The sequence below is a fragment of the Oreochromis aureus genome, linkage group 23 (assembly GCF_013358895.1).
Source record: "Oreochromis aureus strain Israel breed Guangdong linkage group 23, ZZ_aureus, whole genome shotgun sequence".
Classification (NCBI taxonomy): Eukaryota; Metazoa; Chordata; class Actinopteri; order Cichliformes; family Cichlidae; genus Oreochromis; species Oreochromis aureus.
This window is the reverse complement of record NC_052963.1, coordinates 29,581,492-29,702,077: the sequence shown is the minus strand read 5'-3', so window position 1 is coordinate 29,702,077 and position 120,586 is coordinate 29,581,492. Positions and strand designations below refer to the sequence as shown.

Sequence of the window (120,586 nt, the reverse complement as noted above, 5' to 3'; positions counted from 1 at the left end):
ACCACCGACAACCTGAAGGAACTATCTGGGTAATCTGACACTACTTCCTCTGGTTATAAAAGATACAAAAGAGCCATTAGCTAAGCAGAAAAAGCTCATAGCAGTAATGATTCAGGAAACTCTTATAGGACCATTAGACAACAAAGTGGATCATTCCATTGATAGAAATGATGTGGTTGTTGTGTTAGCACTTTCAAGTGTTCCCAGTAGCCTTTTCATGGTAAAACATGATGGGGTTTTTAGGATAAATAAAATAAAATAAAATAATTAGTAACGCCTAACAAAAATAGCTGATACCTTTGTGTGGTACATGGTTCCAAATCTGCAACCCCATCCACTCTCATCTGATGACTAGGGACAACAGCAAATATTTTGGGGCTCAGGTACAGCCAGCGTATATCTTGACTAATGAGTATACAAGTATAATTCATTGTCCACAGTCTAATGTTGATGAAAGTAAAGTTAAAGAAAACTGATGAAAAGCTAAATCATTGTCATGATAAATGATGGTTTTGAAATTGCATATTGGCCAGTCTTCTTCCTTTGCTCTCCACACAGACTGTTTGCCTGCGGGCACTCAAAGCCTGAAAATGTAATTTGTTAGTGATACTCAGACAACAAACAGACCACAAATAGAAATGAAGAAAGGCTTTGGTTACAAAAATCGTGTCTCTTGTCTATGGATATAGTATCTGCATATGTATATGCAGACATACATGGTACCCAAAGAGCGTTATATATCCCTTTCATTTTTCATTGAAGGGGACAACGCTCATTTGTCAGCAGAAAAATAACTTATTTATCTTTTGCCTGTGGCCTTCTTTTAAAAAAAACCTCCAATGAAATTAAATTGTTAACCTTTACATCCACATTGTTTTAGGACATATTGGGAGCAAAATATGCATTAATTGTCATTCATGAGGATTTCCACTTTGGAATTACATTATGCCAACTGTACTCCCAAAAATACAGATACAGACAGTCAAGGCTTTATACATAATAAACTAGGGACAAGCCTGTAGAACCCTATAGAACTAATATAGAGCTAATATTATATCCACACATACTAAAGGGTGCAAAGATACAGAGTTACATCCAAATCCTTTAACATATGAAATGAACATTTTTATGAAAAACAAAATCTAATTGATGAGTTAAATTTTCAGGAATGTCATCAACGTGAAGAGAGGAACTCTAACCTGAAACACTACTGATTCATTATTGATAACAGCAGACTCACTAACAGCAAAAGACTTTGCTAATTTGCTTTGCTTTGCTTGGGTTTTCAGCCACAATATACTACTTAGCTGTTTTAGCATAACATCGGATTTGTTCCGGTGACTTATAACCAAAACTCGATTCCTCTTAAAGTAGCAATAACTAATATGAATGAACTGTGTTTGAACTATTCACCACATCTTTCTTTCCCTCGGAAAACAAATTGAAATACATTTATTTAATATTTTTCACAATGAAATGTTCAGACTCTTCCTCTCTCTCACACACACGCACAAACACAACAGTGGCCCTTTGGCTAGCAGCACTTGGTCTGGAAGACAGTGAAGACAGTGACTTCCAGCAATTCCTTTGTTTTTCTTCCACTGCTTTGACTTTTGTGAGAGCCTTAGTATGCTTTTCGCATTCCTGAGCTGTCGAACCTCTCCTGCAGTCATCTAACTGATGCACACACATTCGGTCTCTGTCTTTCTGTATTTAGCCCTCAGGAGGTTCACGCCGCAGAACAAAGCTTTGTCAGGACCTTATCTTCTCCTATGCAGCTTTGTCTTCCTCAAACCTTTAAAGTTCAAGCTCAGTCCCCTCTCTTTAGTGCTCTGTCACCCACAACCTAAGTACTTCATTATGAACACACACCTACATATTCAGACGGACAGGTTGTTTTCAGTGTTTCTGAAACCGCTGTTCTCCTGTGAAAAAAAATCTGTGGGTGGCAGTTCTGTAGAGGCATTGTTGATAATAGAGGTTTCCAGGCTGGTATAGGTGACAGAAAAGAAACTATTTATTGGGATTGTGGTGAACAAAAAACAGAAAAATGTTGTAGCTAGAGGTGGGTGGGCTACAACAGCAGAAGACCACTTCATGCGAAATAGACAATTATATAAAAAAAGAATATCACAGTGCACTGAAGAAGATGTGAAGCTAGAGGCTGAGAGCATAAAATTACAGAAAAATGTTTTTCTCATAGTTTTCTTATTTATGATTTCTACATTCACTTTATTAAGTGCACCTTGCTAGTACTGGGTGAGAACCTCTTTTGCCTGCAGAACTGTTTGAATCCACAGAGTTGTCTGTGAATTCAAGAAGGTGCTAGAAACATTCATCAGAAAGTTTCGTCCATGTTCGTCCACATCCCAAATATGCTCTATTGGAATGCAATCTTGTTATTGTGGAGCTCATTTGGAGCAGCCATCAGGAGATTAGTAAACTGTGGTCATAAGTAGATGGGGATAGTCAGCAACAATACTCAAGTAGGCTCTAGCATTTCAAAAAATCTAAGTTGCTGTGTACCAAGAAAATATGCCATACACCAACAAGTGGAACCATTGATACAATGCAGGATGGATCCATGCTTTCATCTTGTTTATGTCAAATTCAAGATCTATCATCCAAATGTTATAGCAGAGCTCAAGACCCATCCAGCTAGGCAATATCTTTTCAAACTTTACTGTCCAATTTTGGAAAGCCCATGTAGATTTTAGCCTGCTTTCTTTCGTTCAATTTTTAGCTGACATGAGGGTCACCTGGTGCAGTCTTCTAATTGTCTCTTCTGTTGTGCAGCCAGAGAACTTCTTCTGCATGTCTTGGTTGTAACAGTTACAGTATTTGAGTTAGTGTTGCTTTCTTGTCAGCTCAAAGCAGCCTTATCATTTACCTCTGATTTCTGAGAATATTGAATATTTTCTGTGAACCTTAGAGATAGTTGTGTCGGTCACACCAGCTGTTTGGCACCAACAACCATGTCACGTTCAAAGTCACTTACATGGCTTTTTCTCCCTGTTCTGATGCTGCTCTCTAGTTTCAGCCATTTTTCCGACCATGTGTACATGCCTAAATTAAGCAAGCTGCTAAATGGCGTATTAGATACTTGCACTGAAAAGCAGATGAACTATTACTGGGAATTAGAAAGCATTCAGATTATGATTTATTAGTTTTAATAAGAAGAATTGATCAAGACTATGTTCAAGATGTATACTGAATATTAAATATAAGCAATATACACACTTTAGTTGGTTTCTTTCTTTATGTTTCTTGCATAATGCATGTTTTTAAAAGACACCTGCAAGCACTCTGATAAAAATGGTAACCTGACTTAATTCCATGTCAGTGTCCGAGGCCAGAAAGACAATCTGGAGCATTTAAGACTTTAAAACACTCATCTCATCTCTTTAAATTATGTTTTCATCTAGGGGTAGTGAATAGGAAATTAAAAAAAAAAGAGTTCACACCAGTCAAATACAGAGAGAATACATTATGCTTCAAGTCTAACATTAATAGCCTGCTCTCTTCCTCTTGAAGGGGGATCAGAGACTCAGTTTGAATGATAATGATGCAACGCCAACCCTCCACCATACCTGAGAAGCCACCGATCACTGACAACAGAACAGAAATAAACCAGGGCTTTTCATGATGCTTGTATTTCATCACATACTTTAATGTGTGAAGAGTGAAGATGCTGCCTGTTTTATCTCTTTGTCTTTCTCTTTAACAACCCAACTTGCTATAATTGCCTTTCATTTCAATACAGCTTTAAATCATTTTAATATAGTCTTAAATCAAAATAAAACAAGCTGCGATGACATGCAGAGGATTCTTCTCTGACAGCCCCTGAATTCACCGCCTGCTGGCACAGACTTTAATAACATCTTGTTTGAACACCCATCTTTTCTTCACACGAGTCTTGTCTGGTAGATCGGGAACATGGTGAGGTGTTGGAAATCACATCTCCTTTATATTCTCACTGTGCCTTTTTTTCTTAACTTCTCTCTGTGTCAGGGCTTATGTTTGCAGAATTATTAGTCTATAGGGTTCAATCTTCAGTTCAGCTGATAACAAAGACGCTGTTTTCAACTACTTTTACAGGCACGGCAAATTTACTGTTGCAGTACAAGTAGAATGTGTGTGTTTTACTCTTCTGATGAATCTACATTGACAACTGACACACAGAAATTGTCAAGGATGTATAGATACCTTGCAATTACACCAGTGATGACTGGGAAAGATTTCCTCTTAAAGGTTTGTAAAAGAATGATGAGTTTGCTGCAGTCACGTTAATGTTAATGATATACTGTAAGCAACATTTTCTCTGCATTTCAGTTTGTGTCATGGGGTAAAAAGATATTTATAGTAATAAAGCAGGGACAGTTGACCAGCCCTGCACTTCCTGCTATAGTCTTTAGTTTGGGAAAACGTTACATTAGTGGAACTGGTGCTTACGTTCTCTCTGTGCTCTTCTTTTCTCTCAACCTTCCTGGCCATGGCAGATGGCTGCCCTCCCTCAGCCTTGATCTGTTGGAAGTTTCTGCCTCTTAAATGGGAGTTTTGCCTCTAAGTGCTTACTCATGAGGGAGATCTTTATGTAACTATATCTGACTTGAGATGACAATTGTTGGGATTTGGCACCAGATTAATAAATTAAATCAAATAAAGAAAAAAATGACTTGTTTACTCATTTTGATTGTGAGGTAAATGCAATCTATTGACTTTTCAGCACAATCTTTATTATTCCCAAGACAGATGCAAACAATGTATTTTGAGGCCATTCAGAAACAAAGCCACTTCTTTTATAGATTGGAACCTTCTGTTTGTGCTTACCAAAGTTGCTGTGTGTTATTTGGTAGATTACATTAATTTACTGGGTGAAAATGGTTTTTCTAATGAATATGGGGGAAAAAACCCCAAACAACAGATACTGAAATAGAGATTGCTCTGTGAAATGCCAGCAGCAAAATTATCCTGTTTTATAAAAAGACTTTGTATATACTTTCTTGCACATGTAGAAACATTTTTTTTCAGCAGAAGTAAAACAATCTAGGTGTTGAGCTTAAGATAGGAATAATCAAATATATTTGAAATAAGAAATGAAACTGTGACAAAATTTACATTGTAAATGCATATTATCACAACGAAGCAATACAATATGTACATCAGATGACAGATACAATATACAGACTTGATACATTCTATAATATGCTTAAATGGCAATTAAATTGGCAGTACAAGAGAAATATTTTCATTGCAAAGATATATTTTAAACATAGCATGAACAAAATATACAGCATATTCAAGAGGACTGCATTTCTGTATAATCAGAATATCAATGCATATCAACTTCTCTTTAGTTTTGCTGTCTCTTGCAAATGCTAACCCATTTACAGTGTCATCAAATCTGTCCATTCACTCTTCAAACCAACAATCGGTCTATCCATGCCTCACCCGTCACACAGCAGTCTGTCAAGCCAATTTTTCTCATCCATCCTTTGGAATTCTCATGTATCCATTCACTTATCATCCACCCATGAACCCTTCTAAGCATCTATCCATCCATTGCTCATCTTAAACTTGTCTTTTCAAAGACTGATCAAAGCTACTTACTTGTGGTTTGTAACAATGTTCAATCTTATGTTCTAACATGTATTGTCTGAAGACTTTGTTGTTTGATATCTTTTGTTTTTTTTGTTTCCATTTCTAAGATTTACCATCTAAATGAAAATCAAATAAGCCGTTATCCAGCCAGTTCTCATTCAGAGGATGTCAAATGATGCCTTTTTGACAAAGACACTGGCAGTTCACACATACATTCAAAATTCCTTTGTTGTTGGTGCTACAATTATATCGATATATGGCAACTATGAGATGAATTTACTCTAAACTATTTACATATAATACATACTTACAAATACCAATTTCACATGTTTAACCACACTAAGTAACCATCATTTTCTTTTAAACGCATAGATTTCAGATAATGAAGAGGTATATTAAATCTAAACCACAACCTTTGTCAAACATAGTCAAGTCCTTTTTGTGTCCTAACTTAAGTCAATAAGTGCAAGTAAAACGAGAGTGTCAGTTATATTAAGCAGTATGTTAATCAGTACTTGATTCCACCTAGTGTGATCATTAAACCACACCCAAGAAAGAACTCCAACATTTATGCAAAAATCACCATGTAAGGTAATCTGCAAGGCATGTGAGGGGGCAGTTTCTCATAACTCCCAAAATATTGCTATTAAGCTACATCAAATCATGAACCTCATTATGCTCTTTAAACGTGGTTTTCAAAAGTGTGTGTGAATGATGCACAGAGTGAGCAGGAAAGAGTTGAGTTGAAATACTGAGAGGAACTGGACCAGGTTGCTAAGGGCAGCATGAGCATGGGGCAGTGAGGAAATGGGGATATTGTGCTCAGGCATGGTAGTAGGAAACTGTGCCTGGTGTGAGTACACCCTTATGGCTTACATCTTTAACTTCCAGATGTGTTCTTTGTTTAGAAAAGGACCGTTATCTCTCAGTCTCAAATATCATTAAGACTGATTCACAGAGGCATCAATCCAAGGGACATGATGTACATGTGTGAAATGCCAGCAGCATTTGACAGAATGGCAGTGTTTGTGTTGCATTATCCTTGCTGTGATATAATATGCCATTTATCTGCAGCTACAGTTCTGCTTCCGCAGTGACTAGTCTATACAATTCATCCTAGCAGTAGAAATGCAATACAGTGTTGAAAAGCCTGTGAGGGAGCAATGGAGTACGGCAATACAGCAGTTATACATAAAATCGATCCCACAAAATTATGCTAACACTGATGTTTGTTTACACTTGTCAAATGTGTCCGTGGCCCTCACCAAGTCCTGTGTCCAGTCTACAGATCCAAAAAAAACAAGAACACCAAAAAAACATTATACACCTTATGAAACCGTAGAAAAAACGGTGCTGTTTACTAAAAATATTTTCCCTGAAAAAAGAAAAAAAAAACTTCCCTGACTTTTTCCACAACATAGTGAAGTTTATGGGAAAAAAGGGCCATGAGTGCTATCTGCCAGAGAAATGCATTTCACCTACAAAACTGAAGGTGGGAACAAATGCTAACTTCTCAGCAGCAAAAACACTGGTGTAAGCACTTTCAGCTGGACCTCAAACAACTCTCATGAATCCAATAACATGTTGCAAAGCTGAACTATTGCTTGGATTCAGCAGAAAAACTAAATCCTTCAATAAATTCCAAGGTTGGAATATGATCAATTGGGTTTCTCATTGAGTATGCTTCTACAAATTAGTTAAGGCTACACAAACACAGAGATAAAAGAATTCCTCAATAGGGAATCTGTGAGCATAAATTAATACAATATTTGGAATGTTCTCAATTTAAAAATGAGCTTTCGCACAGTGGCATGAAGTCACCCTTGCAGAAACTCATATCTGGGATTAGATTGCTTAGAAAGCACATTTTCTAGCTATTGTACAGTGCATGCACACAAATCAGAAACTATGTATGAATACCATAAGTCCTGTCTTTAAATAGCAGCTGGCATGCAGGGAATCAAAGTGTGAAATGTTCTTAACAAGCTTGCTAGTGAAAATCTCATTATGTAAAAATGAGTCTTACTTTATCTCAGTGGCATGCAGCTCAACACATCATAGAGATAATTCCATTTCCTTAAACATTAATGCTTAATTTCCATCAAAAGCCTTTTGACTTGACTTCTGTGTGCTATTCACTGAAGCTATATAGAGCATAAAATGGAAAACATGATTGTTTTACTTCTCATGTATTTTCTGATAGAAAGTAATTAGCTATCATTAACTGATAAAGGAAATTCTTCTTGAATGACTTTTTTTTCTCCACATTTTGCAACCCTGATACAGCAGCAGACTTTGGAACTAAAACTCAACAAATGAATGCATTTTATATGAACAATGAGACAGATATGTGTAAATTAAATGGGTTTGCTTCTAGTGACATCCAAAGAGAATTAATACCCAACTCTGCAATTCTGCTGAGTTCTTTCAGCATTACAGCCTTCTCTTTGCACTTAGGTCTCACCACTCTCATCAACTTGGTTTTTGCATGGAGCAAAAAGCTGATTTTAGACAGTTAATGATACACAATCTGCACAGTTCTTTACTTGTTACCAGAAGACGAATCAACTAGTTTTCTTCCAGTTTCTGTCCCCGTATGACATAAAAACAAAGGCTATATTCATATGTTATTGCATTCAGCAAACCGATGTCTTCAGCCCTAGCTCTCTGGTTGTTTGGTGAGTAATTTCCAGCCATTTGGCAAATTACATGCATTATTTGTGAGTCTAATAGACAGCGGAGGGAGTTGAAACAATAGAGTTACTTCAGAAAGTATTCAGATCCATTCACTGACCTATTGTTAAATAGGTTTAAATATACACAAGGCGTTTATATACACGGGGGGGAGGTCAGCTTATTAATTAAGCTGACCTCAGTGCCATTAAATATTGTAAAATAATCTGCCAAAAGATTAACCATATCGGCAACAATCTACATGGTCTCTGAACCCTTCCCATACACTCAGAAGTAGCTTGGTGTCTGGAAAATTTACTTAATGTCTAATGGTTGTGGAATAATATTTGATTTTTAAGTTTCCATCCATCCATTCTCTTCCACTTATCCTTTTCAAGGTCGCGTGGGCGGGGGGCTGGAGCCTCCCAGTTGTCTTAGGAGGGGAGGCAGGGTACACCCTGGAGGGGTCGCCAATCTGTCGCAGGGCTAACACATAGACACAGACAACCATTTGCATTCACATTCACATCTGCATTCACACCTACAGGCAATTTAAGTTACCAATCAACCTGTCCCCACTAACTGGATGTCTTTGGACTGTGGGAGGAAGTCAGAGTACCCGGAGACAACCCACACAAACCCAGGGAAAACATGCAAAGTCCACACAGAAAGACCCCGGCCTGATGGTGGTTGAGAACCTGTATGACTGTGAAAATATAGTAGTCAGAATAGTCTCTGAAGCAACTCTATACTTGATATAATTTGTGTGCATGCTCCACTAGGATAGAGAAAACCAAAGAAAACAACTTCTAGATTCTTTTCAAAAATGCAATTAATTATATATATTTTGAACATGAAATGCTGAAACATTTGAAATTGGGTATCAGAGTAAGAATTTGATCTTAAAGAGTTCTGCTTCAGTGCAGGTTAGCAGCAAACCAGGCCGCCTTCCCAAGGCCTGCTTACAACCAGCACATGGAAACTGTCACTTTCCCTAAGGTTATCCAGGTCAGAAAAGGTTTTACATTTCCAGGCATCCAGAATTCTCCACAGTAAGTAATGATTTAACTTTGAGTTCAGCATCCATGAAAGCTTCAGTTCCCCACAGAGAGCAGCTGGCACTTCCTTGAATTAAAAACCCTATATGGCTTTCCTGCTGTGGCATTCAGGCATGCTTTTTTCTAAAAACTACTGTTGAAAAACAATAGCAGGCCATATCTGCAAATTCATTAATAAGAGCTAAAAGTAGAAAACCTACAATTGTCCAGCTTAGGAAATTACAGTTAAAAAAAACTACAGTTATAGTCATCAGCCATATTTGTAGTTAAATATAATGAACTATAGTGGTCATCCTTGTTCATTTGCTGTCCTGAGACACATCTCCCCATGTACTGGCTTCATTTTCAGAGTCGGAGAGAGCTGCTGTACACAGATCACTGAAGATATCTGGAAAGACATGAAAGCAGCATGTCAATGTTGATGCCATTACAAAATGTAGTATTCAAAATTCAAACAGCACTTAAGAATGAGGATGCACAGCCCAGACTGCAGTTCCAATAAAAAAAGAACCAAAAAAAAAAAAAAAAATCAAGCATTAAAAAAAAGAAGACATAATTGAGCAATATTCAGACTCTGCAATAATATCAGCCAGTTCGTTGCATAGAGAATTATAGGGAAGGCAGATAAGGGCACTCAGTGCAGACAGGTGAAGAGAGCTTTTTGTAAATGGGCTCCACTTAACTAAAATGCTGAAGGTCAACTGCTAGAGCATGGAGGTTGGTCTGCCTTAAGTATGAAAAAACACAGAAACAAAGAGGAAAATGATAAAAAGGAGTAGAGGATGATGGTAAGTGACCTGACAGAAGAGGTAGTTCTTTTTAAGAGGGAACACACCATAACAACACAAGCAAGGCCACAGCAAAAAAAAAAAAAAAAAAAAAAAAAACACTTCAAGGACAAGCCTTCAAGTCGGCATGGGAGCGTCGAAATGGTAGGGAGATGGATTAAGGACAGAGAGGACAGAGATGAGGAAAGAATGAGAGAGGGGAAAAATAGAAGGAGCTATCCTGTGGGAAAAGCATACACTTTGTCTATGATTGCCTGATCTCGTCAACCCAGTATTAAGATTAACAATATGTGCTCAAAGTTAAAGATAGAAATATATTAAAGCTGTGTATACAGTCCTTTCTGTGGTTATAAAGTATGAGGAGTTCATAAAATTAACATCGAATATATTAATCACATGTGTAGCTGGTGTGTTAATCATATTAATCACAGAACTCCTCATGCTACTTGCAGCACACTACCGATTTACATGGATGTAACATTTTCAGTGAATCTGATAGTTCATGCCCAGAAAATGTTACTAATAGTCAGCTTAAAAATATGTTGGCAAGTATATGGAAACTATTTGAATGCATTTTAAGCAAATATAAATGATAAGGTTTCTTGTAGTTTCTCCTTTGGCTTAATTTCTTTTCACAAACTAAAAACGTCTTAGTCAAACAAAACGTGTCACCACAAACTTTGTGAGCATGCCGTGAGAAATGTCTGCTTATTTGTCAAATGTAAATGGAATGGAAGCAAGAATAGATATACGGAAAAGCAAATAATGTGTGCTGAGTGAATATAGATGATATCAGTGACAGAAACAGTGCTAGTTGTAACCAACTGCTATAGTAGCTAGCTGATTAATTCTCCAAATTACAACTATACTGGCTCCTGCTGCATGACTAGCAGCAAAACTGCAACATGCTAATGCTAGTTGGGTTGGCTCATGTTCACGTAGTTATGCTCCATCCAGAATCTGCCTGGGAGGAGCATAACTAGCCTCCCACTATGGGGTCTTAGTCAAGTATACCTACTCTACACACCTGCTCAAATTGGGAGAAATGACAAAGAGTTTGATTTAACTGTTCTAAAGAGTTGACGAGCGAAAGCACCTGATTGAAAGCCAGTAACAGCTTTATTGTTGCAACTGGAAATAGTCTGCCATGTCCCAGGTAATTATTAATTTAATGGTATCAAAGTCTGAATCTAAACAACAGTTACCTAAAATTGACAATTCAGAAAAAACAAGTGAAGTTTGATCTAACATCTATCAGAGAGAGAGAGAGAGAGAGAGAGAGAGAGAGAGAGAGAGAGAGAGAGAGAGAGAGAGAGAGAGAGAGAGAGAGAGAGAGATGAATGTGCTTCAGTCAGTGGCATTTGCATTCAAGCCAGAACTCTTCCATCCCCCTCCACTTCAACCCTTTTCTCCTTCCTCTCCAACAGCAGGTGGACCACCCAGTTAATTTGGTGCAACTAACATTGGAGAGTGAGGAGAGGAGCCGATGAAGTGGGATTAATGGGTGGTAGGGAGGGGGTGGTGAGTGAGTGTGTTACAGCAAAGCTGCCAGTGGTTAGTTAGAAGCGGCAGTGTTGTTACTGAATTGAGTGACCTCCTTCTGATGCTGTTTGCAGTATACTGGATGGGACCAACCCTGTCTTCTCTGTTAAAAGGTTCTTGACTAGCCTAGGACATGAAACACAATAGAGAGGTGGGTCTTCACTCAAACACAGGAGTACGGTAATTGCAGCGATACTTTTTATTATAGGTCATTCATTTCCAGAAGTAAACTGCTGAACCAAAGGAAGGTAAAAACAAAAATAATAACTTTACAGGAAAATAAGTCTGTGGACTAAAGCCACTAACCACATATAAGTAAATCTGAAATTATCCGTTATGGTGAATTCTCAGTGAATCCTGATAATGCCTGTTCATATTAATGACCAAGTATGACAGCACAGGGGAACAGGAAGGTTTTAGCATAAACAAAATCATGACTAATGATGCTAGAACTTTATTTAATATAGATTTCAAAATGTCACCAATGTTTATTTTAGGCTCTGCCAGGAAGTTATTTGAAATATTATAATTATTGTCAAAAACTGTAAATGAAATACCTGTAAAGCAGCAAGCATACAATTCTGCTCAGCTTGTGAAAGGTCACAGCCCCTTTCAGAAGCATTTTTATTACTTTTGTATTCCTTTTAATCCATATGTGTAGCTAGTGTGCCGGTCCAAAGAGCACAGAGTGGAGAGACACACCTGATGATTTTGCATTCATTACTTATTTTTAAAGAATAAGTTATAATATACATAGTATTATATATTTGCAGTCATACCATGTGAAGCACAAGAGTTCAGGTATACAGTAGCTTCAGCATAATATGCACCAACGGCTGTGTGTTATTTCACTTATTAAATAAAAATGAATTTAAGCCATAATTATAACAACCATAGCACAGTAATGAACACAAATGCAATCGAGTCATTCCACTTCTGCAGTCACAGCTGAAACTACAGACTTTCTCAGCAGCAGTCAGTAAGAGATCGTGTTTTCGTTCTAGACGCGGCGGTACAGGGCAGCCACAGCCGAGGGTGCACTGATTCTTGCAGCTGTCGCAACCAGTGGTAGCCTACTAAATAATACATGTTTCTGTATAATCATACAGCTCAGTCTCTCTCTGTGAGTCAGAAGAAATGCAAATGTTATTGAGAGGTAATGCAAAAAAACACCAAACAAAAAAAAACTAAAACCCACTGTGACCTTTTGGTAGCTCCATACAATTCAAAGGAAAATAATCTCCCTATATATATAAGAAGAATGATATAGAAACCAAATAAATGAATTATTGCATGGGTTACACTGACCTTTTTCTGAATTTATACTCATTTACTGAGGTTTTGGTAGCTGCTGCACAAACAAAAACAAAAAGTGAACCAATAAAAGCTTTTTAGGGGAATAAATCCTGTAAAATTAACATTAAATGTATTTATTTTTTACCGTTTACTGTTTGGGTCCTCATAAAAACAGTGAACTACTACCAGCCAACCAAGCGTTTTAATAAAGTGGGCTAAAAAAAACAAACAAACAAAACACACCCCTTTTATCATGACTTGCACTGCTACTAATCCCAGATATCAGAACCTTAGTAACTTTTACCAAAGGCTTGTTTTTGCATGGTGTAAGTGAAATTTTGTAGCAATGATCTTTTAAATGCCCCTGTGGGCAAGTTGTGCAGGACTTCTTTACAAGCAGAAAAACTATTTTGACCTCTTCAGGAAAGATATACAGGGTGTGCCGACTGGGATGCTGTTAGTGCACAGGAAAGTTGGAAGACTATTATGAATGAGTAACATCAAGCATTAACATGTCTGTGGTGCACATAAATATGAAGGATAACAGCATTTCCCCCAGACATTATTTGTGCTTGCATTGATTCAGCAATCAGCACTGCCAAACTGCAATGAAATGTATCAGTCAGGGAACAAAACTGACTCATGTGCTGCAGTGTAGTGTTTGCTGATGTTTTTCATGGCCACACGCAGGGTTCACATTGTTAAACATCTACAAATCTTTTGATTTATTTAGTGTTGAAGGTGGCAGGGTAGGAACTTTACAGTAACTAGCGTCTTAACATAAAAAAAAAAATGCAATTTACTGTTTGATGGTGATCAGGACTCTTTCTGAGCTTTCATTGATGAGTTTTGTGGCTGGCCTGATGATTGTTGTGAGTCATTACCCTCCTGTCTTCCCTCACACCAAATTCTGTCATCATATTAAAAAAAAAAAAAAGATAATAAATGAAGCTGCTACTGTGTCAGCCTTGCAAAAAACATGTGCCTCCCTCAAATTAGAGACAGTAGTTGAAATATGAGCATTAGCGTTATAAGCATTCTTCAGAATGCTGAAACAAAGACTGAAAAACAGCATAAATCACAGGGCTGTTGCAATAATAAGTAATAAACAATAAATGAACACTGAAGGGTATGCCCGCCTTAATAACCTGTGCAATCAATAATGACTCAAGCACAAATGCATAAGCATCAACATATGTTTATATATACATTTATTTATATTTTTATACTATATTTACTTATTAGAAATTGTCTTCTTTTTAATTTTTTGTTCATAGAATTAAAGTTTAAGATAGTTAGGTTGCTTTCTTTGCACTGAATGGGACCATATATAATTTCATTGTATTTTTAATATAATTGCAATAAAGACTTAGATTTTTATGTGAAGACTACCGTTGTTGATCAGTTGCATTAAAAAGATCCAGCACTAGTCATTAACAACACTGCCAGGCCACCAGGTTATGCTTATGTGGTTTATATTTAAAAAAACCATCTCTTCACCTGTTGTTTCCAAGGTATCCTATTTGCTCCTATGACAACTTGTGCAAGGAAACTATGTTTATCTTTGCACTGGCTTTCTGCCTGCAGGAAAACTGAATCATTAGGCCAAAGATTGAAAAAACCAGGACAGATCGATAATAACTTTCATTTTATAAACACTGAAATGAATGTGATGGTCACACACTTTACAAGACAGAAAGATGAGTGTTGTGCATTCAATGCACCCCACTACTATCATCACCTGAGCCAAAAAAATGCATTACTGTCAGTGGAGACAGGTGATGTGTTTAAAACATGAGCCTAAAATCCATTTTCTTTCTTGTTAAGGTTACAAGTCCTGTGAGCTTTTTTAAAGTTATTATCTGACACATAACATAGCTTACTATATAGTTAGTCATATTAACAGACCATACTAGAAATCTGAAATATGTATATTACTTATGGTATATTTACCATAATTTTGCAAATAAATTATGATTAGGTGAACCAGGTAAAGCCTTAATGAATGTTTTTAAAAAGAATATGTGCACACTGAAGGTGTAATCTGGCATGAATGGCAATCCTTAGGCTAGTATGACAACAGACTTTAATTCCATCTGGAATTATGGTGCCAATGGTTTTCACTGGGATGGGCAATTCTGAAGATTTGACAGTGGATGTAGGGAAGCTGTTTCTTGATTCTTCTCTTTCACATTAGAGTGAAGTACGTCTCTGTTTATTCCTCTCATATGTAAATTAGTGTTGACAGGGTGTGGCTGGGTGTGCTGTCTAGCCTTTAGACAAATATACCACACAAACCCACAGGAACAGGGACAGGGACACTGCGTGTGGTGCAGACGTGAAGTGAAAGCCTAAATCTGGAAAGGTGCAAGACACTCATGGGGGGGTATGTTAGTAAGCATGGTACTGCTCCTGTTGGAAAAACTGACTTCAGCAGTGCATACACAATCATAACAACACAAATGCACAGTGGACGATCTAAATACACAAAAAAAAGCATGCACCAAGTAAACAAAGACATACACAAATGAATGAATGTGTTCTATATGGCAGCAATAGAACCAATGAAAAGAGAAAACTTATGAATTCTTCATGTTCCTCAAGCATAGAGCAGAGATGAGAATGAGTGAGTGAGACCTTTTAGCAGCAAAAATCCATAGATGGAGTCGACAGGAGACGGTTTTAAGGGCTGAAATATGCATGAGGTGATGAAAAATGAGCATATTTAAAGCAAGTTGAGCTTTTATCTCGTAGACTATTAATCACTTTCTAATGCAAGGAGCTTGCATGAGCTCAAAACACTCTTTCAGCTCACTTTCTAGAGGCTGCTCATCCAAGCAGGCAGTAGCTGCTGCTTCCCTGTCAGGTCAAAAGCAAAGATGGTGTTGGTGAGGTGAATCAAACAGTGATTTATTATTAATCTGAAGCCATTGTTTTCAGCAACCTTCCTTGATTTAGCAACAGTCACACGTTTTGTTGTGTTCCTACTGCTTCATCGGGATAAAGTTACAGTCAATGAAATTTTAATTCCTTGTGAGTCGCTCTCAGCCTTTAATCCTTGTGAAGATAGAACAGGGCAGCAAAGAAGCATCCCGTTGCACAAGTCTCATTTCCTCTCTTGAGCTTGTTTGATTAATGTGGTTGAATTGAAGGTAGTTTTAAACAGGGAAGCCACGGTGTGGGTAATGATTACAGATAGCAGTGGAACTGCAATATTCTTATGCAAAAATACATAAGATCAACAATAACAATAATTCAATGTCATACACTCAAACACATGGGCTATGCAAGGAAATATTGCCTTTCTGAAAGGTTCATTTTCTTTTTTTTTTTCTCCTTGGTACTTTGTCAGTGAGGATAGATTCAGCTTATCTGATTCTGCTCTTTTCCCCTCTTTCAAATGCTATCAGCCAATTAAGTGGCTGCTGCCTGTTGTCACTCCCATGGTGATGGCAGTAGGACTCATCCACTATGTTGTAGGCTGAGTAGACTGCTATTACCTTACTGCTGCAAAGACATAATGAAACCTGGTAGGCTCATTGTTAATCAAAGCAACCATAGCCCAACTTCAAGCCATAAAAGTACCCAAGTTCATGGGTTATTTTATAAAAGTCTCCCACTGCGCAGAATTGTTTTTGCACCAGGCTGTTAACAGCTTTTTTTCATTTTCTCTAACACTTACTGGTCTTTGTGCAGATGCTTTCTGAACAGACAAAAGACACACAATGATGAGGGTGACACAAAGACTCACTGTCAGAAATTATTGGTAATTTCATAATTACAATTAACAAAATAGCTCCATAGAAATCCGTTGGTACAAAGACTATTTCAATCAACCACATCATTTTGGTGTCAGATATGCATGAATAAAAGGACACAGAATGGTGCCGTTTTTAAAGAACTGATAGCTGGATGATTAGTGCGGGCTAAATAGCAATGAGACAGACAATAACTTTCTGGAGAAACATTGATACCTCTACTGTATGACCTATTGTGCTATCCCAGTAGAAAATACCTTTGAAGTCTACATTATACTGTATATACCATGTCCACAAGTCCACCTAGCTCTGCTCATGTCCAAATGACCTAAATTTAATCATCAGACAACAAGTGTGAGGGTCTGTGCAGGCAGTCTGCCTGTCTGGCTTTTTTGTGACTGCACTGACTTTTCTACAGAGAATTTAAATTATAATGCACAAACTATGCCTGCGCCCCAGGCATTGGAGTTCAAATGGACTTGAAGAAAATATACTAAGAATGGCTGCTCGGCCATCAGATCTTCTGTCTGTGACGGCAACAGAGTATAATCTAAGCTTCTAGCGAATGGAGGTGGTTAATAAGGCTGCTGGGGAATGTCATGGTGTCCGTGACTATGTCACAGGTAGCTAAGGCCTGAACTTTTTTGAAAGCAACAGTCCACCTCTGATGAAACTGGTTGAAAATTTAGTTTCTCAAAAGTTGGTTAAACAACCAAATTAGAGGCTCTAAGCAACAAGGGATGGACATCTGGTCTTTATTCCAAGGTGTCCAAGTGTGAGTTTTTGGGGTATGGCATGTCTTTATGAGCTGCAGAGAAGGTGTTGTAGCTCAATGTGCAGTTCCTACTGTTAGCAAAACAATAAGTCTTTTTTGTGTGTGAACAAAAGGTTTCAATAACTGGCCTATAAAAATCAAAAAACCTACCTTATTTAAATTTGCCCCCTTCAATGTCATGATGGAGGCCAAATTCGGATCTATATAAAGGGATTTGACCCTTCACACTGGTCAAATCCCACTCTGTGATTTTACTGCAATCCTCAAACTTGTGCAGTAACCCAATGTTAACTTTTCTTACAAACTTGCATGAATTTCATGTGGAGGATCATTACTGGTAATGAGAACTGGGTCTCCAGTTACAACTGAGGTTTCAATGGAAGAGTCCACAGTTTCCAAGCCCTGAGGCAGTGCTTCGGGTGAGGACCGAGAGCAGGCAGCGCTCGTTATTTTTGCGACATTCACTGGATTGTGCACCATGAATTAATCTTCCAGGTTGAGACTGTCAACATGGACTTCTCCCTCAAGCGTTATGAGGGTACAGTAGAAACTGACCAGAACACTGGTGCTTGCCAGAGTGTGATAGTGTGCTAGCACAGTATATTCTGAAAGGTTTTCCAGTCACATCAACACAATCTTTGCTTGCCACCTGTTGAGAGGCCCATTCCCAGAACTTTTTGATCACAACTCATAAATTACCTAAAAATGTGTTGTCACACAATTATGCAAAATACTGCTTTCAACACTTTTTTATACATCACTGTTTAGGTCCTTCAGTAATAAAATATTTAAATATTATCCAAGCAATTTTTTTTTTTTTTCACAACATGAATGCCCTAAAGGTGTATGCTGTAAAATTCCCTGTAATGTTTGCTCAGTTTTACTTAGGAAGACAATATCTTAAAAACAGAAATTTAAAAACTTGAAGGGAGGGCTGTGTGGAGGGTATACAGCAGCCAATCAATGGATGGCGGGTGATGGGGGGGCATTCTAAATAATCCTGTGGTTAAGCCGAGAAACAAAAACCTACCAGTTTCCATTCTTTGCTTCCTCCACAAACTGGACGAGGTCACCTGTCTCCAGAGACAGGTCTTGCGGATCACGAGACTCGTATGTTAGCTGTACTCGGAAACGGCTGCTGTCACCCTGCAGAAAGAAATGGTTTTCAAATTCAACATTTAGCCAATCCCAAGACTTTAAGCTACTGCTTAAAGTTGTTCTACTGTACTGTAGTACTGTTCTACTTTAGCCAGTCATTCTGGAAATCCACAAAGCATTACATGAACTGCTGAGTAATAAACAATACCCTACAAAATGAAACAAAGACAGCAGATAAAAGCATTTAAATTTAAATATACCAATGACAAGATATTGGACTTCATTTATTTTGCTATTCTTGTAGTATTAGATAGTATTAAATAAGTTAATGATTATAAGATTTATAGGGTCTTTAGTACATGCACACCACAGGGATTGAATGCCCCAATTCTGTCTTTGTCTTATCTGAGTTGCATCCACATGTGGGATTATTTAGTTGTTATTGTTGCAGATGAACACAATTTAAGTTGTGATTGACTGCATGATGCAAACATACTCTCCACTTTGTCGAGTACATCTGTTTAACTGCTTGTTAACACAGATATGCTCTTGTCTAATATACCAATCACATGGCAGCAACCCAAAACAAGATCAACATGATTGTGATCTGACCATGTGTCAGAATGGGAAAGAAAGGTGATTGAGGTGGCTTTGAATGTGGCATGGTTGTTAACGGGCTGGTCTTAGTATTTCAGAAACTGCTGATCTAGTGGGATTTTAATCACACAACTTTCTGTAGGGTTTACAGAGAATGGTCTAAAAAGAGAGAAATATCCAGCGAGCAGCAGTTCTCTGGGTGAAAATGCCTCGTTAATGTCAGAGGTCAAAGGAGAATGTTCAGACTGCTTTAAGCTGATAAGAAAGCAACAGTGTGTTAGATAACTATTACAACCAAGGTATGAAAAAGAGCTTGTCTGAATACACAACACACTGAACTTCGAAATAGATGAGCTACAGCAACAGAAAACCACTACTGTCAACTAAAGGCAGGAAACTGACACTACAATTTACACAGGCAATTTACAAATGGACAAGAGAAGATTTGAAAAACACCAAATCTGATGAGTCTTGATTTTGTGCTACAGCATTTGGATGGCAGGACCTGAGCGGAAAGATCCATGCTTTAGACATTATGGTTCCACGTATCAACAGTTTAGGCTGGTGGTTGTGGTGTAATGGAATGGGGGCTGATTTCTTGGCACATTTTGGGCCCCATTATTACCTGCTGAGAATCATCATTTAAGTGCAACGGCCCACTTGAGTACTGTTGCTGATCTTGTCCATCCGTTTATGACCACAGTTTACCCATCATCTGATGGCTGTTTCCAGCAGGATAACACACCACGTCATAAAACCTCAGATCATCTCAAAGTGGTTTGTTGAAGCTGAAAATGAGTTCACTGCACTCAAATGGCCTCCACATTTACCAAATCTCAGTCTAGCAGATCACATTTGGGATATGGTGGAACGGGAGATTCACGTCATGGACATGCACCTGACAAATTTGCAGCAACTGTGAAGTTCTGACGGGAAAATGTAGTCCATCCTACATCTAGGTAAGTACCTAATAAAGTGTCCTACAAATGTATGTTCTAAGCTGCTACATTCCCTGCATCACTAACGTGCTCAGTCCTCGTGTCGATAGTGTGCACGTGCGTGTACGTCACACAGATTATAATGGATGTGGAAATGCTGCCATATTCGGCAGACATGTGCAGTTAAAATCCTACCCCTTTTTCATCTTCCCCTCATTTCCTAAATGTCAAGTGGTCAGTGCCTGCTGCTAACAAGAAGGGAGAACAAGGGAAATAATTAAGCTGTGGAGGGGTCCTCCTTTAGGGGGATTGAAATGGGATTTAGTGAAAAAGAAGGGAAAATGAAGAATGGGTGAAGAGGCAATGAGAGATGAGTGTGTAGCAGTTGAGGGATGGTTAGTGATCATAAAATGTCATGATTTATCTGACAGCTGACATGACTCAGCTGGAGTCGAATGAGTGCAGAGTTACGTTCCTCACTCGGGCAAAAGTTTAATAATGCTAATTGTTGCTGAAATTGTCACACCTGGTTTCAATTCTGGACAAAATCATTTGCAACCTTACGTTATACTAAGTTTCAGTCTTAAATAAAGTTTCAAAATGATCCAGTGATGTAGCAAATCATATCTGGGCTTAACATCTTTACATTTTTTAGCTGATGTGGGCTGCAGACTTAAACGTTGCCTACATTTTTATTGTTGCCTTCCTCGTCTGAAGAGTTGGAGGATTCCTCTGCGCTGGAGGGAATCGTCTCGAAGTCCTCTGTGTCCATGGAAAGAAGACGCCGCTGGGCCCAGCCTGAGGGGAATCAATACACATGATTAACCATTAAAAATGTACTCATAAACAAGGGGGGACATTAATATGCATCTTGGCAGGTGATGACGCTTCAGGAAAGTAATGTTGCTGTGCAGTCAAATAATTGGTTACATCATCGTGAAAGCTTGATGATTCTGTTTCCAAGAATTAAACCTCAAGCCAAATTTCTCACATTCAGAATGACTTCAATCCCCGTACGAGTCGCAGCCTGCACAAGGGGGACTGTCACTACCCATACTTCTCACGCTAATAATGACTCTAGCTTATGACTGAAGCAGCACACACAGCGCATGCATATATTAAAATAAGTTGATATTTATGGTATCAGCATAACAAGATTACACTGCTTATCCAGACATCACTCTTGCCTCAGGGAAGAATTGAACTCAACCTTTTTGAGTACTGGTGCAGTTTACTGATCTATCAGCACACTGTTGAACTGCAGTTCAGAACAGAAGTTTTCACTGACAACGCGTGAAATATTTGAACATTTTTGCCCACAATGGCAGAAAAAGGAAACACAAGAAAAAACAAACAACAACAAAAACACAGTGCTTATCCCAGCATCAGTTTAAGACAGTTTTATCAAAACTGCACAGTTTGGTACAAACACTCTCACACGCCTGGGTTTTGAACACAGGGTTTTGAATTCAAAAACTGCTTCAGGAGTTATAATAGTGCAAGAAGCCGTGAAAGCTTGCCAACTGTAAAGCATAATTCTTCAGCTTTACAATTTGTTGAAGTAAAGTGGTTTGTAAGAATAAAGCTCTTAAGATGCGATTTTGGTTGTTACATCACCGCAGATCTATTGTGGGTCGCCGCTGGTGTCTGGTGTTGCTCTCTCTCTCCCTCCTGTTTCAGGTACTGCATTTGCTCCTGTGGAGCCAGTGTCCTGTACACAGCTGAGTGCACTCAGCAATCAGCCACGGGGGTGTTTAGACCGGGGGAGAAGAGACAGCCAGGCCAAAGAGCCTTTTGCTTTGACAGCAATTGAGCAGTGTGGTTCTGAAAGCGCTCGCTTACTCCTTTCGGTGAAGTTTTTTTTTTTATCAGCTTTTTATCAACTTTTTCATCCCTTTTCTTTAATCAGGTTAAGTTTGATTGCAGTTTTCTTTTTGTTCTTGGTAAAAAATACTGCCGCAGCTTTTTACTAATTCTTGATCTATTTAAAATAAAATAAAAATATAAAACCTTTGGAATTATATATTAAATTTATGCTTCTATAACAAAAACTTTAAGGGGGATTTGAATGTTTCAAGTCTTTCACCACCAGCACCAAGTATTTACATTCGACCTCTCAGCTAACACCATCACAACACCAAACCCCACCCAAGGCAATAGTGATAATCAGACCTAACTTTGATAACAGTGTCTGTTTTCTCCATGGTTTAGGTGGAGTAAGCAGCTTCTTCCACTGAACTAACAAGCACATCTACTTTCTGTCTCCAGCTTAGGGTTGCTGAGGTTTGAAATTTATATCAAGAAAGGGCTGCTTTAAAACCAACTTTCTTATTTGTAAATTCAATTCAATTTTATTCATATCGCGCCAAATCACAACAGCTTGATGAATTCTGACAGAATGCTGAGTTCAGCGAGTCCCCAAAATTCAAAAAGGAAAAAACAAACAAAAAAACACAAAAAGGAACGCACAAAAAACAAAATGAAATGAAAACAAAAGTATCCATTCATATTCACAGTGATTATGGGAAACTTCATTTCTCCTTATGGCAAATTAGGCTAAATGATGTAGCTACGTCGTCCAGTCAGTCTTTCTTCATAGCTGTATAACTTATGGACAAAAAGCCAGAGTCAGCATATGTGAAAAGCTCTCTTTTCCTCCTTTCTTTCTTTTTATTTAATCTCTGAAGGCACAAAATAGGCATCAAAATCTGGTCACAAGCCTCTTTTCTTCTCATTTTTATATGGTCTACAATAATTCTGCATAATTTTGAGCAGTTTAAAATTCTTTTGTGATCTATAACAACCACTTGTTTGTTACACTCATATCAAATATTCAGTATGTTTTCAAGTCTGTGGTTTTCCATTATCTTATCAGTACTGGTTTAGTATCTGGCTTCAACATCAGATCCCATCTATATATCATCATTCAACAATTATTTTTAGCCTTGGAGCCGATGTGGTCACATGCACAGATTTTCTGTCTGAAAGCCTTCAAAGTTAAAATTTGAAGGTTAACTGTGATTTAATAATATGTCTTTGGCACATGTTTTCTTATCTCCCTCTAAATGGGTCTCCATTCCTGCTTAGGAAACAGCAATAGGTGCTGTTATCATGTTGTTTTTGATTATTTAGAGGTTTATGTTTAAGAGAAGCTGAAGAGGAGATTATACAAGGCAGAGCATGTGCATGAAATTAATCATGTTAAATTATTAACATGGTAAAAATGTTCTTCTGATGGGTTTATGAAAGGTTTTTACCACTTCCCTCAAACCAGTTGACATTTGAATTTTCTTTCTTTCTTAAATTTGTTTGAGCTTTATTTAACAAGGGAGTAGATTAAACAATCTCAAAGAAAGCACATCATTACAAGGTTATTCTAACTTAAATGTTTACATGCATTTCAAGTGTTGTTATTGTTTTTGAGATTTTAAACAAATTATATTCAGAATAACAGGCTCCCCAACCTTAATCGATTAGCTTTTGTTACCGAATTCTTCTGCATGTAAAAGTTTTACGGGTCACTATAATGACACATCTTGTCGTTTTTATAAAGGCGCGAGGACTCCTTGACCGAATGGATGCTTGGACTGGTCAGTAGTTTGAAGCCGTTTGACAGACATAGCCTCTGTTTATGTTTTTAAAGAAGAAGAAAAGTCAATGTGATGCAAAAGGAGGACAACTAAAAAAAACCCCAAAACAAAATACAAAATATACTTTCACATAAAACTGAAATCAGTTCCACAGGATGATAGTCTCTCGAGTGACTGGAGGAGATGAATCCTCCCCTGCAGTTACCTGGTTGGGAAGTGGATCTAGGGACGGCTGAGGTGCCACCAGGACCAGCAGAAGTGCTGCTAGTCATACTCTGACGTTTCCTGACTGCTGCCATAGCGCCGCGCAATGTATCTGGAGGGAAGCCAACTGCTTTAAACCAATTTTTTCATCAAAACCGTTAAACTGCACCACAAAAACCCAAAACCTGCATTTAAAAAGCACAATTTCTAAAAGTTGCACCATTAAATCCAGTCAGTGTGCTGTCTAATAAGAAAACCATGCAACTGTACCCATGCAGAAATCAATGAGAGAAAAAAATAAACAAGCAACAGAAAACACCAAACACCTACCAGGGAAAATCTGTGATCAAAACACACAAAAGCTACACACACACACACACACACACCAAAAAATGATACCAATTTCATTTGATGCTCATGCACTGAGAAACAGAACGTCACAAACCACCTACAAGTCACCAAAGCACGCACAAAATGGAACTACAAAAGGTGAAACACATCATCCAGAAATAAAGAAGCACAGTCGATCAAGAAATAACATCTTTCTCCTTGTACCTTCATAACCAAATGGAGTGGGATCACTCTTTATTTCATGCCTTTTGCTCTTTATGCTAGCAGAGAGGGGACCTGGGCAGAGGAAATAACATGCAACAAGAGAATTAATGAGAAACCAGCATATTAGAAAGACGGTTGCATTATCCCAAATCACCTTTCATCAACCTTTTAAAGCCCCTTTTAGACATTAGAAAGCTGTAATATTATTTTCTGTTAAAAAGCATTCTGTCATTTAGACATAGGCCTTAAGTGGGCTGAATCATCTTAAGACCATTATGACTTTATTTTTAAAAAAGAAAAGAGTCATATTTTCCATGCAGTAATAGGCACCTGGATACAGAGTTTCTAAAGATGAGAGCAATTAGTTGATAAAAAAAATCTTTTCCAGCTATTTTTAAAAATTTCTTTTTGCTGGAGAATGAATGAAATGGATGCTTTTCTTCAGGGTTTTATTAATGACCATCAGCATAATTAGACAGAATATAGAACTGATGCTGCAGCTGCTTCATATAGCCTGAGAATGCAGGCTACATGGTTAGCTTCTGACTCTTATGTAATCTCTCATATGTTGTAACTAAAGTATTTGATGAATCTTTACTGCTGGCAAACATTATTTTTATGTTTGAATTGTTTTTTTCATCTTTTGTGAGAAATATTTGACCTTTGACCACAAAACATCTATAATTATCGATTAATTGAAAAACAAATCTGCACATACAAAATCAAACTGAAAATGTGTTTTGATTGACGTACTATAAAGCCCCAGATGTAACATTATAATGTGCCTGGTATCATATTTGATACATGAGTTTCTGCAACCATAATGTATGCAGATGGTCTTCTACCCACTGGTGATAATTTGTGCACTGCAGGGAGTAAGCTGGCTTTGAATCCCCCTGACGTGTATACCTGTCCCTAGTTTTTACCAGTAGTAGACACAATCAATCATACAATACAGACTTTACGTCACTTGGACTTAATGATTAAAAGTTCTACAACTTTTTTAGATAAAAACTCTATCAAGTAGTTACTGATACAGTACTGTGCAAGAACTCTCTCTCTCTGAAGTCTCTTAGGCAAGCTTTCTTGTCCTGTTGACTATGTTTTGTTCCACTCTCTCTCAGTATGATCCAACAATTGTTTTTCCAGTTTGTACAGCGCTTTGGTCAACTGTTGTTTTTAAATGTGCTTATAAATAAACTGACTTGACTTGAATGACAACATTGCTTCAACAATGTTGAGGTAGAGTTCTGGGGAGTCATAGGCCATGACTGATCGTGTTCTACTGCATGTTCCAGATATACTTCTACTACATTGTCAGTGTGTTAGGGATCATTGTGATGCTGAAAAATTAATCGCACCACTTCCAGGCGGTTACACAGTGGATCAAAATCTGACAGTACTTTTACACATTCATAATTTAATTAATTTTGAGAAGATCCCCAAGACCAGTGGCTGAAATGTAGCTCCGAACCACGTCTCTTCTGATCTTTGATAAACATATCGACAGCTTTTATTTAAAAATTGAATGAATCCCTCCATCAGACCTTTTACCTCTGATTTTAAGTTAAATTTTTGTAACATTTTGGCATACTTCTGCCTTTTTTCTCTGTCTCCCTTCCCAAAAAATGGCTTCTTCATGTCCACCCTTCTACTGAGACTATTTCTATTGAAAATTCTTTGAACATTATCAGACAGACGTATCAACTGAATGGCCAGATGTTCTTTCTTAATGACATGACTTAAATACCTTATTAGGCCTTTCACTTTATCTTCTCTACTTGTCTGGTTTCTTCAAGTGTTTTGAGGACTCACTGCACAGGAAGCCTACATACGCCACATTTTTGGCTAATATCTCTTTGGGAATCATGCTGTTGAAATACTATTTCATGCCTGTCACACTGTGTTATCTTTTGCATTTTTCATAGATTCAAATTAAGAAATGGGAACAAATGATGTGTTTTTGTGAAAGGCTGCTTGTGAGAAAATGCCCAAAGATACAATTTAAAGTTGCTTCTGTGCTAAGTTGTGTGTTATCTGTAGACACAACGCTGGCTCATCCCTTCAACTGGGTGTCTTTTTTTATTCTTGAATGATTCATATGTCAGTGTTAAGCAGCTTAAAAAACCCCCAAAATATTCCTCTGACACCAGTCAGGGACAGGGAGTGGACTGAAAATGACTGAAAAAGCATCCAAAGAAACTCTGAGGGACCTTAAGAAGGGCCGAAGAATTATTACAAGACCACTTTTAAAAAATATAAATAAAACCTGGCTCCTTAGAAGCAAAACATAAAGACATGATGTTGAAACACAGCATGGTAATACTAACATCTGAGTAAAAACACTGCCTCAAAACCAGATTTATTTATTTATTTATTTATATATTTATGTTTTGCTTCCAAATCAGATATTTATCACACTAGAAAAAAGCATAAGTGTTACTAACTACATTAATGATAGCACTGGTCTGTCCAGTGAAGACATAACAGCGCAGAGTCGTAAAAATAACGTCTCTAAATTGAATTCAGTCTTCATTCATTTTCATTTTTGCACCTGTTCTCCTACTTGCATTTCATGGAACTCACACGTTTATCTTATGAAAATGTTTTAGTTGCTATGAGGGAGTGATGAACAAAACACAGCCCATATGTTCAATTACTCATAATTCACATTTCCCAGTTTTAAATATAAAGCTGCATGCAATTGGAATTACATGGCAGTGCTACAGATTTTCACATCTGTTTCAACAATATCAAGCAACATAGAGTAATATTGTCCCTTGCTTAGCACACAGTGTGGATTAGAATTAAAAATACAGGCCAAAAAGCAACAGCCACGCTCAGACCTCCGCTGAGTACTGTGGCCTGCAGTGCTCTGATCGGTCAGTCTCAGCTGCATGAGGGATAATAAAAGAAATGCAATAAAAAGAGGACCGTGAGACTGAATGGAAATAGTTTTTTTTTAAAGTTCAATTTGAATTCTTTTCCTGCCTCTGCCTCCTTGAAAATCAGTGTCTCATCTGTATTCGTAAGAGAAATTGCACTTCTATTGCCACTTTTAATGTCACCCTGCGTTCCAAATGTCACCTTATCAAAATTCTTATTTCATTACAGTTGCTTAAAAAAAGTATCTGTACTGAATGCCTGCCCACCTCTTGTCCATCTCTTCTTTTTCTCATTGTGCTTTTAGCAATTCTCTATCAGGCACACGCTGCAAATCTCAAGAGAGGAGAACATGGTGAAGTTGCTGACCAGCTAATTTGCTATTTAGCCAGCAAACTGATACTAGAAGTGCACTGGTCTCCCAGGGGATGTGCATATGGAAGCTAATTTGGCAAGCTAATGCGCATAATGTATCCACGCTTGTGGCTAACAGAGAAACATGAGCAAGAAATCTAAAGTGAGTTGTAGATTCAAGTCTGTATGTTGCTGTGAGTCAGAATCACTGTAAGCTTACAGGGGTGATACATATACACTTACAAACTCATATGTTGCTCATAATCTTTGATTATGAATAAAAATGATTTACTGTTAGCAAAGGCACACAAAGAAACTCTGTTTAGCACTCTGTAAATCCCACAAAAGACTGGATGTTTCTCTCAGATATAATGAGAGGTAAGCTCTATCCCACCTTTCTCCATAGGTGTCATTATGGATTAATGTTTAAAACACATCTTTAATTATATTTCCTATTTTAACTGAGTAAATGAAACCCAAAAATAAATTGGCAGGTGAGTGACAATGCACTATAACCTAGTCACTGGTTTGAAATACAATGAAAAACATTCAAAAAACCTTGATACGAAACAAATTTCTCCCCCTTCGATTCACTTGAATTCTCATACAGAAAAGTGGACCCTGGCTCTTTCTTACAATTCCTCTTGGGCAGCTCTTGGCAAGAGGGGTGAAAAACCACTGACTTTTATCAGGAAGAAAACCTCCATCAGAGTCACACTCAGACAGGGTGCCCATCTGCCTCGACTGGTTGGAGGGAAAGAAGCGTGGAGAGAAAATCTCTGCTGAAATCTGTGAAAACATTCAGTTCTCCAAACCTCTCCCTGCATCTGTATTTTGGAGAATAGGTTTTGTATGGTGGACCAAAAAAAATCAAATCAAATCAAAATCTGGCCATAAAGAAAACAAACAACCGCAATTGTAACGATATTAAAAATGCAAAATGTTCAATTCTTCCGTTTAGATCCAGCCCACATAATATGTAATTTCTTTTCATTTTAAAATATGTACAATATAGCAATCCATCCTTTTTGTTTAACACTTCACAACTACTCACTGTAATAATTAGAATTCAACCTGTTGAGATGCACATCAGTGACAATGCAGCCAATGTGATCAAAATAAGAAAAGGCTGTAAAGAGCAAGAAGAAACTACGAAGGCTGGTACCTTTTGTGCGCCGTGTAGCGAAGGAGGAGGAGGAAGAGGAAGCAAGAGAAGAAGTGAGAGAGAAGCGGCGGGGGACCTCAGCCTCTTTAGCAGCAGGTTCTAAAGCCGGAAAGGGTCAGGAGGAAAAGAAGAAAGGAAAAAGCACGGGGAGAGACAAGGACAGAAGGAAAGGACAGAGAGAAAGCTTTAGTAAAGGGATTTAAAAAGAGGCAAAATGACAAGGAATAAGAGGATGGGCATTAAATAGAATGCAAATCAAAGACAAAGAGAAAGCAGCCTTCACGGTCTTTCTTAGCACTGCCATCTTAATAACTAATTATCTATACATTCTCTAGGAAAGACTATAAAATGCAACTGAGAAAGAAAGAAAAACAATTGTTTTGAGAGTTTACTAAGATTTTACTTTCAGAATCTAAGTTTAGACATGCCAATAAAAATAAAATTGGACTAATACAAAAGTCTAAAGTACAAGGATTCCCTGTTAGTCATCACTAATGAAATAAATATGACTTTTTGTTTTGTTTTGTTTTACCTGATGCAACATCACTGCAACACAACAGTTTCAGCTTTCACTAATTTTAAAGAAAGGTTTCTATCATTCGACGTGTCTGCCGTCTAGTGACTTAAACGTGACTGGAGATGACTGTCTTTCAAAACTGCTCTCTCATTCCTCCAACTGTGTCATCAGCGTACCCGTGTGGTCGGACCGCTGCGAAACAGAAACAAGTCTCGTCTTCCTTCAGATATGTTTAAACATATTAAAATGTCAAGAGGGCTTTGGTACTGTGAGGTGAAATGCCGTGCAGTGCTTCACCATATATTTCTGCCCAGCTACTCTTTGTCTTCATCTGTCCATCACCTGCTGTCAAATCCTGCCTCTTCGACAGAACTCCATCCCATTCTTTTCTAAATCATAGTTGTTGCAGTGCAAGCAGAGGTAGATGATACAGACGTGAACAGATAAAAGCACAGACAGAGGAGTGGATGGAGATGCGGTCTTATTATGTGAGATACTGCAGACACTGCAATGCACGTAGAGAAATCTGTGCAAGAACTGAGTGGCATGCACTGGAGCGAAAAGACTTAACTACAAAGGGCAGATGCTGCTGCCGTTCATGATGATGACAATTATCATTATGATCAACATTATCGTGACAGCAATTAGAGATAAAAAGAGCAAACAACAGATGATAATATTGACAAAGATGCCAGTGGTGATGATAAAGATGGCGATACAGGTGGATTTAGGGAGCACTCGGCATATTGCTGTTACCTGCTGGAAGAGACCTCCTGTTGGAAAGTCCTTGCAAGGTGAAATGCTTCCTAGCATTAACAGCCGAGTGGCCTGACTGGCTGGCTGAAGCGTCAGCTACGTAGCAAAGCGAGATTAAGCAGAAGTTAGTACATAAGAGAAAGAAGAAGCAGTTTGAGCGTTGCTTGAAAAGAATAAAGTGACGCAAAGGGGTTTATATGGCTGTCAAAGTGCTCTAATAGTAATTCTTGACTTTTAAAGAGAATTTAATTCAGTAAAGGTGTCGTGTGAAAACACTGAATTGCAGACTTACTAAACACTTGCAGGTTGTTGATGAAGCAAGTAAACTGCACCATATGGAGACACATACCTTTTCCCCATAAGTCAACGTTTCATGTGGTAAACTTGAACTACACCATACGACATCTTTGCCAACACTTTTTCAACTGTTTATTCAACAATAATATCAACAGCTTAAAATTAATGTACTGTATCCTTGGACTGGGAGTCAATAGTGGCTCGTTTACCAGATTTAACTCCTTGAAAGAATTTGGCATAATTGTCCATCACTTTGTGACATTGGCACACGGATAATTTTATGCAATCTTCCATTCAAAGCGTGCAAGATATTTAAGGATTTTTCTCACATACACTGTGACTTTCATTCATTATTCTGACCCACTTACAGTTCGACTTTCAGATAACTTTTTTAACGTTTGCTGTCAAAGTGTAAAATCACCATTCTGTCCAAGATGCTTTAGATCATGTGAAACAGTCAAATCTAATAGTTCCCTTCTTCCAACTACTGTGCAGATGATGGAAAGCAGAAAAGTCTGTCATAAAAGCAGATTGTTTCCTAAGTCTGATATTTAGGAATCTACTATAGATGATCACTAATTGTTATTATCTGTATTTTGTGCTGTTGAAATATGAGATTATGTCATATTAAACATTGAAGTTAAACGGTACAACTGGCCAAAGGAAGCTAAGTGAAAGAGGGACTTAATTCTTCCATCTTGAACCTTGATGGATCATCTATGTCTAAAGAAGAGAAGATAATACTACAAGATTAATGACAATAACAATGAAAATATAGACTTACAAAAATGGAGATTTTGGTGAAAGTCTTCACTTCACGCCTGTTCAATTTTCACCTCATAGAGTTTTTTTTTTTTTGAAAACACATAACACATTGAACCACTTTCCTCAGATAATAACTATGGCTAAAGTTCCCTAACCACAGCCATCAGTCCAGAGAAACTCAATAACTGACAATTTTTTAAGGAATGTGAAAGAGTTTTAGCAAAAAAAATTAAGACCCCATCAAAATCTGACATATTTTCATGTAAACGCAAAATGTTTCAGGGTCTTGAAATATTTATAATAACCACACAATAATTTTTACCCAGTAAAATGAAAAGAAATATTTCAGTTTCTCCACTGCTTCTAGGTCAGCAGCTATACTGAAGCAGATTAGAAGTCATTGACCATGTTCACTCCTTTGTACATAGACTGTGCACTGTATAAAATTGCAGCCTCTGGTTCTGTGGGCCTAAAAAGTGCTCATTGCAACAGTTAAGTACATCTTTTATCTACAGTGTATGCTTTGTAAAAAAAAAAAGGTAATATTTTTGTATGTTGTTTTTTTTTCCAATGAAGCATTGCTCTGATGATCCATGGATTTAAACAACTCATCAGGGGCTTGTACACATATAACCCTATATTCACCTATTAGAAAGATGTATGTGCCCCGTGCTTCCAGTGGAACATTGCTTAGCAAGTAGCACTCTAAGCATGGGAAACATGGCATCAGAACTAAGTGAAACTGTCAGTAGTCACATTGTTATTCTGAGCAAAGGCTGGCTTCTCAACGTCAAAGTATGGCTACACTGAGGATTTCTAAGGGAGCAGTGCATGGCTCACACCATCAAAAGATCAATACATCAAGCTTTGTTTACTGAAGACCAGAAAAGCTACTTCATCTTAGATACAGAATAAACATGATAAATAAATAAAACAGGTCAGCAATCAGCAAAAGTCCTGCTAAAAAAACAAAAAGGATTTACTGATAAATCCAAGACAGAGACTCGAGATTGGTTGTCAGATTTTGCAGCGTCCATGCTGTCACTCAAACAAAAGAGTTGCTAATACATGACAAATATTGCAATCAAATATTTTATACTGTATTTAGTTAAAACAAGTGTATATATTCCTGCACCTTCACAATGAGCCTGATTAATTCAGCCTGATTAACTGCTCAAGCAAGTCTGCATGATAAAGTACTAAGTGCTCGTCCGACTACCATGGACCTCAGAGCTCTCAGCCTCATATCTTTGGAACTCTCTCCCACACTGCATTCACAGTATTCTTTGTTTCTATCTTTAAACCCTTTCTTAAAACACACCTTTTTAAGATTGTACATTCAGTTTGATTTTGTATTTTTGACTTTTAATTCTGTAAAAGTTTTCTAATTGTCAGTGGATGCAGCACTAGTATTATCATTATTATATTATTATTATTATTATTATTATTATTATTATTATTATTATTATTATTATTATTATCGTTATTATGTAGGGTAGTGAGCTTCAACCTTATATGGGTTTTCAATAAGCAACAGGAGGTAGAGCAGGTCACCTACAAATTGGAAGGTTGGTGGTTCAATCCCAGTCAGCTCCAGTCTGCATTCCACATATCATGGAGCAGGATACTAACCCCAAGTTGCTCTCCGATACATCCATCAGAGTATGAATGTGTGAATGTTAGATATAAGAATTTACATAGGAAAAGCATAGAAAAAAGTGCTTGTACGAATGGGCGTGAATGGGTGAGGCAAGTTGTATAAAAGTGCTTTGAGCGCTCAGTAAAGAGTAGAAAAGCTCTATATAAGAACCAGTGCATCTAGCAAGCCCACTATTAATTACTGTGTGGGATAAGTATGCCCGGCCTACACCACATTTCACCTAATCACTGTACATGCAATTTTTAATGGCACTAAGAAAACACCACACTGGGGATTACTGTGGAGAAGATAAAACCATAGAACATGGTTTGCTGTACTATCAGAAATATGAGCTAGAGAGAAACCAACTGATTTAAAACCCAATTTTTTTTGGCTCCATGGTGCAGTAGTTTACACATTTACCTAACAATTAAAACATCCCTAGTTTGAACACAAATCCCTTGAGGGTTGTGTCAGATGGGGCATCTGAAAATCTGCCAAATCAAATAAGTGGCACTACCCTTCTCTCACCCCAACCAGTTGCGGCTGATGGCCGCCCCTCTATGAGCTCGGTTCTGCTGAGGTTTCTTCCTGTTAAAAGGGAATTTTCCTTCCCACTGTTGCCAAAGTGCTTGCACATACGTGCTCATATGATTGTTGGGTTTTTCTCTGTATTATTGTAGGGTCTACCTTATAATATGAAGTTGTTGGTACTCCTTATGAGCAGCTAAATGTAGCTTCTTTCATTTTTGTTGGAATTTTATTTTAGCAACATTCTGGTCCACACTACATAACAGCTGCTGACGATAAAGTACCGTGACACACGACACATCGCTGCTGTGATTTCTGGGTAATCATTAGTGGAAAGCAGTTCATCAGCACTGAGATGTCACTGCAAAGTGTTTCTGTTTGTTTAGTCTGTCGAGGAAAACTTCAAAGCATAAAACTAAACTCACATAACAGTTCAACGCAAAGCATTATCTACAAGAAATAGATGTTATGAAAATGGGATTAGAAGGAATCCAGGGCGGAAAACTGAGTAAGAATGAAAGACGAGAAGGAATGTGAGAACTAAGAAGAAGTAAAAAGGGATCCACAGAGTGAATTAAAGAGGGATGACTGACAAAAAGTAAATGGCCGGAAGCTGACAGAAGAAGGAATAAACAGCACAAGACAGAAACATAAAGGAGTAAGGGAAAGAGAGACTAGAGCAGGAGGTGACAATGGATACCAGGAGACAGACAGGTTGGTTTTATAATAGGGGCCAGCCACACATTTGAAGGGTGATACCCAAAGCAGCAGCCACTGTCAGCATTCCCTAACCTTTAACTTCCTGCTAGCATTTGGGACTGTGCGAGTGGTAAAGAAAATTCAGTGTGAGAGCATGGCAGGGTGGAGAAAATCCATATAAAGAAAGCAGAAACAGTAAACACTTACTAAGTTACTGAAACTTACCTTTGAACAAATGCTGTAGGGCAAACCACACCTTCAGTGGTGTTTTAGGACTTAGGGGATGCTTTCGACATCGGCCCCCACTCACTCCAAGGAGTATGTCGACACTATGCCAGCTAAATTTGAATTATTCTCTCCATTTGAGGCCTTGTCAGAATCACTCTGATTTTCTTATATCCAGAAGCATAGCTTTCCAAAAACAGTCTCTAGAGGGTTTTAACACTAAAATGTCAGCAATGTCAGATTAAATAACACTAGATCATTTCAAAAGCTGAAGAATGGAGAATGCCTCTCCCACTCAGCTCGGCTAAATGCCAGGAAACACAGGAACGGCTGGCACACTCTCGACTCACCAAAATAAAATTCTCTGGAGTTGAAGGGAGGATCCAGAGGTACTCTCGGTATCTGGGAACTTGCGGTTTACGGATTTGAAACACATGCACTTCAGTGAGCAGCACCTTCCTTGCACAAATGTGTTGCCTAGGTCCAGACAAGCCAGACCGTAATGACAATGCATGACAAAAGTCTTCGTAGAAGCAAGACTTGGCTTTTAGGAGCTTCCTTCAATCAGATCTGATAGAAAGAGCTTCAAAAATGTAATGACTTTACCCCATAATGAGGTTTAATAAGCTTTTCTCCACTGTAAGTTCTAGTTCAACCACCAAAGTGCAACATTCACAAAGGTTTGGCTTCATTAATGGCTCATCTCATAATGCCAGGATATAGACTTCTATTCAGGCTTCTTTTACTGCCATGTCACTCTATTATAATGAGGAAGTCACAGTGGGTCAATGGGTAACACGGCTGTTTTAGAGCAAGAAGGTCCTGAGCTCAAACACAGACATGGCCCTTTTCATGTTGACCAAAAAAAAAAAGGCAAGGTTAATACTCAAGTTTTTTTTTCACAAGCAACAGAATACCAGGCAGCAAAGAAGAGGGAGCTTACAAAACTCCAGGATTTACTCAGGGTTAAGAAGCAGACTAAGGAATAGTGTAACACTGGCAGACCACTCTGACAAATGATGTGTCTAATCAACGGTAACTGATTGGCGAAGTGGAAAGAGGTGAGTAGAAAGGCACTCAGCTGACAATACTGGCAGGAGGGTAGGACAGGTAGGAGTGGTATGTCTTAAACGACAGTAGAGTAAGATAGTGTCAAACAAACAGAATGAATGAAGGACAATGCGGGACACCATGACAGTTGTGGCTGGCAACAGATTTCCATCACAAGGCTACTGCTAGACTGCATGCAGATCAACAGTCTTTTCAGCAGCATATTTCACAGCCTTGTAAAATTACTGGACCTTTGCTGCATATTTAAAAGTATAATTTGATATATTGATGTTATGCAGCAAACTTTAGATATTAAAGTAATAAAGGGAAACTGAAAAGACAAGATAAGGCGTGATATAAAGGGCATTGTAGAATAGATAAGAAAGTGATAGATAAATAGATAGCACAGATAAAGGGGTGAGACATGGAAGAATTGATGAAAGACAGAAAAAAGGGGTGTTAAGAGACCAGGTGGCTCCCTGGAGTTGGCCATAGGGGATGCTTCCTGTCACCTTGAGTTAGTGTTGGCACACAGACACACACACACAACTTTGATCAACAACCCTTGCTGATAGACTGCTGATAGCCATACACACTAGAAAGCAGCACAGAGGGCTTTCTCACAGGAGACAGGTACAATTTGAAATTGCACCTGTTATCTTATCCCCCTACTGCGGTTGACAGCGTTGTATTTGTGTTAGTGCGTGCATCTCTGTGTGAGGAGGCTATACAGCTTCTCTGTATGCTTTTGACCTAACTGCATGTGCAAAGGTTGTTTTTGGCTAAGCGTCTACATGCAGAAGTACAGCACAGAGATTTAGAGGAGACTATGTGTGCATGAACAGCATGTCAGCATGAGTGGCCATGTGCTGTAACCTTGCCCGTTCTTCCATTTTACAATAACTCCATGCAGAGTGCAATCTGAAATCTCAAGGTTCACACATCTTTCCCCATCTACAGTTCATTTTACTCAATTCTGGAAGTAATACGAGATGCTGACTTTTTGGTTAGTTTGGCAAGCGAGCTCTCACCTCTCTTCTGCCTCATATTAGGGCTGGGGTTGGACCTCCTGAAGCCTGACTCTGGGCTTGATGAATCGGAGTGTTTCAGTGCCATCTTACGCACATTCCTATTGAGAGTAGACAGATCAGTGAGAAATTGAAAAAGCTAAGACAAAATATAAACAACTCAGTTTTCCATTTGTCATTGTCCATCCCTGTTCTGAGAGCAGATGTAAGGTTTCAGATTTTCTGCAACGTGGTCATCATGGTTGCTGATTAATTTCTAATTTGTGTGATTCTCTGTTTCCTCACCTCATGGGGGGCCCATAGATGTTTAGCTGGCTGGCTTCTGTGAATGCAAGAGAAACAGAAAATGACTGATGGACAAACTGGAGCATTGTGTGTTCCACAGTGATTCACATGACTGACAGAAAAAGCTTTAAAAGAAGGATTTGCTGCTGGAATCGCTACCTTTGAGAAAGGCATATAGCATCTGGCCCTGAACATCGCTCAAAGGTATTTGGTCATAGGTACGTGAGGGATTTTGACTTGGTTTAGTAAATGAGTAAAATATGATTGGTAAATGGAATAGGAGGAATTGGCTTGGATAGCATTTCCATAAGTCATAAAATATTCTGCTACTCTAAGGTCGCCATTTTCTGTGCCTGTATTTGTTTTCCCTTTTCAGAAAAAAGCTGTGGAATTCATTAAAACTCTGCTTATTAGAGAAATTGCTCAGTTTTGCCATCTTAACTGTTAGAAGCGGTCGATGTTTCCTTCTTCCTGCTGTCCAGAGCAGAGGCAGCATTTCATTATTTTTCTCTTAGCAAATATTTTCTTCAGTACCACACTGTGGATGTTGTATGGCACGCAGGCCTTGAGGTGGCTTCTGTGTCTTGTTTGTAATCCTCCACTGGTGTCTGGTCCTATTGAATCTGTGTCCTGCACTGTACTGAATACATGGCGGCACAAGAAGTACAATAGTACAAGTCCTCTTTACACAAGTCAAGAGATGATATCAGAAAGACCAAACAGAAAAGAGCAAGACAGAAGAAGATATAAAACACCATCTAGTTTGCTGAAAAACTATAAATGATCAAGGTTTGAAACTTTACATCCAGTGCCTATCCTTTAGAGCCATGCTGTTGGCATCTTTTACAACTGGAAGCTTTTATTCTATAATTCCTGAGTTATTTCGATGCTTAAATTCTCCCAGAATGCTGTGTCAACTCTGTAAGCTGCTTTTACTGGACTGATATCCTGAAATCCTGCTCGGGCTCTATAAGGAAAGAAAAATCCAAACACTTAAGTTCCTGGAATGCAGCTTCAGACATCACCTACATCTAATCAACAGGCTTCATAAATGCAACGTTAACAATTCTGGCCTGCCACAAGAATCCTGCTCTGAGGCAGGAAGTCTCTAGAGAAGCATCTAGTAACATAACTGTACACAAGAGGTGCTGCCTTGGCCAAATGGATAGCTCACATAAGTGAAATACCAAGCTCTGTGAATGATCTGGCTTGTTACCTCTTATACCAAGCAACCAATGAGCCTGTCGGAGAAGTGCAGACTCAGCATAGCACCGAATATTGTACTCAGCAAAAAGCATCTATTTTTTCATCATGGACAAAGTGATGTTTTATTCATAAAGGCTAGTCATATTGAAGTGTGCGTAGACAGTCTGAGAAGAGAGCAGCAGCAGCAGGAGCAAGAGTTTAAATGAGGAGTAACACCATGCATATGGCAAAGTTTATAATGTGATGCACACTCCATCCTCCATGTTTATCATTCATCTAGACGAATATAGGGTAAGATAGATACTGAAATAATTCCAGCGGTACAAAAACTTTGTCTAACCATACTTATCACTCGGCTGCTATTTTCTAAAATAAAGACATTTTTTTAATCACTAAACACAGTTGCTTCCAATGAGCAGTTTTGCTAGGACCACTTTAGTTAAAAGAGGATTGTTTTCTTCAGAAGCTCAGAAAGTATTAATGACAGCTTGCACTATATGCAAACGACGATTATGTCAGAAATGAGGTAAAAGGGAGGAACTGGGTATATTTGAGTTGCAAAGTAGGTTGCACAGACAACAGCAACTGTGTAACAGCTGGTATATGAGATGTGTAATGGGAAGTTTAAAGGCTGTGCTTGAACTAACTAATGGGCACATTGGTTGGTGAGATCAACCAATCAAGAATAAGCCATCTTTCTACATCTAAAGCACTTTTGGTTCCTTTGTTCTGATTTTAGGATCATCATCCTGCTAAATACTGTTCCATTAGATGCCACACCATAAGAGACCTAAAACCCTGTGAGATAACACAGTGGTATGGTTTGTATACGCTAACCCCTATATGTTGTGCTTATCGGGATGATTTTTTTCTAAATCAGTCAAAAAAATATCCTCATTTCATTTTTACATTTTTTTTTTCTCAACTGCAGTCTGATTTTATTGAGCTTAACCCGGGGTTGACATGGTGTGCTGACATCTCTGAAATAGTGATCATGAAGCCTTTTCATAGTCATTGACCAGAAGACATACTCGCTTCCTGACTTGCTGTGCAGACAGAAAGACATTTTTCTTCACCAAGTAAATGATTTTCCATCATGACTCATCATGTGAAAGACTTGTGTGCCTCAGTCTCCACAGATTATGTTTGCTTGTATGGAACAGCAGTTGCACTGCAGTTCTGCTTCCCTATATAAGCAAAATTATTTCTACTCTAAACTCTGCTTAGACTTCAATGAGTAAAGTTGACAGAGTAAGCATGACAATATAAATTATTGTAGAAAGTACGCCCCAAAATATACGATAAAACCTTTCTGTAGTGCATAAAATCCTTCTTGACCTTGGAAAAAGATCAAGGGTGAAATTTTAATTTGTCAGTTTTTAACACAGTGGTCATTGCTAGAGTTCAGTTGTCATGGAAATGACTGTGAAAGTAAATTTTTGACCTTTAACTGTGGGTAGAAAGTGCCAGAAAAAGCAGGACCTTGAGTTTAAATAATTTTGTCCTAAGACCCTATTTGCCATTATGTGGCATGATTTAAAAGATTTAAATCAGTCACATTATAATCCATCCCTTCCTCTTCTCGCTGTCCTATCACATCTATTATCTCTCCTCCTTTTCTCTCAAGCACACAGCTGAGATGACTGCCGTGCCTCTTCTCCTTCTCGCCACCCTCCTTTCTTCTAACAATTGCCCCTCCTTCCTTTCATGTTCATCCCTTCAAGCCTCCCTTCATTCCGTCTGAGCTGCCTCTCACCCTCCATCTCCACTCTGAAAATCCCTTTGCACTCTCTCTGCCCATCTCTGTCTCTTTGTCTCTCTCTTCACATCGTTCCACCATCCTCCTCTTTTTTTTCTCCCCATCACGTTCAATCTCCTCCCTCCCTTTTTCCTGGACTAATTTCATTCCCTCTCTCTGTCTTTCCTCACATGGAGTCTGAGGTTTAAATCACAGCACTGGACCGTCAGAGCCTCCTACAGCCTCTACTCTCCAGGCTTCATGACAGGAATGGTGTGCTATTAGCCAGTCTGCTCACACACAGACACAGGTACACACAGGTTGTCAGCTGGGCAGAGTGTGCAGCTCACATAGTGTGCCTTAGCTGTCAGTCAGGACCACAGAGTAGAACTGTGGAGAACTGACTGGCACAGAAAGGACTGAGGGAGAGAGAGAGAGGGGTGGGTTGCTGTGTGTACGTGTATTTATGTGGTTTTGTGTTTACTCATTGTTTGGTGTTGCTTCATATTGTTGTTTTGGGGTTGTTGTTTTTTTTGAGTTTATAAAATGTCAGAAAATAGTGCCTAAAGTCAGCTCTTCAAATTATTCTGTCTGAACAAACCACAGAGATCTTTTTTTATTATTATTTATTTTTTTGAATTATGCAAAGGAGACAAAAGCATTAAATTCTCACACTTGAGCATCTGGAACTGTAGAATATTTAGTACTTTTGCCAAGAGGATGAATTAATTTGAATAAATCAGCCAGTGAAATTGTTAGATATTAAAGGAGAACCACTAATTTTAGAGATATCAGTAAATTTATATCATACATTATATAAAGTGCTATCATAAAGTTGCTTGTCTGCTCTTAAAAGCAAAAAAGAACACAAAAAATAAAACATAATTTTGCTGATTGACCCTTTAGGATCAACTTCTCTCAGATCTGTTTACCACATCCATTCCTGCGTCACACTTTTTCATCACACGTTTATATCAAGTTCTGTTCTGATCACTTGAACTAATATGAAAAGTAAGCATCAACTTCTGTGTCAAAACAATCAAACTTTCATGCTAATGATTCTTACTGTTGATGAGTTGGGTTTCAAACTATACACGAAAGATCAAACAGCAGTTTCAGATGATCATGAGATACATCAGATTCTCGCTTGAAGAAAAAACTGGACAGACTATCCAGGGACTATCAACTGTACCACTACTGTAACATGATAGCACATAGTAGACTGAAATCAGGGACTTTTTGGCCACAGCAACACAATGCTCACCTACCACCAGGCTTACCTACTACTGCTACTAACTACTGTGATTTTTTTCTCTTTTACAAAATATAATTCAGAAGGAAGATTGGCCCCTTTGCCACACTGGAACAGTTCCAGTGCTCATTTCATGGGCCCATGGGGACAGAAAATGGGCTTCCACAGAATAATCTTACAATAGCTGCTGCCATCTCGAGGTGTGCTAAAAGGTGACCTTGAAGAGGAGATCAGGATTTTTTATTTTGATGTGAGAAGTATCAAAACCTTGATTGCAATTTGTATGCTATACAACATTTTTTAGCGGCTCTGGACATGGTTATTTGAGTTTTGATGATATATTAATGTCTTCGAGGGAATTCCATCTACTAAGCAATCTAACATGATTAGAAACAAAAAGAAGCGCTCGATAGCAAATAAAAAAACAGATGCCATAAATCATTGTTCTGACAGCTTTCATTAATGACACTGTGTTAAAAAATGGAGAGACTTCTTGAGCAAGGCAAATATGTTCCTTGAAAAAAAAAAATAATCAAACCAACAGGTGCCCCTATCAAAGAAGCCAGTATACAGAACTATAATTGTTCATGTTTTTATAGAGGATTGAACTGCTCTTACTCATTTAGTCAGCGTGGGACAGCTGTGCTCTAAATTCTTCATCAGTTCAGTTTTTCATCATTGTATAAAATCAAAAAACAGCTTGTTGTAAAGTAGATATAGAAGCAAGCCACTGCTTGTTTCATATACACTGGATTTTGTAAGTCGTATAAAAACAAACAAAATTATATTGCCTGCTTCGAAATGCATGTAAGATTTATGTCAGATCAGGACCTAAATAAAGGTTTAAACCTGCAGAAGACTTAAGTCAAAAACAATGCTTGATCCTTTAAGGACAGTACTCAGTTGTTTGAGTACAAGGTACTGTAGCAGGTAAAGCTTGTCATGGTGTATTAATGCAGTGTAGTTACATGTCACCAAGGCCAACACAGAGGGACGGATAACCATTCACTCTCACATGCACACCTATGGGCAGCTTAGAAACACCAACAAGCATTTCTTTGGACTGTTGGAGGACACGAGGAGAACATACAAGCTCCACACATCTTCTTGCTTTGATGTGCAATCTTACCTTTGATGTTTTCTACAATGCAAAGAACTTTGAGAGGATTTTGAATTCAGTTTTCAATTTCTAGACAGTTTACAACTTGACTGTGAAAGCAAATTAGCAAATCTGCATCAGATATTCTGTATATAGCACTGAGCTGCAATTTTGGAAGTGCTCAGAGCCCAAAACAGTTTAATTGTGGTGCGACATGCACAACAGCAGAAAGCAAAAACGTAATTAAACTTGAGGAACAGTCCTGGCGACTGCATGTACTACTGCTTATGAGCACTAATTTACTGTATAGTTAAAATTCTTCTGGACTATTACAATAAAGACACTGTGAATTGCTGCACATGACCTATCGACAGTCATTCTACGTAGACAGAGACAATGAATTTGCAAATACAGTTTTTCTATATACATAAAACTAAAGACAACTTTCCCCCCAATAGGCATTCGGCATAATAGAATGACTGGCCAATGTCCAGACAGCACTGTTTGTTGATGTATGAACAGATACTGGTGTTGACAAAGTTTCACAATGACTGAAACAAACTGCTGCTGCTGTAGGGAACATTATTATATGTATCATACACACACACACACACACACATATATATGGAATATATTATGAAATATCATTTAGAAAAATGCTGCATATATATTGCAATAAAAGTAATTATATTGATTGAAGTTTCATTCAGTATATTATATATACAAGTTTCATTTTATATATATTCAAGTTCTAATAAATATATTCAAGTTCTGAGTTTCATTCATTCATTAGAATGTGTGCATCAATGTATGAGGTACCATGAAGACGTTACAAAATAACAATGGCACAACAGCAGAATGTGTGAGTACAAACGTTTTCATGCAAATACCAAAAAGTTATGATTTAACTAATCTAACAGATGCTAACAGGTGAATGTATCTGAGCAGAGAGGAAACTTCATCCTTCACCTGCTGGGACTGAAGTGTGATCCTGTGAAAGATGAGGTAACACAGAAGAACAGAAATATTCTCAGATGATAAGGTGTGTGTGTGTGCGTGTGCGTGTGTGTGTGTGTGTGTGTGTGTGTGTGTGTGTGTGTACATACCTCTGCATGCTTCCAGCTGGCCTGTAAGAACTTTCCGAATCTCTGACACCCACATATTTTTCACATCCATGGAGGGAGCCTAGGGAGGAATAAATACATACATATACACACACAAATACACAATCACGCACAAACATAAATCAAGCACATATACACAACAAAAGCATCTTAACGTTAATGCTGTTTATCTGAGTGAGAAACTGATTGGAGAGTTGTGTGGTGCAACACTGCCCCCAAGAGCACACCTTGTGTATCATGGATTTCTTCCAGGAAGAATATTTCACTGAAATTACATCAGGGGGTCAAATTAAGTAATAAAATAGACACATTATGCTTTATATGAATTCATTGCCATAAGGATATCATTTTCCAGTTCTTATATGGATGAATGTACACACATCTAAAAAGCAGTCGCAAGCATATTTAGCAGTTTCATAAATACCATATCCTCCGTCATTATTATCTACAAAATACCACCTGTTATTAAATTATTTGCTCATTTTTGCACATTACTGTGTTATTGCTGGTTTTTAAATGTATAATGCTGGTGTTGCAGCTGTTGAGCTACAGCCGGTACATGAAAGTAACTCCCAAGCTTAGAAATAAGTCCTGCAACCAGCTGCCAAGAAACTGTTTAGGTTGTGACATGATTAATGTTTTTTTAATAAAAGAATGGCCTAATACAGTTTAAGAGGACTGAATTTTGAAGGCTCCTGTTGACCGAATAGCTAATAAACTAAAGAAACCTAACAAGAGACCAGAACTAGATGTTTTAGTAAAATCAGAAATAAAAAGGTAGAAATGTAGTACTGCCCCAAATAAATAAAGTGAACTAGGTTCCATCACAGTTTCAGAGGAAAGCGTAAGCTGAATGAATCTGAACATAAAGCAGAAAGGAAAGGTTGCATCAACATACCTGGATGATGTAAACTTCCTCTCTGCCGTTGTACCAAACCTCAAACTTTTTGCTGTCGCCTTTGACATTCTCTGTGATCCCCACAGAACTCATCTGAACAGAAGCAGGACACAGACACTGAGATTCAGTATGTTAGAGATGAACTCTGTCAAGTGATGCACCGAAAAAACTCTTTCATTAGCAGTCACACAATAAATACACATTTTATATGTTATTTGGCACAACGTTCCCAAAGTATAACAGTCAGTTAAGGTGATAATTAATTTCCAGGACATTAACAAACCAGAGTCATAAACTAAAGCCATTAAACGTCTCAGGCTAGCAGTATTCCCAAAATATTGGCATGCCATAAAGTAATGCGAATAAGGTTTGAGATTTCTATTTAAATACCAACTGTAAATTTATCATAATAACAAGTAGGTGTATACTAATAATAGTGGTAATCACGAGCTCAACTGCTGACCCTTCTTCACCCACAATAAGACAAATGCATTTAGCTGAATTAATCTTATATCTTTAGATAAATTAAACTATTACAGACCTTGAGGCTTAGACGTCCTTTCTACTATCTACAGGACTTAACAGGCAACAAGTCTGTACAACAACTAGTGGATGCCACTGGCTATTTAGCAATATTCAGTTAAAAGGTTTGCTCCCTTACAAACAGTAGAATAGCTTCAAATAACCATTATAAGTCCAAAATGATGTATTCTAATGGTATTAATGGTAGCTCTGAATCGTTCTCATTAATGTACTCTGTTTGGTTTTTATTTTCTTTCCCCCAGCCATGTGTTTCCAACTTGAACTATATATTTTTGGCAGGAAAAATGTTTAGTTCAATTTTGTCTGTTTTATAAAACAGCTTTTAATTATTATTTGGCTTATTTGTATAATTATGTACATTATCTGGTACTTTTTAAAATTAAGCGCCATCTTTAGCTGCAATACTTAAAAGGAACTCTAGGGGTACTCATACTACTATTTAAGACAAATTAGATGACGTTCTTCAATAAATAAATAAATAAATAAGTCCCAGTAGTGGATAAATAACAACTATTGGGACCTATTGAACTCTATTCTAGTAGAGTTCGATAGGTCCCAATAGGTCGTTTTAACCAGCTTTAAATGAGAAGGTGTTTGATATGTCCAATTTTGCTGCAGGCAACTGCAAGTGACAAATAAAGGGTTATTCATTCAAAAAAAAAGTGCAGGCTATGCACACTTAACCCACACACATCCCCATCTTTATCTGACCTTGAGTGAGTGTTTGAAGCTGTAGGACGGGGTCTTTTCATGTCCATCAGTGGTCTCCTCTCGTTTCTTACAGAACAGCAGCATCTTGTCATACAGAAAGAGATGCCTCTGCATAGGCTTAAACCTCGCCAGGTCCTTCACCTAAGAGCAGGTAATCGGTCACTTATCACATGCGTAAATAACTCTATAGCATTTAGAAATTAAATGTCAACCAAGGCCCATGACAGATGACCTTCTAGCATGACTCATATTGTTATGATTTAAGCAAACAAAAATTTTTTCAAACAAACCTGAATACATGAAGGGCACATGGGATGGTTTTGTATTTAGCTATACATATAAATATTAATGACTGCATCACTCTAAGCTGTTTAAGTTTTGTTTCCATTATGTCTCAGTTATTAATCAACTGATAACATAAACAGCAGAACAGCATTGCGCTATAATGCCTTCCAAGGACAAACCTGAATGCTATGCTGCCTGTTTAGGTTGAAAAAGAGGCAATGAAATGCATGTCCTTCAGTTTAAATATGCTCCTCTTTACCACATACCCTTTCTTTCATTCTTTTGCTATGAAATGCTGGCATGTTCTATATCAATAGAGTTTCCCTGCTATCTCTCATCAACAAAGCTTGATCATATATCTAGTGCTTGTGTGCTTGCATATGGTTTGATGTTGTTGGTGAAAATGTGTATAATAAACTACTGAAACGTATGCCTGTCTTTTCTGGTACTCTTCCCTTCAGACCTCTGGCAGTTGAAGCAAATGGCCGCCCCCTTGCTGAGCTTGGTTCTGCCAGAGGGCACTTCCTGTTGAAAGGTAGTTCCTCGAACCCTCAATCATGCTTGATCACAGGGGATCATCTGATTGTTTGGATTCCATCTGCTGTACTATTGTAGGGTCTTTACTCCGCAATATAAAGTGCTTTGAGATGGCTGTTTTGTGAACTGGTGCTACATAAATAAAACTGAATAGCCGGTCACAACAGATTTGGCAACCACAGCAGAGCTAAAAAAAATGGAAATGAGACTTTACCAGGAATTGACTGAATGGAGCAGAACAATATGACCTGAACACACAAAGCATCAAAGGCACTTGGGATGGGTTTGTATTTAACTATAGATATAAATATTAATGACTGCATCACTCCAAGCCACTTTAGTTTTGTTTCCATTGTGTCTCGGTTATTAATCATCAACTGATAACATAAACTGCAACACGGTATTGCATCATAATGCTTCCAAGGACAAACTTGAATGCTGTGATGGTTGTTTATGTTGAAAAAGAGGAAATGAAATACACGTTCTCCATCTTAAATACGCTCGTCATTTTTTCCAATGATTCGCTATGAAATGCTGGCATGGTTTAGCCCACCCTGAGTTTTGGCCTCCTTTCCTCTCCAAGGCTTTTGCTGGCTGTGCTCTTGCATTCCTTATTTAGCAATTTCTGTATCAATAATAGAGGTGCCTTGCTATTTCTCATCAAGAAAGCGTGATGATCTTCTCGCGTATGGTTTGGTCGTGCTTTGGACACAACTGATCCGGTTTCCACAAAGTGTTTTAGAGTGATTGGCATAATTAGACACAGAAGGAGCTCCTGTTTCCTCAGAAAAGAAAAAAAAAAGATCTTTTGAGTTTCAGTTTATTCTGATGTCGTGTTTTTTCCAGTTACAGTGCTGCTTAGTGATCGAGGTTCTGCAGTAAACGCCAAACACAGCCTTGTTTATGAAAAGTAAACCGTAGCTGCAGATTAATTAAGGCCATGGTTGCACAGACCTAGAGACCTGTCAGCAATCATCTGTCAACCACTGCTTGTGATGGAAAAATGTGTTCCATAAGTGATTGGTGGTTGCTTTAGGTTGCTGGCAGTTGCTGGCAGCATAAAATTGTTCACAGCGGCACCCTCTTTGCAACTGATTTCCACTGGCAACAGTCAGCAATCTCCAGCAACCACTCGACAACCAGTCAGGTAATCTCTGACTGGTCTCTAATTTGATTTTATCGCTCTCTGAATTATGTAAAGCTGAGAATGATTTATTTATTTTTCTTGCATCTTAATGAATGTAAAGTATCCAGAATTGTTCATTGCTACTAACTAATGTTAAGGTAAACGACAGGACATCCATAGGGCAATATTCAACACTAAGTCTACTGTAAAACAGGAGTGTGGGAATTTACTTTGCTGTGGCCTTTCTTGTGGTCAGTCCACACACTGAAGGATCCCTGCATCAGCAGCTTCCCCAGTTCACTCAGATTTCCCTGCAAACATTAAAAAAAAAACAGTCAGATCTGAGAAACACATTTTCTTTTTCTGTCATAACTATTTGCAGTAGTAAATGTTTTAATACAGCTTCAGTTCGGTTATGGCCCAAAAAGTTGGCAACAAAAGCTCAGTATCTAAACATACTTTTTGTATGAACAGTACAACACTTCCATGTGTTAACAATGATCTGAATGCACATGCTGGCACTGGTAAGATACCCCCAGTGATATGTAACCCCACCCACACCCAGTCAATCACCACTCATTTATGGGAAGAAGGAATTTGGATGTTTGCCAAAGCAAACATCTTTGCCCAGATATTTTGCTCAGATATCATCTATGAGAACATCTGAATATGGCAGGTCATGAAAGGTTCACATTAAATCTGCTAAAACTTGAAGAGTTTTTCTAAAGTAGGGGATAAATTATGCAAACCTGATGTGCAAAGGCTGTCGAGACTTGCCCAAGAAATCTGGTTTTACTTTATCCCTAGTTAGGTACATTCAGAAACTAAACTTTGATTTTTTTTTAGAGAGAAATAGCATAAGTAGCGTGACAAGAACCAAAAGAAAAAAAAAAATCTGCTGATTAAACATATTTGATTCAGGTTTTAACACTGAATTTATGGTGTGACCAGTGACTTTTAAGATATAAGCAAAAGACATTGTTTGTTGTTCTTTTGATGGGAATAAATGGTTTACATGATACTGGCTTTAATCACAAAAACATGTAGTACTGCATAACTAAATAGATCCATCTTATGATTTACATGTTTTTCCAGGTTTCTTGAACTACGCTCTTGGTGAGGATGAAAAGTCTTCTAAATGGCATAGCAAGCCAAAAACATAGGAAAGAACTTTTAGAAAAAGTCCACCATCCAGATTCTGCAACACTTGTTTCAGTGTTTCATGTTTATCAATAGGCTCTATGTCAAAGAGGATTCACTTTTTGCTCATTAAAATAAGCAAACACTTTCCATTAGATTACTTTTTCACATGACTGTACCACAAGGGGAAGGTGACAAGTTATAGTAATCTGATTGCTCTAAACTGAAGAAAGTCAAGTCAGTTGACACCACTAGATGAATTTCAAGCTGAGTAACGAGAGTGGAATAACAGCCTTCTAACTCAAGTTCATTTTCACAGTGTAAATCATTCAGAACTTTAATGATGATGATGATGATGAGTATGATGCATACTGTACACTGACCTCAAAGCCAGTGATTGCTATCTGGTGCATGGAGTCATTGACAGACTTAATGATGTCCAGCATGGTGGCTAAAGCCTCCTCCAACTCAGCCATCCCCTCACCGTTACTGCATTTTAACATCTCCTGTTAGACGGGAAAGTGGTTTAGAAAGATCAAAGGCACAAAATACAAACAAAGACCAAAGAAAGAAGAACAGAGGAGCAAATAAACCTTGTGTCAATCCTGAATTAGGATCTTAGTTAATGACAATTTCCCTATCTTTAGGACCGCCTTCTTTTGTCAGTCCATATCAGAAATATAACCCTACTGTCTAACAGTGACGTGGAAAAAAATCACATGCATTTATTATTGTTATCATTATTATCATTATTATTATTATTATTGTTGTTGTTGTTGTTGTTGTTGTTGTTGTTGTTGTTGTTGTTGTTTATAGGGTCGATTCTTGTATCTCCCTATTATCAGGATATCCCAATGGCCTGTGAAAAAGCCATCAGATTACTTGAAATGCTGCAACAGTACCACATTGCTTACGTTAAACATGGCTAATATTTCACTCAACTTTTGTTTGAGAAAATGGTAAACTTCTTGCCATAACAATAAAAGTTCATATCCATACTATACAAGCCAATCTGAAATTATGTGCATTATGATTTGGGTTATGTGAATAGTATAATTATTTGGACTGAATTGACTGGATATCAATATTTCTAAAGTCCCAAAGAGGAGGAGAGGAGAAAGGGAGGAGAGAAGATACAGGTGAAAGGCAGAATTAATAATAAACACAGACCGAGATAACAGGGCTATCACGTTGTGGATATCAGCTCATTTTCCAGGAGCAGTTTCTCTAGTATTGAATAAACCATCACTCTGGTTGTGTTACAGGTTTCTTTTTCTTTATTTATTTCCTATTCTCACCAAGAATTGACTCAATGGGAAATTGTTTTATTTCCTTACTTAAAATACATGAAATCAATGACTTAGCAAGCTTCAGTGGTGATGAAGGTTTTTCTTTGGTTTGGGCTAAAATGTAAAAGTGACTGATAAAAGGTTTTTCATATTCTTGCTTCAAATACTTGGTAGTTTCATTATGTTTAAATTAAATTATTCATGGTAAATAGAGACTGGATATCCACTAGAAGCATGATAACTAGCCTAATAAATACAAAGAATAACACACCTTCAGCATGAGTTGGTATTTGGTGATCCTCTGGACAGGCTTCAGCAGGTAGGCATCCAGAGACAGTTTGTGATCCAGCTTCTTCTGGCATTCCTGTTCTCACAAACCAAATTTTGTTGATCAAGAAGTGGCACATGAAGCCTCATCGAACTCTAACCTGTTACAGCTGCATTGTGAGGTCACCAAACAGAACAGCAACATTGTAGGTGCTGTGTTTTAAAGTCTTTCTCAGAGGCCAATAGCATGAAGCAGTACTTGGGATTCAGTGAGACAACTTCAGGGTTAAGCCTGGTTTTTTAACAGAGTTCTAAAGTTAGCTACCATCTCAGCTTAGGTTAAGAAGAAGTTGTAGAAATCAGCTAACAGTTGTAGTCAACGGAAATTGTGTGTGTGTGTGTGTGTGTGTGTGTGTGTGTGTGTGTGTGTGTGTGTGTGTGTGTGTGTGTGTGTGAGTGGGTGGGTGTGTGTACCTGTTTAGACATCTCTGTGGGGACCAAAAATTTGAAGTTTACTATACTAATGGGGACCAAAATCCCAGTTCCCAAAAGTTTGAAGACATTTTTCAGACTCAAAATGTGGTTTTAGTGTCAGGGTTACAATTAGGTTATGATTAGGTTTAGGGTAAGGATTAGGGTTAGGCATTCATTTTTGATGGTTAGGGTTAGGATAAGCCGCTAGGGAAAACATTATGTCAATGAGATGTCCCCACAAGGACATGAATACACACACGTGTGTGTGTGTGTGTGTGTGTGTGTGTGTGTGTGTGTTACCTGAAAAAACAGGCTGTCTCCACACTGCCTCCAGAGGATTTCAGAGCGTGGTTTATTCTGACAATACTTTTCATACACCTGAAGCTCTTCTTTCTGAGAACACAAAGACATGTTTAAGTGAAAAGAGGGAAGGCTATCTGGTTTCTCAGTTTCTGTTCAGTTCAATCTTTAGTTTCAAAAGTTTGCCACCTTTCTATGAATACATATGTATATTAAAGGAACCCTCTAAGATGTGAATCGAGGTTACAAATTTGTTGTGCAAAAATAGAGTAAACATCTTTGTAATTTCCCATGTTATCTGAATAAAAACAACCATACAACAATACAAAGTATTGGACTTTAAAACCTGCAGAAAAAGGTTCCAACTAAAAAACTAGACTTGATCAAGAGATCTATGATAAATGGCTCACCTGAAGTCTCTGTGTATTCATACTTTTAGAACTTCAAATCTGTAAGTTAAAGACTTGGTTCTTCCCCGACTTGGGAAATTAGATTATGTGTGCAGTAACATCTCACTATTATGTAAATAGCTTTTTAACATAAAAACTTACAGCTTTGTGTGTTTTCTGAAGTCTCTGTTAATGGATTTCACACAAACCGAAGACAATACAATGAGTATGTCAATGCTACGCCTTAACAAATTCTATTCATAGTATCAGATCTCCCTGTTTCAAAGAATGGAAGGTCAGGTTTTACCTGTCTAACAGTAACTAGATGACAAAAGATTATGGCTGTTGATTAACTATCGTTGCTCTATATTGTTGTTGACAGTCCATGAGTAGATGCCAATCATCTGTGACAAAAATCTGCTTCTCCTTACGTTCTCATGCCCAGTGAAGTGTGAATTTGCACCAGTAAACAGACTGCTTGTTTGCCTGTTAGCCCGCAGACCTTTAATGAAGATCTCATTACTCTTTTTCTGCCTATTTTTGAAGAATTCTCAAGTCTTGACCTTTCACTTCTTTTTAAAAAAAATGGCAACTCCATGTCATGTCTCAGCCTTAAAGACAGGGTAAATGTGAGTAAACTCCAAGTTTTCAACCTGAGGTCCTGGCAAGGAATTTAGTTTCCAGACACCTGATTCTGGAGGGTGTCGATTCTCAGTTTCACCTGCAAAACCTGAAAGGTTTCATTAGTTCCTGTTCTCAGACCCTATGTGTACCTTTTCTCATATTTCAAAGCAGGATTTGGTTCACTGGGCCGAGGAGCTGATACTTGGAAACTGGAACAAATGTTTGCTCTGTCAATGTGCGAATCGTCACACATTAACAGTTCCTAAAGACAAATCAATGCAATGCCAAAAAAGTAACAGGGATTGATTTTAACTTTAAAAAGAGCTCATTTTTTTGGGTGGGTTGGCTGGACATTTTTTTTTTCATGTTAAAGAACAACAATATATGTAATTTGCGAAGGACTTTCCAAATGTTGCCAGTGAGAGACATATTTATTCAATTATATTATTAGTTTCTCAGATATGGCAGGAAAAGTATTCAAGTGTCCCTGGTGTGGGTTCATTTAAAGTAAGAGCAAAATGTATCATGTTATTCCTTGTACTGTTAAAAATACACTGTTATATGCCATGGAGAAAAAAGTAACCACTAACATAAAGGAAGTACTAATATAAACCCTTTCACCAGTACTTGCGGGTATTTCCAAATACCCACTCTTTTCAGAAAACAGGTTCCGACCAGCTCTGGTTTCTCTGCACAGTTCTCCAGCTCCATGAGAAATGTCCTGCAGAAAATACATGAAAACAAAGTAAGAAAACAATACACATTGCAGCCCAATTACTTAAAACTAATTAGGTGTATGCAAATTACATAATCTTTAGGTCTAGTTACTTTAGCCATTTAATTAGATCTGTTGTGATCTGTTAAGAGATGTCTTACTGCCATTGAATTCATGAAATAGCAAAATCTCTCAGCATTTGATATGTTTTCTGTTTTCTACTGTCAGTAAAAAACGTTTATGAGATTTGCAAATCATTGCATTCTGTTTTTAAATACATTTTACACAGCTTCCAAGGTTTTGATAGTTAAATAAATACACAGAGATACATATAATGATATGAACCAAACATGATTGGCCTAACACGAAGCTATGGGGAGATTCAGAAATATCTGTTGTATTCAGTCCACACATCTACTGGACAGGAAAAGGGATTTTCGTGTGTGTGTGTGTGTGTGTGTGTGTGTGTGTGTGTGTGTGTGTGTGTGTGTGTGTGTGTGTGTATATATATATAACTCAAACTTGAAATATAAATACTTAAAATATCAATGTGAACTGTGAACTCAAACAGCTGTAGAATGTGAAAGGAAGAACACTTATAGAGATTTATCACCTTACTGTGTAGTTTGTGTGCAGTGCATGCTTTGACTTTCTTGACAAACTTCCTGTTAGTCCAGGTTTTTAGAAATTCATTAGGGAGAGCTTCCAGTTTAAAATTACTGGATTACATGAGTGCAACTGGTATATCATTAAGTAGAACAAACTGACAGCTATTTGAATGATGCACATTTGGCATCATCAAGTGAAAATATGTTTCTCCAGGTAAAACCTACTTTAAAAGAATGCACATTACCAGTCACCTGGTTATCCTGTAAAAAGAGGAGTTGTTCATATATCACAGTTTTCTGTGATATATCTTTGCTGACATCAGTGTTTCCAAGATATAGTCGTGTATATGTCAAGGCCAATGGCAAAATAAAGTATATTCCACCTACTTGTTGTGAAATTCATATATCTCCGGCAGGTTTCCAAACAGCACATCTCTTTTGTTCTCCAGTGATGGTGGGATGAGGTGGCTAAGCTCTGAGTTATTCAGCTCTGCAAAATAGCCCTGGGAATCAGGGTGAGAGGGAGGGTCAAAAAATCAAAGAATAAAAAAACAACAGCAAAATGTAAAAATCAGTCAGTCTGACTTCAGAGACATTAGCATAAAAAGAACAAATACACTAAAAAAATACTGTTCTTTTTTTTTACCACAGCATTGTACAGGGGTGTAGTCACTTCTGCTTGCTTTGCTTACATTTTCTTTGCGCTACTTTTGCACAGTGGCAGGAAACTGAGAGAATGCCAGTCTAGATCCAATGTGCATGAAAACAGTAGGTAAACTGGGTCTACCTGGAATGATCCTTTAACAGTTAAAGAACTTTTTAAAATTCTATAACAATTCTGAGAGATGATAAGAAGATTTTAAGGACTCTTTACTGTAGTAGCTTTGTTCTCAAGATGTAAAACAGGTGCAATTCCCAGTAAGCAGTTCAGGACGGCAGCTTTTTGGATGCAAATAAGCCACAACCATGTAAAACAGATACAAAACTCTTAGTCACTTGACATACTATACCTCCATGATGCTTTGCAGCTCCTCAACATACAGCCTTTCTGTTTCAATTAGTTCAGTCATGATATGCCTGCAGGCAGAAAAAAAACATTTTTTTCTTATCACACCTGACTAAACTAAAAAATAAGCACAGGGAGTCACTTGTGTTCACCATTCTTCACATGTATTGTATGTATTTGCTTCCTGCTATCGAATCCTTGTGTTTTGTGGAAATACGAATTGCAGTCTGATGTTGATGCACTGAGTGAATTGCTATAAAATTAGTTATAGGTAGCCATTGTGGGCAGAGGGTAGATTTTTATTTAACTACATGATTTCTTGACAGTCCTTGGAATGTTTATGTCTACTCTCCTACATGTCCATGTGTGTTGCATTTTAAAGATTGATCTGAAGTAAGTATTACTAACAAGAGACACTGAGGAATCCATGATAGTTGCCCATCCAAAACATGTCCACTCTATGCCAAGTGGTATGAAGAAACTCACAGACTTATCTGTCCTGTCATTGGTCTCGATTTATAGATGTGTCCTGCAACAGCACAGGCCTCAGCAAAAGCCCTCAGACTGTAACTGAAGCACTTTCTATAACTTCGTTATATCTAAGAATGTGTAGGAGCACAATGGGCTAGTCTTGTCTGCTAATTACCTGAATGTGTATGAATCCTATCTTACAACTTGCTCACAAGATAAGTACTGACTCTGCTTTGTGCAATTTTACACATGACTTATCCTCCCCCTGACATGCATAATTAAGTTGTTTACAGCTGAAAGAGCTATGGAAGGACATGCCTGAGGGTCCAAGAAAAAAAATTACATAAACATAAAATTAGTTTGGTTCAATTTGTGTTGTCTATTTGGAAATAATACATTTACAGTCTTTGTGTCATTTAAAACCTACTACTACTACCACCATCTATCCTCCTCCCACTTCAGATCACACACTCCCACCCCTCAGGCTCTCTTTGTCGCACTGAAGCTTCCAGGGCAAACGGTGCACACACGTATAGCCACCGTCTGCTGAACAGTTCAAGAAAATCCGAAAGGAAGAAGACAGCAGAAAAAGCTGATGAAGAGAAATAAATCATTGAAAAACAAGAAACACAAAATCAGTTGGAAAGCGTGAAGAAGATAAAGTTCGTTGGGTATGTGGATTCTTGCCTGAGTGATCTGGTAAGTCAGGAACACGGTGTGTATGTGTGGTTGCTTGCTGATTGGTGTCTAAGTAACTGAAGTGTGCAATAGCATAAAGTTTCAAGGATACAGGTGTCAGGTTGTAAGAGAGGTGGAGAAAGTACAACAAAGCTCAATTTGTAAAGTAAATACAGGCAAATACTACTAGAACTCAAAACACCACGGAAAAAGTGTACAAATTGTGCTGTACTGTACAATTTACAGTAAACATCACCTAGAATACTGATATCTGTAAACATATAATAGCTTTAAATTGGTATCAAAATTAAAATGTAATAAATAAGTAAAGATATTTTTTTTAGATTTCTCATGACACCAGTCACAGAAGCATCTACTTCCACAACTTTTGGGATTTGGCTTTGCTATATGTTCAGCAGGTCAGCTGTGTGAAGTCAAAAATTTATCAAAAGTAAGAATGTGGACTCATTTCCCCCTTCGTTTCTACATAACTGCAAGGATGATGATCCCAGAAGAGGCAGGCAATCATAACTTATCGACACTGTTCTAGCTTTATGCACTTATTTAATTCTGAAAGTAAAAACAAAATTTCAATTTTAGGTGTCATTCCTTTAATGATGGGCCTCAGTTCAAAAAGAAAATCAAAAAAAATTGGACCTGTTATGGTCTACAATATGACACATCCCCTGGATCATATAGGTTTGATGCGGCCCAAACCTATATGAAACAAGGCCAGCCATTTGCTTTATTTTGTTTGTCCTTGTGCACCTTCAAACACAAGCACACCTTCATTCATCTGTAAAACTGCATGTCAGTTGGAGCATTCATGTTTTTATAAAATATGATATACCAGATGTTGGGTGACTTAGGTTTGTACATGCCTTGCAGTCTATAGGGTTTCGTGATCAATTTAATGACATACTAAACTGTGTACCACTGTGCACTGGCCTGTTACAGATGCAGTCTGTACTCCTGTTTCCTCTATTGCTGTAAATCATTTGCTTAAATTCAAAATGCCTCATTTACAAGGCCAGCAGTGTTTGTGAGAAATAGTCAAACACATTTGGTAAATGGACTGATTCTTATATAGCGCTTTTCTACTCTCCCAGAGTACTCAAAGCGCTCTATACAACATATTGCATTCACCCAATCACACCCATTCATACAAGCACTTTATCTGTACTTAGTGCTTTTTCTAACTACATTCACACACATTCATACTCCGATGGATGCATCGGAGAGCAATTTGGGGTTAGTATCTTGCCCAAGGATACTTGACATGCAGACTGGAGGAGCCAAGGATCGAACCACCAACCTTCCGATTAATAGGTGACCTGCTCTACCTCCTGAGCTACAGCCACCCCACCCCATTTATGAACAGTAGTCTACAGACATCTTCACAGAACACAGTGACGCTTGACTTTTGAGAAAAGTTAAAGATGTGACCATCAGTATGTACAAAGATACTGAGTCATTATTAAAATTTGTGCAGTAAAGACTCCAGTTCTTGTTCCTGTAATTCTAGCAGGTTGACAAAATTGCATTCCCCAGCACAAAAAAAGGTAATGGGAGAAAACCCTCTCAATGACTTGGTGTCAAACAGCAACACCAGAGCATTAATATCTACTGATATCTAGAATTATGGCATCTATAAATATCTAAAAACTTTCAGAACGGAAGTTGAGGGAGACTTGCATTACTATTATAGCTGTTATGGTTAAAATCCCTAGCCCTTTTCTTCTTGAAAATGAACATGAAAGATATGCTAGCAATGGAAATAAGATCCAACATGGGCCGCAAACTGTTTTTACTTTTTGAGATAAGATTATCTGTTGATAAAAGTTTGCCTGTTGAACTATTTATTGGAATATTTTAAAGCAGTGAGGACTTCAGTTAGCATTTAATATTATCTGACCTTTTCCAAATTTGAGGGTCATTCTAGAGATATGGTTTCATTTTATATGTTCAGGTTTATCCCGTATTTGAAATTTTTCTGAGTTAACATTTTAAATGTCTAGTTATTTCCTGCAGCGCCATTTTAATTTATGAAAATGCACAAATTACTGCTTGATGAGGCCTCATGTACAAAGGTATTAGATAATATCACGGTACATTGTTGTCACAAGACCATAGGATGTCAACACTTCAGTTTTCTCATCCTGACTGAATAAGGTAAAAATATGTTGCTGTGAAAATATGTGTTTAGACTGTTGTGTAGCAACATTCACAGACGTCAGCAGCTTCACTGCTGAGGGCCCGTGTTGGACTAAACCCCCTTTATTATAGGTCTTTGTGCTGGTTCTGCAATTACATTCACAGTGTTACTTGGAGAGTGAATCAGTTAGGCAGTGTGGTTAACAAGCTATTTATTATATACACTGACAATTCTTGTGTATTTACATGGGAAAATCTGATTGTGCAAAGCCAGATAAAATATAGTGAAAAATATCTCTGACCCTTCACTACCTCTGAAATTTTGACCAGCAATAATAGAAATCACATAAATATAAGAATGAGAGAACGAGAGCAAGGGGGAGGATGCCGTTTATGGTTGCTTTATGAGCAGCCATGTGCAATTGAGGTCATTAATAAACCAGTCAGTTGTGTTCAGTTAATTTGTGATAAGAATCATCTTAACACCAGCTGACTTTGACTATTTAACACTGTAGTTTATTTTACCGAGTTGTACACTAGCTGGTATGCTACAACTAGGGCACTGCATGAAGCTACTGATGTGACGTCTTAGATAGTTATTTCTGAACTTGTGCAATGACAAACATCCTTTTTTAGAACTGCACCGTTGTTACATTTGACAAAAAAATCCAAGTATTACTGAAATACTATTAGCGCAATCAAGTACAATCAATTCAGTCAAATCAGTTGGCAAAAAGCACTTTGTCTCTGAGTGGACAACTTTAACCAAGTTGAATTAAGAAAAAAACTGGAAAGTGCCATTCCTACTGTTTTTACTCCATTTGCCAATAAGTTATCATTCCGGGGGGTTGGCTGAATCCAGTTTTCAGTTATAAACAGTATGTTTGCATAATGACTGAAATGAGTTCCGTTGCCTAACAATGAGCGGTGAGGTCAGTTTCTTGATCATTATCATGCAAATTAACATGATTGATATCCATGAGCGTTATTCACAACGGTTTGCAGAAGCGCTACGAAAGCATCAACCACTGCAGACGTACTCCCATGCAGTCCAACATCCCAATGCATTTCTGGATGTGGCTGTTATATCCGTCTGATTGGTATCCCAATTGGTTGACAAGTGGGCGATAGCCCACCGTGAAAAAAAACATTCACGATTACAAAACACAATTTGAAAACCAAAGATAGTGACTGTAGTGCACACTTCATAGTTTTTAACACTATGTTTCACTTTGTTTCTCATTGTATGTTATAACTTCACATGCCTTACATGCTGGCTTATGGTCCAACAACTGAAAGTAGAGGGGCCAAGAAACTAGTTGTACCAGATACGACGTATGCTGCCTGCATCAACAACACAGCCTTCTTCCCACTGAACCATAAATTCCCATTAAGTGTATGGCAAAACACAGAAGAGCTACCTGGTCAGACCAGAACTCTGACCCACTTCAGTCTTTTACTTTCTCTTTCAGTGATGAGAAAGTGTGCACATTTTGGAAAGGAACCATCATTTAACAGTGGAGTCAACAAGGCCATAGATGTACCCCCTCAGGGGGAGGGGTACATCTATCACAATTTTACAATGCAGTGATTTCAGCTATTCCCCAATTCAGCAAAAAGTTCACATGTGTAAAAGCCATACGCTCACGCCCTCTTCGCAAACAAATCCAAAATAAATATAGAAAACAATAGATGAGTAGCTGTATAAGAACGTGTGCAAAATCCACGTGGTGGTGACGCCTAACCCTTTTCTGAAAGACGCACAACTAAGGAGAAGTAAACCGTGAACATGAGGGAACCACCATTTAGGTCACCGTGAGAGTCAGTTCGAGCCCAAATGTTAAAGCTGGAATCTTTGTAACTCGGTGAGCACTCAATGTCTAAGTGAGAATCTGCTGTTCTGCTCGTGTGTGTGTGTGTGTGTGTGTGTGTGTGTGTGTGTGTGTGTGTGTGTGTGTGTGTGTGTGTGTGTGTGTGTTTTTCTTTCTCACCATCGAGCTGAGTGATCCGGTTCCTAATTGCCAGCTGAGTGATCCGGTTAGGCTGCAAGTTTCCAAGCAGGTGGAGCGGCTGCGTGTACTACAGCTCATGATACTTTACTTTAGAGCTGCGTTTTTACCTGTGTCCGTTAAATAATATTGTCTATGCATAATACTTGAAAAATGTTGTTTTCAGTTTTTCATAAAGTCCAAACATATCCTGAGTTGCAGATCTTCCATATGTGCACATGTTTACATTGCCTTTTATTGGGAATATCGAAACTATGGTATATTTTATGCAAAAAACAATAATGAATACAACTTTACAATTAAACCGATTTTGACTATTGGACTGCCAAGGAACTGCAAGGGTACTCTGCATAATTTTACTATCGAACAGAATATATTCACATATAAAGTTTTATCTTAGTCTTGTTTTTCTCTTTTTTTCAGGTGTCATGTGGCCTGAGGACATTCAGACATTAAAGTAAATGGAGAAGTCGTGGGAGGGCAGTTGAACTAACTGGAAATTTTGAGTAGACAAAAGAGAAGTAGCACGTTAAACTTTTTGGAAGTGATAGTTGACATAGCTTGAACCAATACCGGTTGGTTACAGCTTGCAACCAAAGAAGCAGAACTTTTTCTTTACACAGGAGAGAGATATCAGTAACAGAGCAACCACACTGGACTTTAGATCATGAGGAAAGGAACCAGTTTGAAGGACAAGTGAAAGAAAGAAAGGAAAGAGGATGAAGAGAATATTATTAGATGGGGCATATATTGTTTGTGTTCAGCTGAAATAAGCAGTAGTCAAGATGTTTGTGAACTTCCGTCGAATCCACAAGTGCCAGTGTTTGCAACTGCTGACCACAGGTGTTTTGCTTTGTATGTTGATGGTTTACTGGGAAGAGCTAGACCATCATGTGGTCAGCCACGTGAGATCCTTCACCTACCGGTACATGATCAATAGCTACGATTTTCTCAATTCTTCTTTTGCTATCAACTCCAATCATCATTACAGAAAAGGTGGTTCTAACAGGGTATTTGGAGGATTTGTGAACTATTCATACCTCATCAACCACCCAGAGAAATGCAAAGGTGAAAACGGGAAGAGTTCAAATGATGTTTTTCTGCTGTTATTTGTAAAATCGTCACCAGAGAACTTTGAGCGGCGCCAAGCCATCAGGGACACATGGGGAAACGAGAGCTTTGTTTGGGCAGAACTGGGGGTGAATATGAGGTTGGTGTTCGCCATCGGCACTCATCCGTATGTCGAACAGAGATATAAGGTCCAAACTGCGCTGCTGAAGGAGGACAAGGTCTATGGAGATCTGATCCAGCAGAACTTTGTAGACACATTTTACAACCTGACTACCAAACTGATCCTGCAGTTCCACTGGAGACACATGTATTGCCCTCAGGCACGCTTCGTCATGTCTGGGGATGATGACATCTTTGTCCATATGCCTAATTTGGTAAAGTATTTACAGGATATTCTCAGGAGCCAATCAGGAGCTAAAGACCTATGGGTGGGGCATGTCCACAGGGGATCTCCTCCAGTTCGCTATAAATACAGCAAATACCACATTCCCTATGATCTGTATCCCTGGCCATCCTACCCAGACTACACTGCTGGAGCAGGGTATGTGGTTTCAGGGGATGTAGCTGCTAAAATTTACCAGGCGACTCTGCTGCTGAACTCCTCTATGTACATTGATGATGTCTTTATGGGAATCTGTGCCAAGGCCATGGGGGTCTCTCCCCAGGAGCATGTTTACTTTTCAGGGGAGGGCAAGGCTCCTTACCACACCTGCATTTATGACCACATGATCACATCACACGATCATATCTCTGACGTGCGCTCACTGTGGCGGTCAGCAACAGAATCTAGAGAGAACAGCAGCACCAGAGGAATAATAGGTAACCTTTATTGCACAGCAGTGAGAGTGATGCTGCTATGTCTGCCACATTATCAGAACACTTACTCCTGTAGTGCTGCTTTTACATGAATACTCATTATGGGTCTCAAAGACTGTTATAAACAATATTACCTAACAGCACTAGTCTGACATATTTCACCTTTTGCTGTTGTGTGCTATCTTGTAATGAAATAAAAGCAGATCTATTAAGAAAATAAATGCATTCAAAATTAATGTCCAGATGCATCAGGCTTCACTGATGTGCAGCTTCCATTTACATGCAGGGTTTCTGTCTCTGTATAAAGTGTATAAAGATGAGCGGTTTACAGTAGTCAGCTGCTAAATAGGTTTATATATGTACATATATGAATTATTTAAATAATTAAATTTATTAAGGGAAAAGATGTTTTGTTACTTTTTGAAATCTTTTATCCTACTTTGTTAGATTCCATTTAAGTGATTTCTTGATTCCAGTTGTAATTAGGCCTGGGTGTGATTAGTGCAACTGAGCTCAGCTTTCCAAAACATGTGATTAATTGCAATTCACATAGGGCCGTTAATGTCCCTTAATAAATAAAACCATCATTAAAAAACACACACACATTTTTTATTTACTCAAGGTATCTTTGTCTAATATTAAATATTAAAATGTATTTGATGATGTGAAACATGTAAGTGTGACAAATATGCCAAAAAAGGAATTTGGGAAGGGGCAACATACTTTGACACAGGACTGAATATATACACATATACATATTTCTTTCATTCATATTTTGGATTTATGCGTTCCCTTAATTTTTTTTATGTTACCTTCTCCAGTAGTTTAGTAAAGCACTTATCAACGAAATAACTTTTCCTTTTGTCTACTCCATATATTAGTGGTAGCAAACATCAAAATTGTTGATTCAAGTAGTCTTGGATTATTCTTCTGTGTTGGGGCAATTGCTTGTTTTGCTTTTAAATTATTTATAGATAAGACAAGGGTATCAGGATAACTCTGAAATTTAAAGCCCGACATATTAACGATGCAGCTGCCAAGTGAGAGGAAACTGGACCAACTTGATTTTTGTTGGAAAACATTGTTTTTTTGTGATGCTGTGATTATAACTTTGATGCATATGTATAATTATTCACTGTCATAGAGCCAATCAAATGTTTTACACACTAGGGTCTGCCAGATTGTGCTAAATTATGACTAACTTGTGTAGCCTGCATTTTCAGTGTAAGCCACGTCAGGACTTCTGCTAAGCTATATTTTTGCCTTCTTAACCGCATTCCTTCTTTCACTCTTAATAACTTCATTTCACTCACCTGACCTCCTGCATATTGTTAAACTGTGTATTCTATAAAATATGCTCTAGTGAAACTGTAATGTCTAAAGATTAAGTTAGTTTAATTTATTGATCACTCTGTTTAGTTTAGTCAGCTAAACTCGTGAAGCTTTTCATGTGTAACTGTCAGAAGCCAAAATAAATAGCCAATCCATAATGTGTTTAAATTTTGGACAGATTTATGAGCAAGGCTCTGATTTTTGAATAGCAATTACCTCATTTTCTTTCTGATGTTATTTTCGATTTACAAGTGTGGTTAAAATGATTTACCTGTTGAAATGTTTACTTGTGGTTCAATCTGCAGGTTTCACAATATCTCAAAATCTACAGATTGCATAGTTTTATGGTGTCTTAAAGCTGTTCAGACACGTTTAGATAGTTAAGCAACACCTTAACAAAACATCCATCCAACCATTTTTTAAGCCCTTATGCAATTTATAGTTGCTGTACTTATTCCTGCTATCAATACCATGATCTATCACAGGGCTACCAAAGCCAAACATTTACCTACAATCTCTCAATGCCTTTTTTGTATGTGGAGTAAGTCTATTTGATTACATGCACACTGAAAAATGAAGCTAAGATGGTACATAAATAGAGTGACGTCTAAGTGTCCGCTCCGAGCATTAGTCTTTGACACCTCAGGAGTGAGATTGAAAAACAGTCTGCAGTAAACCTGTTTCCGATATACTGACCCCAAACTGACTTTTCTGTGCAGAGTACATTATTCCAAAGTGCCTAGTCTTTACTTGTGCATTCAATGCCAAACCTTTGACATGAATTTTGGACAACAAAGGGTGTTTTAGTTTAAGTTATTTCTGGTTGGAATTACACATTGATGATTCTAATCCCAGCCAAAAATTATGAAACTTGTCATTATAATTTCATGGATTTCATAGTGTGATAAAAGGAGAGAAGCCATTTTTTCTATGAGACTGTTCTAGCTTATTTATTTAAATTCTGAAAGTGAATGCTGTTGTAATTTTTGTGTGACATTTCTGTGAATGTATCAACTTTGTTAACAGAATTTTTGTTTTAATAAAAAAAAACATTAGTTTAGAATCAGTTTCACATAGGATCTACTTATTGTTTTACTTGAATCTCAATATTGTATCTACTCAAGAAATTAAATAAAATCCAACACCAACAAGACATGAATGTGGACCTTTAACATCCCATTACCTGCTCTTTCTTATTTGACACGTGTTTGTCTTGCTGTATAAAAGTTTAAGTTTACTTATCTATTGCCTAAAGAAGGAAAGTTTAAGCTAAATATTAGTTATACACACAGGGACAACTATTCTTCACATCAGTTAGGGTTATTACCACTAGTTTGTTTACAAGTAAATCGATGTTTCAAGAGGTCAGGACACATATTGGATTCAGAAATGAAATTTTTAAAGATTGAAAGGAGATGTGAAATTGTTTGTTAAGCATTATGAGGACTTATCTGGGCGTTAGCTGTTTTTCTACCATGTCAGAAATACTTGCACTATCCTTGGGAAGAGTGTAGTACACTGCATAAAATTATGCCATGAAATAAACTGCAACTGTAAAAGTTGTGCTTTTGTTATAATCTCAGGAATATGACATTATCCGCCCTTACCTGCGCCTGTTGGATAGACTTTCCTCAGTCTCATTTGTCACAACAACATGTGTGGAGCCTCCTTGGCTTTCTTCATGCATGACCTCAATCTGTAACACACAAATATATGCACAATAAGTTCAGGGTTTCTTTTTTTTTTTTAGCACCGTGTTTTACAAGAAAAAATTGTCATCTCCAAATACCTTACAATATCAGAGAGAACATCTCAATGAGCCTACATACCCTTATGAGCATCAGTGTCAAGGAAAACTCCTTTTAACAGTAAGATATCTTTGCTATAGGAAGGATCAGATATCTGCCAACATTACACAAAAACAGCTTTCGTGTCTGGCATATGATTGATTTTAATTTGTCAGAAGAATATTACATCTACCAGCGTTACTGTTAAAAAGTTTTTCAACTATATATTGTTTTTCTTCTGAAAAAAACAGTGTTTCAAAGAGGGATGAGTGTTTGCTTGACCAAGTATGCTGAAAAATCCATGACTTCATTAAGCATTCAAAGACTACTGACTGTGTGGCGTGTAACATGACCAGAAGAGTTTGTGTTCTTTGGCATCAGGCCTCCAGGAAGCTTGCGTCACAAAATAAAGTATACGAGTGCACAGTCAACCACCAAATTGGCATACACTTTTGGACTGAGTATCAAAATGTGTGACCAGTCAACCCCTCTGCCCTCTACTGGTGGGAATAAAGGAGATGATGAAGTAGATCCGTTCACATCTCTCGTGTTTTCTTTCACTCAAAATACCAAAAGTAATAAAAATAAATAAAAACTATGAAATAGAGGTGTTAATATAGACAATCCAGGGGCCTCTGTGAGGCAGCAGTACTGACTATTGAACAACTGTGCTGTCCTATGTGCATCCATGAATAAGTGGTAAGTTTCTGAAAGTAGAGCCTTTCTTAGCCAATAACAATAGTTTGGGTCCATCAGCTTTGTTGTGCCATGCTGTTACCACCACGTTTCAGAGGAAAAGAGGTCAAAGACAGATGAACAGGACTTTAAACGTGTTTTATTGTTTCAGTGAGATTTAAAAGTGTAGCCCAAGGACATTACCTTGATTCCTCCCTTTGCCTTCCTTATGTTCTTCTTCTTGTTGAGATCAGCTTCAGCCTGCTGTTTGTTAGAATTATCGGAAGCTCTGCGAGCAAGAGCTGAAACAAGATGACAGCACACCGGTAACTTTGATCCTTTCTTTCTTCAAAGTTTGCGTGTGTTTTCTTGTTTGTAGTCTTTGCATTAGTTCAGATTAATCTAACTGTTGTAGAGTCTTGCAAAAGCTTACAGTTAAGACAAAAAACAAAAAAACATATCTTCATTTAAATTAGTTGAAAACACAAAGATGAAACTTACGCTGTTGGCCTCCTGCAGTCCTGGCGGTGTTCTTCACTGAGGGCCGTTTGGGGGAGGATTCAGGCCGTGGAGCAACAGGCTGGATGGGCCTTGTCTGTTTAGCTGACAGTCTCTTCAGACTGAGATGCCGCTTTTCAAACATCTCTTGAACATCTTCCAGTCTCTTTAGCGCCTTCAGCACACTACCCTGCGGGTAAAAAGCTATACATCTACCCTTGTCCTCATCATTTTTGCAACAGAACATCTTTCAAAGTATTATGTTTGTGGACTGTACCTTGATATCCTCTGACAAGACAACCTCATACTGGTTGTGGAGGTTCCTCAGTTCAGTCAGTTGGTTCTTTTCTGCTGACTCCAGAAAGTGTTCGATGTCTGTCAGTGCTGACTCTGCCCCTTCCTGTGACTGACACTTATCCACAGCCTGGGATGCCAGCAAGTAGATCCCAGACTCACACCACTGGTTAACCTGCGCACAACATCTAATGAAGTCAGTAATAGCCAAGAATTCAGTTTTAGAAAACATAATCATCCCTTCACATATGGTGTCACAGTGTAAGAGTCCTGTATTTGGGTGGTAGGAAGAAAATACTGCAAGTAAAATCCCAGTTGGGTCTGTAGAAACTTGTTATGCGGGTAATAAAATCCTCAATTGTTGAGTTATGTCAAGCTTCTGCTTAGATTGTAAGTCTTCTATCTTTATCTTTAAAAAGATTATTTGGTCAAACTGATGGTGAGTACTCTTGTGCGATAAGCATATAACTGTAAAGGTGAATAGATTTTGATTTTCACATTTAAACGCAATGACTGCAATAGTTGGTCTTGTGGCAACCGGGAGAACTGAAGCCACAGTGATGAGTGTGTTACAGACAGTTTATTTGAATATGTCTACAGCAGCAGGGTGAACAGATGGCACAGTCAAAACAATGATCCGTCCACACCTTACTCAAACAGAAAGACAACCATCAGCTCTTTTTTTTGGAAGGTCGAGTCACAGGTGTAACGTGGAACACATATTATGTAATTATAGATTTATCTAATCAAATGGTAGTCCAAGCACTTTTCAACTCATTTTAAAATATCGAAACAGTTTAAACACTGATGAGAATCAACCAAACTTGGAATTAAAGTTGTGCTCAGCAGCACATTTCACTAAGAACATTGAATAAAAAATAATATTTACATTATATTTAAGTGCCAGCGACTCAAGATTATACAACTTTAACTCAATGCTTGCACCATCTGCTGGTTGCAAATAGAGGACATGATATTCTAAGATGTAAATATGTCAGTGTGATTTTACAACATGTCCCACTGTCTGGCCATTTTGGTCCAGAATTATCCAATGAGGAGATTAAAAAAAAACAAACCCCAAAGAACAGATTCATCACATTTCATCTGGCTTGTGTTAAGTCAAACTTTTGGATTTGTGGCCATCTGTAAATGTGCACAACTCATATGGTATCCTTACCTTATCAATGCCCTGGTGTATCTGCAGAGATTTGGACAAAATATCTGTCTTTTTCTTGACCTCATTGCTGAAGTCGTCACAGACACGACGGAGCTCGACACATTTGGGTCTGATGGAGTCCACAGCATAGTGATTGCTCTGAATCAGCTGGTCACCATGCAATGCGTGAAGTTGTGCCTTTTCCAGTGTGGCCTGGAAGAAAATCAAGTAAGTATGACACATTAAGGTGTGCAAACAAAAACTTCAGGGTATCCACACTCAACTGTGTAACTCTACAACTCTACTAAAGTGATTCATGGTGATTGCTTTAACAAGAAAACAAATTACTTGTAATGATTCAATATTATTACATTATTATGTGCCATTGTGTGTGTAACTATGTGATTACAAACCTGAGCTTTCTCCTCCAGTGTTTTTAGCTCCTTGAGCAGTTTTTCAACTCTGGCCACACAGTCCCCAGTGTCTGAAAGGCTGTTTAGACTGTCTATCAAGCTGTCAAGAGACACTTTGACCTGATGACCAATGATTGGAGAGAAACAGAGAAAAAGCAGAGACAATCATTAAGTTATTTCGTTATCTATTCTCCTCGTGTTAAACAAACCAAATGACGAATTACATTTGTTGATTTCGTTTGCGTAAAACTTTTTTTAATGTAAAAACACAGCTTGAACATTAAAACATTAGCAGTGTCTTCGTAGCTCTGTAAGAACTCTGCAGTATGGCTGTGTTCTCAGTATTCATCAGCAGGGGGCGGTGTGGTGCTTTCCTTCTGCCCTGACTGTATTTAAACCATTGCTGCCTGTATTATATATTAATCAGTGTGGAAACTGCATCAGAGTTGTGCTTTGCTTTAAGAAAGTGGCAACAGTACTCGCTATTGTTAACACTGTAGTAACTGTAATTTTATTTTATTCCATTTTGTATGTCAGGTTACTCTTATTTTTTGGTATTAAGGTTTTAGGGCACATGGTGTTAATATTACATTTTATTGTTGTTGTTTTGATGTATTTAATCAATCTAAAACACAAAAATAGAAGACCTTTAGTTTAATCGTGTTGATTGATGGTAGTAAGTGATGCCTGTCTCTGTATTATGAATGTATATGCATAGCCTTCTGAAGGCACTTGGATTTTACCATTATGCAAAAGGTGTCTTTTGGCTTTGCACCAGAAGAAGGAGTGATGACTGCTGACCATAACAGTTCTGTTTTATTAGGAGGTTGGAGTCGTGCCACTAATGTAAGCTTCAAGTTAATGAGCAAAGAAACTGTGGGTTGTGTCCTGTTGTCCCCATAGTTTTTTTAAAAATTATATTTAAATTTTTTGTCTCCGTTCACTCATTCACTGCATTCTTGATTTTTACATTCTGGCTACACAGTGAATAAAAGGAACCAAAAGGTGCTTGGCTAAGGTTTGTGTTATATGCCTCATGACTACGGTAAACCGATGCACCGCTGACAACAGATACCTTGCTCTAGAATGGGACACACCAGTGGCTTTGAATGACAGGAGCGTGACTGGATATAATGTTTTTGTCCAGCTTAATGTTAACCACTCAGGATATACTGGTAAATGTGAGTGTACCGCTGTGTAAAATTAAATACATCCTGTCAAATTTGTTCATGTCTTTGGGAATATTTTAACAGGTACAGAAAATTGGTGTGAAGATGGCGCTGAGTATGGCAGCCTCGTCGCGAGCTCCCCCAAGCAACAGCTGTTTTTGTGTTTAATTTTACTTTTCCTTTATTTCTTCTGGTTCGACTGAGACGGCGCACTATAACAGACCACTGCTCCCCTGTTCATTACTGGCTAATATGCAGTTTCTGGAGAACAAGCTGTGCGAACTTCAGGCACGGATCTCATTCCAGTGAGAGATGCAGGACTGCTACGTGATCTGCCAGAAACCTGGCTATCGGACTCCGCCATACAACTACCGGGGTTCTCCGTGCACCGCACGGACAGGTCACAGGAGCAAACCGGGAAAAGCAGAGGCGGTGGTGTGTGCTTCATGATCAACAACAGCTGGTATGATTATGCCAACGTACACCCGGTTAAATCCTTCTGCTCACTGGACCTGGAGTACCTGATGATTAAGTGCTGTTCATTCTGGCTATGGAGGGAATATACAGGAGTCATTATTACGGCTGTTTACATTCCCCCACAAGCCGACACTGACCGAGCACTCAGGGAACTGTACAGCGCGATCAGCAGTCAGGAAACCGCGCACCCAGAGGCGGCGTTTATCACAACCGGAGACTTTAAAAAAGGAAACCTGAAGAAAGTTTTACCAAAACTCCACCAACACATTCACTTCGACACACGAGGAGGAGAGTGGCTGCTCGACCACTGTTACACCTCCTTCCGGGATGCGTACAAAGCCCTCCTCCGCTCCCCATTCGGCCAATCAGATCATCGCTCCATCCTGCTCCTGCTCGCCTACAGGCAGAAGCGAAAACACGAAGCTCCAACCCTGAGGGCGGTGCGCCGTTGATCGGACCAATCAGAGTCCATGTTGCGGGACTGTTTTGATAACGCGGACTGGGCAATGTTTCGCATGGCTGCTGACGACATCGATGAGTACACACACTCAGTCTGCAGATTTATCAGAAAATACGTGGAAGATGTCGTCCCATCCAGAACAGTCCACCCAAATCAAAAACCGTGGATTAACAGTGATGTGTGCACGGCACTGGCGGCACGGAGCACTGCTTTTACCTCCGCGAACACATCGGACTGCAAACACGCATATTACCAACTCCGGAAGACAATTAAAGCAGCCAAATGTGAATACATCGACAAAGTGGAACAGCAATTTGACAATCCTCGGAGAATGTGGCACGGACTAAACACATTCACAGACTAAAGAGGGAAAAATCAGCACACCGCAGACCACGGCCTCTCTGTGTGAGGATCTAAACGTATTCTACGCTAGATGCGACACAGCGAACACCACGAGACCGGACAGTATAGGCGTTGGCGGGGAGAGAGCGGAGGGAAGACACACAACAAGGGGCCACCTAAAAAATTATTTTCACACATAACATCTGTAAAAATAAAAGATTCATTCATCCCGGTTCTCTCCAAATTAAATTATCCCAAGTTAGAGTTATTTCATAAATATGTGATATAAAAAAAAACATTGTTAGAAATGTGGAGGACATATACTCATTGTAATGTGTGAAGATAGGAAACATCACCCTTCCTACTGGTCTACTTGCAGTAGCACACATGACAAACCAAAGGCTGCATGGCAATGACAGCCAAGCAGACAGCAGGACATACTTTACCTCTCTGAAGTCCTGTTCAAAGTGACGCAACTGCAGGCACTGCTCCAGTTTCAGATGGTGTTTGCTCCAGAACTGTTCAAAGGCATTTTCTGTCTCATCTAGCTGGGCCAAAAGCCTAAAACATAGGTTACAAATGTAATGAGAATTGCTACATAACTGCTCAAAATGCATAGCAATATACATACATGCATAACATCTATAAAGGAGTCTTTGTTGCTTGTTACCTTTCCACAGTAGTTTGGTTTTCCATCTCATCAGGGTTGAGTTCATGATCCTCTGACTTGGCTGACTGATCTTTTATACAACTATACAAGGTGGTACCTTGCTTCACAGCTAGCCTCAGTTCATCCTGATTCACAGAAACAGAAGCATTATTATAACAGAACATTAAAATCATAGAGAAACATTTGTAAATCTGTGTAAGTTCCTATTTCAGCAGAAATATCCAATCTGATTAAAGTACATGTAGTAGATCATTAAAGACATCTGCACTTTTGCATTTAAAACTGATATTTGAAAATGCAGGCTCTGCTGGGAGGATAGTAGATAAAGTCAGTCATGTAGAATATTCCAAGGCTGGAGCCTATCCCAGCTGTCTTAGGGTGAGAGGCAGGGTACAGCCTAGACAGGTTGCAAGTCTGTCGCAGGGCTAACAGCAAATCACACTCACATTCACTCCTGCATTCACACCTATGGGCAATTCAGTGTTTCCATTTAACCTGACCCCACTAACTGCATGTCTTTTGACTGTGAGAGGAAGCTGGAGAACCCACGCAAACACGGGAAGAACATGCAAACTCCACACAGAAAGACCCCGGCGTGATGGCGGAATTGAACTCAAGACTTTCTTGCTGTGAGGCAACAGTGCTAACCGGATATACTAGTGTAAAAATACTTGTTTTATCTCATGTTAATATGTGTGTGTGTCCTAGCGTATTTAATGCACCACATTACCTTGAGGTTATTGTGTTTGTCGGTGTGTGCTGTAAGGAGGTCTTTGGTGCACTGGACGTCATTGGGCAGCTCTGTCTCTGCTAGGTCTGTCCCGAACTTCTGTAACATCTGGGCTGTGGTTTTCACTGTCATGGCAAAATTTTCTATTGCCTATGGAAACAGACTCAAATGTTACTCTGCAATGTCCTCTAATCTAGCTCACCATACACCTGCTATAATGTCAAATCTGTGAAACTTTTACAGTTTTACAGTCTCAAGTTTTAGAGATATGGTATTGAATACTACAGTAAGTCAGTACTCACTGTTCGGTGATGTATCCACTGACTGTGACAGTATTCCAGGTTTCCTCCTAACTCTCGGGTCAGCTGGGTTTTATCCACATAGCCATGTAGGTCAGAGAGCGAGTTCAGCATCACGATCTGCAAACACAGTGCACTGCTTTAAGTGTCCATTATTATTAAGTAAAATTGGTAGTACAATTTCTCATTGTCAATGTTGTTGCAAGATGGGAAATGTAAAATCCTGTGTTACTGGAGAGCAGGCAGTACAACGACCTTGCTAAAGAATGTTGTTACAGGAAAAGAGACGATTTTTAACATTCATTATTCACTCATTCATTATTGCCTGGTAAGTTACTAAATAGCAAATCAAACATTTTGGTTTACAAGACATACACTTTGTACCTTTCAAAACTTTTCTTTGAAAAGCACCATATAACTAAGGGGGTTATAGTTATTATTACTACATTTGCATGCACAATTTTAAAAACTGAGATGCATTTTTAGGTGTTGACTTGAAAACAAGTATAAAAATTTGTATTCATGAATAATTTATTTATCTTTTTTAGCTAAAACCTAAGATCTGTGATGCAATGATTTCTCTCACAAAAAATAAATGCAACTTTCCTGTCGTGTGACTCTCCTGTCAAAGCAGCCATTCTTTCTTTCCCACCAAACCTCTTTGCTCACTGTTGCTCAGTCCCTCAAAAATGTGACACAATGTTTATCTTAACTAAAAGGGTGGATTGAGGAAGACCTGGTTATGTTACACAACTCTGACAACTGATCCACTGTGTCTGTCTTTGTCAATATTTGATATCTTTGATACCACTGACATGTTTATCAAAGGAAAGAAAAGCTATGGTTATGTTTAACACCTACAAAAGAGACATAACATCTCTCGACAAGCTTGGAGTCCTCCAGGAAACACTGGAGAAAGTGGCCAGGGAGAGGAAAGTGTAGTTTGCCTGATAGATGGATGGAATTATGGGTGGATGGATGGATGGGTGGAGCATGCTTGATGCTTTTCATACTTTGCTATTGAAATGTTAGATTTAATTGTGCTGTGATAAAAAAAAAAATCACACCTTATGCAATTTAAGGAATTGTTCTATGAAAAAAAAAATCCCTCATGGTGTTAAAGCATAGCATCTCTGTGTGTTTGGATTACATGTTTTCTCTTTCAGGATATCAAAAAAACTAACAATTATCATGGGAAATACTTTTTGTCTCTCTGTTAGGTGTCTGTTTCAGAACCATGCCCTGGCTCAGAATAAAACACCGGCATGCTTACCGGTACCTTCATTTTGAAGTCATCCTTATGTAGTTTGATCCCAATATCTGCTATATGCTTCTGGAAGAACCTGGATGGCCTCAGCACCAACACCAATTGAAGATTTCCTGGGAATGCCCCCTGGAAAATATAACAAATGAACTTGAAATAAGATATTGCATCTTTTCATTCTCATGGTTATCTGTAAGTTACTTGAAACAGGCTAAAACTATATTCTTCTGGTATAAAACTATTGCAGGTCTTATTTAGTTTGTTACAGAAGCATGTTATAAAAGATCTGCCCATTTTAGTTGAAGCTCACTGAGGCTGATAGGTAAAAATGGTGCTTAAAACAGGAAGGAGTGAAGAGATTTGTGTCTTTTGAAACATTATTACCACCTACCCTGTTCTAAAGAGGCACTCTTGCTGTGATATAGGTGTGTGCTACAAGCCGTTGCATTGAAAGTGATTGTTAAATGAGGAATTCTATAATGAATGTGTTTGTGATCCATCCACTTAGGATGGATCTGTTTGCTCTGGTACAATGTGGCTGCAAGGGCCCAAAAGAAAATGAAGTTATCACAGGGTTGTTACGCCTGTGTAGGAAACATAAGGACTTTAAAAAACATCGAAAAAAGTCCTTGTATATATTTCTATGATGATTTAAGTATCTCACTGAACTTACAGCGATCCTGGATAGAGAGGCCTTTACTGAGCTCCATTTGTCCTTCCGCCGGTCGATGATGATAATGAAGCCAATGCTTGCAGCATCCAGGCTGGAGAGAGGAGGAAAACAATTTAAAGTTATAGGCCATGCTAATCAAATTCCCAAAGGTTTCGGGCTCCCGAAAATACAGAACTCAAGAATTTTCCACATTTCAAGGAATACACAATTAGTACACCACTAAGCATAATTTCCAGAAAGCCTTATGGTATTACTGGTGAGATGACGCAGTGAAGAAGTTTAACCACCCAGGATCAAATGTGATCCTGCAGGATGGTTTTGAATCAAATGGAATTTTATCTTTATGATCTTTCTCGTTATTAGTTATAATTGTGTGTGAGTATACATACCTGGGGATGCTGGTCAGGTAAGTAACTACATTGAGGAAATCTTCCTCTGGCACTTCACTAAAGCCTGAGTACTCTGGGAAAGTGATGATGGGGGCACCGTCTTTCCCTCGCCCTCCTATAGCACAAAAAAACCAAACAAATCAATAACTGCAATAACTGTATTGCAAGACATTTTATCATTTAATAACTCAAAGGGAATATGAAATGCAGACATCTGTAAAACCTCCATTACAGCTATATGAAATTGTGTTTCATTTAAGAAATCTGAAATGAAAGTTAAGACACCATTTAATTCAGAATATATGAAATTGTTTTGTTTTCCCAGTAGGAATTGTATTACAGGCATCCAGATGAGATTAGGGACATGGTGAATGGGAAATGACCTTTGGGAATGTGGTTCTACTAAATGTAAAATGGTATATCAGAGGAACACCCCAATCCTAACACATCAGTACTGTTTGTTTCTTTAGGCTTTCAATTAAAGTTAAATTACATTGTGTTCTTAGTATATGTCCAACCATAACATTTTATTTACACTTCTCACAGATTTGGATTTACTGTTTTCACTCTTTTTGTCTTCATTGCCAACTGTAAGAAGACCAAACTGTTCAATGAGTCAAGTATCAGACCTCAGGGTAGTCTTATACTTGACTCATTAATTACTGGTCCTTGGTCAGGCCCACTTTTGGTTGGCTGTAGATGAGTAGGTAGAGGCTGTGTGCTTCAGTCTTCTTGAGATTTGAATGTGGCTTGTATTGTGAAAAAAGTGCTTTGAGTAGTCAGTAAGACTAGAAAGCACTATATAACTAGCAATTAATGTCCTTGATGTCACATTTCACTACAGCGGATAACCCTCTAGTGTCATTTTTCAATGTCTGCAACACTTTGTAGATGTACCTGAAATAAACACCATTAAACCATAATCTAACTAAAGTTTCAGGCTTCTAAACATTGTGTTCTAAGATTTGAAAGACATTTTTAAACTTAAACCATGATTATTTCATAAACTTAAACCAAATGGCTAATGTAAATGATAAGCAAAACACAAGTCTAAAAATACTAGTCATATACTATTTTCAGACTTGTGTGTTCTCATTGTTAATTCTGTCTCTTAATCCAGGCTTTTGTGGCTTACTATATTTGATTATCAGTATGCTTTACCTTGCACATCTATTAAAGGTCCCTACAAGGAGCCAGTATGCAACCAGAAGTAGTCTTGACACTTCTGGTTGCAGGTACAGACTTTGTCACTGGGAAAATCCAATACTTGCACATCTCTAGAAAGGTCACTAGATGGTGAGCATGAGCCATAAATCTGCTGGCTCCACAAGTAAAACATTGCTACATCATGCTACTTGAGAAAAAAACTAATAGCATTTGTAATGCTAAAAGTTACAGAGATTCATACAGACATTAAAGGGGTGTGCACAACCTTGAATGAGCACATCTGAGGATATTTTTGTTGGTTTTGAATTTTGTCTGACCAGCATCTCTCAACCACAAACATGTGACTAACTTGCTGAGAATGGAAAGTTTATACTCAACACATTGCAGGAGGGGAAGAAAGTGGGAGTCATGGTCTGACATCTGTGATACTGGCATTAAAAAAAACATCTGTTAGGCAAGGCAGGTAAGTGCTGCAGTGTTATTAGTCAAATCCCAAAACATTATGAGATGTTATAGAACCCATATTTCCCACAAAGAAGAACCAACCAAAACAGAGCTCCAGTAGTGTAAATTAAATTAAAATGACTCAAATAATGCTTTATGTCTCCTGGATATAGTCATATCAACTTTCTGAAACTTGTAGAAAGAAGGCAACACTATTTTGAAAACTTACACTCCACAAAAATATACATTTTCCTCTCTAAGAACATAAAAGACTTAATTCTCCCTAATAAAGTTACTGTTGTAAAAGTATGTGAAATGTGCATGTTTCCAATTTCCTGCTTGCAACTCCTTGCCTGCTGCTAGTAGTGCAAAGGTAGTCCAACCCAGAAAAAGTGACAGGTTTTACACTGACCACTCAGTGATGTGTTTCTCCTTTACTTTTTAAGGAGAATCAAAAGAAAGCAACAAATCCTGCAGCTGTCCATGAGGGAAAACAAAATCATAAAAACTCTAAGAAAAGAGACATGAAATTGGTTGGTATACTTCCTAACTGGTCTCTGGCAAAAGGAAACCCTCACTGGTTCCTGTTCATGTATATATAAAATGTGTATACAGAAAGACAAAAATAGCGAACCAAATGATCATAGCATTTAAACCTGGATCCTACTGAGAAGGCACACACACTCACAGTAGGCACACACATGTGGTGAAGACTATGAACCAGACTTGTGTTAACCTTATGTAATTCTAGAGGCAAGTAATGCTGAGAGAGGAACTTTTGGAAACAGTTATTTTGGCTGTTTGGTGAGACGACTGAGAGAAGGAATGAGAGGCATCCCTGGAGAACCACACAGACTGCTGTGTCACCACTAACAGCACATCTGGAAAAGTCTGAGGGCACCCAGTGTGAATGCGGGGATGGTAAAAGCAATGTTCCTGTCTAAACGTTTAAACTTAAAATTTTGTGACTTTCCACCAGCTCCATACTAGTTAATAACTGGTCGCATTTGCTTATCATTGGGAGCTATGATGTGCAAATATATGTAGTGAGCCACCTACGCATTACACCTACAGACGCTGACTGGCCATGCAAACCCATGCCAAGAAGCTTCTGGTGGCAGTTTTTGTGCTGATGTTAATACCAGAGGAGGTTTGAATCTTTGCATTTACTGAATTTATGATGTCTGTGACTTTTACATGCTATGTATCTCTGTAACCCTTCTCTATAGATTTATTTGGTCCGCCACTTCATAGGTGAGTTAATAAGGCTTCTAAAGACTTTCGGTGAGCTCTTTAGAACGACTCTTGTTAATTATTTCATAAGAGTTTGTAACAGCAGACTGCACGGCTAGGTGTTCGTGCCAATTAGAGTAAAAAAACAAACAAAAAAAGAATTGAATTCAATATTTTAAAGAGTTGCTCATCCACTAATGTTCTCCTCATCAATAGTCTCAGCAACAAAGTGCAAATATATACTTCCTCAAATGAAAAGCTTTTCAATAACACAAAGAAACATATACCACTTAAATGTTTTTTGATGCTTCAAATTGAACTTTTAGTTGCTGTAAAAAATTTTCAAATAATTTTTTAAGAAATAAAAAGCAAACAAAATGCTAATGTTTTCTCATGTTTCTTCTGTCACTTATGGAGCTCTCAATTTAAAAGGTGATACAACATTAATGTGTATATTACATTTTAGAATTTGAAAGTGTCTGGTGGTCTACTCAGTCTATATGCTTTGTTTTTTATTGGCTCATGTTTTTACACAATTCTTTGTGCTATGACTTTATCTGTATTGCAGCCAATTTCCCTGAGATGTTATTATCTGAAAGCTATAAAGAACTGGAGGAAGCAGTTCCCTGGAAGATACCTGCATGTGTTGGATGAAATCTGGCCTTAATAAATCAGTATTACACAACATGGTATGTGCAGCTCAGTTTTAGCATTGCTAGCACAATTTTAATTACGTAAAATTAATTTTATATCAAATTAATTAATATTTATTAAAATGGATCCTAAGAAAAACAGACAAAAAAGACTATTCTATTGTAGCAGATGACTCTGGAATAAAGATTTCCAGTCATGTCATAAATTGCAAGATGAGGAGCTAAACATAGACTTCCGTACAAATTGAATAACAAAAGGCAAGCCTTTAGTTTGGCTGATCATAAGCTTAACAACAAAATAGACAGGCAACAGGCAGAAAGAGACTAAAGAGACTGGTAGGTCAGCTGGTAGAGAAAAGAGTGCTGCAAAGTCAGGACAAAAGGGAAATCGAGCTGGATACAGAAGAGTCAGGAGGTGCAGGTGAAAGTAATCAAGGACAATGAGACGGGTAGTGGGGCAGTAAAACTGGAGACAAATAACTACCATAATAAAAACAGGAAGTAAGAACAATAACGAAACAGTGAAATGGACAAACACAGCAAAACATAGGCAAAATTAACTCTATTTAAAGCTCAGGATGCCTAAAAACAAACAGAGAATATCTAAATAAGGAATTTAAATGCCAACAAACTTAAGCACAACATAAAAAACCCAGAGACCATAGCATCCACTATATTTGACCAAGCTCCATTTTGGGTGTTTGCAAGAAAGCAAATACTTGCACCTAGATGCCAGGACAGAAAGACAATACTGTTAAATAAGAGAATGAGGTTTCAGTGCCATAGCAAACTTGAAAATGCCAAATGAACTTTCAAAAGCCTCCAATCCCCAGTGGGAATTAAAAGAAAAACCCCAAAACATGTGGACAGGAAGATCTGTGTGTGTATAAACCTCCAGTGAACTGCTGTGTTTTGTGGAATTAAATGAATCATGATTACATATCGCTCCAGCAGATTTCCTCTTTTTTTAAACATCAACAAATAGAATCAGTGAGCTAGTTAGCTGAAGGGATTTCAGTGGTTTCCTCATATTATCCGTTTGCTTGTGATTTCCTCCGTGAAGAATAAAAAGTCATGAGAGAGTGAAGCAGCTGAGTTACACATGAAATCCTTTCTTCTGGCACTTGCATAACTTGTGATACAAAACAGAAAAATAGAACATCAGCTAAAAAACTGCTGAGAATCATTAAAAGCAACTTGGGTTCAAAGCTTTAGTTACAGTAAGCATGAAGGCACAGATAGAAGTGGTACTGTAACAGGATGTCAGGGGTAAAACATGAAAAAGGCTTTAATTGGTGCTCCATGTTACATACTGGCCATAAAAGACTAAATACGTGCAATATTTTTCTCTTAAATTTACAGAACTGTGGCATGATTATTAATGTTTCTGTCATGGTACTATAGCAGTATAGCAGATACTCTGTCCTGTGTTTTTTACTTTTGTTGTGTCTCCTGTTTTTCTTTGTTTGTCTCCTTTTAACTGCTCATTTGTTGTCCAGAGTTTTGTTTCAATACCTCCACCTACCATGAACTTCAGGTATGGAATGGTAAGTAACAGTGCAGGTTACTTACCAGATAGCAAGGCAAACTGGCGATGAAGCTGCTCTATGATGTCTACGGCCAGCAGGGGCCTGATGTCCTGCTGCATGATCTCATCTGAAAGGAGGCAAAAAACTGATCAGATGTTCAGATTCACAGTAAATTATCCATGGATCTATTTTGAAAAGACATTAGAGTTCAGCTGCATATGATATAAAAGTATATTATACTACAATATAAAATCAAAAAGGCCACACATAAGACCAGCTGATCATTTAATGGGAGATCAAAGAAAACATGCTAGAGTGCAGCACACAAAATCACATTAGAGTATCAAAGTAAAACTGCCATGCTATAAAGTAGCTATTTCATGGAGCACTGCTGCAAACCACAGTAAGATCTGGATGAATGTCTGGTAGCCGTTGCTACTACCAACTGTGACATGAGTTTGACAATAGCAAGGGATAACATAAGTGCTCTGCTATTAGAGAATCACAATGGTGAGACCTGACAGGCAGGGCTACCAGCAGTTCTTTACCACTCTTGAGCACCTGAAGCTTCTCCCTAATCCTCTGAATAGGCAGGCACCTAGCTCCATTTGTAATTCCTTTGGTGATGTGGAATGGAAGCAGGCAACTAAAAACAATACAAGGAAAATACATCTATGCCATGCAGATTCTGATTAACCAGGTTTTCATGATGCATTATGAATACTTCAGGAGTCTCCAGTGTAAGTCGCAGAACAATTTAATGGGTATTTGTACCAATCACTCCAGTCCTGAATCTGTCATCTTACTGAAAGAAGTTTCATCTTCAAACACACTGTGAGCCATGTTCAACCATTTCATCCAGACAAGTTGCTTTCTGAGCTTAACTGCAGATACAAGTAGGCATAATAAGGAAGTAAAAAGTACACAAAACAGATACCACAGAAAGGCTTTGAGGCCAACAACAGATTTCACTCATTAATATAAAAAGTACAGTCCCTAGGCTGGACACTTTGTGACCTTACCTATAGAAGAGAAGTAAGCACGTATCAATATACGCACACATTTTTTCATAAAACATCAGTATATACCTCTGAACTTGAAGCACAAAAATCCTCTGATATGTTTTAAAGTTGAAAAATCTAAAGACATTCTTTTATAGAGAAAATTGATTGCAGGTAGCATAAACATTATTGGCTATTTCAAAGGTCAGCAGAATCAATCAGGGGTTCAGAGACTAATAAGAAAGTATCTGTCTGCATTCAGTTAGGAAAAAACAGACAAAAACGGGGGCAGGAAGGTGATGATATAATTTGACACTGTTTTGTTTATGTTTTTTGTAATTTGGTTTTTCCGTATCTTTGACAATCTTCTCTAACTGTTGGACTTGTTAGGACGTGTAAGTGGAAAGGGGCATTGCTGCTGTACTCCAAATTCAATTTACAACCAAACTGAATCAAAGCAGTTTACCATTTAAGCTGACCGCCCTGAACTGGTGCTATTATAAAAGGGCTGAATGCTGAAACATGGGCCTTAGGATATTGAGCTATTTTCCCATACATTTCTGTTAGTACACCAGTATTATTGCTGATGTGAACCTAAAAACATTTCACATAAAATATGCAAACTCAAAGGGAGCTTGAATGTTTTTTTTTACCAACAACTCAAGAAAAGAAAAGTGGATCTTGAGTTGAAAAAGTAGAACTTTTCTCACAAATTACGCATCAAGTGACTTTTCACCAACAAAGGTTTCCAGTAGCTAAAATCTACCAGCCAAATATATATTTACCAGTGATGTAAAATTGTCCCTTTGCGTAACATTTTATTGTATTTAGCATTAAGATAATATGTGTTGTGCTGAATCAAAAAGAGCCAAAATAGAGAATGCAACTCTACTGAACATCTTTGCTATGAAGTAGACTTAAAAGCTCCATATTTTTGTGGTCTCTATAGGAGCTTTGTGTGATCTGCAGTTCAAAGCAATTGTTATTTATCTTATTTTGGGCTTTGGTTGAGTTCCTCAGTCTGAAACAAGCTATTTTAACATTTCATACCTTAACCCAACTGTCTTTTAATTAGCAGCCCCTCACAAAGGCTTAAAGAGTATGTGGGTGGGTCTTTTGTTCTCTCAGCCAGAGCTATGTGTTTGAAATGACCATATTAGGGATTCGTCATACAAATGTGATCCATATGCTTTGTGTTATTATACAGTTTTTACTTTACAATATAAGGTACTTTGAGGCAGCTGCTGTTGTGATTTTGCACTATATAAATAAAACTGAATTGAATTCAGTTGAATAAAGATTCAAATATAGAAGCAAAGCATTTAAAGCAATCTGAAGCCTTATGATTTAGACCAATATTAATATGATCAGACAGCAGTGGAACAGTAATTATATGGCAGATGAAAGAATAATAGGCTGACTTTAGGGAGCTTTATCTACCTTGTTCTTTGCACATCACATGTTCATCCTAAGCAGCCAGTTCTGAAGCTATCTATTTCTGACTGGTGTTCATATGACATTTATAAGGAATTGTAACAAAGCATTCTTAGACGAAGTTTTAAGGATATGTATTCCTGCTCTGGTTTAATGTTTATTATGGTTCTCCTGCAGGGTAAAGCTCTAAGTGCACTGTGCAGTGAACAAACCTTTCTCTGTTACAGAGAATAAAGACATGCATTTACACTGACTGCACTTTATTACTCTGAAACATGCTTGGGTAGGTCTTGTGCTAGTGGGAGTGGGGACAGAAGCAGAAGAGCATAACAGCTGGTAGTGGTCGCTAATGGAGGCATCATCAATGTACCTCCGTTGTTGATTTCTGATTCTGCTGACACACCAAGGATATTAAAAATTCAGCTTGTATTACAGACGAGTGCATTCTGAAATGTTTTATAAGATTTTGCTGATTCAAAATTTGATAAGAACACACAACAGTGCCTACTTAAAACAAAATCTTGTCTTCTGAGTATCTAATATTTGCTACACTGTAATCATAAGCTGAAAACTAAAACAATGCAAATTAAAAAGTTTAAAGTTCAAATAAGAAAATCCAGGCTGAAATCATGTGACTCACTTTTAAAATACCAGTTCTGCCATAAGCACTTATACTGCTTTTTCATCAGAGAGTTTTTTTCCTTTTCAAAAAAGTTCCCTGAAGAAACATGTTACCAAACCTGTGGAATTCATAATTGATATTTCAGCTTGCTCTGCCTTGAACTTGTGCAAACTGCTCTGGCTACATAAAACTAAACACTGTGTACTATCAATCCATCACCGTGACAAGTGTCTATTCTAAAACATTTTATAAAACAAACATCCAATGCAAACTTTTGCCCAGTGGTAAATTTAATATAGTGGTGGCACTATTTGATATCATTTTAAATAAAGAAACAAAGTTTTCAAGATCAGGTTAATTTAAAAAAAAAGTATAGGAAATGTTGTCCAGGAACATTCAGAACAGTAGTGTTATACAACCAGAGCCGGGTCAGGCACCCGACGAGGGAGACTGTTCTGTATTGTTGGAACATCAAAGTAGAAAGGAGCGGTGAAGACAGATGTGATGCATGACCACTTCAAGGCTTGACGGAAAAGTGCTGTTTTTAGAAACTGAAGCAGTCCTGAGGAGACAAAGGGTACGTGCAGGAGGAACTCCTATAAGGATGCAATGAACTCTATAATGGCACCAGTGGAATTCTTAATTTGGGAGATTAAGCTTGGACAACAACACGCAGGAACTAACAAAGTTTTCTGCTGATATATTGAACTACTACAATTAAATGGTTCACTAGCATCTGTTTCTATGTTGGGCAGCAGCTCCTGTTCAATCTGGCCACAATTATAGCCCCATGAGGAAAGCTGCAAACCTTACAGCCCTACTTCAAAGGGTGGGACATTTTTTCAGTTTGACAACGTCCTCATTGCACCAGCAGCAAGTTAACAAAATATATCGTCAGTGCTCTGATGGAGATCAGATGGTGTTAGCAGTGTGTAAACAACAAGACATATTCCAAGCAATCTTGATTTTTGGTTATATCTACACTCCACTTTTACATCTAGTCCCACTGGTGCATGTAATAGATGTAGTATTCATTGTACTTTTTTCTTCTGTGTAGGTAAGAACACAGTAAAGGTACAGTGACATCAGGGTCTTGTTCAACAAAACCAGGATAAAGGATATGATACCAAAGTCCTGAGGTTGGCAGACTGAACATGAATCATAATCAATGTCAGAATGTGCTGGAGTTATAATTTCAGCTGGCACAATGATCAAACCAAAAACTGTGTTTAAAGGATGGATGTTGCCTATTCATTTGCAAAGTTAGCTTTTTAAATTGTAACTACTACCAACTATTGTTGTTTTGGAGCTTAATGGGGACTATAATGTAGAAAATGAGCATAATGTTTTGTTCTCTATGAAGTGAAACTAGGGACTGATCTCATAACTCACTGGGAAAGCATTTACTGAGGGCATGGATCACAGGACCTGATTTTTCCATAGACTTTCTTTTGCAAACAAACTGAGTCGCCCCCTGCTGGCCTGTAGAAAGAATGCAGCTCCAAAGCACTTCTGTATTGAACTCACTGTTTTTCTCCACCTTTCATATACAGTCTATGGATAAAACATCCATTTATTTTCCTAACCCGTCATCCAGTTAAAGGTCATTGTGAGCACTGCACATGTCACTTGTAAATCCGACTGCTAGCTAAAATGTTTTAGAAATATTTTCCCATTCCAAGCGTTAGTTTTATGTAAAATCCACTGACTATGCACTTTTGTTAGGTCAGCTATGGTCACACAGACCCAGAGGTCTTACCAAAGCAGGAAAAGACAAGCTTGACTTTGTCTGGAAAGGACGTGTTTAGTGTAATTCATGTCATTAAACCCTTGATTACAGACAAAATGGCTTCTGTACACTAACATATATCAGCATAATATATATGAACTATGTTAAATGTTAAAAATCTTGTTAAAATACAGGCAGTATTCCCAAAAAGACATGAAAGTGATCACAGTACTGAGTGAATGAGTTTCAGTGTGCCCACAAAAGTATGGAGCCAACACTATCACACACTGCTGGAACATACACACCCAGGCTGTGACCCTAATCCATCTGCTCTGAAAGGGATTAAACAGCATGCTCTCACACATTGTCACCACAGTCATGTGTGTTTTGTTTTGCACACTCCATGTTGTGTGCTGTTATGTTTGGCTTTTTTATGATTAATGTGTTATGTTGGGCTGCCTAATAATAATGAAACACCTCTTTGCTAGATTCCCAGGAGGAATCTATGAGGATACTCACATTTCTTCTTTCTGTATCAATAACAGATCTTAAAGATCAGTACAGCTTAGCACAGCTGTTTAGCGACTCTGCTCCTATCTTTCAGAAACAAAGTACTAGAGTACCTATGGATAGCCAGATATAGTCATACTGGCCTGAGACTTGGGAATCAAACCCACCTTTTAGCACCTGTTTCATAAATGTATGTTGTAATGGTCAAACTGAATACAGTAACTTTCCCAAATGTCTTTTGAATTACTACACCACCTTTTAATAACTATTAGTTAAAAAGAATCAGACTGAGGAGATTCTAATTCTTCAGGCTTTGTTTTTTAATAATGTCTACATTACTGTAGAATACTGTTGTTTTAGGAACTTTTCCATTGTGCATTTACCAGGAAGGTGTCTGAAAAGTAACACCAAACTATCAGAGTCACAAAAACTATTTTCTTCAATAAGAAAAAGCAGTTCTGCTCCGACCTCCATCGAGTCCTGACCTCAAGATCACTGAGTGTCCAGAGTCAACATTAAGAGAGACGAGATGCATAAAAGCATTAAATTTATCTTGGAATAAGCTGCATGTCAAACTAGTAAGGAGAAGTGGTGTTTTAAAGGCTTTAATGTGGATTTAATTGTATATTTCCCTTTATTCTTTCAAATTGATTAAGTCTTGTGTTTCGCTTGTGTTTAGCCTTCCTGCATGTGCTTTCTTAAGTTGCAGTGTGTAGTGCCAGCCTGGCCACAGTCAGTTTATGAAATAAAGTGATAGTGTGTGTGCAGCTTGTTTTTGGTATTTCTTAGAACTCACCAGGAATTTTTTGTTTTTTTCTGTTATGTTCCTCCACTCTCTTTGATTTTGCTGTGAGCTTACAGCGCCATGGAGCCCTGGAATTGCAGCTGTCAGTGTTCCAGGTAAAACCACTTCGTAGCTCCTCTAATCTTAAAAAAATGCCTCAAGCATTAGCACTTTTTTGGCAAAACTGAACCTATGATTTACAGAAAAGAATGATTTTGCTGAAAAGCTACAGGGTTTATTCTCCAAAAGTTTTGAATACTGAAGAAGAGATTCCAATGCCTGATTCTGACAGGAGTAAAGTGGCAAACTGCAGACAAATAAGGCGACCAGTGTGTGTGAAAATTACCTATTATGTTTTTGATGCTTTTCATCTCAAGACCTTCCTGGCAGAAGCACACACGCAGGAGAAAAAGTAAATCCTCCAAGAAAGACCAGCAATCCCATCAAATGACAATAAACTCATAGTATCCAAACCCAGTCAGACCAAGACAACATCCAGTAACAAAACCCCGGTCTGTCAACAGCAGCTGCTTCTTCTTCATTATCCTCATCATCATCATCTCAGGCTGTTCCAGACATCCAGACGAACAAATCTCCGTCTCTCGCTCTCTTCTTGCATTTCAGTCACACGCACTCACTGACACTCACACAGTCCCGGAACTGTTTGTGTGTTACTGTTGTTAGGTTTGCCTGTGGTCAGTTTTTCCAGCTCCAGCTGTAGTAAAACAGCTCAGCTATGAGCAGTGAGCAGCCTATAAGAAGTCATAGAGGGAGGACTGGGTGGGAGCGTACGTCAGAAGAAAGAGACACAAGGAGGAACACAGAGGAAAATATAGAGTGGAGCTGAGCTGCAGCTGTGTGTGTGTGTGCGTGTGTGTGTGTCAGAGAGACAGTGTGTGTGTGTGTGTGTGTGTGTGTGTGTCAGAGAGACAGAGTGTGTGTATGCATGTTGCCCTGATCATGTGTGCTTCATTTTTGCAGGCTCCATGTTCCTGCCACAGAATCTGTGTGCTGTTATGTCTGTGTCTCTTTTATGAGTCCTGAGTTATGTTGGGCTGCCAAATGTGGACAACATGTGGAAGTAAACATTGTTACTGAAATACCTCCTTTGCTTGATTCAACTCAAGAGTAATCTGATGCTAAAAAAGATTTTTTTGAGCCTGATCTTGGTTGTATTTATACACTTAGCATTTCGGACAGTTGTTTTTGTTGCCTTCCTAGAAACATGAATGTCTGGTTTGCCATATCTATTCACAACGAAATTAGGTGTTCAATTCATTGTAGTGTATGTTCACTGTTAAATTCTAGATATAGTTTTATATGAGTAAAGCAATAACTTTTGCTTGTTTTGAGTTGGTAGCTGTTACACTCAAGCTTCTAAACATATGGCTGAAATTATTTTTGATGTTTCTATAATCCATTTTGGGAGCTATATTTTTAATTCATTCTATGAAAATGAATGAAAATGGCCTTAGTCTTCACCTACTGAGTGATTCACTAAACACTTTAACATGAGAAGCGGCAAGGGGGGTCATTTTGAGCCTTTGGTGTTTTAAAAATCTCATAAATGAATAAAATGAAATCCCTGTTTTCTCATATGTCATAAAATTTCCTAAAATTGGGGAGTGGGAATTCGGGGTTGTGTTGAATTAAAATAAAAAAACCCTTTACTTTACCACTTTTATCAAGAATCCCATGAAGGCATTTTGACCTCATAGTAATTCATGTAAAACCACTACTGTAGCATGCCACCTTGTTGAGCAACACAATTGTTTATATACATTTTGACATGAATACTGCTGTAACACAAGCCAGAGCTAACTAGATTTGTTTGTTAAATAAACACTTATGGGACTGTATTAGATGAAAAATGAATAACTACTGATGGAATGAGGCTGGGATTTTGAGCTGGAGCACAGCGGGGCAGAGCTGGGAGTGTTTGACCAAACGTGTGGAGAACCTCAAGGGTTGCTGGCTGTTCTAAGCAGCGGGGAACTTACTAGAGAGTCCAGAGTAGAGAACTAATCTGAGGAAATGTGAGGTGAAGGAATGCGGACTGAGATGGAGCAGAGAGGACACTTGATGAAAGACTGCAGGTTTGGTGATCAGGGGCAGATGTGGACAAGATGATGTGTTTTAGTTATTCTAATGTGCATTTTAACTCAACAATCTGTAATGAAGTAAACTAAATCTTGGTATCAATCCTGAAACAATGCACTGGATAAGCAGATGAGTAGTAGAAGACAATGGATGGATCGATAGATGCAAGTACACAGAGATTGATGTGGCACACACAAAGAGAAAACACGGAAGTGAGATACTGACATTCACATACAGCAGGAACATAAAAAAACTGCACGTGCACACATAAACAAATGCACATGCGAACTTGTACACATTGTTTTCAGCACAATGCCTGTTCAGTTGTTACACGTATTTTGTGACCTACTTCCTACAAGTGGATAAACATTACTGCATTCCCAGGCATGTCATTTGTGTGTGTGCGTTCATGATTCTTTCACATTGTACAAAGGTTCTCAAAAACAAGAAGTCTGAGCACAGGAAGTGAAAAAGCAGTCAGATTCAGATTCATTCAGATTGTGATACATGCTAACCTCGGCTTTATGTTGATTCTAAAAAAAAAGAAGGGAAAAAAGGAAAGTGTTCAAATGAAGCAGGTTAGAAAGGAAATAAGTAATCAGTGTTGGGGAGTAACGGACTAAATGTAACGCCGTTACTTATTTAAAATACAAAATGTGAGTAACTGTACTAAAAAAAAAAAGTATTGCGTTACAGTTACCGTTTAAAAGCGTGGTAATCAGAATACAGTTACTTTGTTGAAATAAAGGGATTGCACGGCGGTCTTTTCCTGTGGCGGTCATGTTAGGCTATGCCCTCTCTATCTTTAATTCCACGCCGGCTGAAACCCAAACTAAACACACATTAAGAGGCTGTAATGCCTGTGTCTCAATCTTGCGGCCCATGTCCTCCCTACTTGCGGCCCACATAATGACGTGAAGAAACATTTTAAAAAATTATTCACAAAAATTATTTAATATGAAGTCAATAGGCAGAGTGTTACAGACATAGCCCTAAAGAATGTAGCCTCATGGGCAGTGTAGTCCGTGCTGCAGGGAGAATGGACTGTCACACCCAATATGTGTCTGTGAGTGAGGGAGGGAGAAAAAGAGTTGAAAAGCACGAGTTCTCACTGAGCAGAAACGGGAGCTGGAAGCATGTAAATATAATAATAACCACTGCAGCCAAAAAGAGTGCCTGACGAGCCCAGTTATAATTAAGCTATTAAGACTTGACTGTACACTGTGTTTGTGTTTTCCTCCAAAACAATAAGTTCTGTTGAAGCAGCCTTTCAACGCCTCTCTCTGTCTCTCACTAGCAAAGTTGACCCAGACAACAAAGTAAAGCTATTTTTCGGCTACCAGCCCGACACGAACCTGACGTATTAGCCAGAGGTCCCTTTACTACGGTTCGAAGCCGCGGACCTGTTTAGTTAGTTTTCTATACGAGATCGCTGCAAAAAGTGCAGCCTTACCTAATGTCCACCCTACTGTTACTCATTTTATATTAAGAATTAAAAATCTAGTTGGTATTGGTATGGCGAGTAGCCTTCAGTAATAGTAATAAATCACACAGCAATAGTACATTCATGTAGTTGTAAAAAGCACGATAATATATTAAGCAATCCAAAGCATTCAGAAAGTATTCAGAATACGTTACTCTCATTGAGTAACGTAATGGAATACCTTACAAAATACATTTTGGGGCATGTATTCTGTAATCTGTGGAATACATTTTAAACGTAACCTTCCCAACACTGTAAGTAATGAAGTGGCAAACACGGCAGTTTTGGAAATGGGCACTTGGGGTTGATTCCAAATGTGAGTCAGTCCCCAAAGATCACAATATTTAAATCCCTTATGTTGCATGCATTTAAATATATACTGTACACATGAAAGTATCAAAGTTGAAAAATTGACACTCCACAAACCAATCAGTGACTGAATTGTTATAGTCATCTTTTATATATAGTTTATGATTAAAGTACAGTTCATTTGCTCAAAAAGGGGAAGAAATTGCATAAAAATTGCTTTGCAACAGTGAATATATCAGAATAAACATAAGCAAAGGGAAACATTTCTTTCCAGCCAAGTAGAATATTTACTGTACTGTTATTATGTGCCCCAGGACTTTAATTTTAATTTACTGATGCAATGTTTAAATGTTTTCTAGGCAACAGGACAAAAAAAGCATCTGTGAAGGGACAAGCAGAGAAAAATGATGCACACATGGTGATCAAGAGAATGGAAAGACAGAAAGGTGAAGATGAAACCTGGATTTTATCTGGTAAGTGCATGATGTTAAATTATGTAATTCTTAGCAGTGATGTGAACTGGGAATGTTATATAGACTAGAGTCTCTATTAACAGCATGAAGCAGGATAACAGCGGTCTCATGAATGAGTTCAGTGTGTTTCGAGTAGACCCACATTATACTCGCAGCTACAGTTTTTAAGTGGAAGTAGTGGGGTGCCCCTGCTTTTTTAAGTTCATGCTGTAACCACATTAATTTGTGAAGATCTGCTCATTACAGACTTTATAGTGGTTTCCAATTTAAAATGTTTGCCAAGCAGTGAATATGCAACAAACTAATTTTAATATACCTGCACTTCTTCGATGAAAAACATATGATTTGTGAGAATTTGTTTCCATTAATAAAAGGTTTTATATCGCATGTGAAAACATGCAGAAGTTTATCAAACACTGTCTTAAGACAGCTTCCTATCTCTCACTGATCTCTGTCAATCTCAGATACAGGCAGCACACAAAACAGATGCTTTTTTCATACACAAACACAAATACACAATTATGATGTAGAGCCTGTGTTATTTTGGGGTTGTTGTTCCTCAAGGTCTAGGTGAGGGGGGGGCTTCCTATTGGTTCTCAGGAAGAAGGCGTCAACGCAAGAAAACAATCAGAGGATGTCCAGTGACAGATCCGCTGATAACACTTCTCTGTTTCTCATTCCCCGACACACACATACATTATCCCAATGAATATCATTATCACCTCATGAAATGTGGACTGCTAATAATGAGTCACAAGCCTGATCCTGTTTTTAACCCTGAACACTGGGGCGTCTTGCAACGTGTGCACTTCTATACGTATGTGGTATGTAGTCGTCTTTGTTGTTGTTGCCATAAATATGAGCATGCTTGGTCTTGATCTTGGACTTGACAGCGACTGACAAAACAAAATACTCTGATGTTTGTCCATCAGTCAGCACATATGTTGAGTAATGGGAGCACAGAAACATCTCTGTTGCTACTGTAAATCACAGGTTTCAACCAATGACACTAAAACCTTATGCCACATAAAGACCTCTGGTTACTATTACACAACAAATAGGATGTTAAAGCTGCATGAACAAACATGCTTCTTATCATTCAAAAATCAATTTGAATGACCAGCTTGAAAATGTAAAGACCCCATATTGGTTGCCTTGGCAGCAAGCAAAGAAAAAAAAAACCTACTAAACTGGAAAGGAAGAAACTGTTTCTTAATATCTCCGTGATAAGGCCCAAAAAATCTGCATAGGAAGACTAATGGCAATAAAAAACAATAGATACTGGAGCTCATTTCTTTCTTTCTGTGCCATATAAGCAAGGATATTACACACAGATAGAAGAACCTGCACGTATTCTAACAACAGAGCGATGCACTCGTCAGCCAGAACACTTCATCCAAACTTTTTTCTTGATTTGTGCATTCATCGGCATATTTTTTTCAATTAGGGAACTCGTATTAGCTGAAAATGATGTACTGGATTTTTCTTTGTAACTGTTATTATTTTCATTGCTATTAGGATTACGACGATAATGGTTATTTACATATTAAAGTTTAAGTTTTACTTGTGGTTCTCACTCTTTGTTGAATTTTAACAGCAAAGAGTTGTTCACTTTTTGTTCACTTTTTGCTTGTGTCTTATATTTATCATCACCTTTTATATATTTTGCATGATAATTTCAGTTAAAAATCCTCAATCGAAGTTCATTTGGTGCTGCTTTAATCGATGTCAAATTTTTAAATCAGAAAAGTAAAATTTTCACTAACTCCTTAGATACATCTTTTTTACCTGCTGTTCTCGAAGTGGGTGTTAAAACTGTGAACACTACTGCACACTGTCACGTATGAATAGGTTATAAGGCCCCAGGCATTAGAGTCTGGTGAAACGCAATCTGGTGAAAATATGAGACCCAATATTTCACAAAGATCCACTTTTAGAAGCAATTGTCTTCTTTATGATTTACATCATTTTAAATGAATTTTGACCCACTCTGCTTTATACTGTTGCTTCAGTTCTTTGATGTTTGCAGGTATTCATTTAAACACAGCTCTCTTAAGGGCCAGTCTGAATGAAGTCTCAACTTTAACAAGACCATTATAAAACCTTGATTGATTTTTCTCTTTGTGCTTGAAATCACTGTCCTGACGCATGGCCCAATTTCAGCCAAGCTTATATTGTCAGACAAATGGCCTCATATTTGACTCTAGGATACTTTATAGTTTATACAGAGGAGTTCATGGTCAACACAATCATTGCAAGGTAGCCAGTTCCTGCATATGCAACCAAGCTCAAATTATCACCCCTCCGCCACCATGCTTGACAGCTGATATGGAAAGTGCCATTGTTTAAACACACATAAATGCTACAGACCAGCAAACTGCAAAGACCTCTGCTTTTAAAGTGAGGTCCACCATTAATGATTCTAGTCTTACTTAGTACATCAGTCAGGGTAAGCAGGGATGCAGATCATTGTCTTGTGCCTGAAGTGTTATAGAAATTATTATCATGGTAAAACCTTAGGAACATATCCTTAAGTCATAAGGAGAGGACTGAAAATGTTGTGGTTACTGTAGTTATGTGACAATGAGAATGTGAGTTGAAGTTACAGTAAACCACCAGTAAGATCAAATAACTTCAACAAAGTATCTGTTCTTCTACTAGAACTGTGATTTGTACAAAGTTTATTAAGAAAAATGCAGCAAAGCTTACGCACTCCAATCAGCCATATTTTCAGTACAGTTCTCTTTTTTTGTACAAACTTACTAAAGATTATAAATGAAACTAATTACCAACATGCTAGTATGCTAACATTAGCCGTTCTATAGGAAGGTTCCTAAAACCGCTGACGCCAACAAACAAGCTTCATTTCCTCTTCTTTCAATGGGATCTGAAGCTTTTGTTGCTTCTGCAACAAAACATCTGTTTGCAGGTTTCATCATCATCTAGAGTTGAATAAATAGGCTGTAGCAGCAGGATTGATATGAGCAACTACAACATGAGTCAGCAACAATAACAGTGTAAAATTATTTTTTGTTATTAATAAAGACATTAAGATTTTATTGACTAGGACCTAACAGCAACTGAATGTCCGTGCTTTAGCAGGGCAGCTGTCTCATAGACACAGATTCATACTTTATAAGCTGCAGTCAAAACATCTTTTAAATTGTTGCTTGTTTTATTTTGAAGTCTTTGAACACATAATAAAAGTAATTTTGCTTCTTCCAAGCCAAATTTTTAGTGCTATAGTGCCCAAATTTCTAATCACTCCCAAAGCTTGTATTGAACCAAAATTGTATAGTAGTGTAAAGGTAACATATTAAAAGGGTTGAGAGAAGAAGGTAATGGAGCATAGAGGATTTACATACTTCCTAGTATGGCTGATTCAGTCTCCTGACACACCTCCAGGAAGTTGTTGTAAGATTCCATCTCAGCAATGGAGATCCGTACAGTGGAATAAGGTCCATAAACATCCATATTTACCACAACTTGTAAAGCAAGATCCAAAGGTCTGATGTAGCAGCCTTCCTCAAGATACTGTTTGTAGTCAGAATAAACTGAATCTCACATGGCTGTACTGCATGTATATTCTTTTCTATGGTATCTACCTGTCCTGCCTCCCCACTGACTCTGTAAGAGAAGCAGGGGGGTGATCCATGTTTGTCTAATGCTTCTCCTGTCTGTTACACACACAAATACACACTTTTTTTTGTTTTCTATGCCGCAGTTCTGCTGGACCTGTTTGTTGCATGTCCCTGTACAGCCCACAAGATACCTCTAACCTCTCTACTTCTGTCTGTGTCTGTTTCTGTCTCTCTGTCATAATCTCTGCTACAGGGTAAAGCCTATTACAGGTCATTTGCATACACCCACACCTGTTACAATCACAGACCTGCTGTGAAGGAGGGAGTCTACACTCTATGTAGACTCTATTAGAGGTTATTTTATACTCTGTACACTTTTTTTCAATTGTAAATTTTTTGAAATAATTAAAAAACAAAAAAAAATAAATTTAAAAAGGATATCATGGAGAAATACAGTGTCGTTTCTAGTGAGCCAGTATGCAAAACATCAGCATCCTGGCTGCCTACCCACATGAAGTGTAAGTGTAATATTTTCGGTCACACCTGTGCTCTTGCTCTGATGTGACAATGCTGCAAACCTTTTAAACACAATCACAACCTATGATAAAGTCAAGAGAATCAGTTTGATGGCACCAGGAAGAGTGAAGATATTCTCTAGCTCAGAATGACCTGATCTATTCTTGCATAGACGCCGTCTGACACTACACAGACTTTTTTATAATAGGGTGCTAATTTGGTAAAAACCATGTAATGCCTGATAGGACTTATTCTGAGACTTAGAGCACTGCCTTGAAATGTCTAAAATATTTCTGAACTGAAATGCATGTGAGAAAACAGCTTATTTATATGGCGAAAACAGCTCTACCTGCTGGAGTCTTATTTTAAGCTGTCGTAGTGGATTACAGCAGTGAACTCTATTCAGGCACACACTGTACTTAATCTTTTACAGTTTTTAACCCAGACAAAAATCAGCTCATGTAACCTTTCAAGCCACTAAACAAAAATAAAAGTTTTTTGGATGTGTCTAAAATCATGTAAGCATCTCATTTGAAGGTTTGCTGTATGGTGCTTTATTTTTGGCAAGTAAATTACCTAAACTTAGAGTAATTTCAGGTAAAACAGAGGGTTTTTTAAAATATTGGCATTTTTGTTTGTTTGTTTGTTTTGTTTGAGGATTCATAATAATGACAGGCATTCAAAATACCTGATCTCAGTTCATTACCAAATGAAATGATTGAAATGAAATCAATTCTCAGCTCAGTTTTTTCAGATTTTTCACATGCAAACAAACAGATTTAACCAGTTGGAGCATCATCTAGTGGTGATGCAAATTCAAATATGCAAAATGTAAATGGTAAAATAATTATTTTTTTTATCTCACACATACAGCTAGACGCTGCTCCGGATCTATCTGTAAAATTATTTCTCTGCCTCTTCAGAATCGATCCCAACTCTGCCAACAATCGATCAAACTGCCCGACTAACATCCTGCAAATGCATGAAAGCAGCTGTGATTCAACTTCAACTCCTGGATTAAACCAATAAATTCTCCCTGCTGTTGCCTTCTGTTGAGAACTGGATGAACCCAGAATCTCTGTTTCTTCCTTTTCTTGTGTAGAAACACCAGGACCAGCACATCATTGCTTGACGTGTACTGCGTTTCTTTTTTTATTTTTTGTAGTGTGTTTTTGAGGACAAATTCTTTTGCAAAACTGCGATGCTTTTGGTGCGTATTTAGATTACATGACAAATTTGCATCTCAAATAATTTGAATTTCGGATTGTTTTTTAAGGTCCAATGGTCAATTCAAATTTTAATTACATATGACTGAGCCTGTCACACCTGCCTGTGAGGATTTTAGCTTTCACTAAGGTTATCCTTTCCTCTGACTGTCATAACTGGTCTCTGCTGTCCTTTGTCAGTCAGCTGTATCTGGAACTCTTTCTTTTCAGCCTAAAAACTGAAGTTCTACAGGACCTTAACCTTAATATCTTTTTCATGTGCAGTTATGAGTCAAGTATATCTGGCCTTTTTGAAAAATTGATGTTGGTTCTCTTGATGTCAGCCAGCTCCTTTAATTCCCCTGGAGAGGCTTGCTGTTCCCTTTATTCTCTCTTTTACTGCCCAAGATACACACTTTCTGTTTGTTCTGTGGGACATCTGCTGTGATATCCATGCATGCTTCCTGTTTCATCCTTAATAGTTGATCTAGCCCTTCTTTGTGGATGCTCTAGGTACTGGACTTAAGGAGGAATCTTCTGCTAACAAATTCTTAAGCTTATAACAGGATTGTTGATTTAGAGAGAATCACAGAAGCACCAGTGACCTCAGATAATCCTTGTAACAAGTAAGAAACATATTTTTCAGCTAATTTTTCAAGTGGAGTTTCTGCACCTTCTGTTAAATGGACTCTTTCAATAACTCCTCACCACTGCATAAGCTACTATTATTCAGGTGCCCATTTAAGTTATTTTGCCCTCTTCCATCTCTATGCAGTCTCACAATCAGTGTTTTACATTAGTTTATCATGTGTTATTGTTATCATGTCACAATAAGCAAAGACTGAGAAATCTGCACTTTGTTAAACTGTGTTCGTGCAGCCACCATGTATAAAAATGTTAGCATGTACAATAATGTAGCTTACCTGCTTGTATTTTATATTTCATAAGATCAAATACATGTCAACCTCTAAGATCATTGTAAATCATTTGTATACTTTTTGATTTGTCAAGAACACTAGAAATGACAATGATAACAATCCCATAGCTGTGACATTGTTGCTGCTTCTTTGTGTTGCACACAAATTCGTGATGCAGCATCTACCATACAGTCTCACAATTCCCAAACCAATCATTCAACAATAATGTAACACATGTGCCAGGCCGGTCTGTCTATCTACTTGACACATACTGGCACCAAAAGTCATGTGAATTTAAACATGGTGTTCAAAAATAACCAGAGACCAACTAAAAACAAAAAGACATGAAAGCAAAACTAAAATCTAGAGCAACATTTTTACATATGAGACAAAGTCCTGTCAGTTATGCTTCCACCACCACCACTCTAACCTTTATTGTAAATTTGCAAACTTCCTCACCAGGTAAGACACTAGGTTTGAGTATTTTTATTAAAAAGTGTTAAGGAGTTCCCAGTTGATTGCAACGTGATGGCAAGAGGTCTTGAATGCATCTAAATATAATAATGCCCATAAATCAATGACAAGAAAAAAAATCACCTTACACACACACAAATTACATATATCACATATTAAAAATAATGATCTATAATGTCAATAAGTTTGCAGTTTCCCATTTTGAAGGACTTGAACAGTCACTAAGTGTAATTTCAAACTAACCTAGATTGGAATAGACTAACACTTTACCACACAAAACAGTATTAATAAGCTGCAGGTCCATGTCACTCCCACTCCTGACAAACCGCTACAGACTCGTATGTATCTCCATCACTACCACTGACAAGGTGGTACTAAGGAAGCAGCATTATTATAGGCTTTGACCCTTTAAAGCTCTTTTACTGAGTACAGATTAAGTCAAAGCTATATAGCACACACACCTTTAACACAGTCACTACAGTCAATATGACAGTCACTTACATATTACTGATCCCATGTTGCTGCTGATCTTTCTGTGACACAGTGTACAGGAGGGGCTGAGCCACACCGCTAAACCAACATCCAGTCCAATGTCCACAGCAACACACACATACAAAGATCTGGTGATACTACAGTCCACTCCTCAGGGCTGTCTGGTTTTCCTCAGTACTTCAGGACCAGTCCTTGTCATTTTGTGTGTAAGAGTAGCGAGAGACGGCAGAGAGGTATGGATATGTGTGTGCTGATGTTCGTGTTTTCGTCAAAGAGGGGGGTTGAGCCTCTCCTGGCAGCCTTGTGACCGGCTTAGCTGCTCAGTTCTTACCACAGTTTACACAAATATCCTCAACAATACTCTCATCAGGCAGTGGGGACTTCCCTTCCCCTCTGCATCCTTCCATGTTAGCTCCCAGCTTTCCTTTCCCCCCGTCCTGCTTCTTTTATGCCCCCTCCTCTCAAATGATTTATAAGGCTTCTCCACATTGTTTCCTCACTAGATCTGGCTATGGATGCGTGCGAGACGGCTGACACGCCTTATCTACAGACAAAGCTTTAGACTTTGAATTGATCATGTATATAAAACAGCATAATTAGACAGGTTTTGGTCACACTCAGAGTCAAAGATCATTTATTCTAGTTGCATCGACTACATTATTCAGAACAGAAAAAATTGTATGATGTTGGTTATCCATCAATAAGTGTTTTCCCTCCATCTCTTCTTGGATACTTTTAATTTCTTAGTTAAAAATGTAAAATATTAAGAAGATATAAAATAGTAAGATAGCGAATATTTACATGCACATCTGTTGGGTTATGTCCAAAAAGAGGGTCAGGGCTGTGGTGCGTGTGTCCAAATAGTTTAATAAGTGTGTTACAGAATGTATGTGATCTATAATAAATGTTCGTTGCAGACAATAGTCTTGGCAGTTTGTCAGACTTCTTCTTTTAGGTTAAATGTTGATGTTTTCTGATTGTTAAAACTTTTCATTCCATATAAAAATACATGAAAATATAATATTTAAGGTGACTAAGGAGGATGCATTACTGCAATTTGGAATGACACATTACTTGTATTTGAGGTTTTATCGTACTAATTTGTATCTGTTTAATTCCATTGGGTGTCTCTTTTCACACATGAAGATGAGAAAAACCACTGAGTGCTAATCAGCAGCAACCAAGACAACTACAGTCATCAGCAACAGCCAATATCTGTCAGTGACCTCAGCCTCTCAGAAATGTTTGTCCTTTCCACACGACTACAGGACTCCTCATTAAAGGACACGCAACAAAAAAGTTCTGGGGTATTGCAAATCAGTTGTCTTGGTTCTTTTTGTGTTGTGTGACTGGATAGTTTGTGGAGGATAAATATTTTCACTAAAATGTACCCGAGTTTCTTACTTACTGTGTTATTTAACATCTAGTTCACACAAGTTACTCTTAAAATGACTTTTCTCAGAAACCTCTGGTGTTATAGCCTTATACAGTATTTCCATTCAGACAGTTCACCCATCAGCCTGAATCTTTCTCCACTCGAGTTTGAAAGTTGGTAATGTTGAGCTGCATGTATATCAGTTAGAGCAGCCTGTAGGAATTGAATTTTTCAAAACTATTTCAACAAAAAGAATAGAGCTTTTATGCTGCTGGTCCATTTAAAAAAAGTCTCTTTTTTGGTCAACTACTGTTCTAACCGCTGACATCATGGATTATGTCACTGCAGGCCTTGGCTAGCTCACTGACAATGACCTTCTCCTGCTGGAACCAGAAAATCACCATAAACTTGAAATGACGCAAGCCAGCTATCTTAAAGTGACAGTCCAGGATGCACAAAACGTGCATTTCCACACATTACTGAGTACTGACGTTTCAGACCAGGCACTAGAACAATCTGAATAATTGATGAACATGGCATTCCCACCAGTCCCAGATCGAAAAGGAACAGATGTTGTTTTTTGTTCTCTTTAGCACTTTATTGTTAGCATAAAAAACTAGCTTTCACTCAGTGTGTTTAGCTGTTAAGTTATAGATGAAATGATTTCAGAACTTTCAAGGAAAGCAAAACAGTTTGCGTTTCTGATAAAATGCAAAAAACTGAAAGTGAAACCTGATGAGCGTTTCCAAGGAACACTGTGATTACAGGAATACCTTTCAAAATTTATCAAGTACTTTTACAGCCAACTGAAGTTTTCAAAATGACAAACTAAAAGGAAAACAGTAGTTGTTTCAACGAGTCTGCCCTGTAGTCAACACTGAAACTGTGACCAGACCACTTGACCTTGGCTCATTTGACCTGCTCAGCATTTATCCTCTTAAAAATTGGTCTGTAAAAAAATGAGGCCAAACTGTGAAAGTTCTCCTGTGCTATTGTTCAGCTCTATTGTTGTGAGCAGGACCGTTCAGCTGGCCTCTGTAGAGCAGACAGAAAGAAAGACACTTTCCAAAGGATATGGTGTGCCTCCCCTCTCCACCTCCACTCCTGTATCATATACAGGAAGAGGAAGCAGACAGAATACAGTGCTAACGTCATCACTACAAAGATTGGCGCTGTTTGGAAGCTTGGGTGGGTGACAGGGGTTTCAGGCAGGAGGCCTCTGAATAATATTACAAATCCTGAGCTGCTATCAATAGGCTGCAATTGAGATTTCAGTAGCAGACCTCTGAAGACATGTAAGATGAGAACGCTGTCAAACACAGAAAACTGGTAGTGTAATGTTAGATGAATCTCCAGAAAGATACAATGCAGCAAGCAAAAAGCCAGGCAACAATACTGCTAATACTGCCCTGTTGTATCTTATACCAAACGACATATATGACCACATTATGATTTGAGTTCCAAGCTGTAAGGATAAGCATCTAACCTAGCACCATAAACTCAATACAATATCATAAATGATATATAGCGATTTTCATACATGCACTACAAACCACCTTGCTTTTTTAAGGGGGCATAGCAAAGCATTAAGAAGCTACTCAGAAGACATAATCTGTTCAGCATGTCCTGAGTCTGCTCCATAGTCTCTTCAAGGTCAATCAAGCCCAAAACACCTGGAGGTAGACCTGTGCCCAAATGACTTTACCTAACTCTATTTAATCCTTTCCGATTACATAAATGTTTTTAATTTATTTATTTGACATGTGACAGATAGCTGTGTACAACAGTCAGCCAATAAGATTGACAGTTTCTGAGTTATGTAGAAAAGACTTCAACCGAGAAGAGGAATCACAGATCCATAACAGGTCGGCATTTTGTTGGCGAGATAACTCATAATTAAAACAACTGGGAATTGTGTAGGGGAGACCGGGGATAGTTGTAACATAACATTTGACATTTCTGTCTGTAAATTGGAGCTCTTTTAAGGTAGTGGATTCGAAATGTAATGCAAAGTATTTACATGTCTCTGCTATTAAATAGTGCAGCTATTTTCTCTGCAGCACAATTACTCATTACATGGTATGGTCTCAAACACAAAGAGTGAAATGTTACAATTAACCCCATAGTCTGGGTTAGTTGTAACATATCCTGGGGTGAAATGTAACACAATGAAATAAGGGTACTGACAGAATCTTAGCATGTAATAAAATTACTTTTTTTCATTCTTACCTTGGTGTGGTTTGCAAAGTGCTTCAGAAAGATGAGGAAATCTGTTTCTTGCACCCATCCTGATTTATTTCCACTACCAATACTTCCTACTGGCCCATCTCTGACACAGTGGTCTGCATCATGTATGTGTGGGAACACAAACAGTGGAGGAATTGTGTTGCCAATGGCATTAACCGCATATACAAAGGTGACCAGTGAACCTCTCTCTGCTGATGTCATTACCCCAACTTGTTTAATATAAGTTAAAGTAATTGGGTGGTAAGTTGTAACATTTGCATTATTGTTACAACTAACTCAGACTGTTGCTGTTACAACTGACCCAGACTCCTATAGCCATGAACTAGCTAACATTACAGCCAACGGCTAAAACATTAGCACTAATGACCTACACAGAATATATCCCCATAGACATCCAAATAACATAATTTAAGTTTGATGAGTTTAACTGCAAAGCACATAATGCTATTAGAAATTGACATAAAGTTAAAAAAAAAAAAACCCAACCTTTTTTCTTCTTAAATTGTCTGTGTTTGCCAAAATGTGCTAATTTTTCACATGTGATAGAAGAACTGAATTGGGTATGTACAGAATGAATCACATCATTTGAAACTTATCTCTGATTGGAGAAATTGGAAGTGCTACAACTGACCCACATTACAACTATCCCCGGTCTCCCCTACAAGCTAATATGCAACGTGACTAACATAACATTAGTCACCTATATGTGATCATAATGACATCACCAGTTCAGATAACAGTTTAGAAATAAGGTTTGAAAGTGTTGCCTGAAACTGTTTGGCTCTTCCTCTGCTTCTGCATACTCTGAAACCCAATTCATGTCAAACAGTATCATCTTATAACAGAGGTACAGTACATTCTCATGATCTGTCTCTACTGATCTAACACACACACCAAGGAAAATTGATTCCATCTTTGATCAATTACATTCCACCATTCGAGGCTTCACGTCCTCCTGCTGCCTGCACAATATCAAAGGTGAAAAGCCAACAAGCTCTTTTCAAAATGACTGTACAGAAAATTAGAGCAAGTGATCTGTCATTCCTTTAATAGCAATAAGCAGAGGTGAAATTATATCACCAAAAGCCCTTATAGTTTGTTTTGTTTATACTCATAAAGGATGCAAGTTTATGATCAAGTGCAAAGGTATATAAATAGCAAACATTTACAGTGTAAGTCAACATTTATTTAAAATAGTAATTTAATCAGTGTCTGAAGCTGTGGGCTGGGTCTGGTCTAAGAAGGAACAAAAATGAGCTCCCCGCTGCTGAATGAGCAATGTGTTGTTGTGTTTAACTAATTAAGAGAGAATGCTTGAAGTACTGCAACAACATTAATGTGTAGGTTCCTATAAAGTGGGCTTCTCTTTAAATGCTGTTCCTATAAAACTACTCGTTAGCACATTGTGTTTAATAGACTGTGAAATGAAGTACAATTATAGATTAAGTTGTCATCCATTCAGTTTCTGATTCTCTGCATTAGTATGCTTTTGGTTGTGGTTGAATAGTGGAAAAAAAATGACCACCAACATTTTTTGGTAATCACTTTCACTTGACCCTGATGAGAAATATTATAAAGTCATAGAAATGATGGCGATTTCATAGTAACTTTGAAATCCAGTGCTCAGGAAATTCAACTGCACTTATGCTTAAAAAGTGCATTCTGTTAACATGGGTCTGCTGTGGTGAAAGTACAAAGTCCTGTAGATGAATTCCAAATAGGTGCATCTTAGATAACATGCTTTTTATGCAACACTGGAATATAGCAGCCTACCAGTCGTAACAGTGAAAAGCTGTACTAGGAAAAATTGCCTCACCTAGCCATCGACTCATACTTTACCTTCCCGCTGAAGAGGTGATTCACTTTAAGTCTTGCCTTTATTAAAGCTTCAGCATCTCCCAAGTAATTTTGTTAAGTAGCACAATGCTCATTTAGCTGTCAGTTAAACAAATTATTGAAAGAAGTATAAATGCATATTAGGCCGTTGCAGTATGGAAAAGAAAAACCTGCAGTAATTTACATGATAATCTGTGTCGCTTGAGTGTAATGTTAAAAGTTTGTTTTCATGAGCTCTTAATGCATATTTGAACTGTGGGAGAGCAATATTTTCTCACCTTTCATAAAGGATGGTTCAATGTATCCAGTGCTAAAGGGGACCATACATGAAGCAATGCAGCACGTTTACTTAATTAGAGAATTCATCCAGCTCTTATTATTGTTCCCACACAGTTGCTTCCAGCTTCATGTCACTCACTTAGGAACCTTCTCAAGTAAACTGACTGTTAAACTGCAGCCTTTGAGCCCATCCGAGCTGTCACTGGACACACACTGATACTGGTCATCCATCGCAAAGCTAACATTGATAGACAGGCAATTATTCACACATTCACACTTTTGTCAGTTTAGGATCACTGATTAACCGACACGCATAGGAGGAAACTGGAGTACTTGGAGAGAATCCATGCAGTTTTTGTTCTTTTTTAAAATATATATTCCTTTTATTTGCCTCTAAAAAGTGGGGTTAGGGTTACTTGTAATCATCAATCACAGAGAGAAAAGCCCTTTAACTGGACATCCAATATTTGTTATGAAAATTCTGTATTGTATAACTTTAAGACTGAACTGAAAGGACTGAAGTATTAGAAAGAAATATAATAATGCACAAATTTTATTCATAACAAATTGACCTGCGGGATTTTAATTTTTTAAGTAGCTGCATAGACATACATAGATCATTGATGGTTGGGTCTGTGTATTCATGATGTGCAGACATAAATCAGTTCACAGAGTCATATTGTAGTTTCATGTCATTCTTTTTTGGACTGAAACAAGTCACACTACTGTAAATCAAGTAACTTCAGAGTGCAGACTTAAAATGAAGTTACAATCAAGTTAGCATGAGACCAATATCAATAGTTTCTTAATTATATAATGTGTATAACAGGTTCTTTTAAAAACAGGTGAAGAATATAACAATATCCAGTTAAATTAACACCTTTACAGAATCATCTGTGCTGCAAACACTGGTGGCAGCATACTGAGCGAGCATGATTTCCAGTAAATTAATTCAGAGCCAGTTTCCATAGTAACACTCTTCACAGGCTGCCCTCCGCCCCCCTACCCATCATTCTCTTAGCTACTGTGCAGTGCAGGCAGTGCAGCAATGGAGAATACTGTGCAATGCAACCATCTCCAGCGTGGCACATTAACCTACTTCCACACCAGAAACAACCCGGATGCGGAATTAGAGAGCAGGAGGTTGAAAAATGATTGATGAATGAGGAGAGGAAAGCAAAGAGAAAAGACGTCTGGAAAAAAGGGCTTGAGAGGACCGAACAGCATGGAAAGCAGAATGAAGGACACACAGAGGAGAGAGAAAGGACGAACTCGGGATGGAAAAGCAGTGATTACTATGAGAGAAGGGCAAAGAGGAAAGATGGAAATAAAAGGCACAAAGAAAAAGCAGATAGAGTAAAGGTAACAAGACAGAAACTTAAATGGACAATATCAATGGAAGACTGAATATGTATCATCATTATTCATATTAAAACAAGAAAATAAGATCCTGGTCTCAGTAATATTTACTCACATCAAAGGAAACAGTTAATGTATGCCAGTGAAATTGAGAATGAATTGAAAGATCAATTTAAAAAATGTTGATTGCTGCTGAAAATCACAACTGAACCCAATGACTTCTCTGCTACACTCTTTGGCCCATGTTCCTTCTTGCTCATCGCATCCCTCTTCACTCAGTGGTCCTGATGAGAGGATGGAAATTCCCTGCCTCCATTTCATTTGCCCTGCTTCCTAATCACAAGTCAAAGATTTATAGATAAAGATCTTTCAGCACAATGAGGGTATATTCCAAGAGGCGGGCTCTCCTCAGAATTTCCCGTGAGAGGATACCGTTTAAAACATCTGCTCCTCTTATTCTAATTAATCCACCTGAGAGTGAAACATGAACAGACAGACAAGGGGGGAAACTGAGAAGATATACGATGACTTACCGACATGAGTGATGACACACTCGACCCTCTGTAGCAGCTCCTGAACCGACATCTCGTCCTCTCTCAGCCAGCACAGCATCTCAGGGTGTGGGTTGCATCCACTCTTCCCTTGATCTCTCTTCGTCTCACTCTCTCTCTCTGCTGCCACGCCTCCTCTTGTCACCCTTCCACCCCAGACAGTCTCCCCTGCTTTTGCTCCCTAATCCAATTTTCTCCCCTGAGATTTGTGTCTCCCTTTTTTCCCTCGTATATGTTGATTCTTATTTATATTCCAAGTCCTTCCTCACATTTATCACCATCACAGACAGCCACAAAGCCTGGGGATAATGATAATGTTGATGCCACTCCCAGCCACTTAGCTAAATAGTAAGTCTACATATAAAATAACCACGCTGCTAGTAAGGCACATATAAAATAACAAAAAAAAAAAAATACCCAGTTAGGGTTGATAAAATAGAAAATACAATAGCTTAGTCAACTGAACAATGAGCAAGATAATCTGTCAGTCAGTGTTCAGTGAAAAACAATGGCAAGGTAACTCTTAAGCAATTAAACAATAAAAGCCAGAGCAAGTCAAGCAGAAAGACAACAAAATAGACAATTTGTTTGTCACCCTATCAGTCAGAAAACTGTGCCAATAGTAAAAAATAAAACTGCATTTTCAGAAAATTTGCAAGTAAAAACATCCAATTATTAATCAGCCATCCAGACAGTGATAGAGCCAACCGTTCCTTGTCATGATGCTCCAAGCCCCAACTGAAAACCAGAAAAATCCTCATAGAACAAAGTAAATATTTACAGCGCACCTAAACTAGGAAAAGACAGAATGCTCCTCAGCCAGGGGAGATAGTTGAGTCCACTCCATTGATAGGGAAACTCCTCAAGCTTGATGGGCAGGAAATCAGTGGTGCTGCTGCTTTGATGATGCTCTATTTGCTCTCATAAAGAAGCTGAGTCACACAGAGGGAAAACGAATCAGAAGGCTGCTTCACCTGCCTGCAGGGCGGAGGGAGAGAGACAGAGCTGGCTGAGGGTGGGGTGGGGGTTAATAGGTCCAAGAGAGAAATCCTGGTGCCTGGAGCTGGACTGTAGGAGTGGAGCCTCAGGAACACACAATGATTATCAAATTAAACATAAAAAAAAAAAAATTATATATATTCTTTTTTTGTTGAATATGTGGGAAAATAACATAAAATAACATAAAACATTTTTAAAACCCTACATATTTAGCCATCTGATTTAATCATCATCACGCAAGAGCACAAACAAAACAAATCATTCATGCTTTCACTTCATTTGGTGCTACTAAAGCCACTCTGCTAATCCAGCTCCACATTTTGCCTGAACCAAACAATGTAAGGGGCTCTAGCATCTCTCCATGGCCCTGTATGCTCCTGGGACTGTCTATTAGCCGGAGACATCTGTGCTCTTGCTACTCATTCATCTTCTCTCTGCAGGCAATCACAGGCCGTACAACAGAAACAGCCAAGATCAATGGCCCATCAACTGGCAGACAAAACAAAGCACATAATCCTGTATTTCTTAGGAACATGACTACACAGTGTTTGTTTTTGTCAGATGAAATCATTAAATATAAACTATCGGATTATTTATTTGTTTATTTGTCTAAAATTTAACAGTTTAGAATATAAGCGGAAATATTGCGTATGAACAAACCAAACGAAAATAACAGGAAATTATGAAGGCTACAGAATGAAGAGGAGACAAAAAAGCCCCTCTCCCCCAAAAGGAGAAAGGGCTGGGAGGAGACGTGACTAAGGAAACAAGCGGCGTCCGCACCATATGATTGGAAATTACACAATGACGTCGACGGAAGTGTCTTCGGCTGCTAGCGCGGGAATACTCACTGACGCTGTTGAAGACACGGAGTTAAGCAGACAGGGGTCGAGTCAGCTGCCAGAATTATTATTACTAGAACTGCAGTTTTAGATATTCATTCACTCCGACCTTGGAATTGTTAGGTAAGACTTCTAAAGCGGTTCATGTTTATGAAAAAAGACACAAGGTGGCCCTTTGGAGTTAACAACGGGGCTAATGTTATTAGCTCATAGTAAGCACAGTGGCTAACTCACCTAGCCTCGTTAGCTGCCATGATAAGTTGTGCTATAATGCTAAAAACAGTGCCAAAGAGGACCGCATGTACCATTAGCATTTAATGTTCAGGGAGACAGTGTGGAAAACTTTCTTTAAGTGTTTACTAACCGCAGCTAACATGGGCTACACACTAGTGATGTCTGGGTCAAGCTATCTCTGCTGTTCAAAGTAAACTCCTACCATTACTTTCTCATTATCGAGCTACATAACGAACACAGTTCTGTCTGTTGTGATGTTAAATTTCTTAAGTGCCGCTCTTGCATCCCAACGTTTCGATGTCAAATTTTAACTTTTACTGTCCAACGAATGAAATAAGGCTGGACGTTAACGTTGAAAATGATCGTTATGTCTTTTTCCTCCAGTCGTTCAACCATTCTTTAAATGATCTATTAACTGATGCTTGTGCATATCAGGTCTAAAATGTATGGAATGTTCAGTACAATAGAGCGATCTTTCTGAGGCGTGCCTCTTCTTCTTTTGGCTGCACTCTTTAGGGGTCGCCACAGTGGATAATGTGCCTCCATCTCGCCCTACTCCTAGCATCCTTCTCTGTCACTTCAACTCTGCATGTCCTCCCACACTACATCAATGAACCTTCTCTATGTTCTTCCTTGTTTCCTCCTTTCTGCCAGCTCCATTTTCAGCATCCTTTGTCCTAGATATCCACTGTCTCTGCACTTGTCCAAACTGTTGTCAGCCTTGGCCCTCTCTCTAACTTTGGCTCCAACACTACTCCGTAATCAGTGGTTAGGAGATGGTGACACTAACAAAAGACAGCAGGCTAAGCTGGAGGTGGAGCTAAAGATGCTTTGATTTTCTTGAAAGTTACCTTAGAAGTTTAAGGTATATGCACCCCTTATTTATAATAAGGGGTGCATATATGATGTAGATCATAATTGGTTTGATAATTTGGATTTCAATTATTCTGGCGTGTTATGGTTTACTTGTTAGGTGACTTATCTTTGAATATTGCAACTTTCATGAGACTAGCTTGATTAAACAAGGCATTAACAGCTACATATGGATATCATGGTACAGGAAGATGGAATTCAGCACAGTACTGGACATTTGTTTGATCTTTGTTTCCAAAATATTGTTACAACCTACCTCTGTATAATTATGATATAATAATTATAGTGTGTGCATTTTGTATGTTCATTTTAGTAGTCATGCAAGCCTTTTTGAAAGGAGCAACAGTTCAGGCAGCCAGGCCTCAGAAAGACAAGGCAGTGGTTGGACCCAGTGCAGAGAAGAAAGCAAAGGCTGTTCCTTGGGTAGAAAAATAGTAAGTATGACCCACAAAGGTGTACTGTACACTACATCTGATTAACTATACAGATTTACAGCAACCTCAAGAATCCTTCGGGACAAAACTTTTAACCGCCTTTTAACCGGGGGGCTGTTCAGTATTGCCATAAAAATACAATATATATGTATATATTTTTTTTAGTCTTGGGGTTGATTTACAGAAATGTTTAATCTGTAAAATGCATAATGAATAATAGCATCATGTGTCTCATTTTTACATTTTGATCATCTTTTGATGTCACAGTGAAATTCAGGATTGTTTCTTGACTCAAGATGATTATTAAATCCCCCAAAAATGGAACACATATTTTGCATGTAAGTGCATTGGAGGGTGACCACAGAGCTACAAATACAACAGTTGGACGTGCCTTTTTTTCCTTCCCTATTTTTACATGAATTTCTGGTCCTCATATATAATTTTGTGAAAATTTCTGTAGCAGCTTTTAACTGACTGCCATTACATCACAAATTTATTATTTATATATTTATTTAATGTTCTGATGCAGTGCACTATCATCCTAATATATTTTATTCTATCAGTTATTGTGTAATAGATAGTTACACTACAGTATTTTAACCTGGTTCTGTCTTTGTGATCTTTTTTTATTTGTGTTCTTCTCTCCTTGTAATTTCGTTCAGCAATGCTTCTGTGATATGTTGACTAAGGACAATAAAAGAATCTAAAGTCATATTTTTGTAAAACTTTTGTAAAACACACAATTATCACCTAATAGATTTTCAAATTATGATATAAGGTCATATTTTTTATTTTAGAGGAAAGACGATGTGAAATGTAATGGATTGTGAGTCATGTTATTGACTTTCAGATTTTTTTTTAATTTAACAAATATTTCACGGTGATGCGGTTAAAAGTGCTTCTGTTTTGTTGTTGCACAGTTCTCTGGAGTCTATATATAATCTGTATCCTGTGCTGATATTGAAGCTTGCAAGGTACTCAAACCAGATTTTTTTTTTTTTTCTCTTTCTTCAATGAACTCCAGCAGGCCAAAGTGTGTTGATGAGGTGGCCTTTCAGGAGGAGGTTGTAGCGGTGTTGAAGAAGTCTCTGGAAGGAGCAGATGTAAGTAACATTTGGTTGTTCTTTTTTTATAGCCTCGGCTGCATTACTGCATTTGGTTTGATAACAATGAAAATGCCGTACACTCTGGTTTTTGGTCCCTTTAATCTTTTGATTCAGAACACAGCCTTTCAAGATCATAATGTGGAGGGTTGTTTTGGGTGGAAGTGGACAGTAAACATTTCCCTTATCTGACAGAAAACTTTAGTCAGCAGACTTCCGTCACCTGATGGGAGATGAGTGTGTTTTTGTTCTCGTGCATGTACCACGTATACCGTAAGAATGTTTTCAAACTTGTGTCAGATTGCTTTGTCACAATGTAGCAGTGTATTGTCAGATATACAGTATAAACATGGTTATTTCCAATATTTTTGTATTCAGGTTGTACTTGTGCTCATTCTGCAAGGCCATAAAGCCACAGTATCATTGGATCTGTGTTTAAATTGCAGCTTCCCAACTTGCTCTTCTATGGCCCTCCTGGAACAGGAAAGACCTCTACCATCTTAGCTGCTGCCAGAGAACTTTATGGGTGGGTAAACTCTATGTGTGGTATTTGATAAGAGATTTCACATCAGTCATTTCTTCATCATAGTTTTTAAACCTTTGTTGATCTCTCTCCTTTTTTCTTTGCACTGATGTTGCTCATATTTGACTTGTGTCTCTGTTTTCAGTCCAGAACTGTACAGGCAGAGGGTGCTGGAGCTCAATGCCTCAGATGAAAGAGGCATCCAGGTCGTCAGAGATAAAGTCAAAAACTTTGCTCAGCTCACTGTTGCCGGGACACGCCCAGAGTGAGTCAGCATTTTACAGTTTGTGATAATAACAAAAACAGCTAGACTAATTTTTTGTTTTTGTTTTTTTTGTATGCGGTTGAGGTTACTCACAGTGATAAATTGGTAAATGTGAATTAAAAAGCAAACTGGGATTGTTTTCACCTCTGCATACATCAGACGTCATCCTCTAATTGTAGAGCCAATCACAAACTGAAGAAATAAGTTCCTGTATGTACAGTTTTCCTTTAAAACATGCAAATATTTTTGGCTATAAAGGTAAAGTGACTGTGCGTCATAAAGGACATTTCAGTGGTGCTAGCAGTGCTCTGATGATAACTCAGTTTACAGACAGAACAGCTTTTGGAATAATTATTGAAATAAAGTGCCAAAGCTGAAACTTTCACTATTTTGCTACATTTGCAGCGGGAAGTCGTGTCCTCCTTTTAAGATCATCATACTGGATGAGGCCGATTCCATGACTGCACCAGCTCAAGCTGCTCTCAGACGGACAATGGAGAAGGAGTCTCGCACAACTCGGTTTTGTCTCATCTGTAACTATATAAGCAGGTCCGCTGTGGGTTGTTACTCAGAAACAATTAAACACACAGATTACACAGTTAACACACAGTTATTGTAATCCTGCTTGTATGTCTGTGTGTTTTCTAGGATTATTGAGCCTCTGACTTCTCGGTGTTCCAAGTTTCGCTTCAAACCTCTAGCCAATCAGATCCAGGAAGAACGTCTACTAGAGATATGTGAAAAGGAGAACCTCAAGTACACCAAAGAGGTAGGAAAAAAGAAAATGATTGTGCTGCTATCCGGTCTTTAAGTGATGACTTGATGAATCCTGCTTCTGGGCCCAAACGACTCAGCGTTTAATAAGGCTGTTGTGTTTTTAGCATGTTTTAATGCTTTGTATCTTGTTCTATTTAATCTCAACAAGCCCCTAAAAACAGTCACTGATCACTGTCGTCCTCATCTCTCTTGGAGATTCATGTAGCAAATAAAAGAAAAAAATAAAAATAAAAGTCTGCCCTTTCCTTTTGTTACTAATATAGCTGTAATCTTCAGCAGTGACAGTATCTGCAGGTTTAAAGATGATCAGCTGCACACTTTTTAGGTCCTTTTTGAGACTGCCGTAAGGATGTGTGACATTTTAGTCCTTCTACAAAATGTCAGAAATAATTAAATAGTTGACCAGTACAAGTATATTTTCAACACATTTATTTTACTCATCCACAAATACATATTGAATGTTTTTTGGTTTTCGTTTTTTTTACACAGAAGTAAAGTCTTAGGTATTAAAGTATTAAGTCTGACCCTGGCACCACCAGTATTTTAAGACTAGATTAATCTGCACACATCCTCCCCATAACAGACTTAACAGAAAATCAAGGTTTTAAATACCTGAGTAATTTGTGTCGTGCTCACTGTATTAAACTCACTTCCAGCTCTGTATTTTTGTTCTTGGACATTACTGAAGTAACTTTGCATGATTCACCATTCAAATCAATCCTTATTTGTCCTGTTTTTGTCCTTGCTGCAGACTCCCAGTTCAGTCCAGCCAGCTTTCTTGTGATTTGATTGCAGAGGCAAAAAAAGAAAAACATAACAACTCCCATTTTCCTGTTTGTTCACCTGCGCGGCTGTTAAGCCTGTCCACAAATGTATATGAGTAAACAGCTGTTTATTTTTTAATATTTAATGTTTAAAACAGGGGATTGTTGCAGTTGCCTTTTTTAGGTGTAGCAGACATCAGCCCCTGTACAACTAACTGGGGTTTAAGTCTGCAGTGTTCAGTAGCATGAGCAGAAAGTGATATGTACATCAGTCAATTTACGATTCAATGCACTGTCACTCAATTTCATTAAGCAATAAGAGGCTCCACCTACTGGTCAAAGCACATACTACAGTCATTCTACATGATCCATTTCTATACATTTGATTTAATTGTATTAGTAGATGATTATTAACATCCTTTGCTGGTGCTGCATTTTCAAATAAAAAAAAGAACGCAAAGTGTGTGAAGAGATGATTTTTGCAAGTATAAACATTTTTGCTTACCTGTAAAATATTTTAGACAAAGGGAATTTTAGGCAGGAATGTTCCTGCCTAAAATTTTGATTGTAACATAAATAGATGGATTATCATGACTGCAGACTTCTCTACATTTGTGAAGAGTACGTGTGGCCTGCTCCCGTCATAAGAACAATAGCACAAGGCAGAAGAGTTCTCAGTGACAGGCAGGAAGTGTTGAATATTCTTAACTGTATGATATGTTAAAAAAATGGCTAATGTAATTCAGATGCCAGAGGGCACAGCCAGTTTCCATTTTACTGTGTTTGGTCTGGTAATACTGGTGGTGTTCCTCCACCACTGTCACTATCCCTGGTCCTGTGCCCACCTTTCCCAGGTGGTAATCCATTCATGGTCAGAAATGTATTCGCTGTTGAAAAGAAAATCTAATTTGAGTGACATCTATGTGCTGTATAACATTTAATGTATAATCAGTTTAAATGTGAGTGGAGGTATAGCAGAACTGCAACTGCTTTCTTTGCACAGCTGGTGGAGTCTGATAACTGTCTTTCCTAATCCAGAGTATAGCAGCATTGGTGCGGGTGTCTGAAGGCGACCTGCGGAAAGCCATCACATTTTTGCAAAGTGCTGCACGCCTCAATGTCGACAAGGAAATCACTGATTGTGCTGTTATTGAAATAGCAGGGGTGAGCTGGACTTCATTTGTATCACAGTAGACTGCAAGAGATGATTATTAACTGTAGTTAGAATGTCTTTCTCATCTGAGATCTTGCCTCTGCTCTCTGTTAGGTTGTTCCTGACAAGATGATTGACAACCTGCTCCAGATCTGCTTCAGAGGAACATTTGAGAAACTGGAGGTAGCAGTCAGGGTAAGTGTTCTTCTAATAGCCTGAAATAGATAGTTAAGCACAAAATCAAAGGTATGGCAATCAATCTTTAATCATCTTCTCTGTCAGAACATGGTGGATGAAGGCTACGCAGCCACACAGATCTTGACACAGCTTCATGAGTGTGTCATAGAGCAGGACCTGAGTGACAAGCAGAAGTCGACTATCACAGAGAAGATGGCAGTAAGTCATATAATACGGTGCTGTTTTTTTGCAGCTACAATAGTAAGTTGGAATAAATGTAGAAGTTAAATCCTTTTTTAATGACTCGGTCTGTTTGTTTTTCTCTGGTTCAGGTTGTGTGTAAGTGTCTGTCAGATGGTGCAGACGAGTACCTGCAGCTGTTGAGTCTGTGTTCAGTCATCATGCAGGAGGCTTCCCACAACTAAATCCCCTTCCATAAACGACATGATCATCTGCTCCCATTGGGACCAAAGGCTTTACAGAGACACTTAACTCAGATTTATCTGCATTTGTTTGTAGTTTGGGATGCTTAACCATGGACACCAGGCGACAGTGATTATTCATAAACAACCTCAGAGCACTTCATTAAAAAAAAAAAAAAGGACATGTTAGTACTTATCCAACATACTTTTGTACACTTTTTGAATTCTGGAAAATAATAAATAGTTCTTTCTTGTTTTCAGGGGTTCACTGTTTTTATTCTTCAAGGAAAGTGTTGAGTTAACAAGCAAAGGCTAAAACTGTGAAGTGTGCTCTTGGTGCTTTCTTAACTGAATTGTAAGACATCTAATACAGTACAGTGCAGGTTTGATCCACCTCTCGTTTAAACATAGTTTTGCTTTAAAGGAGCCGGACTTTTATTTTGTTGCCAGTGTCGTCTTTTTTTTGTTTTGTTTTTTAAGCATGACAATCACCCCAAACGCAGTACCAGTGCAGTTAAAAACATCATCAGTCATGAAATTGGCCTCCTTAGAGCCCGGACCTCAACATTATTGAAGTTGTGTGGGATCATCTCGACTGAGAATGAAACAAAAGGCATCCATCCAAAGAAAAGCTTTGGATATCTATGAGGACGCCTGGAGAACACTTTGTGAAGTTCAAGTTCAAATTTATTTATATAGCACTTAAAACAACAAGTGTTGACCAAAGTACTGTACAATACAATGGGCAAGGCAATAAACAACAACAAAAAAAAAACAATAGTGTTTTAGAAGAGAATAAAATCATAAAAAGGAATAATAGTAACAAACTCATGATGAATCAAAAGCCAGAGAATAAAAATGGGTCTTTAGATGACTTAAAAGTATCCAGTGTTGGGGAGGATCTGATATGCAAAGGCAATGTATTCCAAAGTTCGGAGGAAGCCACAGCAAATGCCCGGTCTCCTCTGTGTTTTAATCTGGACCTAGGGATAACCACATGAAGAAATTACAAAAAAAGAGTTCAGTCTGTGTAGAAGAGTAACTGGTCACACAAATTGTTCAGTTTTTGCCATATTTACTTTGATTTCATATGTATTTGCGGATGTTTCAATAAATCGCTCCACCAACTTCCCATTTCCCTAGCAAAATATGAAGAAATAATTAATGGCTCAAGACTTTTGCACAGTACTATAAGGATTAGTGTGTGGTATGGAGCTATGGAGGACCACAAGAGCCACGCGCATCGAAATAAAAATTTCTGTGCTTTAATAATGAATTGTAGAATAAATTCTGCAATTGTAAATTCATTTTTGAATTCCAATTTAATAAACTGCATTTCAAAATCCTTTTTCCAATTGCATTTCAAAATCCTTTTTCCAATTGCACTTTAATAAACTGCATTTTAAAATCCTTTTTTCAGTTGCAATTTAATAAACTGCAGTTCAAAATCCTTTTTCCACTTGCAATTTAATAAACTGCAGTTCAAAATCCTTTTTCCACCTGCAATTTAATAAACTGCAGTTCAAAATCCTTTTTCCACCTGCAATTTAATAAACTGCAGTTCAAAATCCCTTTTCCACTTGCAATTTAATAAACTGCATTTTAAAATCCTTTTTTCAGTTGCAATTTAATAAACTGCAGTTCAAAATCCTTTTTCCACTTGCAATTTAATAAACTGCAGTTCAAAATCCTTTTTCCACTTGCAATTTAATAAACTGCAGTTCAAAATCCTTTTTCCACCTGCAATTTAATAAACTGCAGTTCAAAATCCCTTTTCCACTTGCAATTTAATAAACTGCAGTTCAAAATCCATTTCCCTTTCCTGTTCGCTCCTGGATTAGTTGCTGGATTAGCTCTTCGATTAACAATTTGCTGGAGGCTATTCAAATTAGCCACACCGTGGGATGTAAGGAGCTCTCTGATTGGTTGGTCGGACACAGGCTGTCTGCCAGCCTGGATTTTTCTAGCTCATAGCTTCTCCCTGCTAGGAAGCGTGTGTGCTTGTACAAAGGCCGTTCAGCGTCGGGATTTACACTCGGCTCGACAAGGATAAGTGAAGAATGAAGGGACCCTGCAGCGAAACGGAGAGCCAACCTCTGACTGAGTGCCTGTTTACACATTCTGACCACCTGTTGAAGGTAAGGTGCTAACGTGGCTAACGCTAGCATCACCGCACGTAGCCCCGTTATTTTAAGATCATCTTAGCTAATGAAAGTTTTACGTCGCAGCTGTAACGAGCTCGCTACGTGTTTTGTAAGCTGCTGTGCTCTTCACAAATAAAGCTGGAAGCAGCTCAGACTGTTAGAACCAGCACTGAGCCCTGTTACATTTATACGGTGTTAGAGCAATGGCTGCAACCTACAGCCTTTAAACTAGCGATTACAATGCTGACAGTAAACTCGTCAGTCCAGATGTTACCACATTACTCTATGGTACTTAGAGTTAAAACAACTGAGACAGGCTGATTAAAATAACAGCTGTCAGTTCTCTCATTCAACATATAAAGACTGGAGATCACACTACTGATTTCAGTTCATTTAATATGTGAGTGCACAGATTCATTCTCAACTGGACATAAATGATGATCAAAGGTTGTTTAAATGATGAATTCATCAAATCCCAGCCTCTAACACAGTGCGCTGAATCTTAGCTTTGAATGTCCAGTATATTCTAATCAGTGCAATGTAAGCATTCACCGAACCTATAGTATCTACACCTGTGTGGCAAATGTGTGGTAAAGATACAGATAATGAAATTTAATTATTAATACAATATACATCATGAAAATGAAAGCTGAAATTGATTCAGTTTAGTACTTTTTCTGTATGCTCTGTGATTATAAAGGCCTTAAATTCTGTGATATATATACTGTAAATGATTTTCACAGAGGTCTTAAAGTACTTAAATCACTGCTGATAGTCTGGTTGTTTATATTTTCACATGTTTTTGTGTCTGTAGGGCTGTTTGATGACGATTTGGACTCCTCTGGGAGATGAGGACACACCCACATCTGTTCCATACTGCAGCCATTGATGGTGTTACAGCTCTGAGTCAGCTTTGGGCCATCAGACGCACACACTGGAAAACCAGCACCTGGACTTCATGCAGGAGAGATGACCTCAGTGATGATTGACTCTGCATCCTCTACTTTACCTCTAATCTCTTTCTTCTTTAACACACAATTAAAATCACTCCAAAAGAGTGTAAACTTACTGAGGAAGTCTCTAACTTGTACACATTTGTACTTTTACTTGTTTTATGAGTTATTTTTAAGAAGAGTAAAGTTATTCACATAAAGTTGTTATTCTTCTGTATTTATTCTTTTGTATCATGTACCACAGTCATACTGAACTTTACAGACCTGGTGAATTGGAGAAAACAAAGATCACACACACATATCATTCAGCTTCAGCAGTATTTCTATTCATCTTATGAATTCCAGTCTAATGTCAATTCACTGAGTTCAGTTTTGGTCTTAAACTCCAGAGAATACCACCTGGTTCAACAATCTTTTTATCTGATTATTGGCAAAATGTTTTCTTCTGAAAGAAGAAAACATTCTGAAAGAAGAAAACATTTTGGGCTCAATTTCAGCCTCAGGCAAAATTGAGCCCAAAGAAACAACAAAGTTTAGTTCCTCTGGATTTTCCATGGAAAATTGTTTTATCACTCATCCAGGTGACTTCTCCAGTGTCACGGATGAGTGATGAATGTTTCTCCCACTGGAAACCATTGTGTCCAGTTAAAGTCAATCGACTTTTTTTAAGGAGAGTTGTTAGATGCTGTGCTCATGAGGACAATGGGTTTTAACTTGCAGCACAACACAAAGCTGCCATACTGGATCAACGATCAAAACACTTAATTGAGCAGAATTAAGGCAAAATGTAATATCCTCATATGATGACACATCACACATGACCCAGCATTGTTCTAAGAATGCAAACTTTCTTATTGGAAGTTTCCACAGCTGCCAGAAAGGGACAGATTTCTGGCTGGTCTTAATGAGTGGTCGTTGCTCTCTCGTTTTCTCTGGAATTGCTGCGCAGAGGATGTAACACCCATGATAAGCGCTGAGGTGTGTCCTTGTCAGAAATCAGCAATACTCAGCTTCCAGGTAAGGAAAAGTGGAACCAGAAGATATTCAAATGCATCTCTCCACAGCTGCTGATGAATTCTACAAAAACAAAGTTTGTTAAAAACATTTGCAGGTGAATCACCACTGATTTATCAGTGACATCCATTTACTCAAAAATACTGACAAGTGGATAACTAGGATTATATATATATATATATATATATATATATATATATATATATATATATATATATATATATATATATATATATATATATATAGCCGAGACTGCAAGACCAGACTGACCAACCTGTGCACAGCCTGGATTGATTACAAGAAGGCCTATGACTCAATGCCCCACAGCTGGATACTGGAATGCCTAGAATTGTACAAGATCAACAGGACCCTAAGAGCCTTCATCAGGAACTCAATGGGGATGTGGCACACAACACTAGAGGCCAACCCAAGCCCATAGCACAAGTCACCATCAAGTGCGGGATCTACCAAGGAGATGCTCTGTCCCCACTGCTGTTCTGCATAGGCCTGAACCCCTCAGTGAGATCATTAACAAGACTGGCTATGGATACCGACTACGGAACGGAGCGGTTGTCAGCCACCTCCTGTACATGGATGACATCAAGCTGTATGCCAAGAGTGAACGAGACATCGATTCACTGATACACACTACCAGGCTATACAGCAATGACATTGGAATGTCATTCGGGCTGGAGAAGTGTAGTCGGATGGTAACAAAGAGAGGGAAGGTAGTCAGAACTGAAGGGATTGAACTACCAGAAGGCAACATTGCAGACATAGAGGACAGTTACAAGTACCTGGGGATCCCACAGGCGAATGGGAACCATGAAGAGGCCGCTAGGAAAGCTGCAACCACCAAGTACCTGCAGAGGGTCAGGCAAGTCCTGAGGAGTCAGCTGAATGGTAAGAACAAGATCCGGGCCATCAACACCCCACGCCCTGCCCGTGATCAGGTACCCTGCTGGGGTAATAGGCTGGCCAAAGGAGGAGATAGAAGCCACTGACATCAAGACAAGAAAGCTCCTTACCATGCATGGAGGGTTTCACCCCAAGTCTAGCACCCTGAGGTTGTACGCTAAGCGGAAGGAAGGGGCCGAGGACTGGTGAGTGTCAGCACCACAGTCCAGGATGAGACAAGAAACATCCACGAATACATCACGAAGATGGCCCCAACTGACAGTGTGCTCAGTGAATACCTCAGGCAGCAGAAACCCAAGAAAGAGGAGGAAGGCGAGGAACCATCATGGAAGGACAGGCCCCTGCATGGTATGTACCACCGGCAGATAGAGGAGGTGGCTGATATCCAGAAATCCTACCAGTGGCTGGACAAAGCTGGACTGAAAGACAGCACAGAGGCACTAATCATGGCAGCACAAGAACAAGCTCTGAGTACAAGATCCATAGAGGCTGGGGTCTATCACACCAGGCAAGACCCCAGGTGCAGGCTGTGTAAAGATGCCCCAGAGACAATCCAGCACATAACAGCAGGGTGCAAGATGCTAGCAGGCAAGGCATACATGGAACGCCATAACCAAGTGGCCGGCATAGTGTACAGGAACATCTGTGCCGAGTATAACCTGGAAGTCCCAAGGTCAAAATGGGAGATGCCCCCAAGGGTGATGGAGAATGACCGAGCTAAGATCCTGTGGGACTTCCAGATGCAGACGGACAAAATGGTGGTGGCTAACCAACCGGACATAGTGGTGGTAGACAAACAGAAGAAGACGGCTGTAGTGATCGATGTAGCGGTTCCAAATGACAGCAATATCAGGAAGAAGGAACACGAGAAGCTGGAGAAATACCAAGGGCTCAGAGAAGAGCTCGAGAGGATGTGGAGGGTGAAGGTAACGGTGGTCCCCGTGGTAATCGGAGCACTAGGTGCGGTGACTCCCAAGCTAGGCGAGTGGCTCCAGCAGATCCCGGGAACAACATCGGAGATCTCTGTCCAGAAGAGCGCAGTCCTGGGAACAGCTAAGATACTGCGCAGGACCCTCAAGCTCCCAGGCCTCTGGTAGAGGACCCGAGCTTGAAGGATAAACCGCCCGTAGGGGCGTGCTGGGTGTTATATATATATAATTTCAAAAATGTCCTGTACAAAATGGAACTGTATATGACAAATGTGGTGTGGTGCTTGTGGAATTTTTAACAAGGACCCTACAAAACTTTACAGTACTCATGCTGCCAAACTTTTGACAGCTAGGTGTGCAGTAGGGCTGGGTATCGTCACTGATTTCTAGAATCGATTCATTTCCGATTCACAAGGTCCCGAATCGATTCGATCCACAATTCGATTAAATTCGATTCGAATCTGGGACATTTTGACAGTCAGAAATATTATAATTCAGATTTCATTGACATATTTTTGTATCTATAAAAAGGAAGCTGACACACGCAAGACTTTATCAAAGGTGTGAGCGTCACAGCAGATGCCTTTGTGTCAAAGTAGCTGAAGATAAAACAGAAAAACATGAAGGTGGTTTTCCTGGCCTGGGATTTTATAAAAATATGTATCTGCAGTACATCAAAAACGAAAGAAAACCATTAATCAACATATGAACGTTACCTCTGACGTTACAGCGGTTTTATTAGAGACACAGCTAAGCGTTTTGCATTTTGCATAATTTTAAAAAGTTTAAATTTGTTCAGTATTGAACGGCAGAAATTAGGTTTTCTTTTTCGAAGTATGTAAAAGCGAAAAAAAAAAAAAAAAAAAAAAAAACAGCGGCCGACAACGCTGTAAACAACAGTAGAGTTGCGCGTAACAAGCAAGCGAATAATGCAGAAAACAGTACAGAGAGAGAGAGAGAGAGAGCTGTGCATGAAGTGTGATTTTATCGTGGGTGAAGCAAAACAGTAAAAGTCAGAGGGAATTCATGACGATGTTTATGTGAAGCGTAGTTTGGATCTTCTTTTGCTGCTGGTTCAGTCAATATTGTTTGGAGAGAGATAAAACTAACAGCTTTAGAATCAGCGCAAAAGGGCGTGAACACAAAGCGCGGACCATGAAACATCAGAATCAGCGTGCTGTCGGCTTTCAGCACCGACCGTGTCCGTGCAGTTGTTGTGCCAGAAAGTGATTGCTGTCCGCGGGAACGCGCGCAGACGCTTAAAGCTGCAGCGCCCGTCGGGTGAGAAAGGCGACATCTCACTGATTCTGATCCGCGGGTCCGCGCTGTGTGTTTACGTCCTTGTGCAGAATCCGTGTACCTGCTCTCATTTACTGTCTTTGCTGTTTGGTGGTTGTTGAAATTTTGTGAGGTTTCACCTGAGATTCTGGCGTTTCGGGCAAAATAAATTTATATTAAAAAATCGATTCAGGATTTTAATGAATTGATTTCACGTTATCCAAGCCAGGCGATTTTAATCGATGAATCGATTATTAAAACCCACCCCTAATGTGCAGTTCCTGCTTTAAATGCATTCAAAATCTAAGTGATAAGAGGCCAGAAATGTTTGAAATCGCTTATGAACCTATATCACTGAGGCCGTCTCTCCTGCATGAAGTCCAGGTGCTGGTTTTCCAGTGTGTGCGTCTGATGGCCCAAAGCTGACTCAGAGCTGTAACACCATCAATGGCTGCAGTATGGAACAGATGTGGGTGTGTCCTCATCTCCCAGAGGAGTCCAAATCGTCATCAAACAGCCCTACAGACACAAAAACATGTGAAAATATAAACAACCAGACTATCAGCAGTGATTTAAGTACTTTAAGACCTCTGTGAAAATCATTTACAGTATATATATCACAGAATTTAAGGCCTTTATAATCACAGAGCATACAG

General features: G+C 38.3%; 3 protein-coding genes across 7 annotated transcripts; 2 read left to right on the top strand and 1 right to left on the bottom strand.

Annotated features, from left to right (window-relative positions):
- Positions 1–8,685: 8,685 nt before the first annotated feature.
- Positions 8,686–96,709, bottom strand: mcf2l2 (MCF.2 cell line derived transforming sequence-like 2). Of its 4 annotated transcripts, none has more exons than XM_039606932.1 (30): positions 96,491–96,709; positions 78,895–78,978; positions 73,826–73,940; positions 73,437–73,527; positions 72,773–72,892; positions 71,503–71,619; positions 71,201–71,350; positions 70,471–70,595; positions 70,247–70,361; positions 67,353–67,472; positions 66,961–67,152; positions 65,767–65,958; positions 65,493–65,679; positions 65,196–65,293; positions 64,137–64,225; positions 54,003–54,069; positions 53,380–53,495; positions 52,321–52,390; positions 50,657–50,749; positions 49,887–49,979; positions 48,710–48,832; positions 47,417–47,497; positions 45,239–45,379; positions 43,985–44,077; positions 43,069–43,147; positions 36,668–36,704; positions 36,386–36,483; positions 20,813–20,922; positions 18,522–18,637; positions 8,686–9,720 (listed from the first exon to the last, which is right to left on the bottom strand). In XM_039606932.1, coding segments are annotated over exons 1-30 (3,129 nt in total). In that variant the 5' UTR covers positions 96,507–96,709; the 3' UTR covers positions 8,686–9,719. The 4 variants fall into 4 exon arrangements, with proteins under 4 accessions (XP_039462866.1, XP_039462862.1, XP_039462864.1 ...); XM_039606928.1 differs by lacking the exon at positions 96,491–96,709 and adding an exon at positions 85,278–85,503; XM_039606930.1 differs by lacking the exon at positions 96,491–96,709 and adding an exon at positions 85,278–85,503 and having other exon boundaries at positions 72,779–72,892.
- Positions 54,892–63,706, top strand: LOC116309332 (lactosylceramide 1,3-N-acetyl-beta-D-glucosaminyltransferase A-like). The gene is made up of 2 exons (XM_031725904.2): positions 54,892–55,168; positions 59,734–63,706. Exon 2 carries the CDS (start codon positions 60,096–60,098, stop codon positions 61,287–61,289), a length of 1,194 nt encoding a protein of 397 aa, XP_031581764.1. The 5' UTR covers positions 54,892–55,168; positions 59,734–60,095; the 3' UTR covers positions 61,290–63,706.
- Positions 96,710–105,934: 9,225 nt separating the features above from the next.
- On the top strand, positions 105,935–112,950 carry rfc4 (replication factor C (activator 1) 4). Of its 2 annotated transcripts, none has more exons than XM_031725908.2 (11): positions 105,935–106,092; positions 107,390–107,510; positions 108,535–108,613; positions 109,060–109,139; positions 109,282–109,401; positions 109,807–109,950; positions 110,050–110,170; positions 111,981–112,106; positions 112,210–112,290; positions 112,378–112,491; positions 112,605–112,950. In XM_031725908.2, exons 2-11 carry the CDS (start codon positions 107,395–107,397, stop codon positions 112,695–112,697), a joined length of 1,074 nt encoding a protein of 357 aa, XP_031581768.1. In that variant the 5' UTR covers positions 105,935–106,092; positions 107,390–107,394; the 3' UTR covers positions 112,698–112,950. The 2 variants fall into 2 exon arrangements, with proteins under 2 accessions (XP_031581768.1, XP_031581769.1); XM_031725909.2 differs by having other exon boundaries at positions 105,945–106,092; positions 107,393–107,510.
- Positions 112,951–120,586: the final 7,636 nt, after the last annotated feature.

Coding starts and splice junctions, on each gene's coding strand:
- LOC116309332 (XM_031725904.2), top strand. CDS start 60,096: ATGTTTGTGAACTTCCGTCGAATCCACAAGTGCCAGTGTTTGCAACTG.
- mcf2l2 (XM_039606929.1), bottom strand. CDS start 85,302: ATGAAAAGCATCAAAAACATAATAG. Junction 65,294..65,492: donor GACTGCAGGAGGCCAACAGC/GTAAGTTTCATC, acceptor ATCTTGTTTCAG/CTCTTGCTCGCAGAGCTTCC. Junction 36,484..36,667: donor ATCTATGGGCCCCCCATGAG/GTGAGGAAACAG, acceptor TACTCTCAATAG/GAATGTGCGTAAGATGGCAC.
- rfc4 (XM_031725908.2), top strand. CDS start 107,395: ATGCAAGCCTTTTTGAAAGGAGCAACAGTTCAGGCAGCCAGGCCTCAG. Junction 112,107..112,209: donor CTGTTATTGAAATAGCAGGG/GTGAGCTGGACT, acceptor GCTCTCTGTTAG/GTTGTTCCTGACAAGATGAT. Junction 112,492..112,604: donor CTATCACAGAGAAGATGGCA/GTAAGTCATATA, acceptor TCTCTGGTTCAG/GTTGTGTGTAAGTGTCTGTC.